The sequence below is a fragment of the Trichosurus vulpecula genome, chromosome 3 (assembly GCF_011100635.1).
Source record: "Trichosurus vulpecula isolate mTriVul1 chromosome 3, mTriVul1.pri, whole genome shotgun sequence".
In the NCBI taxonomy this organism is placed as follows: Eukaryota; Metazoa; Chordata; class Mammalia; order Diprotodontia; family Phalangeridae; genus Trichosurus; species Trichosurus vulpecula.
The window spans coordinates 300,118,826-300,263,004 of NC_050575.1; the positions used below are offsets into that span (position 1 = coordinate 300,118,826).

The 144,179-nt window shown below is 40.5% G+C and overlaps 1 protein-coding gene across 1 annotated transcript; it reads right to left on the reverse strand.

The window, feature by feature from the left end:
- Positions 1-3,167: 3,167 nt before the first annotated feature.
- CSGALNACT1 (chondroitin sulfate N-acetylgalactosaminyltransferase 1) lies at positions 3,168-101,916 on the reverse strand. Its single transcript, XM_036750980.1, has 7 exons — positions 101,108-101,916; positions 72,761-72,977; positions 50,957-51,058; positions 24,999-25,177; positions 23,820-23,914; positions 7,122-7,203; positions 3,168-3,804 (listed from the first exon to the last, which is right to left on the reverse strand). Exons 1-7 carry the CDS (start codon positions 101,724-101,726, stop codon positions 3,515-3,517), a joined length of 1,584 nt encoding a protein of 527 aa, XP_036606875.1. The 5' UTR covers positions 101,727-101,916; the 3' UTR covers positions 3,168-3,514.
- Positions 101,917-144,179: the final 42,263 nt, after the last annotated feature.

Genomic DNA, 144,179 nt, shown 5'->3' on the forward strand with positions numbered 1-144,179 from the left:
TCTGAATTCTATCTTTATATCTATGTGACTTCAGTCATTATTTTTTAAATCAGACTATATGTAGAGGTACTGTTAAATGTTATAAGCTATATTCGCCTTGATTCTCCCCCCGAGTGCTGTGAAATAGATGTTCCTTAGTTGCAGAAGGAATAAAACCTGCCCAGTCACAACCCACATGGAATTGGGAGCCTACAGGTGGTAACTGGGTCTGAATGGCACACACAGGTGTGAGGAAGTAGCCATCATCCTCCTTCCCAGAGAACAACTAGGAGAAATAGATGTTGGGCTGGCTCTCCCAGAGTAGTGTCCAAGAGACTCATTTCTCTCACAGAAACAGAATCATATCATCTTGGAAAGGACCTCTGTTGTTGTTTAGTTGCTTCAGTCACGTCCATCTCTTCATGACCCCATTTGGGGTTTTCTTGCCAAAGATACTGGAGGGGTTTGCCATTTGCTTCTCCAGCTCATTTAACAGATGAGAAAACTGAGGCGAACAGGATTAACTGACTTGCTCAGGGTCTCACAGCTAGTAAGTGTCTGAAGCCATATTTGAACTCAGGAAGAGGGGTCTTCCTGACTCCAGGCCTGGCACTCTATCCACTGGACTACCTAGCTTTCCTACAATAATGGAAAAATACCCTATTCAGTAGGGGCAGTTCCTGGTTCTGCCCTTTACAGCCAAACAGAAGAAAGTTTAATCCACAACACCCGTCAAATACATGAAGTTCGCAATCTCATGTTCCTCCCAAGTCTTCTCTTCCCTAGGCAAAACATTCTCAATTCCTGCAACTGGTCCTCATGTGTTATGTATTCAAAGACCTTTACAATCCTGGTTGTCTCCTTTGGATGTGCTTCAGCTTATCAATGACTTTCCTAAAATATGATAGGGCAGCTAGGTGGTGCAGTGGATAGGGCATTGGGCCTGGAGTCCGAAAGACTTGAGTTCAAATCCAGCCTCCGACACTAGCACCGTGACCCTGGGCAAGTCACTTAACCCTGTTTGCCTCAGTTTCCTCAACTGTAAAATGAGTTGGGGAAGGAAATGTCAAACTACTCCATCATCTTTGTCAAGAAAACCCCAAATGGGGTCACAGAGAGTCAGACACAACTGAAACAATAAAATAAAAAAAGTATGGTGCCCAAAAGTGAGCACAATACTCATGATGTGATTTGACCACTTATCTAGGATATCAAATTACAAACCTATATTAAATTCTTACCCCTTCATCCTAATTTTGCAAAAGAGTTCTACTCCCATTCACTCTGGGCTGACCACTCCCAGAAATACCTTTGCCATGTGTCCTGGAAGGTTTTCTTCTCTCACGGGCCTCCATGAACTACAGGGCCTTCTTGAGTGGTTACTAGGCTTACACTTTGATGCAATCTATCCTTTTGCTGAATATTTATTAGGGTTACCTCCTTTCCCATTTCCCTTTCTCACTTCTTACAACACCAGGCCACTGGAATACATTTTGGGCATCTTTTGGACCATAGCTAAATGAGTGACTAATTAGTGTAGTTAGCCAGAGAGAGTGGACTGAGGTCAAGGTCATGGATTCTATCCTTATGTGAATCAGAGAGTCTGGTTCTACTCTCTGAAAATGAACCATAACCCTGATCAGCTGTTCTCTGAATGATAAGGGAAACTGAGAGAGAAAATGTGAGACCATCATGAGCCCATCCACATTGCTAGAAAACTTAACCTACAAATATAGCCTACTGATGGGAATGTCAATATTGAAGTTTATTGTGAAGAATACTGTTAAAGCCAATATTAAGTTTTTTCCAATCAACAAAGTTCAATTCATGCTCTCCTCCAAAAAAACAGGGAGGCCCAAATCATACATTCTGACCACAAAGCATCAATGCAATTCTTCTTTTATTAGCTGTCCACTGCCATTAACATTCGTGTATTGTGTTTTTATTTAAATTGTTACAAACTACTGGTATAGACCATTACAATTCATGATTTACACAACACCAGCCTGAATGAACATGAAGCTTTTCTGCCATGAGTTCATGGTGGGCAAACAGAAGGCAGGGAAACAAATCAGTAACTTGGCCCATGCATCTGTTGTTGGCTAATGAATCAACCAATTTAAAATGAGATGTAGAAACCACACAAAACTGGCCACATTAAAACAAGAATTTCAAACAGAAGACATGATTTCCAGAAGTGTCCCAGTAACCAAGGAGAACAACCATTGATGAAAAAAGGGCTCTTTTACCAGTGTCCAGAGGGACTGGGATTGAGAGGATGCACAAGAATTGGTTCCATTCCTTGAGACAAATCCATCAATTGTTCACAAAAATATATTTTTTTGCACTTTAACTCAAGAAGGCCAGAAGCCAGGAAGAGCACCCTGCTTTGAAAAGAGATTGTTTGGTTCACACAGCTTGCTTTGGTTTATTTGAAGTGGTCCCCAGTTATCCTGAGGAGAAATGTGTACAAAGAGTTTAGAATGTATCAAGAAATCACCAGCCTTGATCGACAGATTTTTTTCCTCTTTCTATCAAGGTGAAAAATCTTTTTCTTCCTTTCCAGTGTTCAATTTCTTTCTTTCACGAGTACTCTCCAGATAGCCATATCAGTATGCCTCTTGCTTATCAATAGCCCCAAGCTGTGCATTTCACGTCACTAAACTGTTTTGAGCTCAGTGCCTGCCTGACAGGATGCATCCATCCTTCGACATCTGCTTTCATGTAGCTCTTGAGTTGTATGCTATGAACTTCTGAATATTCACATAATGCATCTAAAAATGTCTTCTGAAAAAAACCCATAAAAATGTACAGGAAGTTGTGCTCTCTCTCAGTAAGGCTTGCAAATTGACATTTAAATAAGCAGAATATAAATCACAAGCAAAAAAAGTGCACTTTTAAATAAAATAAACAAATGGAGACAGTTAAGAATTACTACCAAACAGATGGACAGATTAATTCTGGTTAATCTTAGAAGAAAGTGATAAAATATATGTGTATGGCTTTTAATTTTTGGTTCATTTTGGTTTTGATTAGTGAATGCACAAAAGTTTCAAATGTCACATTTCCGCTCCCCTCCCCGCCCCCCCCCCCCCCCACTCCCCAGCCTTTAGATTTCGCAGCTTTTGAGAGTCTTAGAGTCTGGACTGAGATGTTCCTTCCTTTAGAAATAAAGGAGATTACCTCTCAGTCTAAGTTAAAGACACCAGCCTTCATATGTTTAATGTCTCAAGGTGCTCAGAAAACAATAGCTTCCATCTTACTGAAATCAACACACAGTAAGCAATCAGAACGCTCTTCTGCACTCATCTGCTTCGAACCTCATAATCATCTCTGCCTTTGTCAGACATCGCCAAGTGAACTGGGGCACTTAATGGAGGCTTATTAAGCTTCGTGCAGGCAGAGAGAGGTCAGTCATTCTCCTCTAACCTTGGATCTATGAGATGTTTCTTCCCCCATCTTTCACTAAAGCCTCCTCCAAGGCAACAGTGACCGTTTCCATAAATCTCCAAGAGAAGAAGCCTCTTGAAGGACGTCATGTCTTTTGGCTGCTCGTCTTCTGTTTCTGTTTGCGCAGGTGAGCCTCGATCTCATGCCTGAAGACAAGCATCCCCAGCTGCCCATGTGATGCCTCATTCATGGCTTTGGATTGCATGCACATCTTGTACTGTTCAGGGGTCAGCTCATCGACACACTGCTTCTCATGCCAAAGGTGGAAAAGCCCTCGCACGGGAGTCCGAACCACAATGAGGTTGCTATGTAGGTATTTGCGGTAGAGGTGCACGTCTTCTCCTCCCCAGCCTTTGATGTCCAGGTCAAACCCACCTGCCATAAGGGAAACACCCAGGAGGTCATGTTATCTATACATTCATATATTCCCACTGGGCATGGATACAAGTTCATCACTATGGAAAGGAGATATTTCTAATTACTCATATACATTTTCACCTATTTTAGAATCTCTGTCACTGTCTGTAGCTTCTAGAATTCTGAAGACCACCTCTTACTTTCTACCCTGTTAGACAAATTAAGGTGATGGTTTTAAAGGACAAGTCTGTACTGCAGTCATTCATTTGGCTGTTTTGAGGAGCCGAAGGCAAAGATTTAGAGCTAGAAGGGAACTTGAGTTCATCCAGCCTGACCTCCTTCATTTTATAGAGGAGGGAGCTAACTATAGAGGTTCATAGACTTCAGGGCCAGAAGGGACCTCAGAGGTCACAAAAGTGGACTTCCTCCCTCATTTTACAGATGAGGAAACTGAGGCTGGACAGGTTAAGTGACTTGCCCAAGGTCACACTGGTAGTAAGGGACAGAGGCTGACTCCAAAGCCAGGGCTCCTTCCCTTTTACTATGCTGCTTCCCATGTTGGATGATGCCATGGTTTCAGGCTCCTGTTGCGAAAGTTGTGGCAACATTTTTGCATCTTGAATCCTCAAGAAAAAAATTCTCATGTAAAAACATCAGGTGGTTTTCATTTGCTATTGTGGATGGATGGATGGATAGAAAGAAGGCAGGAAGGAAGGAAGGCAGGCAGGAAGGCAGGAAGGAAGGAAGGCAGGCAGGAAGGCAGGAAGGAAGGCAGGAAGGAAGGCAGGGAGGAAGGGAGGAAGGGAGGAAGGAAGGCAGGCAGGAAGGCAGGAAGGAAGGGAGGGAGGAAGGCAGGGAGGAAGGGAGGAAGGGAGGAAGGAAGGGAGGAAGGAAGGCAGGCAGGCAGGCAGGAAGGAAGGAAGGAAGGAAGGAAGGAAGGCAGGTAGGAAGGAAACACTTATTAAGTGCTTATTATGTGCCAGGTGCTGTGCTAAGGGCACAAACATGGTCCTGTCACTCATGGAGCACCTTTAGACTCCATTCTGGGCTGCTAGTTATTTCACAGTCTCTATCAGGAGGTAGATTACCTCCAATTACATTCAACAAATCCATCGGCAGGTACTAGTCATCTGACTTTACTATTGCTCAGTAAAGTGATATCTGCTTGTTGCAAAGCATTTTTGGTAGGTTTCTGACCAATTTATCATGTGCTTTGAGAATGTCTATCAATCTTCTTCACCCTCTTTGGTAAGTGTTAACCTTTCTGTAGCTGCCTTAGGGTGATGGGTCCAGTGTTTCATTACTATTATACAGATTTTTTAGGCCACTTTCCAAATCTGTTACCAGTACTGGATGTCCCAGTCCCTTTTCCCTCTATAGAACCTCACAAATCTTCCTAAAAGATTTCTATTTCATAATTCTGAATACACATCAAAACTGATACTGTATAGGTGTTAATCGGTTTTAACACATTCTTTGCATTCAGCCTTGATTTCAGGATGCTAGTACATCTTTTAACATCTTCACCTACAGCCTTGTCTTTAATATCTTTCTGTTTGATGTGTCCTGTCTTTTTCTTAGATAAATAGCAGCAGTTTCATCATGGTGGCCTCTGTGTTAGCCCAATAAGCGTTATTACGAGAGCTCACTGTAGCTGTCTCAGGTCACTAAGAGACCCTGCTAGGCATTTATTACCTGGCTGGCATTCTCTGGTTTTGCCACTGCCCTCCTCCTCCTCCTCCTCAGGACGCAGATAATGGCTTGGGATTTTCAGAAGTTGTGCTTGTTTTTATAACATTTAAAGGACTATACAAATGTGAGTTATTATTATCATCATCACTTAGAACTTAACAAAGTACTTTCTTCACAACAGCCATGAGATGGGGAGACAAGATCAGCAGCATTACGTGCCTTGTCCAAAGACACACAGTCAGCACGTACTGGAATTAAGATGTGAAATAAGGTCTCCTGACTCCCAATCCAGTGCCATAGGCTACAAAGCAAGTGCAAAGCACTTTTCCCGTACGCTTTTTGCCACTATTTCTCCAGAAGATTGGGTTAAACTTTATACTTTTTAAAATTCAATTTTAATTTCCTGTTCCAAATTTTCTACTCTCTACCCTTCCCTCATGCACTGAGAAGAAAAATACATATACATACACACATATAAGCATATATGTATATATACGCATATACGCACATACATACATGTGTGTACGTATGTGTGTATATGTATACATATATAATAAACATGTGACATAGCACTTTATGAACTAAAGGAAGGACAAATAGAGCCCTTGCAAAGAAAACTTCATTATGGAATTATAAGACAGAGACTAGGATGTGAATGTTGCAGAAAATAAATATTGAAGTCATAATAGCCCTCACACTTAACAGAAACATCTTCCTTCCTTGATGTGTCCACAACTTTCTTCAACTAAAAGTATGCCCTTGCCTTTAAAAAAATAGAGAAGTGATAAATGCCTACTGACTTGAAATGTAAATTTAAGCTGAATAAACACATGAATTGGAATTTGCACTACTAAATAATTATTTGCTTCTAAAAAGTGTTATGCACATACATCGTACTTCTGGAATGCTATGATAACCTGGGACTGTCAATGGCTCCATAAACGGCTATCGTATCTTCTTTCTGTTCAATTCTAAAATGGATAACTATAGCTCAACACAATGGAAAGATTACTAAATTGGGCTAGAGTCCAAGTTCTGCCAGTAACTTACTCCATGATTTTGAGAAGTTAATTTTCTCCTTCCTAGGACTCAGTTTTCTTCTCTAAAATGAACAGACTGTATTATATGGTATCCAAAATCGATTCTATCTCATGTCTTCCATGGTTCTAAAGCTCTGCATTCTTGGAGATATGGTCTTGATTTGTGAGGTAGCTGAATTTGGGGATGGGTTGGGAGGGGAGGGAAGTGATTGGTGGGGAAAGGAAAGCAGAGCAAATCCAACCTGCTTCTGGAACCAGCCCAGCCAACGCAGAATTAGCAGCAGCATCTTTGTATGCAAAAACATGCTGTTAGTTATTGTTTGAAACCCCCAAGGGGCAGCATAAATAAACTGGGAGCTTGAGATTCTTTTTGCTTTGCCTAAAGCTTCCTTTACCTGCCCAGTTTTTTTGTTTTGTTTTGTTTTGTTTTCAGAGACCCCATTTTCAGAAAAATACCTAAAATCAGCATTGGAACAAACAAGGCTTTCGATCTCCATGAATTCTGGCCGCATTCTTTCCATTCACCTACACATACGATAAAGCACAATAATGGCCTCTGGGTGGCAGTGCGGAAGCAGAATTCACTGAGGCAGTTTTTCTTACCTATATTGATGAAGTCTGATCGGTACTGACAAGTCATTCCAAATCCAAAATCTCTCCAAAATCCAGTCTCCTTTTTTATAACCTGAAAGGGGAGCACAGTAGTTTGAATGGGGTGGGGGTGGGGTGGGGTGGGAAGGCTTGGTTGAAACAAAAATAAGTGAGAATTCACAGACCTATGATAGCAGTACATTGAATATGGTACCCATCTTACCATGGACAATCTGCCCACACCTGTGAATCAGAAATAAGGGCAAATTCTCTTCCTTTCAGTTAAGGATACATTAAAATCATCCCAGCTGAAACAGTACTGTTTAACTTTTGGAACCAACAGCTACAAAAGCTAAAGTCAAGATTCTTCGGTGTCTCCCTATGACCTCTGGTTTTTCTACATTTAAAACCCTTCACAATCTGGCTCCAGCCTACCTTTCCAGACTTATTTTACACTGTTCTTCTTTATGAACGCTACATTCCATCTGAACTAGCCTATGTGCTGTTCCCTGAAACCAGTGTTCAATTTCCCACTGCCAAGCCTTTGCATAGGCTGTTCCTTTCCTACACACCTTTGCCTCACAGAATCTAGAGGTTCCATCCAACCTCAGCCTAAGTGCTGCCTCCTTGCATTGGTAACTAAGGTGGAGTCAATGAAGGGAAGGCTGATTATATCTTCATTCCCAAGTAGGCCCAAAACTCCTAGCTACTAGGTGCTAAGCCGATGTGGGCATGAAGCCCTCAAAGTCCTAGCAGGAGGTGCTAACTCCAGAGCCAATAGTAAGAGCTTAAGTTCTGGTAGCTCAGATGATGTTTGATGACAGCCAAAGAGTGCATAAAAAGGGAAGACAGAGCTATTTGCTCAGGGCTCTCACTCTTGGAGGTGTGCTGATGTGGAGACTCTGGGCAGCTGTAGTTAAGAACCCTTCAGCTTGTAAACCCGGATGTTCGGACTTTGTTAAACTCTTGTAACTATGCATTGAGATTTGAATCAGACAAGGTCTGTCTGTTGATGTTTGTAATTTGTTTGTATTTGCTCTGAAGCTCAAGGTATTGGCTTTTTCCCCTGAACTAAGTGAATGATATTTATATGCTGGATTAAAGTAAGCTTGTTAACCCCTTAACGTTGCTTTCCTTAGTAAAGCAGATCAAAAGAACTTGGGCTTGCAGAGTTCCGTGCGCTGGTTGTTGTTGGTTTTACACAGCCACAGTGGCTGCTAGCAAGATTGTTGAAACACTCCTATAGGAGGCCTTCCTTGGTCTTCCCAGTTGTCAGTGTTCTCTTTCTCCTCAAATTATCTTGAGTTTGATTCTGTATAGGTTTATATATTTTGCATCCCCCAGTTAAATTCCTTGAGGATAGAGGCTATTTTTCATCTTCACTTTTATATATCCAGAATCTAGCAGAGTGGCTTGCATAATTACATGTTGCACTGAACAATAGCTAGCATTTATATAGTGTATTAAAGTGTGCAAAACACTTTACGTTGTATTTCATTTGATTGAATTGAAGGTATAGGCAAGGGGAAAACAGAGAGACAGACAGAGAGAAAGAGACAGCGACACACAGAGACAAAGAGAGAAGAGAGACAGAGAAAAGAGGGGGAGAAAAAAGAGAAGAGGAGAGGAGAGAAAAGGAGAGAGAGAGAGAAGAGAGGGGAGAGGAGAAGAGAGGAGGAGGGGGAGAGAGAGAGAGAGAGAGAGAGAGAGAGAGAGAGAGAGAGAGAGAGAGATCAAGAGAGAGAGATCGAGGTCAAATTTAGGAACGACTAAACATCCTAGAAGAAAAATTGTCTTTACCTCAGACTCAACAGCCAGTGAAAGAGCATGGCAGGAAGCCAGGGAGGGGCTTATGAAACCAAGGGAAGGGTTGGAGAACAATTCAGAGACAAGGAAGCTCCCTGAGGCATGACCCTGTAGTGCCCGCCAGAAAGAACAGGGGTGGGGGAGCAGGGAAGCAGTTCCCCTATGTTATTAGTTTAAGAAAAGAGCGTTTTAAGTCTGAGTCCCAAATACAGATGGAGCCTATTCATCTCAAAACTATTTTCTTGCTAGGCTGTTCCAACAGCATCTACGTTGTGCCAATATGCAGTCGGCAGAGGCCACCCGACAAGAAGCAGCAGCATCTGTTAGCAGGGTGACCGCCTGGCTTTGTCCAGCTCTGTTTTGTGATAGGAGGTAATGCCCTTCAGTGTTCTGCAGAAGCAGCCAAGTTCTGTTTTATTTTCACACTGCCTTGAAGAGAGGCCTAAGGAGTCGCTTCATGTCTCTGAGCCACGGTTCTTCATCTGTAAAATCATGGGGGTCAGACTCAAAGATCTCTTTGGTCTCCTCTAGTTCTCAATATGTGATGAGATGCTCCTATGATGCAGGGCTGCTTGCTTACGTTTGCTAGCTTTTGTTCTCTCCTCCCTAACGTGCTATATCTCATCCCTCAGGATGATCTAGAAGCAGATGTGAATGTTATTTGCACATCAAGTTGCATCCTGCGCCATTATTGTGTTTTAGCTTTTGTTAAGGGAGGAGGCAGATCTTCAGGAAAGAAAGGCTTTGTTGGCAAAGATTGTCTCCAGTGGCCAGTCTCCAGGATGATGTCATTTGACTTTGGAACAAAGAATTGTTATACAACATCTCCAACGTGGCAGGAAAATCAAATTAGCACCAACTAGAAAAATTCTTAAATGCAGGAAGTCCTGGAGAGATTCCATTTTTGAGTTCCTGGTACGTACCTAGCTGTACTGCGGCATGAAAAACCACTCAGTTTCTACTCTTAACTTAATGTTCTGTCCACCTGTCCAGGCAATTCCCTGGTTAAAACAAATAAGGAGGCAGGATGAAATACAATCACCTTGATTTGGATATTTAGGAGCTTAAAATATGATGCCAGACTGAAGGATGAACTGTACTTAGGAGCTATATGCTGGAAATGTTCTGGTTGATGATCTGGAGTCTGAACTATGGCAACAACTGATTAAATTTCTTTTTCTGAGCTTCTTGCATGCCAAGAAATGTCACTTCTTTATTGACTTGTGTAATGTAGTTCTTGGTCCTGTTGTCCCCAAATTGTTTCATGATGAGGAGATACACTTCAGTGCTCCCACATTGCTGAATCATAAAATGATTTAGCCCCCCTTCACAAGGAAGCAATCAGTCAAGATTTATTAAGCACCTTCTATGTGCCAGGCACTGTGCTAAGCTCTAGGGATGGAAAAAAAAAGGCAAAAGACAGTCCCTGCCCTCAAGGAGCTTCCAATCTAATGGGAGACAGAACATGCAAACAAATATATACAAAGCAAGCCCTACACAGGATAAATAAGAAATAGATGACAAAAAGCATTGGAATTAAGAGGATTTGGGAAGGCTTCCTGTAACAGGTGGGATTTTAGTGGGGACTTAAAGGAAACCAATAATCAGAGTGCAGACGGAAGAACCTTCCAGGTAGAACAGCCAGGAGGCCAGTGTCACTGGATCGAAAAGTACATTTTGGGGAATAAGATTTAAGAAAAATGGAAAGGCAGGATGGAGCTAAGTTATAAAGGCTTTGAATGCCAAATGGATCATTTTGTATTGGCTCCTAGAGGCAAATGGGAGCTGTAAGAGTTTACTGAGTAGGGGAGGTGATGATCAGACCTATGTTTTAGGAAAATCACTTTAGTGGCTGAATGGAAGAGTGATTGGAGTGGGGAGAAACTTGAGGAGGCAGACCCACCAGTAGGTTGTTGCATTAATCAGGGTGTGAGGTGATGAGGGCCGGGGTGGCGGTCATGTCAGAGGAGAAGAGGGGGTGTATTATAGAGATGTTGCAAAGGTGAAATGGACAGACTTTGGTAATAGCTTGGATATGGAGGAGGGGAGGGCAAGAGATAGTGAGGAATCCAGAATGACTTGTAGGTCGTGAGCCTGAGAGACTGGGAGGATGGTGTTGCCCTATCCAGTAATAGGGAAAGTAGCGGGAGGGACAGGGTTTAGAGGGAAAGATAATGAGTTCCGTTTTGGACACATTGAGTTGAAGATGACTGGGCATCTGGTTCAAGGTGTCTGAAAGGCAGCTGGAGATGAGAGACTAGAGGTCAGCAGGGAGTCTGGGGCAGGAAAGGTAGATTTGAGAATCACAAGCACAGAGACGGTAATTAAATCCATAGGAGCTGATGAGATCACCAAGTGAGTAACACAGAGGGAGAAAAGAAGAGAGCCTACGGCAGGCTAACAAATATTTAATAAGTACCTCTGTGGGGGTAGGGACACAGCTAGATGGTGAAGTAGATAGAGTGCTGGTCTTGGAGTCAGGAAGAACCGAGTTCAAATCCAGCCTCATTCACTTACCAGCCCTGTGACCCCGAGCAAGTCAATAAAAACCGCTATCTGCCTCAGTTTCCTCATCTGTAAAGTGGGGATAATCATAGCATCTACTTTCCAGTGTTGTTCAAATGAAATAACATACATAAAGTGCTTTGCAAATATTAAAACACTGTGTAAATGCTAGATATTATCATTATTATTCATAATGGCAGAGATGGTTTCTAAAAGTGGGGGTACTTTTTAGCACAGCAGAATTGTCTGGTTTGGGACAAGGGTGGTTATTACTCCTATTTTGCAGACGAAGAAACTGAGATTGAGAGAGGTTTAAATGATTTTCCAATAGTGCTTCAGTGAAGATTAAAAGCCACGACTTCCTTACTCAAAGTCTAGTACTTTATCAATAAATCACGATGCCTCTTAAAACTGTTTCCTAAAGGTCTGTGCATGAGCCAGATCAAAGAGGGTAGAGATGGTTTAACATGAAATGTTGCTCCTTAGAAACTCTGCTTGAGGTAGAAGCAGCCCCCCTTTTCTATTTAGAGATTAAGGTTATCCCACTCGGACCTTAATTTAACATGATATGGCCACAATGGAGGAAGAGGAAACCTGGAAAAATTATAGTGCTTTTTTTCCTCAAATAGTCCAAGAGATCAATGAATTCATGACTGCGCATCTTCCCTGCACTGATGAAGATCACTCCCCATCCCTGCCAGCTCATCCTGAGAATGTTCTATAAGGCAGCTGAGAAAAAGAAATATTCCTTTCTATTCTCATTCAATTTTCTCTAGAGGTCTATAATATTTAACTTTTCTAAAATTCTATTTATCTCCTTAACTTTTTTCTTATTTATTTTATGGAATTCTGAGAGGTGAAAATTGAGGTCCCCCTCTAATACAGTGTTACTGTATGTTTCCTCCTGTAACTTATTTAACTTTTCCTTCAAGAATTTGGATGCTATACCATTTGGTGCATATATGTTTAATACTAATATTACTTCATTGTACCTTTTAGCAAAATGTTAAATCCCACATTTTCTTTTAATTAGTTCTATTTTTGCTTTGGCTTTGTCTGAGATCACGATTGCTACCCTTACCTTTTTAAAAAAAAAAATTTATTATTTATTTAATATTTTAGTTTTCAACATTGATTTCCACAAGATTTTGAGTTACAAATTTTCTCCCCATTTCTACCCTCCCCCCAACTCCAAGATGGCATATATTGTGATTGCCCTGTTCTGCAGTCAACCCTCCCTTCTGCCACCCCACTCCCCCACCATCCCCTTTCCCCTTACTTTCTTGTAGGGCAGGACAGATTTCTATGCCCAATTCCCTACATTTCTCAGTTGTATGCAAAAACAACTTTTTCTTTTGAGCATCTGATTTTAAAACTTTGAGTTCCAAATTCTTTCCCCTCTTCCCTTCCCACCCACCCTCCCTAAGAAGGCAAGCAATTCAACATAGGCCACTCATGTATCATTATGTAAAACACTTCCACAATACTCATCTTGTGAAAGACTAACTATATCTCCCTCCATCCTATCCTGTCCCCCTTTTATTCAATTTTCTCCCTTGATCCTGCCCCTTTTCAAAAGTATTTGCTTTTGATTACCTCCTCCCCCATCTGCCCTCCCTTCTATCATCCCCCCTTTTTTATCCCCTTCCCCCTACCTTCCTGTGGGGTAAGATACCCAATTGAGTGTGTATGTTATTCCCTCCTCAAGTCAAATCCAATGACAGCAAGATTCACTCATTCCCCCTCACCTGCCCCCTCTTCCCTTCCAACAGAACTGCTTTTTCTTACCACTTTTATGTGAGATAATTTACCCCATTCTCTCTCCCTTTCTCCCTCTCTCAATATATTCCTCTCTCATCCCTTAATTTTATTTTTTTAGATATCATCCCTTCATATTCAACTCACCCTGTGCCTTCTGTCTACAGATGTATATGTATATGTATATGTATATGTATATGTATATGTATATGTATATGTATATGTATATGTATATGTATATGTATATGTATATGTATATGTATATGTATATGTATATTCCTGCCCTTACCTTTTTCACTTCAGCTGAAGCATAATAGATTCTACTCTAGGTCCGTATTTGAAATCTATGTATTTTTCTGTTTCAGGTGTGTTTCTTGTAAACAACATATTGCCAGATTCTGTTTTTAACCCATTCTGCTATCTGCTTCCATTTTATAAGTGAGTTCACCCCTTCACATTTACAGCTATGATTACTGTATATTTCCCTCCCACCTATTTTCTTCTGTTTATTCTTCTCTCTATGTTTTTACCCTCAAAAATTTATTTTACTTCTGATCACTGCTTCCCTTAATATGCCTACCTTTTTATACTCCCTCCCCTTTGTATTGTCCCTTCCCCTCCTACTTCTCTGTTGGGTAAGATAGATTTTCATACCCAATGGAGTGAGTGAGTGCGTGTGTATTCTTCCCTCTTTGAACCAATTCCAATAAGACTGTTGCCCATCCTCCCTCACCCATTTCCCCTCCACTGTAAAAGCTCTTCCTTCCATTCCTCTTTTACGTGAGATAGTTTTCCCCATTCTTCCTCTCCCTTCCCCCTTCTCCCAATGAATCTTTCTTCCTTACTCCTCCACTTTTTTCTAGATCATTCCAACATAATGGACTCACATCTGTGCTTTCTATTAATGGAGACTCCTAAATGCCCTCACTATGATAAAGTTTTTAAGAGTCATGTGTATCATCTTCCCATATAGGAAAGTAAATAGTTTAAACTCAAGTCCCTTATGTTTTCTTTTTCATGTTTACCTTTTTATGCTTCTCTTGAGACTTGTGTTTGAATGTCAAATTTTCTATTCAACTCTGTTCTTTTTATTGGGAATATCTGAAAGTCCTCTATTTCATCAAATATCATTTTTCCTTTGAAGGATTACACTAAGTTTTGATGAGTAGGTTATTCTTGGTTATAATCCTAGCTCCTTTGCCTTCTTAAATATCATACTCTAAGCCTTCCAGTTCTTTAGTGTGGTAGCTGCTAAATCTTGTGTGATCCTGATTGCTGCTCCACAGTATTTGAATGGTTTCTTTCAGGCTGCTTGAAGCATTTTCTCCTTGACCTGGGACCTCTGAAATTTGGCTATTATATTCCTAGAAGTTTCATTTTGGGATCACTTTCAGGAAATGATGGGTGGATTCTTTTAATTTCTTTTTAACCCTCTGGTCCTTTGGTTATTGGGGCAAATTTCCTTTATAATTTTTTGAAATATGACATATAGGCTCTTTTTTTCTAATCATAACTTTCAGGTAGTCCAATAATTCTTAAGTTATCTCTCTTTCATCTGTTTTCCAGGTTAGTTGTTTTTCTGATGAGATATTTCATTTTCTTCTGTTTTTCAATCTTTTGACTTTTTTATTGTTTCTTGATGTCTCATGGAGTCATTAGTTTCCACCTCTCCTTCTGATATTTTAAGTTGTGGTGGGCTGGAAAAAGACTCACCTTGACCTTTTGTTAGCAATGCTGCTGCAGAATTTGATTTGAGGTATTATTTCAAAATTTTTTGGAGGGGAATGTTGGGAGAGTTTAACTGTGGTGCTAACTGTACTTTGCCATGCTGGCTCTGCCTGAAGCTCAAATTTTGACATTTTGACTCTCAAATTCTGAATCCATAGATGTTGACTCCAAAATTTTGGCTCCTGGATTTAGTCTCCCAAATTTAGGCTTTTTGACTCTTGAATTTTGATATTTTCATTCCTTGGACTTCAACTCCCACATTTTGACTCTCAGACTTTGACTCTCAAATTTATATTTTTTGACTCCTAGATTTTGACTCCCGTATTCTGATTCTTGGATTTTAACTTCTGAATTTTAACATTTTGAGCCGTTGGATTTTGACTCTCAAATTTTTGCCAATTTGACTGCCACATATTGATTCCTGGATTTTTGCTCTTGAATTTTGACTTCTGAATTTTAACTCATTGGATTTTGACTCTCAGATTTTGAATCTTGGATTTTGGCTTCCAAATCTGACAATTAGACTCCCAAATTTTAACTTTTGGATTTTTGTTCCCAAATTTTAACATTTTGACTCCCAAATTTTGAGATTTTTGACTCACAAGATTTCAAGTCCTGAATTTTTACTCCCTGAATTATTACATTTTGGCTCATTGATTTTGACTCCTTGATTCTGACATCTGACTCCTGAAATTTGACTCTGAGATTTTAATTCCTAAATTTTGACATGTCGATACCCAAAATTTGACATCTGAATTTTGATGTTGTGATTCTCAAATTTGACTCTTGGATTTTGACTCTCAGTTTTTGATATTTTGACTTATTGGAGCTTGACTCCTGAATTTTGATTCCCAATACATGACATTTTGACTCACTGATTTCAGCTCCCTGTAGTGTGACTCCCAAATTTTTACTTTTGGACTCATGAATTTTCACAACCTTCTAAGTTGTTTTGGGCTAGAGAACTGTTTCACTCCATCCTTTTGTTGGTTCTGCTGCCCCAGAATTTGTTTTGAGGCATTATTTTAAAGTTGTTTGGAGGTAATTTGAGAGAGCTCAGACAAGACCTTTCCTTTACTTTGCCACCTTGGCTCTGCCCTTTCCAATTAATTTTTATTCCCTCCTGAAAGGCCCTTTCTTAAATATAATTTTTTATTGCATTGTTGTCAGTAAAGGATGTGTTTGGTATTTTTGCTTCTTCGTTCCATCTTTCCACATTGTATTGTTTCTTACCTGGATAAACTGAAAAAGATGATGGTGAATACTGTCCGCCCTACCAACCATAGGAAAAGTTTTGCTGTATCACAGAATGGTGTGTTTCAAGTAAGCAAGCATTTATTAAGCATCTACTATATGCCAGGCACTGCGCTAAGTGCTGGGGATATAAAAAAGGAAAAAAAAAAAGTCCCTACCTCCAAGGATCTCACAGTCTTTCTTTTGAATAATATGTTCAAGAATGGATCCAGATGTTATCTCCTCCATTTTTTCCATTAAGCCTAATCTAAATGATCACACATATTCTTTCACTGTTATCAATAAGCTTTTAGAGCAAGATGAAAGCATCTGTCCTCTGGGTTCTCACAACTGAGGACAAACACAAGCAGACACACACATAGGAGCTTAACAACATATACAAGTCCAGAATTAATACTAAGGTATGATTGAGGGGTAAATGCCTTTTAATGATGAGTGGCAAGGGCATATATTTTCTTGGATAAAGATTGAGGAGGGAATCTAGAATTTTCTGTCCCGACTAAACAGAGTAGAAAAGACTTCATGGAGGAGATGAGGTTTTATAAGCTATTTTCATGATGGACTTGTTTGAACAAGTACTTACTTGATGGAATAAGAGAAGGTAAGTAATGCAAATAAAAGGAGAAACATAGAGACAGAGTGGGCTAAGAGTAAAAAGGAGATTGCTGAGCATTCACAGAGGGGGCAGTCTGAGGAGGATGTTACAGGGCATGGATGTATTGGGGCACCTGGTGATGAGCTGCGAATCACACAGGAATTGTCATGGACTTGACCTATACTACAAAGGCAAACCCATATAGGGCTTCAGGGAGATGAATAGCATAATAAAGACTTAGGCAGGAAAATCAATTTTGGCAGCAATAACAAAGACAAGCCAAATGGGGACAGGGCTGGTGGGGGTGGGGGTAGGGAAGGGATTAGGTGAAGGGTAAGTTTGCTACAATTCAAAAGCAATAAGAATGGAGAGACAAAAATATGTGTCAGATATATAGAGATAATTGACCCTGATTGGGGCACAGAATGGGACAGAATAAATAGCACAGAATAAAAGACAAAGATGAGTTGAAGCTATCTCTTCCTTCCCTTCTTCCTTCCTTCCTTTCTTCCTTCCTTCCTTGCCACTGTTGAGGAGATAGCAACACTACCCAACAAAAGCAGAGTAGAGTCATAATAGGAAAAGCAGCTCTCTCTCTCACTCTCTCTCTCTCTCTGCCATCCAATACAATCCAATAAGCATTTCTTAGGCACTTATTATGTGCAAGGTACAAGGCACAGTGCTAGGTGCTGGGGATACAAAAGAAAAAAATGAGAAATAGTCCCTGCCCTCAGGGAGCTTAAAGTTTAGTGGGAAGAAGCAATATATAAACAGATAAGTGCATGCATGATAGTTTCAGCAAGAAGAAGTGGATATTGAAAGGCTTTCCATAAGGAGATAGCACATGAACTAAGCTTGGAAAATGCTAAGGATTCTAAGAGGCAGAGGTAAACGGTCTGTATAGTGTGAGCTGATGTCAAGGCTCACTCTTGGGTAAATACCTAATTAAATGTTCCTAGGGAATAGGAGGAGGGTGTCTAGCAATACATAAATAGGAATAAATTCATCCTCCAGGGATGATTATAATAATAATATGATTATCTATAGCTTTAAGTATAGTAATATAGTAGCATTATAGATTTAGTGTTGGAAAGACCCTTAGAGGCCACAGAGTTCAACTCCCTCATTTTTATAGATGAGGAACTGAGGCTCAGAGAACAAATGGAACCACATGTACAAAAAATATTTATAGCAGCACCTTTCGTTGTAGCAAGCAGATGGAAACTAAAGGGGTGACCATCATTTGCAGAATGGATGAATAAGTTTTGGTGCATGAATATAGTGGAATACTGTTGTGTTATAGGAAATTATAAAAGGAATAGTTACAGAGGAACCTGGAAAGACTTGTTTGAAATGACTAAGATTAAAGTAAGCAGAACTAGGATAAAAATTTACATAATAATGACAACAAACAAATTTGAAGAGCTTAGGAACTCTGGTCAATGAAGAGACCAACTATATAGTTCCAGAGGACTGGTGATGGAAACACACTACTACTCACCTCCTCACAAAAAGGCTCTAGATGCTGAATTACACACACATTTTTGGATATCACCAATGTAGAAATTTGTTTTACTCGAATTTGCAGATTTGTTTCAAGGGTTGTTTTTCTTCTTTTTTTTCCATTTTTTTTTGGGGGGGGAGGTGAGAGGAAGAGAAAATAAATGACTGTTAATTTCTTAAAGTTTTTTTTAAAAGATAGTAACTGATAAGTAAAAGCAGGAACCTTTCTGTTCACCCAAGATCTTGCTCTGCATTGCCTTTTCCAGCACATGACCTTTTTCTTACTTTGAGGAAAATAATCCTATAGCACAAGTTGAGCAATATTCTAATTTATAAATGAAGAGCCAAATTAGAAAGTGATGTCTTAACCATCCCTCCATGATTAAATATTTCCGTACTAGGGCTATCAATAAATACCTTTCTCTATCTATGTATCTATGTATCTATCTGTCTGTCTGTCTATCTCATCATCATCTATCCTTCTCTATCAATCATCTATCTTTCTATCAGTTTCTATCTTTCTGTCAATCTCTATCACTTAATCCTATCTCTCTCTCTCTCTCTCTCTCTCTCTCTCTCTCTCTCTCTCTCTCTCTCTCTCTCTCTCTCTCACCATGATCTCTAGAATATAAGTCCTAGAATATAGGGACATCTGAGGATTATAAGTATAAAGCAATATTGCTGAATTACAAAACCTCCATGTTAAAAGGGACCTAAAAGGTCTATAACTTGCTACTGGTGTCAGTCAAGCTTTGCTTAAAGACCTCCAGTCATTAGAAAGTTCTTCCTTAGATTGAGCCTAAATCCTTCTTTTTTGTATCTTTTCACCCAGGGCTCCTAGCTTTGCTCTTTGGGCTTAAGCATAACAAGATTGATTCTGTTTCTGTATAAACAGTCCACCATATGTAATCACTTAGAACTTAAAATAAAAGTAGAGAGAAGGTCTCCTCTGAGGCAGTGGGTTGGTGCAATAAATAGAGTACTGGACCCGGAGTCAGGAAAACCTGAGAAGCAATCCGGCTTCAGATACTTACTAGCTGTTTAATCCTGGATAAGTCACCTAATTGCTGTCTGCCTTTATTTCCTCATCTGTAAAAGGAGGCTAATAATAGCCCCCACCTCCCAGGGTCAAGTGAGGATAAAATGAGATAATATTTATAAAGCTTTTTGCAAACCTCCAAGTGCTATATAAACGATAGCTATTGTTGTTATTATTATTTGGAGCTTCAATAACACAAGAAGAAAGACTACGCCACGAGAACAGCTTCCTTCTGTGACCATCCCAATGGCATAATAAAGAGGAAGGGAAAAGGAAAGAGCCTGGGTAGATCTTATGTCTTCAAGCTTTCCATCTGTTCAGTAATGAAGGAAATAGTTGTTTGAGTTTCTCTTAAAAGCAAATTATTACTTTTGCTTGTACCTGTAATATTGTTCTCAATATTATGTCATCATTCAAAACTCCCCGCCAATGACAGGACTGACAGCAGCCACAGTGCCAAAAGAACCACTTGACATATTCAAAACATGGCAAAGGAAGACCAGTTAGGGACTCTGAAAGCCCCCACTAGAACGTGCTCATTTGACCTTCCAAGAATACCAGGAACCAGGAACCAGGAACTGGACATCTTCCTTGGGGGAGGGGGGCATGAAGTGCTTTAGAAAGCAAACAATCAAGGAGGGCTAGAATCAGTGATTTTGCATACGTACATACACACACAAATATATGTGTGTATAAACCTATATGTTGAAAAGGAATAACCTTTAAGTCCATTAGTATTGACTACTTTGATTTATTTTTAATTTAAATTTATTTTTAGTTTTAGGAACAGCTAACCTTAAAGCAAAGCCAAAATAACACAGATATTCTCTTAAGTCTAGATTACCTATAGATTAAGTAAATAGATCAACGAGTTTAGCACTTAGTAGCAGATAATTTAAAGTAAGACATATATCTTTGTAAGAATAAAATAATCATAGGATTATAAGACTTTTTTAAAGGCTAAGTTCCCCTTTCTGGCAGCTGGACAAAGGAGGACTGACTAAAGGTTAAGTTCTTCTTTACAGTCTTAGTAGATAAGTACCCCCTCCCCCTTTTTTTTCTTGAGCTAGAGATTAAGCATCATTTGTGCAATGTAATCTTCTAAGGTTGGGTTTCCCTTTCTGGCAGCTGGAGGATGGGGGGTGACTGCTAATTTACCCACTACAAACCACAAGTTCCTCCTTCTCAGTTTTAGTTCCCCTTTTCCTGAACTCCCTAAAACTAAGCTCAAACTAAAGGCCCTTCAAAGTAATATTTTTTATTGCAAAATGCTACAAATGCAGGGAAGAGATTCCTAAGACAATCTCACTTTGACAGACAGGTTGATCGACCCAGGCCCTAATCCAAGAGAATATCAGATTTAATAGTGGTCCTATCCTAGAAACTCCCCGTTATGCCCCCAACATCCCTGCAGCCAAATTTGCAAATTGGCCTATTCCCTGTTTTTATTATATTTCTCTAATCCTATAAATCTCATGCTTCACTTCTGTTATAAAAATAAGCTCTGCAAATCATTCCTTTGTCACTAATTACTGTCAACTGCTTCTATTAAATCATTACATCCTTGGAAGTCTGTGCCTCAGATTTATTTTCTATTTCAGATAATTAATTTTAACAATGTATGTATGTATAGATATAACTGAATGACATCTAAGTCCAGTACAAGGAAAAAATAGTAAATCTATTAATTATGCTGATATCTCAAATTAAATTTCAAAGTTGAAAAGTTATTTTAAATCAGAAATATTTCTGGAATCAGAGGTGTTTCCATATGAAGCGGGTTGCCTGGGCTTGGATAAATTTTTCCAACACTTTAAAGGCCTGTGATTTTTGTTGATGTGGGTACTCCATCCACTAAAGCGGATTGTAAACTCTCTACAACTCAGGAGACTGTCTTCTTGAGCTGCTGTGACCAGAATCTTGTTCAACCTGTAGCTAACCTGGTGATGAGACACTGAGCTTAGTCCTCAGATAACGAGTACGCAATCTATGACTAGAGGGCGCTAGGTGGAGCATGGGAGAAAGTACTGGGCCCAGAATAAGGAAGCCCTGAGTCCAAATGTGGCCTTAGATACTTACTAGCTGTGTGAACCTGAGCAAGTTACTTAATGTCCATCTTCCTCGGTGTCCTCAGCTATAAAACAGAGACAGTAATAGCATCTACCTTGCACGAGTCTTGTGAGGATCAAATGAGATATTTGTAAAGCACTAAGCACAATGCCTAGTACATACTAGGTGCTTAATAAATGCTTATTCTCTATGACTGCTCCTATATGCAAAAATTCCTGTGGAATTATTTCTTACCTAGCATAACCTTTTAAAACTCCACGCCATGCAAAGAATTGGAAATTGAGGAGATGCTCAGAAGCTGGGAAATGGTTGAACAAGTTGTGGTATATGATTGTGATGGAATACTGTTGTGCTATAAGAAATGACGAGCAGGATGCTTTCAGAAAAACCTGAAAAGACTTACATGAATGGATGCGAAGTGAAGAGAGCAGAACCAGAACCATTGTACACAGTAATAGTAATATTGTACACTGATCAACTATGAATGACTTAGCTATTCTTAGCAATACAATGATCTAAGACAATTCTGAAGGACCTATGATGAAAAATGCTATCCATCTCCAGAGAAAGAAGCAATGGAGTTCGAATGAGGATCGAATCATACTTTCTTTTAAACTTAAAAAAAATTATTATGTTTTCTTTCACAACATGACCAATATAGAAATATGTTTTGTATGACTGTACATATATAACCTATATCAAATTGCTTGTCTGCTCAATGAGGAAGGAGGGGAAGGGGAACAGGAGAGAATTTGGAACTCAAAATTGTAAAACAAAAAGAAGTTAAAAAATATTTTTACATATAATTGGAAAAAACAAAATATTAAAAAAAAACCTCCATGCCATAATGAAGTATCAGAGGAAAATGTTAACAGAAGTTAAAATACTTGTGAAGTGCCTGTTTGCCATTTCTAAAGGCCTGTACCTCTGCCAAGTCTATTAGTTAAACAAACACTTTTAACCTGTCTTAATTAAATGCAAAAACTCTTGAATTTTCTGGCCACTTTTCCCTGCCAGTTATGTAAAGTTATTCTCTTATCAGACTGGGCTAAGGAGGAACAACAAGCCCATCTATTCATTTGAGTCCTATTTGTATAGCTACTGTGAAACACAATCATTTGTTAGCTTAAGACTTACCCCCTAGAAATGATTATAACAGTCACAAGACTAGACTGAGATGGTCTAGTTTTTTGCTAAGACGTACAAGACCTAGGAGATTCAAATGTTTATATGCATACACACACACATACATACATTCTCAGGAAAATCACACATTTTAGCTTACACAGATATCAAAACAGTAGTAAATTAAAGAGACCTTAGTAAAAATAAATGATCACAAATTCATTCACTCAACCACCGATGAAAGTATTTACTACGTGTAAAGCACCATGCTGAGTGCTGGCAGAGATAAAAGAGATATATGGCCCCTAACTCATAGTCCATTCATCTAGCTCTGAATACCCCTAATTATATTATTGGTGTCACAGTGGAGAGTGTCAGGCCTGGAGTTATCTTTGTGAGTTTAAATATGGCCTCAGACACATACTAGCTGTGTGACCCCAGGCAAGTCACTTAACCCTCAGTTCGTCATCTGTAAAAAGAATTGGAGAAGGAAATGGCAAACCATTCCATTATCGCTGCCAAGAACCGCCCCTCCCCCCAGTGGAGTCACGAAGCATTGACATAACCGAAAACAACTGAATAACCACAAAACTCATGGTTCTTGACCTAAGTCTGGCACAGGGGATATAACACACACACAAATACATAATATCACATGACAAACACAATGTAGAAAAGAACAGCTGCTAATCACACCCTCGCCCACTTCTGGGGGCTCGCCATATTAATGACAAATTTAGTGCAGACTCTCAACGAGCTCAGCTCGCTGCAGCTCAGAACTCAGCCCAAGAGATCCATCAGCCTCTGCCTCCCCAGTAATAGGGATGGCAGGGCTGTGCCAACACGCCTGGCAGGGAATCACTAATCTATGCACAACATATCCTTCAAAATTCATCTCCTGCAGGAATTCCTTCCCTGATAATAATGGTAATAGTGAAATAGTAACAGGGGGAGCTGTTTACAATTCTTTAGCTTTTCCCAATATACACAGCAATTTCCTTACATCAATTCTGAGGAGGGAGTACAAACAGTATCATCCCCACTTAACAGATGAGAAAATGGAGAAACTAAAACACAAGGTTTTGCGAAGTAAGAGGCCCCAAATTCACCTAAGGTTTTGGGGGACAGTTTTTAATTATTCTCTTCCTTCAAGTTCTGTAAGCCTTCTGAACAAGCAAACCCTTTAGTTACAGAAAGACATTTGAGCCAATGAAAGCTAGGAAAAGCAATCAAATCAACCCATCTGCACATAGTCAAATATCCCATGAATCTAAATCGCTCTTCAAACGGACTGCTACATATATTCTTCAAAGGACAAATTACTCACCAGTTGTTGTTCTAAGGGTGGAACTGAATCATGGTGACCATAAATTATTCCAGGATTGTACTGACTGAAAAGAACTGGATAAAACACCTTTTTCCCTACAAATCAGAAAACAAACATTTTCTTAAGTTTACAAGTAGGCCGTGTGCAATCAGGCGATGGGGGCCAATCCAAGGAGCATGCATGGAACTGCTCCTCTGTCTACTTCTGGCATCCCAGGTGGCTCAGCCTGGAAGGGCCTGGGCCCCTGGGATGAGGAAGGAATTGGCCCTGTTGGTCCCTTGGTCCCTGTAATGGTGACAGAGGCTTGGGCGTTGACAAAGAAGATCGGCCGACCAGCTGAAAGAGCTGTCCATTCAGCAGGATTAAAAGAAGCAATAACTTCCTCTCAGCTAGCTTTCTCCTTGTCTGCCACATATTTTGGGACTCTGAGGTCTCAGGGCTAGTGTTAGGTTAGGTTAGATCAGTAATCAATCCACTGTTACTCTTATTATAAAGGACAAATCACTATAGAAGTTTGTTTTGAATTTAGTTTTAAAGGATTTGATCCAGGTAGATTAATAATTTCCTTGAAGCACGACCTGAAGATAGGAAAACATAAAGAAAATGAATTTCTAGCGCTATTAGGAGGAATTTTTATGTGTACAAGTCCATCAGAAGTTGTAGTATTGGGAAGCCCTTGCTGCTCAGTGGCCAGCTAGATGGCGCTGGGCCTGGAGTCAGGAAGATCTGAGTTCAAATTTAGCCTTAGACACTTACTAACCATGTGACCCTGGGCAAGTCACTTAGCTTCTGTTTGCCTCAGTTTCCTCATTTGTAAAATGGGGATAAGAATAGTAGCTACCTCCCAGGGTTGTTGTAAGGATCAGATGCGATAATTTTAAAGTACTTAGTACAGTGCCTGGCACATAGTAAATGCTACATAACTGTTAGTTATCACTATGTTATCTCTGCCACATGCTGCTGCTCCTGCTGTCATAAGGACAAAGGGACCAATAAGGTTATGCTTCATCACCGCACATCACAAGACCCTCAACTCTGAGCCACAAGGGTCACTGGAAGGGTCTGGGCATCTTAGTTCGTTTTCACGTATGCTCCATGGGATGGTCCCTACAGGCTCATCCCACACATATTCAATGGGCTGTGCTTCTACAGAAGACAATCCCCCTTGGGAAGCTGTACCTGGCTGTGTGTTCAGCCTACACGTGTTGAGGAATTCCGAGGTAAAGTAGATGTCGACGTCACAGAAAAAGAGAAGGACGTTGCTTCCTTTCCAAACTCGAGCACCAACGTCGAGCCCCTTGCCTCTTGAGAACTCACCACTCAGCTGGATAAATGTATAATTTCTGAAGTTGGCAGCCCTGTGTGAACACACAAAATGACTTGAGAATGAAAAAATTCCATCCAACTGTCATCCTTCTTGGATGAACGGTAAAATTTCTAGAAAAGGGGATTTTATGTGTCCTGGGGAAGAAGCAGGAGGGAACAGTGTCATTCAGTGTTAATCAACTGGAACTTAATGTTGTGTTTCCTTACTAAGTCTGGGAGCCCTAAGCCAACCCATGCATCCTTGGGATGACTGCAAACTCACTAAAAAGTTATTTCAGTTTAAAAGTGTTGTGCCCAGTTTACTATATGTGTCTATTTTTTCTTATATTCTGGCATTTGCCCTGCATTGTCCATAACATGCTGACATCCCTGGACCAAGGTTATTTTTGGAGAAAAACCCAACCATTTCAGATTAAGACAATGTAGGTCCTGCTGAGCTTGTGGCATTGATCATCAGCAACTTCCCTTACCCAAAGGCAACATAATCTCATCAAGAGAACCCCAAATATAAATACAAAGCTACTCTCTATTCCCCAAACTAATTTTCAGTAGAAGCAGCCTCAAATAGCAAGGATCCCCCTGACAAATGTCATGCAATAAATATTGTCCCTAAATATTCTTGCCACCCTCCTGTCAGCCCTATGTGCACCTTCCCACCCATGCTCCAAACCTCTGATGAGATGGATGCAGAGTAGTTTTCTAAAATGCAGGAGCTCAGAGAAACAAAAACAACACATTGAGTACCGCTTGAATGTAGGACATTGTGGTCAATGCTATGGGTGGGCAGGCAGGCAGGCAGAAGGGAAGAGGTAGAGGGACACAAAGCTGTTTCAAGGCACAGGTCTCCTTCCCTAAAGGTAATTAAAATCTGACTAGTTTGTAAGATAAGGCATAAAAACACTACAAGTTAAAAAAATAATTCAAAGATTAAATAATTTGAGACAATATGATAAAATATAGATTCTTAGACCACAGAATGTGAAAAATAGAAGAAACTAGAGAGATCATCCACTCCAAACTCTTCATTTTAAGGATGAAGAAATTAAGGCCCAACAAATTTAAATGACTTATCCAAACACCTATATAATAAGTGGTACAGACAATATGTGCTGTGCGTTCAGAGGAAGAAACAGTCATGAATCAATATCTGTGGTATAAGCCTAAAATATTGTGGGGGGTGGGAGGTGATGTTAATGGGGGGGTATAAGATCTTCCTTGCCCATTAACAGACCTCATGTGGAGCCCACTAAGGGAAGCTTGCTTATAGGAAGGCTTGCACACCTTTTGTTAATAAGCTAATTAGGCAATCAGTTGGGTTGTGATGCCTTCTGGCTCTGAGCCTCTTAGCTGAAAGAGTGTATATTCTTAGAGGTGAGCTTTTGCTTTGGGGGTCGCTTATGAGAAAGATGTTGTGATTCCCTGGTCCAGACTCTGAGCGGCCATATGTTCAGAGCTCCCCAGCTCCTCAGAGGTAAAGCCTCTCTCGATCCAGTGATGGATGAAAAGCTTTGATTCAGGCAGTAGAACCCTGTCTGTTGGTCTTTATTTCTCTGTTCTATATTATTTTGTATTTTACGTAATTAACAAAGATCATTGACCCCTGAAACAGCTATCTTTCCTTAAGAACCTGCACTAGCAGCCATCCTGGTTATGCCAGTGTGGTTGCCATTACATCAGTACACTTAGGACTATGTTGTATTTTTGTAAGACATTAAAAAACCAAGAGTGCCAAACGGTTAGATAGTATTGTGGATAGAGCACTGGGCTTGGAATCAGGAAGACTTATCTTCATGAGTTCACACCTGGCCTTGGATGCTTACTAGCTTAATTCTTAACTTAATACTTAACACTTAATTCTGTTTGCCTCAGTTCCTCATCTGTAAAATGAACTAGAGAAGGAAACGGCATGCCACTCCAGTATCTTGGCCAAAAAAACCCCCAAATGGGGTCATGACTGAAACGACTGAACAATAACAACAGGTAATGTAAATATAACGATGGTGTCACTAGCAGTTGTATAACTGTGATTTCATTGACATAAGGAAACTCCCTCTACAGACTTAGACTGACAGCTTCTGCAATTCATAATTTCAGCAAATTGCCTGAGGCAGTGAGAGAGGTTAAGTAACTTGTTTAGGATCACATGGTCAATATGTGACAGGAAAGATTTTAATCCTTGTCTTCTTGATCCCAAGGGGTAGGCTGGAGTTAGGTCAATCTGGAAGCAATGATAAATTTTTCAGTGCGAACACTTATACCTTGAGAGTGGACAAATACTACAAATGAGGCTTGATTTATTGTTCTGTTAATTGTCTAGAATTAATAAAGTGGTAGAGGAAATGTCAATAAAACAGAACTTAAAAGTATGTTGTACATTCTTGGAGAGCAGGTTGTTAAACATTACCAGCATACCATTGGCTGCATCCTACTTCTTCTGCTTGGTCAATTCTTATTTTTCCAGCACAAAAGATACCTCAATTAAAAAGCCATATGGTCTGTTGGGAGCATCCACCAGACACTCCAAATGAAGAATGGGCAAAAAGCATGTATAAGATGGTTTGAAATAGACAACAACCATAAACATATCATTAGAAAAGTATCACACCAAATTTTGGAAGAAGCTCTTAAAATATCAAGAATTTTATCCTGATAACCAATAGAGCAAACTGCAGGGAATCTGGATTTGTAATAATATAGCAAGAGCATTATCCTCTGTGTCATATTGTTTATTTATTTCTATGAATCTGAATATAAAGCTCTAAATGCCTATCAGGTCTATTCATACATATTTAATTTATTGACTTAGAAAATTCCTTCAAATTCTCCTCCTTTGAATGTTGATTTTAATTCCCTTCTCTTCTGAAATAAATCTAGAGGATGGAGACTCTTCCATTGCAGGGCGTCATTTTTATGGAGAGGATGATGACTTTCCAAAAGACACTGTTTCAAAAGGAGACTTCATCTTGTTAATTGACTTGCCCTTCTTAACAAACAGGAGCAAAACTGACAAAGGATATTGCTGTCCAACAAGGTTTATTCTGGTAAAGATTTCTCCCCATAAATCAGGAAGTTCTTTTTAAAAAAAAATATATCAATATGGCACTTCATACAATTATCCTGAATAACTGCAGTTTTCTCTTTTAAACCTATATGGGAACCAATATTGTGCCCAAGCATTGTCATAAACCTTTACAAAGCCTAGTACAAGAACCACTACTAAATTTTGCCTATGGAAGGAATTGAAAGTCTATGAAGAATTTCAGTTCACTCACCAGTTTTAAATATTGGTATTAAAAATTAACGTTTTTTTTTCTTAGGAAAAAAAGGAAGAGGGCAGGATTTGACTTAATTTTCAGTTAGGTATAATAAAGGCTCCTTAAATTCTAAATGAAGTTAACAGTATTGTATGTAGGTCATCAAAAAAAACTGCAAACTTGATTTAGTCTTAGTGTTCATTCAGAGGCATGTATCACCTTCCCTCCTCATTAGAAAAGAACTGAAGGTTTACTGTTGATTTCATCAGTATGTTCCATAGGAAAGTTCAATAAAACTTTGCCTGTTGTTTCATGCTAAAATGCTTTTAATTTTTTAAAATTAAATGATCCTCAAGGTAGGCCAAAAGCCCATCTCTTTCTCTGTCTCTCTCTCTCTTTCTCTCTCTCTCTCTCTCTCTCTCTCTCTCTCTCTCTCTCTCTCACACGCACGCACACACGCACACACTGGGAAAGGATATTTCCACTTTGATACCCTGGACACTCATTTTTTTTTTGTCGGTTCAAATTCAGTATTTCTAAAGCTTGAACTCATCATCTCTCCCTACCTCCAGCAGTGAAGGGGGAAAAAAGGGGGAGTCGGGAAAGGTAGGAGTTCCTTTCCCAATTTTGCTATTTCCATAACTGTTACCATCAGTGTTGTAAAAGAGATTTCTATATAGCAGCTAAGGGGTGCTTAACTTTTTTTTGGTTTTCTCATGGATTCCTCTGACAAGCTGGAGAAGCCTATGGACTCCCTTGTCAAAATCATGTTTTCAAATAATTGAAGAAAATGTTAAATTTCAGTTACAGGCTAGTGAAAATAAAAATGTGGATTTTTTTTCCTTATCCAAGCCATCCATAGACTCTGAGAGGATTTGTGGATCCCAGGTAAAGATCCCTGGTGTAGAGCTGCAATTTAGATAAGATGATCTCTGATGTCTCTTTTAGCTCCTGGGTTCAATTACCATTTTCATTTAATGACTGAGGCTCTCAGGTTTGCTAGCTGAATTCTACAGTAACAGGGAACTCAGTTTCTTTTTTGATTGTTTTATTTCTTTACAACCCATTTTTGTCTAATAAGATAACAAGACTAAGGCAGACACATATGTTGATGATAGATACAGCATACAAGTCAGGGCTTACTATGGTTTAGGGATGGATGACAAGAGTGTATTTGTGAGTAGGCTGAGGATAAGGGAGTATAGCCATGGGAGATTCATGCCTGGGCCATTCTGAGTCAGCATAGCCACAGCAGCTTCTAAAATTGAGTTAGAAAAGAAATATATCTTGCTATCCTGTCAAAAACCAGAGCAAATGGACACACTCAGAGCATTGGAGAGGATGGAATATAAGCCTTAGCTAATTAGAATTCACCATCCAAACTCAACACCTTCAAAAACTCAGTACTCTCTCTGTGGTCATAGATTGGAAAAAAAAATTAAAGGAGACAGAACTGGGAAGATTATTCTATCTTTGGCAGGAACAAACAAATCAATCTCTACAAGAGAGTGCTGCTGAGACCCACAGTGCAGGAGTAATCAATCATTCAACAAGTATTTACTAGTACATGCTATGTGCCAGGCACCACATGCCTGGTCAATGGGGATGCAAAAGTAAGAGTCCCTGCCCTCAAGGAGATTGTCTGTAGCACAGAGGTGATTTTGTTGGGGAAGCCACTAGCAATGAGAGGAGATGAGAAAAAGTCTAATGTAGAAGGGGTTGCCTGCGATGAGTCTTGAAGGGGATTAGGGGTTCTAAGAGACCAACGGGAGGATAGAAGAAGTCCCCTATCCTAGACATGGGGGACAGACAGTACATAGTGGGGGAGAGGGTGAAATGGAATATTCCAGAAGAGAAATGTAAGAAGATCAGTTTGACTGAACAGTGGGAAGCAAGAAGTGGAGGAAGGTACCTATAATAAGACTTGCAAAGTCAGTTGGAGACAGGTTGTGAAGGGCTTTAAAATGCTAAGTAAAGGAATTTATATTTGATCCTAGAACTAAAAGAAGCCACTGGAATTTGAGATGGAGAATATCATGGTCAGACCAGTGCTTTCGTTAAGATCAGATTTAGAGCTGATTAGGGTCTTTGAGGTCATCTAAAGCAGACTTATCTTGTAGATGAGGGAACTGAGGCCCACAGTGTTCTGTCTAAGGTCACACAGGTTATAAGTAGCAGAGGCAGGATTCGAACCCAGGCCTTACCTCTATACTCAATGTTCTTTCCATAGAACCACACTGGGGTTTATGAGGTTTTGATTTAGTACGGAAAGGGATGATGGATAACAGAGAGAAGCATCCTAACCCCTCTATGCCTCTGAGCAAGAACATTAAGCACACTTATGGTGGTCTTCTTAGTTGGAAGGGGGATAAAAGAGACATTGCAGCTCTGACCTCCAGTATGGCACCTCCTTGGAAGTGGCTGGCAAACAGCCCCAGACTAAGTCTTCAGTATTTCCCCTCCAGATTCATGGAAGTGTCCACTCATATTCTCAAAGTTCAGAACTTCCTCATTCTTTCAGGTCTGAACATTTAACCACCACCACCAACATCCTCTACCTCACCCCACCTCACCTCCTGCTGCCATTCATGGTCACTCTTTTCTGATCCCTAGGCCAACTACATATACATACACTGCCTTGCTATCCCTAAAACACTTAGCCCTAACTTGCATAGTCTATCTTATGGTCCGTATACGCATGCTAGCCTTGGTCTTTCTCATTAAGTAAGTCTCCAGAGCAGGCCTACATGTTGGTGAGCTCGACCTGATTCCTAGCAACACTTCAGAATATGTTATTAGAGCAATTATTTGAGAACACTTAGAATGAGAAGTAGTGATCACTAAAAACCTGCATGGCTTCATCGTGAATAAGTGATAACAGATTAACTTCATTTTTTAACAGGATTACTAGACTGATAGATCAAGGCAATGCATAGATATATTTTCTTGGGTTGCATCAAGGCGTTTGAAATATCTTTCATGATGTCCATATGGACAAGATAAATATGGCAGTACAGCTGGTGGGTTCAAAACTTACTGTATGATCAGATACAGATTAATGAGGAATGGCACTGCTCAGCTTTATTTAATATTAAAAAAACAACGTTATTGAATGCTGACTGTATGTAATTCACTCTGCTAGGTAGCAGATAGTAGGGGTTGGTGGGTAGTCCAGAAAGGCTAGAGAGAGATACAGATGAACAATCTGTTCTCTCATTAAGTTTACCATCTAGAAAGAATTAGAAAAGCACACCAATGACTATAGTACCAGACAGAACAAGATATGGGTCATAATGGAAGCGTCAGACAGCTTCCTGTAGGACAGAGCATCAGAGTTGGCCTTGAGCTAGCCTTGGAGAGAGGCATAGTATATCTCATAAATAAGTCAATCCAACATCTCTAACTGAATAAGAACAACATTGTGTGTCTCTTTCAAAATCTGGGTGAAGTGCCCCAAGAAGAAGTTTGTCACATTTGTAACCTCATTTGTAGTTGATTCCTCTGTTCAATTTGTGGCATCTTTTCCTAAAGGTCTGTTCTGAAGCTTTATACTACTGCGAAGGTGACTGCCCCTGGGGGCTTGAAGTTTCTGCCAGGGAACTACAAACTCTGGCAGGCCCTACTCTGAGCATGGCTGCAGTACCAGGCTATGTGTCTACTATGTGGGGACCAGTCTCACTAAGCTGAGAAACTCATCACCTGGTGATGATTTGTTTTTGTACATGCAAATTCAAAAAATGTTCAAATAAAGGCTGAATGAACACTTTCAGGGATGGTAGAGGGGGAATTCCTAAGGCCCTTCTCTATTGATGTTGTTATCTAATAACTAAGATCAAAGCACAGATGGTATGTTTATCTGTTTTGCTGAAGACATAAACATGGGAGGGCCAAGCAACAACCAGGGTGACAGAATCAGTATCAAAAAGCTACTGACAAGTTACAATGGGCTGAATCTAATATGGTGAAGTTTAATTGAGATAAATAAAGTCCTGTGTTTGTATTAAAAAACAAGGTACTACAACAGGATGGGAGGGATAGGATCAGACCACCATAGTCATAGTTTTTGAAGTGGAGGGAACTTTAGGGGTCCATATGGACCAATACCCTCATTTTATAGATAAGGAAACGAAGGCCAAAAGAGGTTAGGTGACCTAACCAATGTCAAACAGATATGAGTGGCAGAACAGGCATCTGAATCCATGTCTTATGAGTTCAAATCCAGCACTCTTTCAACTAGAACACATGGCTTCCATCTGGGGTTTTAATGAACTAAAAATTTAATGTGACAAGTGAGTGATAGGACATAGTAGTCAAAAATGCTAATATAATTTATTTTTTTGTTTGGTTTTTTGGTCTGGACTTGTGAATTCATCAAGGGGAAAAACTCCTTAGTAATGGAAACTCCCTCCCCAGAGGCAGATCCGAAACTTCTTTTAATTCTATAGACTTATAGAGTTGCCAGGGACACTGAGAGGTTTGTATTTGACTACACAGCTATTCTGTCATGGACAGGACTTAAACCCAGGTCTTCCTAACTCCAAGGCCTAACCTCTATCCACTGCACCACACATCCTCTTTTAATGTGATCTCCAGCTGCTACTGTAAAAGAAACGGAGTATTCAGAATGAGAGAAGCAATGGTCCTGCTTAACTCTGCCCTGATCATAACACATCCAAAATGTCATGCTCTATTCTAGATGCCACATCTACAAGGTTATGCTCTATTCTAGATAACACATCTGCAAGGTTATGCTCTATTCTAGATGCCACATCTAAAAGGCTATGCTCTATTCTAGATGCCATATTTAAAAAGGGACATTGACAACCAAGAGTAAATTCAGATGAGGGATAGTAAGATGATGAAGTCACCTGAAATGATGCCCTACTGGAATAATTTCTATTTGAAGGATTGTCATGTGGAAGAGACATGAGCTTTATTTTGTACAACTAGGGCCAAAGAATAGACATCAGGACAGTTCTGATCCAACATAAGGAAAATGGGCACTATCCAAAACTGGAATGTTCAGATTTGAGCTCCCCCTACCTCACCCAGATGTGTTTAAGTAGAAGTTTTAAGGCCACTTGACCAGGATACTGCAAAGGGATTCCTGTTCAGGTACAGGTTGGACTAAAGGACCTTGGAGGAACCTCTTCCAAGTCTGAGAGGTCTTTGATTCTTTCCTCCATTTTACAGATAAGGAAACTGAGTTTCGGAGGGGAGAAATAACTTCCCATTGCCATAAAGCTAAATGGTAAAGATGGGACTCAAACTCAGTCTGCTGCCTATCAAATCTGTTGCTTTTCCCATTATGATACAAACAAGAGATTGTGGTATTTCAGTGACTGAAGATATCATTTTCAGCTGGGTCATCAGCTGGAAGAGGTAGAATTTGAACTGAGTCTTGAAGGATGGGTAGGGTTTTGATAGGGAAATATTGGATGAGTGAAAGCATTCTAGTTGGAGGCAGTAGCAAGAAATCACACAGAGAGCTCAAGGGAAAGTGAGTCATCTGAGCACTTCAGCCTTTCCTTTCCTTTCATTCACTGGCTCATTTTTTCATTCAGCAAACCAGAACCTCCATTTTAAGGAAAGTTCCCAGGCCAGCCAGGTTCATTCTAACATTCCTCTCTGGGCTCCACTCCTGACTCTTCAGGGTTCTTTCTCCACCAAGTCTCGGTGCAGGGACCCTCCTTGCCTTCTCCCCCACCCCCACCACAGCTCTCCCATCCTAAACCCTTGTTATCTCTCCTTCCCCCATTAGAATATAATCTCTTCGAGAAAAGAGACTGCCTTTCTTTCTGCTTGTATTTGGATTCCCAGCACTTAGCACAATACCTGGTACTGAGAACACAAAAATGAGTAGGACGTGGCCCCTCCCCATCTAGATTAAAATTATCATTTTGACTATGGTGCATTTACAAACATTTAGTTACTGGCTATTCTAAATCATCCATTGTGCATGTTGGGAATTTGCTTCATATCATTGTAATAATGCCTTCTGGGGATGTTTCTGGTGCTGTGGATACAGTTTTGAGTAAGGGGACCCACTAGCACAGGAACTTAACTCGCTTATACTTTTCCCCAGCTGAATGAACAGAGACTCCTTGTACTTTGGGGGCACCTGATCAATGAAGGGGTAATTGATGTCTTCCCCAGAGGCAAGTGCCTTCCTCCTGTTGTACCTGCCATTCCAGAGCTGGCACAACTGTGGTTGGTCTTTTTTGGCATAATTATATAGGTGGGGAAGGGCTCCTGGCTACCAGGGAAAGAAAGGAAGCAGGTGGCAAGCATCCAAAAACAGGTATTTAGCAAAAGAGGGAGAAAATCCACCCTTGGCTATTTCTTGTTATACCCAACCTGTGCCTTTGCTGACTGTTGGAGATGAGAGTTATAGACTCTCCCAAATTGCTGTTTAATTAAAAGAAACTCCTGAATTTGAGACTCAAAATTTTAAAAGAGAATGTTAAAATTTTTGTGAAAAAAAATAAATTCCTGGACTGAATAATTAAAAGGAATAATTCTCCTTCAACAGCCATGCTTACAGCTGGAGACCAGTGACCTGGCAGCAGCCCTGGCAAACACAGGTGGGATGGCAAAAGCTCAGACTCTAGATTTTCACCAAGTCAAGAGACTTTTGCTGGTTTTCTGACTAATGGAAAAGATCCCTGTCATAGCCCTCTATCCTTTGTGAACTCATACTTGTCCCTCTTCTCTTTCTAAACTATCTTGCTTAGTGAATCCATGGTTCAATTCAATCATCATCTCCATGCAGATGCTGCTCAGACCTATTTATCAAGCCCTAACGTCTTTCGTGACCTCTAGTCTCTCATGTCATTTCAAACTAGTTGTCTCATAGGCATTTTAAACTCAAAAAGTGCAAAGCAGAACTCGTTAGTTCTCCCCACCAAACTTCTTTTCTTGCCACCTCTTCTATTATTGGCTAGGGCACCAGCATCTTCCCAGTCACCCAGGTTCTCAATGTTGGGGGCATCCTCAGCTCCTCACTAACACTCACTCCACATAGCTAATCTTTATGTTCTTTTTACCTTCACAACAACTCTCATGTATATTCTCATTTTCTTTACGGCGACCACTCTGGTGCAGGCCCTTATCACCTCATTCCTAGACTACTGCAATAACCTGCTGGATGGTCTCCCTGACTTAAGTCTTTCCCCACTCCAGACCATGCTACAGTCAACTGCCAAAGGAATCTTCCTAAAAGACAGGACTGATATGCTACCCCCTACTCAATAAATTCCAGTGGCTCCTTGTTACCTTCAAGATCAAGTATAAAAATAATTTCTCTAGCTTTTAAGCCCTTCACAGTCTGGCCCCTTCCTATACCTCCAATATTGTTAGACTTTAATGCCTTCCTCAAACTCTGTGTTTCAGACACACTATACTATTTTTGCTATTCCTTGAAAACAACACTCCATCATCTGACCCTGCCTTTTCATTAGTTCTCCTCTCACCTCCGCCTGGCTTACTTTATGCCTTAGCCAGAATCTTACCTTCCGTAAGAAGCCTTTTCCACTCTGCCCAACTCCCATCCCCACCCCCTACGAATGCCTTCTCTCAGAGATAATCCCCCATTTAAACTGTATATGAATTGTATGTAAGTAGTTGCTTTCATGCTGTCTGCAATTAGAAAGTGAGAACTTTAAGACCAAGGACCATACTTTTGCCTTTCTTTATATCCCTAGAACTTAGCACAGTGCCTGGCACATGACAGGTGTTTAATAAATGCCCATTGATGACGATGATGATGATGATGATGAAGATGACTTGGTGCCTGAGGAGTTAGCACTATACAGTATATACCTTCCCTGTTATCCTGTTTGCTCCCAAAATTGTGCTGAGGATGCTTTCAATAAGCCTACAAAGGATGAGGTAACACCCTAACACATTCAACCACCAAAAAGCAGGTATTTGGTCCACCTGAGCAATACCGTGTAGAACATTAGAAATAAAAGAACAACTTGTTCCAGGGTCATTTCTGTTTGAACCCCATCAGACAAGAGGCTGATGATAATGAGAGTAATAATAATAATCATTAATCATTATTAACAGGAGCCCTGCTTAATAACCCCAACTCTAATTTTATTAAATAGGGAATTTAAATGATGTGGGAGCAAGATAAGGTACATGGCATGCCTGTCATTCTGTCTGCTGCTGGAACTGTGCCAAACACACTTTCAGTGATGCCACAGTTGATGAGCTTAGATCCCAATACTCTTATTCAGTTTCCAAAAAAAGATACTTTTAACCTACCTACACAAAAGTCCATAGAATATAAATGCAAAAGAATCATAGCATGATAGTGGCACGTATTAGGAGTATTTCTATCTGCATCAAAATGGTGAGGAAAATGAGAATCCTAATTGTATAGGAGTTCAAATTCAATTCAGCAAACATTTATTCAGGACCTGTTATATTCAGGAAACTGGGTTTTGTGTTGCATATATGGAGGTAGTACATGACACAGACTTGTAGTAGCAATTTAGATTTGAAGATCTTTCCCACCCATTAATAGGCCACGTGACCTGCTTACATCACAGGAAGCCTAAGTTACATGTGGTGGGAGGAGCTTCCTGACAGGAAAAGGAAGTTATGTCACAGGAAATGCAGAGAGAGAGAAAGAGAGAGAGAGAGAGAGAGAGAGAGAGAGAGAGAGAGAAAGAGATGCATGCTATGGCTGCTAATGGCTGCCCTCATGATTGTTAGAACTGAACTTAGCTGTACTGTGAGTTTGTTTTGGGGAGATCCCAGCAGGAGCTGAGAGAGGTTTTGGTATGGCAAGGCTCCAGGTTGTTATATGGTGTTTTAAGCTCCTTGCTGTTATGATAAAGTGGGCTGACTGGCTGTGGGAGCTGAACATTTGGTTATGGGATATGATTTTCTGGTGTCTGAATAAATGTCATACTTCTTTTACCTTCTTTATGGAGAATCTCTCATACCTTGCGATACAGAACTACATAGGCACATTCACGATTATTGTTGATGTTGTGTTTATTGTCTTACTGTTTCAAGACCTTACTTTTAAAGAACATACAAATTAAAGTGGAGGCAGGGGTGGAGAGAAGCTTTCACTCCTTTTGGCTAAGACCGAGGATACTGCACATGGCCACAAAAAATAATATGTGGCAGAATGCAAGAAATATGGAGAGAGGTCTGGACAAAGTGCTACGAGAACGTTGAGAAGAGAGATTGGTTTGAGCAGTCAGGGAAGACCTCATGGAGGAAATGGCAGCTGAAGTTATCAGGGATGTTGCAGAGGCATGGATTAGACAAGACAATGTCTGATGAACCTGTCAACTATCAACTCACACTAGGACTGGTCAGGATACAAAAGATAGAAAATATCACTTGCTTTAAGGCTTGACATTTTCTTTAAATTAAGGCAAATTATAACTAAAATTAATAATAATAATAATAGCTATCATTTATATAGCAGATACTGTGCTAAACACTTTATTAACATTATCTCATTTGATCTTCACAACAGCCCTGGAGGTAGGTGTTATTAATATTACCATTTTACAACTGTGGAAACTGAGGCAGATAGCAGCTAAGCAATTTGCCCAGGATCACACAGCTAGCAGGTATCTGAGACGGGATTTGGACACAGGTCTTCCTAACTCTAGATGTAGTCTGAGAACCGAAACTTTCCTTTTGGGATCATTAGAGATACTGTGAGGTAGCAAAGGAAAAAAAAATGTGTTAGGAGTCACTGTTTGGGAGGGTATGTCCTATTTCCTGGTTCCACCTGTGATCCCAGGGTACAAACCATTAGGAATGAAAATCAGGTGCAGGGAAGTTAATTTGGGTTATTGCCTGTAATGATCCTAATTCTATATGCAGTAATTATCTCACACCATTAGGTACTTAATAACTATTTTGGGCATGGGTGATGATGATAATGATTTTGATGATGAAGAGAAGGCCTAAAAAGATGTTCTTTCTGCCCATTCTATCCCCAGAGAAGCAGGAGGGGATCCATTGAAAATGCAACTATTGTATCAGGTACCCAGATAACAGTATTAATTTGGCGTGTATAACTTATATTCATATAAATTTTTTTTAGATTTCACTGTTTTCACAACAACCCTTAGAGGGATGGAGGTAGTACAAGAATTATCACCCCCATTTTACAGCTGAAGAAAACTAGGCTCAAAGTATTAAATGCTGAGGTCACATGTATAGGAAGTGTCAGAACCAGAATTCAAATCTCCATGTTCTAACTTCGAGTCTAGTGGTGTTTCCCTTGCATTAAATTGTCTCTAAGTCAATGATTCAGACACAAAGGAATCTTAGCCCCTTTCTCTAAAAAAGTCAAGGTTAGGTAGCAGCAAGGCCTGTAACCTTGGGATTTCCATGGTATTAGCCCAAATTCTATTTTCCTTTATGAAAACTCTCCTCTATCCAAGTGGTCAGTGTGTCCTATGAGTTCTCACTTGCCTGGGAAAAGATCTCATGCTTCATGAGCCTTTTCTCAGATAAGATCCCCATCACACATTGATGCTATCTATTCTTCAGCTACACAGGGGTGAGGGGACCCCTTTGCAAATGTAATATTCCTGAAGTAAACCTTTCTGCCAGTTTTGCTCTTGGATATGCAGATGGGAACTTCCTGTGATACTTGTTAACCAAAGCACATCAAAAAAGGCATGGCATAATGAATGAACAGTGTGGCCTAGAAGGTGCCAACAATGAAAGCCTTGCTCCCATTGGGGTGGCATAATTCCTCATCACCAACAGCAGTATCCTCTTTCTTGTGTGTGCCTCATAGGTATATAGATCAGAGCCTAGAAAACGATGCTTTCTTTAAAAAGTCCATGTCCGGACAAAGACAAATTATTAATGTGGAGAATGCAATTGATTGATCATTAATCTCATAGACTCCATTTTTGTTTGTTTCTTTTAATACCATCATCAAGGGCAGCTAGGTGGCGCCATAGTGCATAGAATACCAGGCCTGGAGTCAAGAAGACTCATCTTCCCCAGTTCAAAACTGGTCTCATACGCGTACTAGCTGCGTGACCCTGGGCAAGTCACTTAACCCAGTCTGCCTCAGTTTCCTTCTCTGTAAGATGAGCTGGAGAAGAAAATGTCAGACCACTCCAATATCTTTGCCAAGCAAACCCCAAGAGAGTCAGACACAACTGAGACAACTGAATAACATTATACCATCATTCTAAGGACAAATCCTCATTTGCAGCGTGCTTTGGAGAAAACAGCACACCTACATCCTAAGTCTGGGTTCTACCTGTGATCCCATGGTACGAACTCTTAGAAAATCAGAATCAGGTGCAGGGAAACTAATTTGAATTATCGTCTGTAATGATGTACTGAAACATAAAGTTCTCCTGAAGTAATTAGAGTAAACACCTGGGGAGGGAGAAAGTGAATGATGGGGCCTGCCAGCCACAAAAATGGATCTTCTGTGTATACTTAAAGCAAAAGCTATTCACTTAGCTGGGATAGTTTGACTGCAAAAATATCCCACGATTTAGTGCTCTCCAAATGATACTAACATCAAGAGGTTCAAGTTCAAAGCTCATAATCAACTAACATTTACATTTCTGTGCAGAGCAGAGTCATGACCTACAGAGCTGACTGTCTCTGCATTTTCCACAAAGGACCAGCAGTAGGAAGAGGAGGAAAGGCCTGAGAATAACAACAGCTAGCAATTAGACAGCACTCTTAAGATGTGGGAAGCGCTTTAAGAATTTTATTTTTTAGCCGATTTAATCCTCATAACAACCCCAAGAGGTGGGTGCTGTTATTATCCCCATGTTACAGATGAGGAAACCGAGGCAGGCAGAAGCCAAGGGACTTGCCCAGCGTTACACAGCTAGGAAGTATCTGAGGCTGGATTTGAACTCAGGCCTTCCTGATTCCAGGTTCAGCGCTCTGTCCATTTGCCACCTAACATAAGAGGCAAAGAACATTACATAAGCATGCCAACAAATACTATAACCGAAGAACTGCTCACACACACGGAGCACAGAGCATTCACAAGCGTTGGCATCACCATTGGTAAACATCAAATGAGCGCCAACTGCTGGTAAATTTGTGCTCAGCCCAGATACTGCCCCAGTCAGTCTAACACACTGCTCTGAAGACGAGCCACAATCTCTTTGTGTTTGTATCGTATAAAACCCAAGTGTGACTTGCCCACAGTCGGAGCTCTTTTTCAGAGAACGGTAAATACACAGTTCTTTTTCAGTGCACGAAATGTCTGGGTTTTGTTTTGTTTTTTTTCCAAAGATATTTAATTCAACAAACATTAAGTCCCTCTCATATATGTGCGGGGCGCTATTTTAGGCACAGAGTAAGGATGGGTGGGAAAATATAAAGTTAGAGCTCGTTTAATTTTAACTGCTCATATCCAAGGGTGACCTACGTTGGGAAAAATATAGCAGTCGAGGATCCGTGGAAGAGAACTAGAAGAGATTTTAGAGATCATCCAGTCCAAAGGTCACACACAAAGATTAAAACGACAGCACAAGGTAGAAATTGTTTGTGTGAAATACATATATATACACACACATATATATACACATATATATATATGTATGTATGTATGTGCATCTATATATGTATATATATATGTGTGTGTATATATATATACACACATATATATATATCTACACATGTGTTTTTGTTTACTCATTTTTGAGTCACATCCGACTCTTTGTGCCCCCATTTGGGGTTTTCTTGGCAAAGATACTGGTGGGATTTGCCATTTCCTTCTCCAGCTCATTTTAGAAATGACAAAACTGAGGTAAATAGGGTTAAGTGACTTGTCCAGGATCACACAGCTAGTAAGTGTCTGAGGCCAGATGTGAACTCAGGAAGATGAGTCCAGGCGCAGCACTCTATCCACTGTCACTTAGGTGATATGATGATGATGAGAGAGGAGGAGAGGCGATGATATGATATATATATATGATATAAGATATAATGTAATGTCATATACGGCATCATATATACCACCAGATAGCGGTTTAGACAGTGAGTGTGACGGGCATATGAAAGCGGGACAGTTTTCCGTCAGCTGGCGTAGACAGGAAAGGTTCTCTCAGAGAGGGAGGACTTTAAAAATGAACAGCACTTGGCCAAGCAAAGAGTGGGGCATTCTGTGACCGGGGGGTGAAGCCGGGGTGAGCAGGACTTTCTTTAAATATGCTCCCCAACGTGAGCACCCCAGCTAGACCCCAGTCGAGGTTGCACAGAAGGCGTGAGCTCTCGAGCTTTTTCTTCACGCCGTGGATGCCTATGGCAGTCTACCACAACCTCTCCACCCCTTCTCAGACTAACACTTCTAGATAATTGAAGGCAATGCTCAGTTTCAATTAGAGTTTAGTGTGAATAAAGAGGTAATTTTTTCCTACCCAAATTCACAGACAGATACCCCTGAAATCTATCCACAGATCCATGGGGTGGGGGGAGGGTCTATGGACCCCAAGCTTAGAATCCCTGATGTAGATGATTAGGGAGCTACCACCTAGCGCAGAAGTCTATTCTTCCTCCTCTGTACTAATTCACATTGTACATTCTTTGCAATTGGTCTGTGTGTCTTATCCATCTTTGTATTCTCCTCCGTGGCTAGGAGACAACTTCGCGTATGGTAGGCATTCAATAATTTTTAAAAATTGAATTAAATGGAGACGAGGTTGGGCCTGACAGTTTCGAGTTAGAATTTGTAGCCAGATTGTATAAGATCTTGAATATGGACTAAGGAATTTGGACTTGATTGAGTAAACAGAGGGAAGCCACTGAATCCAAATGAAGCCAAATAAGCATTTATGAAGGGCCTACTATGTGTACAGAATGACGCTAAGTGCTGAGGAGATGACAACACAGAAAACAGACCCTCCCTTCATGGAGCTTACATTTTGCTGAGGGAATATACATAAATAGACAAATGTATTTGTAAATATATACAGAAACATATCCACATAAATAGGTCATGTGCATGCACACACGTGTGTGTGTTTACATGTGAAATCTGAGGAAAGAGAGAACACTAATAGTTAAGGAAATCCAGAAAGGCTTCATATAAGAGTTGGTACGTGAGCTGAGTCCTGAAGGAAGCTCGGGATTGTAAGGGATAGAAGTGAGGAAGAAATGCTTTCCAAGCACGGGGGAACATTCTGGGCAAAGGCAGGATGTAGAATACCAAGTTTGGTCATTCAGTTTGGTTGAACAATAGAACGCATGAGATAAATATGGAAAAGTATATAGGCCAGATTTGTATTGTGAAGTGCTTTAAATGCCAAACTGATGAACCTGTATTTTATCCTGGAGCCGATAGGGAGCCACTGAAGGTCCTTGGGAGAGAGTGTGACATGGTCGGACCAGTGTTTTTGGGAAGATTATTTTGGCAGCCATGAGGAGGATGAATTGGAGAATGGAGATGGGATGAAAAAAGGAGCTATATGTCAGATATTTTGTGGAGGAAAATAACAACAGTAAATTAAGTGATGTGGTTGGAAAACTAATAACCAGGAAAGCAACATGATCTGAGTGGAGTTTTAGGATAATGAAACTAGGAGATGGGAGGCAGGGCTTTGTAGGATGCCAGGACTAAGTTCCTTTTTATCAGGGAAAATTTCAGAGGGGAACGAATATGGAATATTTATGGAATAAAAGGAATATGCTATTTGTTGGTTTAGGGGAGAAATAATTTGGGTGTTAAATAATGGACTATGCAATGCTTAGACTTTATCAAATGCTATAGAGTCAGTTATAACCAGCTATTCAGTTGTCTTCAAGTTGATATACTTCCCATCCAGGAGCCAAGTCTTTATTTTTCATTTTAATGTCCATACATGACAAAATAATTTAACCAAAGTACCGCTGGCCCATCAATGGCACAGCGGCACTAGTCACGGCTGCCCCAGAGATTTCTAGGTGAAAGACAGCTCTGTCTACCTGAGGGAGCCCAGCTGGCAGTCAGCGCTGAAGCCAGAAGCAGAGGCTTTCCTGGTCACTCTCTGAGGCAATCAATCAAACAGCATTTTTAACGTTACCGCTATGTGCCAGGCACTTCCCTCAAAGACCTTCAATTCCATCAATGGAGACAACACGTAAACATGTTATTGTTGTTACTGGGGGTTTTTTTGGCAAAGATACTGGAGTGGTTTGCCATTTCCTTTTCCACATCATTTTAGAGATGAGGAAACTGAGGCAAACAGGGTAAAGCGACTTTTCCAGGGTCACACAGCTAGGAAGTATCTGAGTTCAGATTTGAACTCATGAAGCATCTTCCTACCTTCAGACCTAACACTCTAACCACTACACCATCGTATATAAGATATATTCACAAATAGCCTGACTTTTTTGAATAACCTTATCGGTACCCACCTCCAGATAGAGATGTGATGGACTCATAGCACAGATTAAGAAAGTAAGTTTTTTGGGTGTAGCCAATACGAAAATTTGTTTTGCTTGACTATGTAATTATAGCAGAGATTTTGTCTTTCTTGCCTCCTCAGTTGTGGCTGTGGTCTGTCTTTTGTTCTTGAAGAGAACCATGACATCAGGGAGGTAATGCCATGACATGCAAGTGAATTGGATTTAAGTGAGGGAGGGCTGTGTAGTCATCAGCCTCACTTTCTCCTCTGGAGCCATCAGGGTCCAGTGGCCAGATATATATCAGGACAACAGGAAATGGCCCAGGATGCAGTGGAAAACCTTGGCTTTCTCCGTTAAGGAATGGGAGAAAGGGAGAGAAGGTGTAGTGTTGATTTTTTTTTTAGTTTTTTTTTTTTTCAGAAGAAAATAAGGCTGTATTTTTCTCACCCAAGCTCATGGACTCCCTGAAATCTATCCACAGTCCTACACAGACCCCAGAATAAGAACTCCTGCTCTACAGCTCCATAACTAGTTCTGGAGAATTGTCAAAAGGTAAGGGGACGTAGGAGGGAGAGGAGGTAGATCTTCATTAAAATAAAGTGAATTTTTAAAAAAAGAAGACTAACGTTACCTCACATTTCCACCCCATTTCACTATTTACAAGCACTTTCCTGAATAGATTATGCTCATCCTTTCCCACAACCCTCTTTGGAGAGGTTCTGTGAAATTATGCAGGAGACTTGGGAGAGAAGATTTGGGAAAGGTTAATAAAGAAGGGTAGGTTGATAGTCATTCTTCTCACTGCGATTCTGACCCAGTAGCTAGGGAAGCTGAACTCCCATCCATTCTCTTCGTTTCCAAGAAGCAAAGAAACATGGGCTGCACCAAATTTGGAGTACACTGTATTAAAGGGTGATTTGATTTGTATTTATTACAGTGTCTGCGAGGCGATAAGGACCTTAGAGACAACCTACTTTTACACCTAGCCTGACTGATGACTCAACGTCCTCCAGGATGGTCTGACAGGTAGCTATTCAGCTCCTTCTGGAAACATCCAAAGAACTCCAAACCATTGCTAGATAACTCATTACTGACAAGTCCTTCCCTTGATTCAGGAGTTAAAAATCTTATCCTCGGTGGGGTCCATCCATTGCTCCTATCGAACAACTCCAATCCCGATTAGATTTGATGACTCTAAAACCAGAAAGAGTTGATGTCCCTGAAATTCTCCTAAGCTTCCTCTCCAGGCTAAAACCTCAGTTCCTTCAGCTGATCCCTGTATGGTGTGGTTCCAAGCTCTCTCTCACAATCCTGGGTGCTTTTCTCTGGATAAGAATGACAAGGATAATAATAACCATAGCTAGCACTTACATATTGCTTTGAAGTTAGCAAAGTGCTTCACAAATACCATCTCATTTCATCCTCAAACAATGCTAGGCCATAGGTGCTGTTACTATCCCTATTTTGCAAACAAGGAAATCTAGGCAGGCTGAAGGTGACTTGCCCAGGGTCACACAGGTAGTAAGTGTCTAAGGCTGGATTGGAATTTAGGTCTTCTTGACTCTAGACCTGGCACTCTCCAGCTCATCAGTTGGAATTTTACATTATTCAAGTTAAATTTCCTCAAAGAGAAAAAGAAGGGCACATTTAGCTTTAATATTATTTAACATTTTATGGCATTTTAAAGTTTGCAAAGCATTTTACAAAGAGTATTTCATTTGATCTTATAAAACCACCCTATGAGGTGGAGGTAATAGCATCTCATTTTAAAAGCAAGGAAACTAAGCATATGGAAGTTAAGTGACTTGTCCAGGGTCACATGGCATAAAAGCATCTGAGGCAGGAGACAAACACAGGTCTTCTTTATTACAAAAACAACTCTCTATCCTCCCTGGTGCCTCTGGATTAAGATATCTATCTTCAGTATTTATATCTGTAGGCTTTTGTGGACCTGGCATTGCAAGTACTTCACTTGTCAGAGCACATGTTAAGACTCCAGGTAGCACAGGAGAATAAGCCTTGGACTTCGAAGACCTAGGTTTCATTGGCTTATTAGCTGTGTGACCATGGACAAATCATTTCATTCTCTGGCCTTCAGTCAGCTCATCTGTAAATGGACAGAGTAATGCTTTTGCTATTTGCCTTACAGGAACTATTACTAGGAAAGTGCTTTATAAAGCTGAAAGCACTACAGAAACGAGTGTTGGATTTTATCAATGTAACATTCAGGATCAGACAGAGCCTGGAACCTTATCTAGTTAAGGAAGAAAGAAAGGAAAAAATGGGGGAAGGGAAGGAGGAAAGGGAAAACAGAAAGAAAGGAAGAAAAAAGAGACAGAAAAAGATAGAAAGGGATAGGAAAAAAGTAAAAAGTCAGAAAGACAGAAGGAAAGGAATAAGAAAAAAAGGAAGAAAAGAAAGAAAGAAGGAAGGAAGGAAGGAAAGAAAGGAGAGAGAGAGGGAGCCCTGTCCTCAAGGAGCTTACATTCAAATAGGGGAGGGCAATACACAGACACAGACACACACGTGCGAGCGCGCATGCTTGTGTGTGTGTGTGTGTGTGTGTGTGTGTGTGTGATGGTAATCAGGGCAGGACTTTTTTACTGTTTTCTCTTTTTGAGTGCTAAGGCAACCTTTGATGAGTCTTGCCTTTATTTGAATGGGGCAGGTAATGTGGGACCCTTTTGTCTTATGTTTTGGAATGCCTCTCAACACTAAGGAATCTTGGATTGAATTGGGGTGACCTGCTTAGGTCAAGGGAAGGCCCAGTTCACATGAGTTTGAGTCGCATGGCTGTGACACCCTTTGGCTCTGAACAGGGTATATAAACTCAGAGGTTGGCACTTTGCCTTTGGGGGCACACCCATTGAAAGAGTATTAGTGACAAGATGCTGGGTAGTTACTGTTAAGGAGCCCCCTGGGCTTTGAAAAACCCAGATGTTGGTGCTTCTCTGGTAACTATGTATATTGTGATTTTGTTAGAAAGAAATGTTGATCTGTTTATATTGTCTCTGTTTGTGATTTCTGTTTGCATTTGCTCTGAAGTTTAGGGTGCTGGCTTTTCCCCCTGAACTAAGTGAATGATATATGCATGTTTAATTAAAATGAGACTGCTAACCCCTCAAAGCTGTTTTCCTTAGAAAAGCAGATCAAAGGACCTGTACTAGCAGCCCTTCCGTGTGCTCTTGTTGTTGGTCTTTCACTCCCACAACAGCTGCTAGCGACATTGTTGTCATAGAGTGTGTGTGTGTGTGCGTGTGTGTGTGTGTGTGTGTGTGTGTGTGTGTGTGTGTGTGTATCTGATGAGGGTACAGTCTCTGGGAGCTCCCTTGAACCTGATGGGATACACTCACTGGGAACCCCCTTGAACCTGATGGGATACAGTCTCTGGGAACCCCCTTGAAATCTCTTTGAATCTTCCCACTAGATCTGGCCTTTGCCTGAGGCCATAAGCCTTTCATTCTCTAGACCCAAATCTCTACCTAGCCTAGCCCTCTATTGTCCAGCTGCTTCCCACCCTTGATCCCATCAAAATCCCATTCCCTTATTTCCTGGAGTCTTGACCTCTAGTCACCCCAGTCCCATGGAGATCCTTCTTAGACTCCTCCTCAAGACCCTCCCTAAACCCCTCCTCTAGTCACCCCAGACTACTTGACCACCCCTCAATCCCTCCCACAATCTTTGTGTATATAATCTCCATCTTGCCTCCATGAAGGTGCTCAGAGTCAGTCTAGCTCAGTAGGTTGAATCTGGCCTGCTTGTTCATCACAAAGGGTGAGATTTTTTAAGACAACCCATTATGGCAAATCCTTAATAAACTTTGTCTTTTTCCTTGGCTGAGAAGGCTTGAGTTGAATTTATTTAGCAGGACGTGGTGTGTCAGTGTTTTGGGGTCTCGAGCACCCCTAAAAACATATGGTTGCCTACCTCATCATTTTTCTTTAACCTCACCATATCTATGTATACAGAAGATATAGCAGTGAGAACAGAAAAGTCAGACCCAATGATGACTGGAGTCATAGTGCAAATGAGTGAACAGGCCAATCAGTGAATAGGCCTAATTGACATGTCTTTTCCAAGAACAACAGTGTTAATTAGATGATTGTTCTCAGAGCTGGAAAACTGGGGAGAGGGGCAGGGAGGGGCAGGAAGAGGCAGAAAGTATACCTAAGGTGGCATACGGCATATGATTTTGACTTAGCTACCTTTATGGAGAACTCATATCACTGGGGGAGAAAGTTGCTGAGCCTTCCTGTGAAGTGAAAGCAGTGATTTCTTCTTCGTTTTCCCCCTGCTAACTTGCATGGCTGTCCCCACCCACAACAGATCCTATGCTCTAGGTTGGCCCTGGCTGTAGACAGAGGTGAGATAGAACTAGGACCATGCGACTCATGAAAAAAACATGAAGTCATGAGCAAAGTTTATGATTTAAATAAATACAGCTGCTGTATGTGAGGTCTATCTGCAATTAGCCCACAGAGCATTATAGTAATTGTAACGTCTTTCCTACTAGGTTAGACAAAAGGCCGTCCCAAATATTTCAGAGCACTGGAAGTCATCTATGATCATAAGATTTTTAGAGTTGGAAGAGATTTTAGCAGTCACCTAGCCTAACACTAACATTAAAAAGATGAAGAAACTGAGGTTCAGAGAAGGTAAAAATGCATAGAGGTGCCTGTAGTAACCAAGGGAAAGAAAGGTAGTACATTGTGTGGCTGAGATTTGAACCCAAGTCTTCTAGCTCCCACTCTAGTGATCTTCACATTAGGCTGCTTCCTTCAAATGCAGTGCCCTCCACTCTGGGAGTGCCCATCTTGTTTTCCAAAGGAAAAAGGTGGCCACCAGCTAATGAATTGTGCTATGAAATGCTTCTGAAAGCGGCATCACAGAGGAAGGACGGCCAGCAGATTTACAGAGAGAGCAAAGAAAGGAAGTAAAGTAAATGAAGAGACCAATGGTGACCAGTCTAACGACTCAGGGAGCAGAGAAAAAAATCAATGAGGCACACACAGACCATTTATGCTTCATTGATTTTTGCTACTCACTCTTCCTCCTCGGTGGCTATGGTTATATCCTCATTCTACTTTCTGCTACGAGGCAGGTCTGAGAATCAGCATGGCAAGCACTTAGGAGGACTCATCCTCCACAAGCCTGAAGGCCTGCTGGGAAAATGGGGCAGTTGCCCAAGTTTTGTGTGCTAGTTCTGTTGCAATTTGCCCTTGTCTAGAAACAAGCCTGTAAACAGTGATACCTACAGAATTGCCTTTAGAGAGAGTTTTTAATGGACTGGAGAAAAGCGCTCAACTAGGAGTCAGGAGGCCTGATTTTGAGCGATGTTGCAAACAGTGTGATATGGTGGTCAAAAGAGCAAATGGAATGTTGGGTTGCATTAAGAGAGGTCCAGAATAAGGAGATGAGGTCCTCGTCACACCTCATCTGGAGGGCTGTGTTTAGTTCTGGGCTCCACAGTTTAAGCGGAAGGTGACCAAGCCAGAGCCTTGATCCGCTGTTAGGGGATGTGATACAAATGATGATCCAGAAAACAGATGGAGAACTAAAGGTCAGACGGGTATGAAGAGAACACAAAGAAGGCATCTAGGAGTACAAAGCAGTCAACAAGGCAGAAGTCTGGAAGGATGGGGATTGAGAAAACTAGATTTGACAATTAAGAGAACATCAGCAACCGAAGAGAGTTATTTCAGTTGAGTAATGATGCATGAGTTTACCAATTTTTTTTTTTTTTTTGCTAAAAGTCTAGGTGGACTGTAACCACAGCATACCCTTCATCTACCAGAGGCAGCTAGGTGGTGAGGTGGACTAGCCCTGGCATCAGGAAGACCTGAGTTCAAATCTAGCCTCAGATGTTTATTAGTTGTGTGACCCTAGACAAGTCCCTTAATCGCCATCTGCCTCAGTTTCCTCAACTGTCAAATGGAGATAATAGCAATGCCTCCCTCCCAGGGTTGTTATAAGGATCAAACGAAATAATATTTGTCAAGTACCTGGCCCAGAGTAGGTGCTTAATAAATGCCTCCTTCCTTCCAGGACCAGGACCATTTGTATAATCACCATACCACAGGGATTTAAAATTTCTTAGAGAAACAGAAAGACTGTGGACTTGGAGGACCTGCGTTCAAATCCTGCTTTAGCTTCTTAGCTTATGACATTAAGTAGGTCACTCAGTGTTTATCTATAAAATGAGAGGGCTGGAGTGGCTGGTCTCTGCAGTTCCTTCCAGCTCTAGATCTGTGATCCTAACACAGCTAAAGCTCATGAACTATTGTTATTTATTACATAATATACTAGGCAACTCAGTGGTGCAGAGGATAGAGTGCCCGGGCCTGGAGTCAGGAAGAACTGAGTTCAAATACAGCCTCAAACACTTCCTAGCTACATGACCCTGGACAAGTCACTTAACTCTTTTTGCCTCAGTTTCCTCATCGTTAAAATGGACTGGGGAAGGAAATGACAAACCACTCCAGTGTCTTTGCCAAGAAAACCCCGAAAGGGTTCATGAAGAGTCGGACACAAATGAACAACCACAAAACACACCCCTTCATTCGAGTTCTTTTTTTTTCTGATGGCTGATCTGTCAGCTACTACATAAAACCATGACAGTCCACAATAAGCCCTTGTTCAAAAGCTTTCCATCCTGCTCGGTAGATTTCAGTTGGGATCCTCAGTCGACCCCCTTTGATTTCTCTTTCATCTCTCAAAATGCATAATGAGTGAACGTCAAGGGACTGTATCCCTTTGCTAAGAGGAGGGAGATCTGACTGGGCGCATCCCTCTTTACTTCCCTAGCTGCGACTGAGACAGAACTAATTACAGAGCTATGTTCTTTTTAATTCCCACTCTGCACATGCAAACCTCTAAAATCTTTAGTGCTAAAAAGAATGATTATATTCAGTCATGCAGAAGCCCAAAGAAACCTAAGCTTCCCAACCCAGCTGCTCCAGGGAGTTGATCACATCTGTCAAATGTGTCAACTCAACACAATTAGGACTGGTGTCAGGCAGGGTGATCTCAGGGGGAAGAATGAGATAGAATCTCCCCTCCTTTTCCCTCCTCCCCTCAAACTGCCAACCAGGCTAAATCACACCCTTCTCCACACTGGGAAGGAAAGTCAAATCATAATGTAGCTTCTCCCCACAGCCTGTAGTTTGTAGAGTGTGGTTCTCATGCAATACTCACTTGGAAGTGTTCTCCAATATTCCTTTGACTTCACTCATTTGTTCCTTCCCGAAGTAAACCACAGTGAGGTGGACTCTCCCATCTTGTTGGATGCACATCTCCCTGAAAGACCAAACACAAGTCAGCCCCACAGAACATTGGAGTCCTCTTTCCAGAGTGGTCAGTCTTACAATAAGCAGTTAATAAACTCCTACTATTCACTAGACACTATGCTAAGAGCTGGGGATACAAAGAAAGGCAAAAAGATAATCCCTGCCCTCAAGGGGCTCACAATCTAATGGGGAAGACAACACACAAATAAATATGACAGGATGCATAGGAAATAATCAACTGAAGGAAGGCACTAGAATTAAGGGAATTGGGAAAGGCTTCCTGAAGAAGTGGGACTTAGAGGAAGCCAGGACTCAGCAGTGGGCAATGCCAAGCATTTTGTTTTCCTGAAGGGCCAAAGGGATTTGGCATTACAATGTATACCTGAGAGGAGGCAAATGGGGTCTCAGATATAACAAGCGGTATGTCATACCACCGTTAATGACAGAGAAGAACCTTATGAATTTGGGTAATATAAAAAATAAACATGTATGGGGGCCTTGGGTAGATTCCCCAGAACCTCCAATTCTTTTTTTTAACTTTAATCCACTGAAGTGATTGAATGATTGATTTTATATAATATTTTATTTTCCCCCCAATTACATGTTGAAACAATTTTAAAACATTTTTTAAAAAAATTTTGAGTTACAAATTCTATCCCTCCCTCCCTGAGATGGTAAGCAATCCAATATAGTTTAAAGATGTGTAATCATGTAAAATGTCTCCATGTTAGTCATGTTGTACAAGACAGGAAGGAAAGAAGGAGGGAAGGAAGGAAGGAAGGAAGGAAGGAAGGAAGGAAGGAAGGAAGGAAGGAAGGAAGGAAGGAAGGAAGGAAGGAAGGAAGGAAGGAAGGAAGGAAGGAAGGAAGGAAGGAAGGAAGGAAGGAAGGAAGGAAGGAAGGAAGGAAGGGAGGGAGGGAGGCCTGGAGAGAGGGAGGGCTGAAGGGAGGGAGGGAGGAAGGAAGGAAGAGAAAAACAGTACCCTTAGTGTGTATTCAGACAGTATTAATTCTTTCTCTGAATGTGCCTAGCATGCTTCACTATGAGTCCTTTGGGATTGTCTTGCTGAGAACAGCTAAGTCATTCACAGTTCTTCATCATACAATACTGCTGTTACTGTGTACAATGTTCTCCTGGTTCTGCTCACTTCACATTGCATCAGTTCATGTAAGTCTTTCCAGGTTTTTCTGAAATCTGCCTGCTTGCCATTTCTTATAGCACAATAATATTCCATCATAACCATATACCACAGCTTGTTTAGCCATTCCTCAACTGATGAGCAACCCCTCAATTTCCAATTCTTAGCCACCACAAAAAGAGCTGCTATAAATATTTTTGTCCTCCAATTCTTTACATATAGAGGCAACAGAATGTAATGGAAGATACTCAGATGCTTTTAACTCCACCCCACTCAAAGTCTTTCACACATAGAGATTTATAAACCTCAAAGTGGTATAAAATGTCAGCTATTTCACAACTATTCTCTCATTTGATTCTCTCCTCAAGCCATTTAAAATAATTTTGTATTAACTTATTTTACTTTTTTTAAATATTAGCTCTCTCTTTTAAACTCCTCTACAACCTATTTACAGATGCTTTAAGTGTTATTCCCACTTTAAAGATGGGGAAATTGAGGCTGAGGGAATTTAAGTGAGTTGACCAGGGTCACTCAGCTGAGAAGTATGGGGTTGGGGAGGAGGATTCAAATCTGGATCTCCTAGGTTTCAAGTTCCATGCCTTATTCCAGGGCTACCCCTCCCCATTTTTTTCATATCTCTATAAAGGAGGGATGTTTTAACTTTCATTTTGTAGAAGAGGAAACTGAGGGACAGAGATTATGCAGCTTGCCTGAGTTAGTGGAGGAGCCAAACTAGATGCCCTTTATGCACAAAACATGGCAGCTGGGAAGACTGGTCTGGTGGTAGCTTCAAGGAGCTGTTCCTCCACCCTGCAGGCTGAAGTGTTTGCTTTTATTTTCATCCACTCAGACTCCTGACATTCCTGGGGCAGGTTGGTGCCAATGACCTAAGAATATTGTTCCAGAGAGGAATAGTGACTATTCCCTTGCACCCCTCTCCCAGCAGAGACTGACCCACGTGAAACCATGAAGTTTAAGTTTGTTCCATATCCTCGATTAGCAGCTCTTTCCTTCTTTTCCCACACTCCTGCCAGATACTGAGTGACTCTCTTGTCCTACAGGCCTCCTGCCACAAAGAAGAACCCTCCAGGCGCCTCTTTCTTCCCTCCCTTCAATGTCCTAAGCTTTCAATTTTTCTGGCCTTCCTCCAACCCAATCAAACTTTGCTCTCAGATCACTTACTCCCTGGCAATGCTGCTCACTGGTAGACTGTAGCTGCAAAATGGGACAAAAGAATCTGTTCCAGTAATGCATAGTATCGGACACCTGCCAGGTAATGTCTGTTTGAGCAGAATCCTTCTGGAGAAAACCCCTTCATCCCAAAGGAATGATTACTGGTAGGAAGCCCTGGTCAGTCACGGGATATGTTATTATTCATTATCATTATTCCAGTCAACAAACACTGGATGGGAGTGAGAGGAGAGGCATCATGAAAATGAAGTCTAAGCAAGCCCACTGAAGGATTTGGTGGGATGTGGAAAGGGAGAAAGGAAGGGACTGAAGTAAAGCCAAATTCCCAGACACACAGATCAGAATGCAGAAGGAGTTTTCAGAGGATGGCACATAGAACAGTCTAGAAGGAACCCAGGGATAATGACAGTGTCTTTAGGAAGTAGAATGGGGACAGTGGAGGGAATTATTCTCCTGAAAAGGCCCTTCAAAACTTGAGAGTTCATCGCTGCAGATGCTACTACCTAAATCTTTACCTACTGACAACACAATTTCCTTTAGATAAAAAGGCCCTTTGATGAACTTGCCAGGTAATGTTTTAACTTCCTTTGCTGGGACAGAAAAGAACACACATACAAAGAGAAGTACAGGGGGAATTGGGCTTTTAAATTACATCTGCCAGCAGGAAAAAAATCCATCCCCAGATCCAGAGGAGGGTCCCCTACTGTGACTAAATAACAGGAATCTCACTTTTTCGGCAATGTCTCTGCTATGTTTCATGCTAACTTTTTTAATCTTTTCAAAGCATTTCCCAATTTCAGGAAATAAGCTACTGAGACTCTTCCATCCCTTTACTGTTCCCTGACAGGATGTGGGTTCCCCAAAAGATACTTCTGAAGTAGAAACAACTATAAGGTTCACTTATAGGAGTTCTTGGTTAACCATGACAATGGTTAGTTATAGATGTGATACCTAAAATTAAAACATCATTGGAAATGTTCTGTTCTAAGGGATGGGATGACTCTCTCAAAGAATAAGGGGAAATTTTGATGATATGAAAGCAAAGATATTAATAAAAATATCATCAGACTGTCTTCAAAAGACATCAGGAAAGGTTCCTACCTGTCGCTCTCACTGGGCTTCATTTTCTGAAAGATAGGGGGATAGAGGGAGAGAGAGAGGGAGAGGGAGAGGGAGAGGGAGAGAGTACTCACAGGTTGTGTTTGTCCTTCATTCTTGAAGAGGACTATGAGATCATGATGACATGACTTGCAGTTGACTTTGATTTGAGTGAGCTGTGCAAGGTCACCAGCCTCACTTTCTCCTCCAGAGTCATCTGGGTCCAGTGGCCTGATACTCACCTCTCCATCTCCCTTTCCCTTTCCCTCTCCCTTTCCCTCTCCCTCTCCATCTCCCTCTCCCAAAGGGAGGTACATTTCAATGGCTGAAGGCTGCCTCCTTAACTTTGGGTTTACTGGCCTTTCCCTCCCAGTTTGATTTTTTTTTTTTTTTAAGTAAAGGGGCCATTCCTTAATGAACTTCTTAAAGAGGCCTGTTCACTGACTGGGTGTTACCTCACTCAAAGTGAGAACCTGAAAAGACCTTAACCTGAAAGAGCCAGGGTCTCCCACTACATCCTGGGCCACCTCCAGTTGTCCTGGTGAATATCAGGACACTGGATCCAGATAGCTCTGGAGGAGAAAGTGAGGCTGGTGACCTTGCACTGCCCTCCCTCACTCAAATCAAAGTCAACTATGTGTGGGGTGGCGAAACCACCCGAGTACCCCAATAATTCACAGAGGCTTCTCAGGTAGGGACAGAAAAGGAATCAATCTTTATTTGACAAATCTCTCGAGATTTGGACGTCACCTCCACTAGGACAGACTAGTGGGAGGAGGCAAATCACAAAGGCAAAGTACCAACATATATCCTATGGCAAAAGAACTCCCACCCACCACCATCCCTCCTCTCCATTGGCTTACAATCTAGGCGCAAAAAGCTAGACAAAGAACCAGGAGACTGAGTATAGCCAATCCGAAATATATCTCCTTATTTAGTAACTAGTGGCTGATGTGGCTATAATATGGCTAAGATAAAGAGGAGGAATGAGGAAAGAGGGAGGGGACTTCCTGGAGCAGGGAAAGGAGGACAGGAAGGTGCTTATTGCCCCAGGCCCCAAATTCCTGAGAGTTAGGTAATCACATTCCTACAAGGTTAAATCCCAAGTCCATTCCATCCTCCCATTGCCCCTGCTTATTCCAGAAATAAAAAAAGTAATTTTTATATTTTCTCTCTCTGTGAAGTCTTCACAAGAATTATCTCCCACTCAACTATAAGTCATGTAATCATTTCCCTGATGTCATGGTCCTCTTAGAGAACAAAGGACAAACGCAACAACAATAAGAGGGATAGTGCCAGGAAAGCTAAGGAGGGGAGATCTAGGGCTTCTTGTAATCACCAAAAGTACAGTCTGTCCCCAAACCACTAACTACTCTTCCTGGAGATCGGTGGGTTGGCTTCCTCTAGATGTGCACCTAGTGTCATTTCTGTACAATGATCACATACTCACTTAATTCTAGCATCACCTTGACACAATGTCAGAGCTGGGAAGGACCTCAGAGTACGAGTCCAACCTGTAACTGAACAGGAATCCCCCCAATAACATCCCCAACAAGCGGCTACTCTGCCTCTGTTTGGAGATCTCCAGTGAAAGGGAAATCATCACTTCCCTGCGAAGTTCTATTTTTGTAAACGTCTTGTTTATTATCCTCCATTTCTGCCCATTATTTCATTGGAGGCAAAGAATTCATTGGTGCAAAAACTCTATGGACAAATGTAGGTATTCAAATGTTCTGAAGCTCACAGTCTTCAAGATATCCCCGGGGACACTGAGAGTTGATGGGATTTGTCCAGGATCATAGAGCCAGTTTCTGTCAAAGGCAAGATTTGAACCGGGGCATTTCAGACTCAGAAATAGGTACTCTGTCCACTAGGTCCTCCCCCAACACACACACTTTGGAGTTGAAAACTCTCCCTGTAATTTGCACTTGCTGCCTTTCATTTTTTCCTTTAAAGTCAATGATTTGAAAACAGTAACCAGGCCTTCCCCAAGTCTTTTCATCTTCTAGCTAAATACGCCCAATTCCTTCAAAAGGTCTTTGTGTGACATCGTTCCAAGTCCCCTCACTATCCTGGTCATAGACTTCTTATGTGCCCCAGGCTGTCAATATCCTTCCCTAAAATGCGGCATCCAGACTCCGTATCCAGACGTCCAAAGGAAAAGAGAGCAGAGACATCACCAGCCCCATTCTATACATTAATGGGGAAGGAAAGGGATGGGAACAAGTGCTTATTAAGTATCTACTGTGTGCCAGGGCACTGTGCTAAGTGTTGTACAAATAGCATCTCATTTGATCCTCTGAATAATCCTCCAGGGTTAAGTGCTGTTTTATTACCCCCACTTTACAGTTGCGGAAACTGAAGCAAACAGAGGTTAAGTGACTTGTCCAGAGTCACAAAGTGAGTGAGTATCAGTTTTTGAGGCCACATTTGAACTCAGGTCTTCCAGACTGCAGGCCCTGCACTCTCTCCACTGCACCACCTAGTGGCCAATCATATTGTCATCTCGAAGTCATCTGCCCTACTACAGCAAGAGTCCTGGGTCTGTCCCATCCTCCTCCTCCTTCCCCTCCTCCTCAGCTTTCCACCTCTTCATCTAGGAACACCAGTCAAATCAACACTATTATCCACCAGAACCTTCCTTCCCTAGCTAGCATTTCCCAATACCTGCAGTCTCTCCCACCAGAACGGAAGCTCTTGGAGGGCAAGGACTGTCTGACCACTGTTGTCATTCTGTCCCCAACACTTAGCAGATTGCATGGAGCATAGTAAGTGCTTAATCAAAGCTTTTTCTTTCATTTTCTCATATTAAGCTTTTATCAAAGTGCACTGAAAATCCTGAGTCTTTTTTCATGAGATTCTAAACTCCAGTTTCCTAAATGCCTTTTTAGGAAGTTTTTCACGTCCACATTTGTGCTTCTCATCTGCTTTACTTAGTCCCTTTTCCATCATGACCCCTAAAGAACAGGATATCTGGGTAACAAAACTACTTTGGTTTTCGGAACATTTTTTTTTTCCCTCTGACAAATGACATTTTCCCTCCCCTCAGTTCAGGGCACAGAGATAATTAAAATGTGTATCTGGTTAGAAAACAAGTGAATACGTTTATATTTTTCTTCCTAAGAGTCCAAAAGCATTTTCATGGTAGCTGAGCTCTGTTATTAATCTGTAGCAGTCTTCACATCCTTACAGGCCTCCATCCCCACCCTAGAGTTGTTACTATCACAGAATCATCCAATGGATGGTGGAACTGGAAGTGAGCTTACAGTCATCTCCAACAAAATAACCCCCAACTCCCTTAGGTTACAAAGGTGGAAACTGAGGCAGAGAGAAAAGACAAATCATCTAGAAGGTCACATATGGTAGCAGACTAGACTAAAATCCAGGCTTCCTGAATATACTTAATCCAACTAGAAGGGGTAAAGGAAAAATCATGCACAGCTAGGATGTCCTGGGAAAGATGAAAAGCATCATGACAAAGAATTTCCTTTTGAGGCTAAAGATTTAAGTCTGTAAGAGACCAAGGACCTAGAAGGCACTCTGAGAAATAAACATTATAACAGTTTGAAGTTACTTTTCCTCTATCGTCATCTAATGATAGGAAACAATAGGAAGGAAGCAGAATGGCCAGTGTTTGATGAAGTGCTATTCTAACACTGCCTGGTTTAGAAATGAAGAAACAGATCCAAGGAAACCAGTTTAAGTTCCTAAGTCATCTGGGCATGAAATCCAAGTTTCTTGAAGCCCAGTCTAGTCTTCTTCCTATTCCCTAAGGCATTCATCTTGGCAGGATGGAAAGTCAATGTAATCATGTAATTTAAATAGCTATCAAGTCTCTTATCTTCTGAGACAGCATTTACAGCATTAGCATCACTCTGCTCCAGACAGAATATTTGAGAGCAGTCTTCCTAAAACTAATTTCCACGTTTAAAAAAAATGTATCCGCTGGATGCAAAGAAGTAGAAACAAAGTACCTGACCACCAAGTGGAGAACAGCTAAACAAAATACCAGAATACATCATGAATCAGAAATATAATTGAACATTACCATGCATTAATGAAAGACAACTACGAAGAACCCACAGAAATATGTCAAGACATTGTAATGGCAAGTAAAGTGGGACTTCTTGTTGTCTTTTGTTCTGGAGTGCTTCTCAGCACTAAGGCAATCAAGTGCTTTTGAGTCTTGCCTTTGTTTCAGTCAAGAGTCTTTGGTTGAATCAAGAGTCTTTGATGACCTGCTTAAGACCTAGGAAGGCCTAGGTCCCATGGATTTGAGTTGCATGGCTGTGATGTCCTCGGACCCTGAAGAAACATGTGTATATATACCTGGAAGTTAGTATTTTGCTTTGGGGCTCACTCACTGGAAGAGTGTCAAGTGATTTGACCAGACAAGATTCTAGGTAGCCATTAAGGAGCCCCCTGGCTTCTCTCTCTGGTAACTATGTCTGTCATGTCTTGGTCAGAAGGCTAGAAGCCTGTCTACTGATTTTTGTTATTTGCTCTGTTTATATAATTTCTGCTTGTAATTTCTGTTTGTATTTGCTCTCAAGTTCAGGGCACTGACTTTTCCCCCTGAACTAAGTGAATGATATATGTATGTTTAATTAAAGTAAGATTGTTAACCCCTTAAAATTTCTTTCTTTAGAAAAGCAAATCAAAGAACTTGTGCTAGCAGCCCTCCTGTGTGCTGGTGTTATTGGCCTTACACAGCCACAGTAGCGGCAAGCAGCACTGTTGTTACACTTATATAAACTGCTACTGAGTGAAGTGAGCAGAACAAAGAAAACAATGAACACATTAATTACAACAATGTCAACGGAAAGAACAAAAAAAAATCAAGAACTGGGCCCTGTGTAATTACAATTACCCTCTTTGTAGATGTGGTGACTACTTATGGGTATAGAAAACGGCATACATCATCAGACATGCTCATTGCGTTGGTTGGTTATATTGAACTCCTCGAGGACATGGGCTGCTGTATTTTTGTCTTCCTATCTCTAGCACCTGGCACAGTGCTTGACACATAGTAGGTGCTTAATAAATGCTTGATGATTAATTGATAGGAAGAATGGCTTGCTAGGTTGAGAAGGATTATATTCAGAAATGAAGGTGGTGAGAAACAAAAGGTATCGATGAAAAAAAACAAAAAAGTTTTTTGAAGTTCACCTGCTCAACCAGAAGGCTAGGGAACGGCTTAAGAACTTTCTGGGTTTTGTTTTGTTTTGTTTTGTTTTTTAGTGAGGCAAATAACATTCAAATGAAAGGTTTCTCTTTGTTTTGTACCAAGATGTGATGCATGCCCCCGGAGGAATGAGAGAGGAGTCTGGAGGGGAAATTAGAGAAGCAGAATAATCATGAGGGGCTGGGGAAAAGAACATCCACGTGATGGTGTCTGCTTACTTCCAACTAGAAGGGGTAAAAGAAAATCAGGCACAGCTAGAATGCCCTGGGAAAGATGAAAGGTATCATGACAAAGAATTTCCCTCTGAGGCTAAAGATCTCACTTAAGTCCCTTAGAGACCAGTGATTCTGGACAGAACTCAGAGAAATATATATATATATATATATATATATATATATATATATATATATATATATATATATATATATATATATATATATATATATATATTTAACATTCTGAAGTTCTTTTCTTCTATCACCACCTAATGATATGATGCAATAGGAAGTAAGCAGCTGGTGTAGGGACCAGGGAAGTGGAGCCTGGCAGATCTCTTGAGACTGGGAATTCTGAGTTACAGAGACTGTATCATTTGAGTGTCTGCACTAAGGTCAGCAGGAATATGGTGAGGTCCTGGGGGATGGGATGCACCGGGTTGCCTAAGGAGAGGTGCACCCTGTCCCCTGTCCCAGTTGGCAATGAAGCATGGCAAAGTTGTGCTGCTCAGTTGTGGGGGTGGACCCCTGAGTGGTCCCTTAGTTCCAGACAGGGCAAGATAGGAATATGTTAATTCTGAGATTGATTAAACACGAATGCTTTTAAATTTTCTTCACAAGACTTATTTTGCATCCTTTTAATCATTGTTGCTTTTCTCCAACCTCACTTTGGATTTCTCCATATCCTCTCATCGTCCACATCTATCTCATCCTTTTTTAGAAAATAAGCCTAAAAAAAAAACAAAAAAACCCCTGTCTCCAAGCAGGTGATACACAGTAACACAGCCAAAAAAGAAGAGAGAGATTGACTTCAGGAGTGAGATGCCTTGAGGGACAATTGAAGAAACAGCAGAAAAATAACCCAGGGTAGCACAAAGTTAGAATGCATCAATGTGATACTGAGAGAGAAACTTAACACCTCACCTAAGAGGGAAGGGCTCTTCCTGGGAAGGGAAACCAAGATGTACAAAATGATTAATCCTATCCCAGGTTGCTTAGGGGAAAGCCCTCAGGATGGTGTCTCCTTGGCTGGGAAATTTACTTGCCCAGTGACTGGAAACCAAAAAGTGAATTACTATAAATGTCAAAGGAAGTGGCCAAAGAAAACGAAAGGAAGAGGAAATCAACCCAACAGAGTAACTAATAAGGGCTGGGTAGTTTTGTGTTCTGGGGAGGTGGTCCCAGTGACTGTATGAGGATGAAAACAAAAGCAGAAAACTCTTCTAGAGACAGGCACCATCATTTACCATCTACACCATGCATTTGGCATTTTGTACACACTTCCTGGCATGATCGATTATCTCTCTATGTGTCTACCTCCTCTTTTCCCACTGTGATTAGCAGAAACTTTAGGAAATCTTGTCTTGAACTCAAGAAATGTTCCAGTACAAATACTGCTATACTTTATCTTGGTCAAACCACATCTGGACATCACATTCAGTTCTGGTCATCATGTTTCAGGACTGGCATTGATAAGTTGGACTCTGCCCCGAGAGAGGTAATCAGGATGGTAAAGGGGCTTGACTCCATGCCATGGGAGGTTATAATCAAAGGAAGTAGGGCTGTTTAGCTTAGAGATGGGAAGACGTGAGCAGAGAGAATGATAGCCTTTTCCGAAGTAGTGGAAGGGAAATCACCTGGAAGAAGAATTAGATTTGTTCAGTGTAGCCCCCAGAACTAAAAACAGTGGATAGAAGGCAGAAAGGAGCCGTTCTAGGCTTGATGTAATGAAAAAATCTCGTGACAATCACAGGGATCCACATCATAAACTTCCTTGCAAAGTCTGATCAGCCACAGTTGGACACATGGTAACTTGACTCTTAACATAGTGATATCATTTTGGTCCTCTTCAAAAACAATGAACAGCAACCAGGCAGGGCTGCCCTCTGACAGATAGGAAGCAGAGAGGATTGTTGTTCCAGAACCATTTGGAACACACAGTACCCAGGTCCCTTCCGACTCTCAGATTCAGAGATTGATTAAACACAAATCCTTCAAAATTTCCTAAGATCTACATTGCATCTCTTTAATCACTGTGGCTTTTCTCCAGTTTCACTTTGTTTCTCTACATTCTGTCAGTGGAAACCAAAACTAGGTCTGATGCTTTAAGTGTCTGAGTACCCCCTTTGATCCTTATAACAACCTTGTGAGGTCTTATAGTTATTATCCCCATTTTACAGAAAGGTTAAGTAATTTGCCCATGGGCTTCAGAGGTGGGATTCAAACACAGGTCTGTCCTGACTCTAAGTCTAGCTATTTTTCTCATTGTGCCATATTGCATCTATAGGTACACAGTACTACATACACACACACACACACACACACACACACACACACACACACACACACACCCATATGACAATTTCCATAGTTACCAATCAAACAATATATAAAGTATTAGCAGAGGGTATTTATTCACTGGGAGTTCTTCATGTCAGTGAAATCACAAGTTAGTTTTCTAATTCCCCCCAAAAGTATAAATGTCAACATGTCAAAGACCTATGATTTTGTCAGTGAGGCACTGGTACAAATCACAACCCATCTTTAAACTTAGTGGATAAGCCCTAGAGAATTGTCTGAGGCTCAGAGAGGATAAATAACTGGCCTGTGGTCATAAAGCTAGTTTGAGAGGCATTATGTGAACTCAGATCTTCCTGATTCCAAGGCTACCCACTACATCACACCGCCTGTCCCAGCTCCCCTGCCCTTCACACTTTATATATTTTCACTGTCATACATACATATATGTGTGTGTGTGTGTGTGTGTGTGTGTATGTATATATATATATACACATACTATATATATATATGTAAAATTTAATGATACAGAGACTTTTAACACCTTATCTTATATATAAATAAAATGTACATACACATGTACAAACAAAATACTTAACTGAATAATGCTACCATTCCACCATAAGCAGGCTTGGTTTATTTTATTTTCTAGTAGTGGTAGTGAATTTGTGCTGCTCTACTTTCTCAATAGAAAATATTAGCAGAATGGGGTTAGAGACAGAGTTTGTGGCCACAGAATAAAGTTAAAAGCAACTGGCTTGCACAGGAACCAGACCCACGGCCCCAGCCATGATTCAGTTGAGCTGATGGATATCGATAAACTGAAAAGGATTCTTTTTTGGAGGTGCCATGTTTTAGTGAGCCATATGCTAATTTATCTTTTTTTAAATCTGGTGTAATGTCTCTACTTAAATTCTGACTGCTTTTCTTAAGAGCTGAAATGATGATTCTCACAGAATTCTGCAAAAGTAAGTACTGAGATTAACCTACTTTAGTGATGCCTTTTTCGTAATTACTGCTACACAGGTCAGATAGAGGCCCAGTTAGTTATTCTTGGGTCTTAGCTCTTAAGCCAAAGTGTATTACTACATGACTGAGACAGGGACTCAGTACTCTGTGACTAAATTGGTTTTCTGGATGTTTTAAATGCGGGTATTTGTCAATTTAAAGGACAAAAGAAAAGTGAAGCCTAAAAAATTGTAATGCAAATACTCCTCTCCCCCTTGCCACGTGACAGTGACAATTCCAGGATGACGTCTCCATTCTCAAAGTCAGGTCTTACAGATCACACTTGCACAAAAATTTCTGCATGCCCTCTTTTAGAGTTGTCGTACAACTTCCCTTTCTATACACTTAACAGCAACTACTTTAAAAATTACTATTATGCTCTGTATCATTATACCAGGCCAAAAACTTTGGCTCAGGGTTGTGGGGGGGGGGGGGACTCACACATATTAGATTTGCAAAATATAAAAATGAAATTAATCTAACACATAGGATTTTCCAAAGAAGCAGCCAGGAAGGGATTGGTAATATCAAATCTTGGGCCAACCCCTGAAGCCAAGACACATACATGCTGAAATTTCAAATGAATAGTGGCATCCACAGGCTAACTTAACTTCTGAAATTGTATATTATTTGGACACTAAACAACTAAATGGTCGCACTCCCTCTTTTCTCTCAAAGGCTGCTAAAAATGAAATGACGAACTCTTCTGAATTGCCTTCATCTTAATAGAAATGGAAATACCATAAGCCATGGGAAGGCTAAACCTTCAAAATCCCTCTCCTAGCTTGTTATCAAAGAAACTGATCTTCCATGAAGGCTTTTCTAATATTTACTAAATATATGGACCATCTCCAGTCATCCTGATCTATAACAGGACCACTAGACCCAGATAGCTCCTGAGGAGAAAGTGAGGCTGGTGACTTTGAATAACCCTCCCTCACTTAAATCCAATTCACTTGCAAGTCATGGCATCACCATCCCGATGCCATGATTGTCTTGGAGTTGTCCTTCGAGGTGAAGGAAAAACAACAATTATAACCCCCACAGCTAGTGTTCTCAGCCACATCAAACTTTCCCAGAACTCTTTTTCTGATATCTCCTTTACCCCACTTTCCCTACCAATATTTTCTAACGTTACTCTATCTGACCATGACCTTCTATCATTCCACCTCTTCCCATGCCCCACTCCTCCTAAACCTTTTCTTTGCCCTCAAGACCTCCAATTCTTTCATTCTTCAGTACTTTCTCACAACATTACTCCTACTCTAATTTTACTTTGCTCCTGCTCCAACTTCAGCCCCAAAGTTAGCCATTTCAATACTATACTCTGTTCTTGAATCTACTGACCTCTTGACCTTTCACCATCCTACTTTTACCAAATGTTAGCCCTGGATTGTGTCTTCCATCTACCTCCCCAACTCCTACTCATCAGAAGCTGAATACAGCTCCAGGAAGTCTCACAACCGTGCCGACTGGGTACGTTACAAACTCATGTTATCCAGTCTCTACTGGACCTTCACAACAACAATGCAGTTCTTCCCTGCCCCCTTCCAAACTGACCTTGCTGCTTAGTTTCCTGAGAAATTTGAAGCAATTTCATGTAAGATCTCTCTTCTCTGATTCTCTTCATATAAGAACCTTTAACATTCTCTCTCTCTCTGTCTCTCTCTCTGTCTCTCTCTGACCAAGAAGTATCCCTTCTCTTTGCCAAGACCAGCCTCTCTCCACAGGCACTTGATGACACTCACTCTCATCTTCTCCAGCAGACTGCATCCCCAATCAACCCCTTTCTAATCTTCGACCTCTTCCTCAATGCTTCCGTACTACCATCAAACACACCCAAGTCACTCCCATCCTTAAATACTTCTACTAGACCCTACCATCGAGTCTAACTATTTTCTTATATTTCTCCTCCCTGTCTCAGGCAAACCCCTTGAGAAACTGTCTATACTTTCTGCCTCCTCTTCCTCTCCTCTCAGTTATTCCCCTTGCATTCTGGCTTCCAACTTCATTGTTGTTTGTTATTCAGTCATGGTTGACTCTTCATGACCCCTTCTGAGGTTTTCTTGGCAAAGATATTGGAGTGGTTTGCCATTTCCTTCTCCAGCTCATTTTACAGATGAGGACACTGAGGCAAACAGGGTTAAGTGACTTGTCCAGGGTCACACAGCCAGTACGTGTCCGTGGCTAAATTTGAACTCAGGTCTTGCAGAAACAGTGCTCTATCCCCGGTGGCACCCAGCTGCCTCATTGAGTACTAACTTCCTAACAGATTCCATTTTTTTCCAATGCAAAGATCACTCTCCTTGACAGGAAAAGTATAACGAAGAAGGCATCGAGCAGTTCTGCCTTCTCTCACCATCTCTTATCCCAAGCAGCAGTCCTTATCCCTTCTTTCTCTTCTTTTCCTAAAGGTTTAACACACACACACACACACACACACACATTCTCTCTCTCTCTCTCTCTCTCTCTCTCTCTCTCTCTCTCTCTCTCTCTCTCTCCCTCCTTTTCTGCTATTCTTAGGTCTTTCTTGCCCACCTCAGCTCATTAAAAGTTTTAGCACTTCTGACACTGGTCTATTCTTACAGGTCTATGCTACGCATTTGTATTTATAATGGGTTACTTGATCTTGCTTCCATCTTCCCTACTTATATTTTGTCAACCTAAAGTGGTTAATGAGCTCCCCGAATATTTACATTGTTCAATTTATACAACTCCATCTTTCCCTCCCTAGCTGTATTTTTTCTCTTTATGTCTTCAGAATTTTATTCTTGAGAGCTTCCCATCCTTCTTCAAGAGCTTCTGTAGAATTTCATTCATAAGATATTTCCTATTCTCTCTCTTAACCCTTTGAAATCTGTTCTCTCCACATCTAGGCTACATGTCAGACCATGCCTGGTTTTTCTATCCTCTACCACAAATCCTAAGATGAGATGGGGGGGTCACTTCCCCCCCAATATTTCCACCAATTCCATATAAGCAATCAGTTTTTCTTTGTTAATGATCTAGAATAGACTTTCCCTTTGTTAACTGCTCTACCCGTTTAAAAAAGAAAATCTTATCCTATATCATTGCAGGAAGTAAAGAAATTATTGATGCTTAAATGAGATCTCTAACCAGTCAAAAGAACCCAACCTAATCATCCCAAGAATATGAACCAAACAGAGGAAGAATATCTGTTGTCCAGATTTCAAGTAGTTTGATGAAAAGTCCATTAGTGCCTATAACTTTGTCCAATGCTGAAGATAAAAAATAAAGTGGTTCCAGAATTGAAATCAGAGGGAGACTGGATTGCCTTTGGGAAACTGTGCAGTACAATAATGACCCTAGGTGTCATCTCCAAGTCTTCACTCCCTCTCACGTCTCATATTACCCAATTTGCTGCCAACGCCTGTCATTTCTACCTTGGTCACATCTCTAATATATGCCCCCTTCTCTCCTCTGACACCGCGACCACTCTGGTGCCCTCATCACCTCATGTCTGGACTATTGCAACAGCCTGCTGGTAGGTCTACCCGCCACAAATTTCTCCCCACGCCAGTCTATCTTCCCCTGACTTACCAATGATTTTCCTAGAGTGCAGGTCTGATCATGTCATCCCCCTTAATAAACTCCCATGACTCCCCATTAACCCCTAGGATCAAAAATAAAATCATCTAGCTTTTAAAACCCTTCATAACCCAGCTCCTTCTGACTTTTCCAGGCTTCTCACAGCTAACTCCCTTAAAGACTGACTCCTTTGCTGTCACTCACACGTGACACTCCATCACAGGCCTCTGTGCATTTTCTCTAGCTGTTCCTCATGCCTGAAACTTCCTCCCTCCTCATCTCTGCTTCCTGGCTTCCCTAGCTGCTTTCAAGTCTCAGCTAAAGTTCCACCTTCTGCAAAAAAGCCTTTTCCCATCCTCTTTAATCTTAATGCTTTCCTTGCAAGCTTATCCCCAATATATACATATACATACACCTTATATATGTGATATTTATGTAGCAATATACATAGTACACCTTATCATATATGTTATATCTGTGTAGTGATATACATAGTGTGTATGTATATATGTGTGTGTGTATATATGTATGTATATATGTGCGTGTGCATGTGTGTGCATGTGTGTGTGTGTGTGCATGTGCAACAGGCTCAAAGGGATGGTACTAAGCAGAGATGAGGAAGATGGAAGCTTCAGACACGAGAAACTGTATACACATATGTACATAACATGTGTGTAGATAGACAGACAGAGAGATGGAAGATTAAACTTGGCTGGGCTCCAGTGGGTGCCTGTGATTTTACATATATATGTATATATGTGTGTGTGTATAAGTATATATGAACATTGTATATATGTATAAATGAGCATCGTCCTTTGCATGTTGTCTCTTCCCATTAGACCATGACCTCCTTTAGAGCTGGGCTTGGGTTTGTTTTTGTTTTGATTTGACTTGTTTTTTGCCATTCTTTGTATCCTAATCCTTAGCACAGTACCCAACACATACTAGGTGCTTAATAAATGTTTGTTGAATGACTAAGATTCTCTCTGAAGTAGTTACTTTTTAACATCAACATTCTTCTGGTGTGGCTACAAATCATGGCATTCCACAGTCTCTGAAGAATCAAAATTGTGGTTCATTCAAAAAGGAAAAGGAAGATGTATGGCCATCAATTTATTTTGTTTCTCTATATATGTATATTGCAGGGGTTTTGTTTTTCTTTTGTTCTAAACTGCAGGGGGGTAAGTATGGTAGAAAGAGATGGTGGATTTTTGCTAACTGAAAAATATAAAACTGAATTTAGATAAAAGATTCATGAGCAACATGAGTAGCACAGGAAGCAGGGTAAAAGGTATTTTCAAACTGGTATATAACCAAAAAATGAGAGGTAGGGGAAAGGACAATCATGTAGCAAGGGCAAACAATAACCCATGAACAACTGACATACTGAATTGGAACCCTGGTAACGTCAAGGAAACCAGTGTCATGCTGGTTAGGCTGTTGTGAAGAACTGACAAGAGGAAATGGACAGGAGCCCCTCCTGCAGGATAAGGAGATATGGATGGACCACAATCTACACCATCATAATGTGGACTCTAAGCCACCAAAGTACGTGGAGAGGTAGAAATTAAAGATGTGGAAGAAAATGAGAATGCTAAGAGAAAGGGCGTAGAGAGAGAGGATAAATAAAAGGGCTCAGGACAGATGCTTGGAGGACATTAATATAGGGAGAGGCAGGAGGAAGAACATGAATAGGCAAAGAAGACTGAGGAGAAACAGTAAGAAAAGTAAGAGGAGAACCAGATGATACCGCAGTGTCAGGAGAACTAAGGAGAGAATGTCAAGAAAGAAGAGGGTGGTCAATAATATCAAATGCGGCAGAAGGGTCAAGGACGATGCTCACTGAGAAAAGGTCATTGAAGCCGGTAATTAAGAAATTGCTGCAGGACCAGGCAAACATTGTACACAGTAACAGCAACCTTGTGTGGTGATCAACCATGACAGACTTAGCTCTTCTCAGAAATACAATGATCTAAGGCAACTCCAAAAGATTCACGATGGAAAATGCTATCCACATCTAGAGAAAGAAATATGGAGTCTGAATGCAGATCGAAGCATAATATTTTCTCTTTTTTTGACTTTTCTTTCTTGTGGTTTTTCCATTTTGTTCTGATTCTTCTTTCACAACATGACTAATGTGGAAATATGTTTAACGTGATTGTACACTCTAACCTGTATCAGACTGCTTGTTGTCTTAGGGAGGGGGAGGGGAAGGAGGGAAAAAATTTGGAACTCATAATCTTATAAAAATGAATGTTGAAAACTATCTTTACATGTAATTGGGGAAATACTATTAAGTGGAGAAAAAAGAAGTTGTTAACTTTATTTTTCTCATTAATTTATTTTTGGTTTTCAGCTTTCACTTTTATAATGCTGCTAGCTTTAAAGAGGGCAGTCCGAATAGGTCACCAGGAATGGAACTCAGATTGCTAGAGGTTTAAAGTGAATGAATGAATAATGAAGTATCTGAGGCAATCGGTGTAGACTACTCTTTTAATCACTTTAACAATGAAGGTGAGGAGACAGGACAATGGCCAGGTCCAAGGAAGAATTTCTTTAGGATTGGGGAGATGTGAGTATGTTTGTAGTCAGGGAAGGAGTGGATAGAAAGAGTGAGATTGGGGATATGAAAGCGGAATGATAAATGAAGCAGTATCCCCAAGGACAGCAGAGAGGATGGGCTCAAGTGTAAATGGATGGATTAGCCTTAGAAAGGATTGCAATCCCATCCTCTGGGACTAGAGGGAAGGAAAGGAATGAAGACATAGAGAGGTTTTTAGAAATAGAGAAGGGGGGATGAGACAGTCCATGACAGAGTAGCAGATGAGGCCACATGTTGAGAAAGAGGGTGGAGATGGATGGAGAAAAGAGGTTTAAAATAGCATTTAACTGAGGCTGGATCTATGCCACTTATTAACACTGTTCGCTGTTGTTGACTACTTGTATGCCTCATCATGGGTACCCTTAGGAATCCAGGTAACCTAAATCACATAAGTGAGGACTCAGCCTCTCTCAAGCATAGCTTCCTAGAGCCTAAGTAATGATCAACCAATCCCAGTATTTCCATTACTTGGCTTGGTTTTCAGAACCTAATGTTACTGCCTTTGATCTTTCAGGTTACTTGCAACTTCCCAGCCCAGAGAACTTGATTTATTACTCGAGATGTGAAAAGGCACACTCAAGTCTCAGGGGAAACAAACAGATCCAGTTCTGACTGCCAACCCATAGGTTCATTCATTTACAAGATACAGCCTCCTACCTGGAAGGCTGCCATTCCAAATAGAAGACACAAAGGAAAAACAAAGAAATGAAAAAGAGAGGTCGGGGAAGTGGGAGAGAGAGATCACCCAGTATTAGCCTCTAATGATAGAAGAACAGCGCAGAAAACCACTGTCAGTACTTGGGAGCCAAAGAGGTACCACAGGAACACTCCAGTGATTGTTGTATTAATAATAATAATAGTAATATGATATTTAATAGCATTATGACTATCATATACTATTAGTAATAAAACAGTAGCATTATAGTAATGAAAATAATAATACTTTTATAGAATGCTTGAAGGTTTGCAAAATGTTTTACATATGTCATCTCATTGGATCCTTACAGCAACTTTGTGAGGAGGGTACTATTACTATTATCATTCCTGTTTTATAGAAGTTAATAAATACTGAAGTATGCATAAAAGTCAAAACTAAAGACACGAAAGAAAATAAGATTGCTAAAAACAATGGGTATAGAGGGAGGAGTTAAACAAGAGGGCCAAGGACAGAAGCTTGGGGGACACTGACATAAGGATGAATATGAACAGGTAAAGGAAACTGAAGAAATGGGAAATTCCAGGCACTAAAGCCAATCTTGCAATGGCTCATTGTTATTGGCTCACGGCTCAATGCCTCGTTGTTATTCCAGATTACATTATGGCAGAAGACCAAACAGCAAGCAATCTTGAAGGATCTGCAAACCATGGCCTGTGGAGAACCAATAATGCGATGAGGGACGATGTCACCTGGAAAACAGGAAACTAAGGGGAAACTTGATAGGTATCTTCAAATACTTCTTGGAATGGCATGCAGAAAAGAAATGATAAGAAAAAAAAAGCTCACGTAGGTAGAATGTCTTACAATTTACAAGGTGCTTATCTTAGAACAACCCTATGAAGCAGGAAGCACAAGGACTGCTGCTCCCATTTTATAGCTGGGGAAGCCAAGGACAAGAGAGGCTGAGTGATCTGGCTAAGATTACCAGGTTAGTGAGCACAAACCCTGGCCTTGAACCCAGGTTTTATGAATTCCAGGTCAGCACTCTTTCCATGATACTATAGGGAAATGACCCTGGGTTTTCTATGGAAAAGAACATGATGACTGAAAGTTAATCATAAAAAGGCAGACTTGGCCTCAAAATAAAAAAGAACTTTCTAACTAGAATTGACCAGCAAAGGAAAAGCTGCCAAATGAGATTGGAAACTGCCTCCCACTGAAGTTATTCAACCAAAGTCTGGATGACCAGCCAATAAAAACTTTATAGAACATTTAGGCAAGTCTTAACAAGATGACGTCTAGGGTTTCTTCCAGTGCTTCGACTCTGCAATCCTGACCTTAAAGGTACCAAGGGCAGAATGAAAGTTAAAATCTTGGGAAAACAGAAAAGCCTTGTTCCTTAGCTAGGGTTAGCACTATGCTTGAAATGCTAACAACTGCTGCTCTTTCACAGTGTCAACTGAAGTATAACTTTAAAGATAATCTAGTCTAATACCTTCATTCCTTAGAGTTCTGAAGAGAAGATGCTACTTTCTCTCATAGAGCAGACCTATAAGCCCAGTAGGAATGAGGATGACCAGGTTAGTCTGGGAGAGCTTGAATATATGACAGCACAGAAAGTCCATGGCTATCTAGTCTAATAATGGCTAGATTTATTTTACATAAAAAATACGACAAATATTGGATGGTTCTAGGATTAAATGTGTGGAAGAATTATAAAACTAATTTTAAAACAAGGTAAATGATGTTAACCACAGCCAGTGTTAGGCATATATAAGGGTTTGTTAAAGAGTTTGTGTTTTATACATATTACCAGTCTCTTGAAAAGAAAGCCAAAAATGTTGTTGTTGTTCAGTTATGTTTGACTCTCTGTGATCCCATTTGGGGTTTTCTTGCCATTTCCTTCTCCAGCCCATTTTACAAATTAGGAAACTGAGACAAACTGGGTTAAGCGACATGCCCAGGGGCACACAGCAAGTAAGAGTCTGGGGCTGCATTTGAACTCAGGAAGATGAGTCTTCCTGGTTCCTAGCCCAGTGCTCTGTCCACTGCACCAACTAGCTTTTAAACTTGTTTAGACTCAAAATCTAAATACTCAGCATAATTTTCTGGGTTAATGAAATACACCACAGAGCAAACAGAATCATTATTTATTCACAAGCACAATTGCTGTGAGGACATGGATTATAAGAGGGAACAGATATCGATTTGATCAAATCTTGCTCCTATTATAGCCAGAGTCAGCAAATGGAGGCGGACCCAATCTTGGACAAAAGAAACAAGGTAAGAAGGCTGTTCTTTGCAAGCCTAGTTCTTATTTGGTTGTTCCCAATCCATCTTGCACCACACCCCTCTGCTTGCTGAAGACTTGGCACACACTATTCAAGAGAATATGATGGCCCCTATTTTAAATAATTAGGGGGCTGTCTGGGAAGTGTTACTGATACATTTGCCTCCACTCTTTCAAAAGCTGGCAAAAAAGAGCAGGTTCAAGACATCGAAACACCAGCAGGTATCACACCAGACACTTACCTCCTGGGTAAAATGCAGCCCTTCCTCCTCCTTTCTACTGTTGAAGGTACAGGAATACTTCCTAAGAAATTACAACTTTGCTTAAGGGATGGTACATACAAGTTATGCTTTGTATGAAGAAAACAGACTTGGACAGGGAGAGAAAGAAACCTTTGTATGGGAGGGAGGAGGGGGAAATGACATCAACTTCCTAATGTATATCCTGTTGAGAAAGATAAACACATAGAAACCAACCAACCTGAAGTTCTGCATGAACTGTCGGAACTTGTCCACCCTCTTTGCCAGGGGCACGATAACGTTGATAAGTGTGTTGGCCATGTTGAGTTTTTCATTTTTTACTTTCATGATGGGGCCAAATGGTCGGAACAAGACAAGTCGTCTGAATTCATGTTTTCGGTCCCCTTTGAACGTGAGCTCATACAAAGTGCCTTTATCCTTTTCTGTTCTGTATATCCCTGTAGGAAGAACAGGATATGTTTTTGTTTTTAAATATGAACCTGGCTGCTGGAGCAGCTTTGATAGCTGAGAATTAGTAGGAAATTAATCTCTTTTTTTGCGGGGGGGAGGAATTCTTAAGATAAAAACAAAATTTTAAGTTAACTTTTTCATCCTGGCATTTTCCCTGGCTGTCCCCCAAGCCTGGAACTCTCTCCATCCTCATTTCTACTTCCTGGCCTCTAGCTTCCTTCATGTTTCAGCTGAAGTCCCATATTCTTTAAGTAGCTTTTCCAGGTCTTCCTTAATCTTCATGCCTTTCCTCTAGGATTATCTCCAATTTAACTTGTATATAGTTTCATGTGGTCTCTCACATTAGATTGTGAGCTCCTTGAGGGCAGGGACTGTCTTATGCCTTTCTTTGTATCCTCAACACTTAACACAGTGCCTGACATTTAGTAGATGTTTAATAAATCTATTAACTGAATTGACAAAATAATTTTGATCTACAATGCCTCTTACTGAAAATATCATAAGAAATACCAACTATTATGGATAATCCTTAGAAGTTATAAGCAAACAGCATTATATAAAGGAAAAAGCAATGGATTTAAAGTCAAAGGACCCAGGTTCAAATCCATCTCTGTAACCTACTACATGTGTGTCGTAGGACAGGTCACCTAAAGTCTATGATTCTCAGTTTCCACATCTGGAAAACAAGGTTGAACTAGTTGACCTGTGAGGTACCTTCCAGCTCAAAATTTATGATCCTGTTACTAAAATATTCATGATATTGCCCTTGAATATTCCGGAGTTGGTTTGGGTCTTCTGCAAGAGGGTCAGAAACAACTCTCACAGCTACTGCCATTTCTGTCATGATAGATCATGTCTAAGAAGATGACAAAAAATAGGAAAAAGTGTTAAGTTGTTTTTTCATTGGTAGCTCTCAATCTGAGAGATTGATCTAGTAATATTCACAGTACAGGCTAGGGCATGCATGTTCTGCCTCATTTCCAAGAGCCTTCCCAATGCCAGGATTCCACTAGGCCACACTTCCCCAAAGACAAAGAATTTTTCTATCCATGCCTTACATTCCACCCTCCAAAGAAACCACAGCAGAGAAGCAGCAATGAATCTAAGGCCATGCAGAGATCCATGCACATTAATAGACAAATTATTGAATTATTAAACAAAATGCTCCATAAGATCAAGGGCTATGACTTACATAAGTTTTTTTATCTATGCCAACACCTAAAACATGTATCTTCCCATAGCAAAAAGTTTAAAAATTTCCTAAACTGAATTAGGGTGGAGGGACAGTGATAATGGACAATGGAAAGAAGGCAGAATTATACAATTCCCATTTTGTGCCTGTTTTCTCTATGAAAGGAAACGTTTACAAAAACAGTTGATGGGGATTTGAACCCTAAGATAGTGGTAAAGTCACAGGCGGCTTAATTACCTTCAAAGAGCTCCAGTAAGTGCACCCAGAAGAGCTATGAGCCACATGCCAGTGCACTGAAAGAACTCGAAACCCGGAGTTGAAAAGGACCTTGGAGGTTATCTATTCCAACCCACATCTGAGTAGAAATTACCTTAATGACAACAACATCACCATCATCAAGTACTTTAAGGCTTGCTAAGCCCTTTACATAGAGTATCTCATTTGATGCTCACAACAACATCATAAGGTAAATGCTATTACTATCCCCATTTAAAAGACTTTAAGAAACCACCAGACCAGCCATATTCACTCCTTCATTCCTTTCCGGTTTCTGCTCCTGCATTTCTTCCTGTCTCTCTGGGCTTCTTTCTCCACCATGCTCCTACACCCTTCACCCCCTTTCAGCTTCCTTTTATGTGTTTCATCTTCCTTTAGAATATAAGTTTCTTAAGAGCAGGGACTAAGTTTCTATTTATTCCTATCTGTATTCCCAGCACGTAGCACTAAGACACAGCAAGTACTTAATAAATGCTTGTTGGCTTGGCTTGACTTGACTACAGACCAGGAGACTGAGACTAAGAAAGTTTAAGTGACCAGCCTAGGATCACACAGCTAGTAAGATTCTGAGGCATTATTCAACCCAGGTCTTCCTGACTCCAAATCTGACAGTCTAGCTGCAAATGGTCAATGAGTCTCTATCTGATTAACTCCCATGATGGGGAGCCCACTGCTTTATGAGGCATCCCAGTCCATGTGTGGAAGGCTCAAATAGCTATGAAGCTTTTCCTTATTTCAATCTGAAATGCATCTCTCCATAATGTGTACATACTGATCCTAGTTCTGACCTCTGCAGCCAAACAAAACACGCCCCTGAAGACGGTTTTTGGTCTTCTCACTCTCCAAGTTTTATCGTCTTCAGACTAAATAAACATCACCAGTTCCTTCCAACTGATACTTGTACTTCACGGTTTCCAGTCCTATTACCATCCTGGTCTATCCTCCTCTGATGACAGTGCAGCTTTTCTATTTCCTTACTAAAATGTGTCACCTAATAGTTAGAGAAATACAAGTTAAAATAATTGGGAGGCACCACCTCTCACCCATCAGATTGACTGAGATGACAGAAAAGGAAAATGACAAATGCTGGAGAGAATGTGGTCAAATAGGTACACTAAAGCACTGTTGGGAGAGCTATGAGTCCAACCATTCTGGAGGACAATTTGGAACTACGCCCAAAGGGCTATAAAAACTGCATGTACTTAGACCCAACAGTATCACTAGTAGGTCTATACCTGAAGGAGATCAAAGAAAAAGGAAAAGGAACCATATGATTGTGGTGGTAATGAATTGGAAACTGAGTTGATGCCCATCAATTGCGGAATGGCTGAACAAGTTATGATATATGATTGTGATAAAATACTATTGTGCTATAAAAAATGATGGAGGAGATGGTTTCAGAAAAACTTGGGAAGACTTACCTGAACTAATGCAAAGTGAAATAAAGAGAATAATGTACACAGTGACAGCAATATTATAAAGATAAACAACTGTGAAAGACTTAGTAATTCAGATCAATACAAAGATTCACCAGAACTCCAAAACATTCATGATGAAAAATGCCATCTATCTCCAGAAAGCGAACTGATAGACTCAGAATGCAGACTAAAGTGTATTTTTCCTTTCTTTATTTTTTGCATGACTTCATATGTATAATGGGTATCATATTTCTTACCATCTCAATGGGTGGTTAGGGAAGGAGAGAGTTTGAAACTGAACAAAAAAATAATTTTTTTTAAAAAGCAACTATGGGCTATGACCAAGGCTTGAACTGGAAAAATGGACTATTTTTCAAAAGTAGATTTAACATCCAATGTCATCAAAATATGATTTCAGGATAAAAAAAAACTTTAAAATATATATCAAATCTTGCAAGTACAGTGACTAAATTGTGCAAAACAAATGACTGCAGCAAAAGAGGCCATATTTCACTACAAGCATTTTGAAAGTATAAAAAATTATAAGGTGTATTGTATGTCATTGAATTTTGTAATCATAAATAAATGGAATTGGGGGAAAAGAAAAAAAAAGTGTTACCCAGAATTAAGCATGATACTAGAGACATGATCCAACCAGGGCAGGGCTCATGGGGATTGTTAAGTTTCTTTTCCTGAAAACTAATGTTGTCCTAAGCTGCTATATAAATATTAAAACATTATATATTAATAGGTAGCTGTTATCAATATTATGCTTTGGTTAATGCAATATAATAATTAGCTTCAGGGGCTGTCACATCACATTTGTGACTCTTATGATGCTTACAACTGAAGAAAGTCTCAGGTCTGTTTCACATTAATAGTTGTACATAATATGTCACCTGTCCTTGTAATTAGAAAGATGAATGCTTTAAATCCAAGTGTATTACATTAAATTTACGTCTATTAAATTTTATCACATTAGAGTCAACCAATCATTCTAATCTGTTGAGACCTCTTGGCCCTGAATCTGTCATTCCTTATAATGGCTATCACCCTCAGAGCCCTATCCTCCACGAATTTGACAAGTATGCCATCTATACCCTTAACCAAATCATTGATTTTTTAATGGCTGGATAAAACAGGACCAAGGACAGAGCCCCAAGGCATTCTCCTATAGACCTTTAAGTTGTCATTGATTCATTAGCACCGCTTTTTGATGCCCTTGATTCCCTTTCCCAACCAGTGTAAACCTAAAGCCCTTTCAATCACAACATCATTGCGTCTCTAGTCATGAGCACTGACTGTTGGTTTTCTCTTGAAGAGATGAGAGCACATCTCTCCTTCCAGCCATACTTTGGCCAGAAGCCAAAAAAGCCCTTTGAGGTAAAAGATAAGGCGGAAATTTTCTCTCTGCATCTCATCCCTGGATAGGCTAAATAGAGCTCCTGGCTGAATTTCCTTGAGTGAGGGGTGCCAGCAAACAAATTTCTGCAGGGATTTCAGCTGTTGAGCCGAGAGGGGAAAAAAAATCAGACTGAGGAGAAAGAAATAGCTCAATTTCCTGAGCAACAGCCATATTTCTTTTTGAAATACATCAAGACACTATGTGCAGCAGAGTCAGGAACCATCAAAATCTTAGGATATAGGCAGAGGACTGGACAAGAGGTGAGTAGAAGTCAAGAGGCAAGAAACTAAGGAGTGTTACAGTGAATGGAAAGTGAATTCTGCAATAAATATACTACCCAATTCTACAGTGATTTAAGATTTACAAAGCATTTTCCATGCAACCATGCAACTTTGTAAGATAGATAGTACATGTATTAATTACCATTATTTTATAGATACAGAAATTTCATGAGTCAAGAGGGAATCATGTGATTTGTTCATGGTAACTTAGTTATTGCTAGAGTCAGGAAGATCTGAGTTCAAATACTTTAGATACTTACTAGCTGTGTGACCCGGGGCAAGTCACTTAACCTCTGTTTCCTCATCGGTAAAATGGAGACAATAATAGCTCCTACTTCCCAAGGTTGTTGTGGAGATCAAATGAAATAATAATTACAAAATACTTAGCATAGTGCCTACCATGTACTAAGTGCTATATAAATATTAGCTATTACTATTAGCAGTGCATAAAAGGATTATTTTGAATTCAGGTACCTCCTGACCTCCTTTTCTTCTACATTATATTGTCCCTCCAGCCCAGGGGTTTCCATTTAATGATTCATGAACTCCTTGGGAATTTGTTATGATGGACTTTGCTCCAAAAACTCTTTACTGGAAACTTAAGCAGCAAATAATTGCACAATTACATTACAAATATATTTTTTCTGTATGACAAGTTTGTGCATGCTTGAAGTGTTATTGGCTTGTTTTTACAGTAACTCAAAATTGGAAGGATCATGTACCCAATGATTTTGGTGTTCATGCAGTGACATCGAACTCTAACCACTTCTGACTAACTGCAATATGTTCTTACAATTTCTCCACCTGTCATCAAATTGTTTCCAAACCACCACAAGGGTTCAGCATTCAAATACAAACTGATTTCCAGTGGATGCATGTCTATATCTTCATTTGCTTTCTGTATAGTGTACTAAAATAGCTTCCTCATTCACCTTTGCTACCCTACAATTGTACCCCCATCAGTTGAGTAATCATGTGATCAGGATGCTATAAACATTTTCATTCTTGCAGTACAAATGTCAAGCTATTTGAAAACCATGATAGCTAGGCATTATAAGCCAACTTGAAGTGATCAGGGAAAATTACAACCATTTGTCAGAAACAAACCTGATACTGCCTCTCATCACGGTACTGTTTTCTGAATTAAACTTATCTTCTGCTTATGTTATTATTCTTCTAACTGGAGGATTTTCAAATGAACTGATTGGCAATGCTGGTCAGTAATTAGATAGAGTTTCTCTGAGAGTATAGCTAATTAGTGTGCCAGTGGTAGAAGAGGAGAAAGACATATCTGAAAAGATGCTTTCGTTATAAAGGTTAGTGTATTCTCTCTCTCTCTCTCTCTCTCTCTCTCTCTCTCTCTCTCTCTCTCTCTCTCCCCCCTAACTATAAGTAAAAAGCATAATATGTAAACACACATATTGTTAAAAGTGAAGTAATACATACAGCTACATTCTAAGTATATTTGTCATTTAATACAACACTTATCATTAGCCAGTAAAAAAATAAACTATTTATATTATAACTAGTTATTCATTTTCATCATTTGATTAGATAGCTAGAAAAATTTTTAAATAAGTTTTCATGTGTCAGCAAGAAAACCTGTAAAATTATCCTAACATTTTCTACTACATATTTGTGTGAGCAAGCATGTTCACTTTATTCTTGTTTTAAATCGAAATACAGGAGAAAAATTCTATATATAATGAGATTTAAGACTGTGTTCATCTGATGTTGAGCCAAATACTGCAAACTTTTGTTCAAATATAAAAGTCCAACATCTAAATTAAGCTTCAATATGATTATCATATTATGTTAAACATTTTCCAAGTTGGAACCTATTTCATTAAAAGTTTTATTTATATTTAACAAAATCTATAAAATAAATTGAATGTGAAGTCTTACCAATAATAGCAAGCAGTATGAGGTCTTGCTGGATTACTTTTAATTCTTATAGAATGTCCCACATAAAATATTCATAGTTATTTTACAATTAGAGTTTTATAAATTTATATTTTGAATTCTCATAATCATGGTAGGATAAACTTATCTGTTTTATACTTATATAATATAAATTTGAATTTAGAGTTTTGGGTAAAGTTATCATTTCACCTATTGTTATTTATCCTTCATTTTCAAAGGGGACCAAAGATATCAAGGAGTGATGTCTTGACTTGTGCATGAATTGGATTTAAGTGAGGCAGAGTTGTGCAAATTCGCCAGCCTCACTCTCTCTTCCAGAGTCGTGGCAGGACAAAAGTAAAAACGACTGGTGATGACTTGGGATGCAGTGGATGACCTTGGCATCTTTAATGTTGACCAAGCTCTACATGCTCCATAGCACCTACTTCAGCTGCCTTCAAGGCAAGTGGAACAAATTGTTCTCATGTGTCTATTCTGCTGGGGAAGATCTTCACATGCTTGGGGTAGACATTCCTCTAACTCACTGACAGGTTTGAGGACTGTCGATTACCCTCAGCCAGGTTTAGCCCATCTGCCAAGACGCTTTTATTGCATTGTGGCCACTGTGCATGCTAGAGTTTCTTGAGCCGCAGGTGAGAGCTGGGTAAAAGTTGAACACCAATAGCGGATGAGCAGTCCTGAAAAAGCACTTGTTGAATAAACCTAAAAGAATATTATGAATAATCTATTAAAACCCTGGGGGATCATAACACATTTTTTGTTGTTGTTGAAAGGGGTTAGCAAAACAAACAAAAAATACTGGGAACCACTGCTCTAGACCGTACTCCCTTACCACTTATCTCTAGGCATGCCTGGGAAATGGCTGCAGTTAAAGCATAAGCTAAACCAACCTGAGCACAAAAAGCACAGTAATAACTCAGGATTAAATTGTTTCCCTCACCAATACTCCACAAAAGAGATTACACATCCTAATTGGCATTAACCCCACCCTCTGCTATAAAAACACAGATCAACGTTCACATAAGGTGGGGAAAAAAAATCTGATTTCCCAAGGGAAAAGTGTCCACCTACTGTGGAGATCAGAGACACCAATTTGTGGAACCACTGGGAATTCCCTTCATAGCGATTACTGAAAACAGAAACATGGGTTCATAATAGCAAACTGACAGTTGTACTCTATCAATCCAACAGGAGCGTCCTCATCTATTAGACAACTTGTCTGTCCACAACACTGACCAAATCTTCCACGGGAAAACACAAAATTCAAGGAAACTGTCAACCAGGGAATGCTCCAGACAACAGTCCTGACTGATGCAGGCCAGCTTCAGGATGCACCGGATCTTCCCATTCTTTGGTTCTCCTTGAGGGGTGGAGAAGATTATTCATTCTTTGAGGAAGAAAAGAGGAAGAGATGCCCTCCCAATCCTACTAAAGAAAGGTCTGAATTACCATTAATGAGGACTATCCATTGCCCTTACTCCATCACAGACAATGCAGTAGAATGTGAGGTTCCCAGTCAGGAGATGCATTCTACACTCTCTCTATCTTCTCAGATTCCAAAGGGCAAATCAACAGATAGGTATGGCTCTGGCCCAAGGATCAGTAAATATAGCATAAAGTCAATGGCATCATTCCTGGTGGCATTGTATATTATGCACCAGAAATGCCACTTGTTGACTCCACTAAGATTTCTGCTCAGGCTTCTTCACATATTCCACAAAGCATGATTAAAAGGTTTGGGCTGCAGATTTCCCTAGGAAGGTCATTCTACATTTCTTGTTCCTTGCCAAAGTCAATATTTCCTAGGGTAGCCTGCTCTCCAAGTCACTACCTTGGTCAGAGTAGATACCTGGGCAGGGGATCCACACACAGAGAAATTCTCTCAGTGTTTTAGTATTTGTAGAAAATTTCTAGTTCCTAGTTGGGTTTGCCTGTGTATTCCATGCGAAATGATCAGACACCTATGGGAAGTGGCTTAACTGTTTATTATCTCATTCTAGAGATTGGGGGCGGGGGGATCATTGAACATGAATTCCAAAGATTTGTTGCTGTTTTTACCATCAATTGCTTCATAAGCTCCACTCCAGTCCAGCAAAGTTACTTCATAGCTATGTCTTCTGCCATTGTCCCTATACTAATTTTCCCTGTAAAGAATTCAGGTTGAATCTTCAAGATTTGCTCCCTTACTCTGCAATCTACAGCCCAGTGTTCCCACCAGCAGGTATGTTAGTGACAATCTATGCAACCACTAATACAAAACCAAAACCAAAACCAAATCTACATCAGTGGCAAAATTAAACTTTACTTTACTAATACCTTTTCTCAAATTTCATCAGGAAAATGACAGTCCCTATTGTTGATTTTTCCCCTCTTTTCTTTTTCCATTTTTTGGCTTTTGCAAACAGACTAGAATTACTTTTCGTTTTAGACTTCTTTTAACTTTGTTCCTCCACTATGTATTAATATAAGATTAGCTTCAAGGAATCATTAAATTAATGTCAGTTCTCTACTTGCCATAATTAATCCTAAATGGTGTTATTCAAGGTAGTTCTTGTGCAAGGCTCAAAATAAATGAACATCTTACATCCCTTTTAGCCAAAGGCATGTCTCAGAGGTGATCAAAAGGTAGGCACAAAAACTATAGAAACCCACCTGGAAATCATATTCCTCTTAAATTACTAAGGAGTATTTACCTAATAGGTTTCTTTTTTTTCTTTTCTGGCCCATTTTTTAAATGTCTTGGGTCTGCTGTCAATAAACACATCTGCTCCCAACCTGGCAGAACAGTATTTTATCTGTGTTAATCCAGAGCCCTCTCTTTAACACTGCCCATCTTGAGCTGGTGATGGTAAGATCGCGCCAAAAAGCATTTGGTTTCTGGGCATGGAGCAAAGCATGTGTCTGTGTGCCAAGTTAGCAGTTGTGGATTTTGCAGTGGTTTTTTGTACTAATTAAACTACTTATGTCCAATGATCAGATGGAATAGAGACCAGAGTATGAAGTGAACACTTTCTCAGAGATTTTTACCCTCAAAACTTCCTTGAAGAGGAGACATAAAGCTAAAAATCAGTAAATGTACAAATCTGTTGTATGAGCAATTTACCTCTAAGGGCATTAACAGAATCACAGAACAGGCAGGGGTAGGGCAGCCTCTGAGAACAACTACTGAAAGTCATGATCTGAATAAAAATCTCTTCTATAAGATACCCAAGAGACAATCATTCAGTCTTTGGTTGAAAACCTCCATTGAGAGGAACCCAGTACCTGAAGTGGTATCCCATTTTGCTTCTAGTCAGCTCTAATTATTAGAAAGTTTGTGTTTTCATTAAGCCTTGTAGCCTACTGCTTCTCTCTTCAGTCACGCAGAACAAAAGAACATTGGCTCTGGAGTCAGAGGTCCTGGGTTCAAATTTAGTCTGATACTGCCTCTGAAACCTTAGGCGAGTCACTGAATCTCCATAGGTTTCAGTTTCCTCATTTGTAAAATAAGGGTGTAAGACTAGATCGCCCATAAGATACCTTCCAGTTCTAAATTTATGATCCTCTGACACTTCTACCAGGGTAATTAGGTGGCGCCACAGTATATGGAGTGCAGGGCCTGGAGTCAGGAAGACTCATCATCCTTAGTTCAAATCTGGCCTCTCAAACTTACTGCCTATGTGACCCTGTTTGCCTCAACTTCCTCATCTGTAAAGTGAGCTGGAGAAGGGAATGGGAAACCACTCCAGTATCTCTGCCAAGAACCCCCCAAATGGAGTCACCGACAGTCCAATACGACTGAAATGACTGAACAACAAAAACTGGGGAGGGGTGGGTGGGTGGGATGGAGCCCTAGAACTGGGAGTAGGGAAAGGATCAGTAAAGGCCCTATGCTTTCAAAGTACTGGTATAATCATACAAATTTTATTTATCCTTTCTGCACCTCAGTTTTTTCATTTACAAAAAAAGCATTTGGAGTAGACAGCCACCAGGGTTTCTTCCAGCGCTACACTTACAAGCCTTGATCTATAGTCCTTGGTCTATGGTCTTCATTGATGTAGGAAGTACCTGCAATGGTGAAATCATGCCTCTTTTGAAGTATTCTAGTCACTTTACCTAGACCAACACCCCAAAAGGCCCCCAAATCCTACCCACTCAAGCAGTAACTAATTCTCACATACAAAAGCTGGGTCCTTTTCTCTGTCTTGGGCAGAGGGTTGCAGGGGGTTCTACTGTTTTCCATCCCCAGATGGTTGAGTTTGGCAGCACACACTGGGAAGCCTCATGAAGGTGCTGAGGCTGCTGCCTTGATGCTGCTGGTGGAAGAAGGGACCATTAGAGGAGAGACCTCAGTAGCCCAAGGTGGAGTCTTGCTGGGCAAGTAAAGAAAAGCTAAACATAGACCTTAATGGAGAACCTGGGATCTAAAGACCATGACAAATGGAAGCCAAATGGAATACTTCACACATTAAGTGCATAATAAATGCTTATCGATGATTCACTGATCTTGTATTTTACAAAGAGCTTTCCTCATAACAAATTTCTCAAATGGGTAGAATTATCTCCATCTTATGGAGGAGGAAGGTGAAGCCCAGGGAGGTAAAAATAGCTAGTAAGTGGTGAAGTCAGGAATGGAAAATCATCGAACATAAATTCCAAAGATTTGTTGCTGCTTTTACCACCAATTGCTTCGTAAGCTCCATTCTAGTATAGCAAAGTATACTTCATATCTACGTCTTCTGCCATTGTCTCCCAGGTGAGTGGTCTTTTCACAACCACATGCTGCCTCTCACTGGGCCAAACTGAAGGAAACAAATGCTTAGGGCTCTTGATAGGATTCAACTACACACCAACAGTGGAGCAAGAAAAAAAAAGAGACTAGATGCCACATACCCAGTAAATGCATTTGCTTCCAGATGGCCTGCTAAGGAGTATGAGTTCTTTATTTTGACAACTCTAAGGGTTCTTGGCATACGAATGCCCTTTCCATTACATTCCTCCCATGCCAATGTAAATGCTCTTTCTCATGTCATTGATAAAGACCATTAAAGGACATTGAGTTTTTAAAAAGTATAAGGGTGACTATATATTGATATCCTCCTATCTGATCTCTGTCTCCCCCCACTTCCTCTTTCTTTTCCTCCCCTCTATCTCTTCCTTCTTTGTTTCCTCTCCATTCTCTCCTCCCTTTCCTTCATCCTTACTTTCGTCTTCCTTCCTTCTTTCTTTCCCCGCCTCTCTCTCCTCCTCCTCCCCTTTCTTTCCCTCCCCTCCTTTCCTCCCTCTTCTCTCCTCTCTTCTCTTCTCTCTCTTTTCTCTTTCCCTTCTTTCCTTCCTCCCTTCTCAGTCTTCTCATATAACTTTTCCTGGGACAGTGTTAGGTTGATAAATTAAGTGATCTGGACACAAGCCCTCTTCTAAAAACTGTAGTCATACGTGACTATGAACGCTCACATTAACACTGTACTGGAGAACTCTGTGGTCTACATCGCAGAGTACAGCCATTTCTTTTTATAGAGATCAACTTTTTATAGAGACATACTAGAATTCCCAAATTTTATACCATAAAGAGACCTAAGTGATTACCCAACCCCCTCATTTGTAAATGAGTAAACTGATCCCCAATGGGCAAAAGTGATTTGTCCCAAAGCTAGCTTGGCCTAGGGCAGATTCTCCTATTTGGAAGGAAAAAACCCCAGCATTTTAAAATGCACCTACACAAAGAAAATTATATCCCATTTTTCTGCTAAAAAAAAACATCCATGACCTCAGTGGGATGGGCACTCCTTCCACTGCTGCAAACACCAACTCATCCATGTTCCTAAATGGGAAGGGCAGAGATATTCCCTTTGTATGGAGAAACAAAACAGTCAAGATAAATCTGACCTGTCCTTCAGCTCAGCTGGGAAAGCCAAGGGAGAAGGATCCTGTCCAGGTCTTTAACAGCTGAGCAGTGGATAGAATGTTGGATCGGGCCCAGAAATCCCTGAGTTCCAATCCTGCCTCAGACACTGGGATCAGATGAGGTAATATATAGGAAGCACTTGGCAAACCTTAAAGCATTCTATAAATGCTTGTTTAAACAGAAGGTTCATTTCAACCTCCAATAAGTATAAAGCTGGATTATCATTTTAAAGAATAATGGTCCACATATGCATGCATGGGCACCTATATGTGGATGGAGTCTACCACCAAAGCATTGATACCAATTTAAGCATATACAAGAAAATCATTAAAGTCACATTTGCATAGTTATTTAAAATTAATTCCATTCTTTTCTAAAGTACATATATATATATATATATATATTTCACACATACATTCTTACAGATATATATGGAATACATGTATTTATATTCATATATACTCCATATTCATGGAGATATATGTGTGTGCATGTCTAGATCTTTGGGCTGGTATAAATGCATACAAACACCACTTTGACTTTATTTATGGCAGCCTATTTTCCACCTCTCTACAGATTTATCTTTCTGAGCCTTTAAGATACAGGGAGAATTTGATGGCATAGTAAATCTTCCCATTCCATTCATTCTGGGACTCTCCCTAGCCAGTTAAGTGCCAGAGGAGGCTGATCAAGACTGTGTTGACACAGGGTCATGAGTGGGTGGCAGCCACAAATGGCCCAGAAGCACCAGCTAGGGAGGAGAAACTTAATGCACATGTTTTCCAGCCATTTGGGGTTGAACCTAGTCTGCTTCCCTGCAGTAACTCAAGCATTACAGAGACAAAGGCGTTGTTTCAAGCTGGGGGAATGACCAGCTGTGGACATAAAGAGGCCTGCTGACTTCATAGATAATAAACTCTCTTCATATCCCACCCCATTCAAATACCTTTAACTCCTCAGATTGAAGGATAAAAGTCAGAAATATTTTGGAGAACAAGGACTGAGATGTAAATCCTCATCTGCTCTTCCGAATGACTTTGAATGTTTCTTTAAATAGCATATGGTATACTACCAATCTGGGCATCATAAATACACACAGAGACTTATGAAAGTTTGCTGTTGTTCACACACCATTTTTAACAAACTGACTGTGAAACAGATTGGATAAGGGAGAAAGGAAGGAAAGAAAAACTGATGTGCTATTGACCAGACTTTGGGAAGCAGGGAAGGAGCTAAGGCAGTCAAGTCAACAAGCATTTATTAAACACCTATTGTGTGCCACACACACACACATATACATGTGTGTACAGATATGTTTAAATATACATGCATATGAAATGTAATGTATTATAAGCTCCCTAAGAAAAGGTTCAGGTCTTTTGAAAATACCAACACAAGAGTATGGGCTCCTACTACGTGACTAATTTGGAGAAAGACAGAACCCAAATTTCTGACAACTGTGGTCATCAACACTCATGGAGGTGAAGACAAGACAAAGTCACTGTATACGAGGAGCTACTTTCATGGTTATCAATAAATTTATTCTGATGACAAAAATGGTCAGGTCTCATCCTGAGGGTCAGATCTAGACACTGTAGTATCTAGTCCTATGGACATGAGAAGGATCTTTTCCTAGATTTGTTTCAAATGAGTGAGAATCATCTTGATTCTCCACCACTGGCCTCCCTTTTACTTCCCTTACTTTTTATCTTTTTTTTTCCAAAGAAAAATTAGTAATGATTAGGCAGACTGTGGAGAAATAGGCAAACCGTTAAATGGTTGGTATGGCTGTGCAATCTTTTAAAAAAGCAATGTTTTATATTATTATAATATTACATAATGACATATAATATCATATAATTATATATTACATACATACATATATTTTAGCCCCCAAACTGTTCATAACCCCAATTTGACTCTGTATTTCCAATTCTAGGACTCTACACAAAGCAAACTGTTGGCAAGAAAAAAAGGCCCTCTTGATACAAGAATATTCAAAGCAAGATTATTCATAAAAGTGAAAAACTAAAGACACGCCTAGAGCCAATAATTGGGGAATAGGTGAACAAAAAGGAACTACCCGCTGTACAAATAGAGTAAGAAATGGCAAATTTACCAATAAAGATGGGAAAGCAAACAGGAAGTGGCACAGAGTGAGGAAAACAGGATCGGAACAACATTATTCACACTGACTCACAGATACGTCAATGCTACACACAGTAACAACAGCAGCGGCAACAATGAAATACAAGGAAGAAGAAAACAGGATGAGAGGCTGAGGCAGAAGCAGATGAGATGCTTAGCTCCATCCTCTTAAAGACAACAGATGATTAAAATAAAAAATAAAAAGGATTAACAATTCTAAAAAGACAACAGATGATTAAAATAAAAAAAATACAAAACAAAGAGGGACCCAGCCAGGATTGGGCCAATATTTTTATTTTGTTCTTTGTTTTGTAATTGTTCAGAAGTATCAGGTGAGCAGGAAAGAAGTGCATGAGACCGTCTTCTAACCTCTATCTCAGTGGCAGACCCCTTTCCCTCTGCCGTAAGCTTTACACTCTCTTTCTTTTCCATTTACCTCATCGGAGCACAGGCTCATCGATTCAGAGCTAGCAGGGACCTTAGAGGTCATCTCTTTTTACATGAAAACATCGAGGCCTGTAAAGGTTAAGTAATTTGCTCAAGATCATCACACAGATAGCAACACAACCAGGATTCAAACTTAGGTCTTCTGACTCCAAACCCCACTCTGCTGTGCTGCTCACCCTGCAGTACAACTAAATGAAGTGAAGTCTCAGCTTCAAGTAAGCAAGCCCAAATTTCTCACTTTCTGTTTGTCTCTGCTGGCCTTAGAAGGAAGAAATGCCATCTGATGTACAGGAAAGCGCGATAGCCTTATAGCTAGAAGATCTTGGAAATACAGTAGCTGGTTAAGAATATGATGTCTGAGAATGGAATTCGGATTTCTGGGCCCACTACTGAAAATACAAGAATGATGATTAGGGAGAGAATATATTGATAGGGATCCTCGGCCAGGGATAGAAAATAATAGGGATCCTTGGCTAGTGATAGAATAAATCTATCTAGCTAGGGCTGACAAAAAGGCATTTTCCTGGAGCCTTGCAAATCTATTCAAAAAAGCAATAAAGTATAAAGGAAGGTACAGCGGAGTGAACAACCTATGTAAATCTACTCAGCCAGATACCATACAGAGTAGTTACAGTATAGGAAGAATAGCAAGGGAGATATCTGTATATCAGTAGAAGACAGAATCCAAGAAAGGAACTCTCAATGAACGTGTGGCTTCAAAATGTCTATGGACAAATGCACAAAAGATGGGTGACAAGCAACATGGATCCTAACACAAAAGGACAGAGTTTAACTATCACTGGTTCTCGAAAGGTATAATCTTATGCAATAGGAACAGAGAGATGTTGTTCATCTCCGTTCTTGAAGAGGACTGTAACAATAATGTTATTTTCGGCTACTGTGGCTGTGTAAGACTAACAACACCAGCACAAGGAGGGCTGCTAGCACAGGTTCTTTGATCTGCTTTTCTAAGGAAAGCAACTTTAAGGGGTTAACAATCTCAGTTTAATTAAATATATATATATATATCATTCATTTAGTTCAGGGGGAAAAGCCAGCATCCTGAACTTCAGAGCAAATACAAACAGAAAATACAAACAGAGACAATATAAACAGAGCAAACACACACAGTTACCAACAGACAGGCCTCTAGCTGTCTGACCAAAGAATTATATAGTCGCCAGAGAGAGAGGCACCAATATCTGGGTTTTCAAAGCTGGGGGGCTCCAGCAGCTACCCAGGGTCTCATCTAGTCAAATCACATGACACTCTTCCAGTGAGTGAGAGCCCCCAAACGAAACGCTAACCTCTGAGTTTATATACCCTGTTCAGGGTCAAAGAACATTACAACCATGTGACTCAAACCTATGCACACAATCTTTCTTGTTTCATAAGCAGGTCATCAAAGACGCCTGATTTAATCAAAGAAACAAAGGCCAGACTCAAAGGCACTTGATTACTTCAGTGCTCCAAAAGGGAAAACAGTAAAAAAAAGTCCCACCCTAATTACCAATACAAGGACCTATGATATCATGGTCTTAAAAGGAAGGAGCTGTGGGGAGGGAGAGAAGACAAGCATTACAGTCATATGAGGAAATCCAGAATCTAGAGGGGGTAAACGTGGTGGAGAGTATTTCGATGAACATCAAGAGAATCAAAATCAACCAACCAATCAACTAATAAGCATTTATTAAGCTCCTAATATCAATCAATTAATATTCATTAAGTGTCTGCTTATGTGGTGGGCATTGTGCTAAGTGCTGGGGGCACATAAATAAGCTCTCCAAGGCCCTGGGCTAGGGAATCAAACAACAAGTTTACATTCCAACTGGACAGACAACATGTACATAAATTTGTGTACAAAAAATATACAAAATAAATACAATCAAGCAAAAAAAAGTTTATTGGGAGAGGCAATAGCTGCTATGGAGAATCAGGAAAACTTTCATACCAAAAGTGGAACCCGAGAAGAGTTTTGAACAAAACAAGAAATTCTACAGCAGTAGAGGAGAGAGTGCTGGCCTTGGAGTCAACCTGCATTCAGAGCCTGAATCCAACCTTTACTAAATGTGTAATCTGAGGCAAGTAAGTCATTTAAACCCTCTGAACCTAAATTTTCTCATCTGTAAAATGGAGCTAATGCGGCCTTGTGAGACTACTGTGAGGAATAAATGAGATAATATGTTTAAAGTGTTTTGCAAACTTCAAGGCTCTTCATGAATGTCAGCCATCATTATTCTACGATGTGGAAGTGAGGAGGGAATGCACCCCAGGTATGAAGAGCAGGCATTTCAAAGACACATAGGTGAGAATCTTTTGTGAGGAACATCAAGAGGACCAGTTTGGCTTGTCTATAGAATACATCAATATATAATAATAGGACTGCAACAGGAGATTGGAGCCAGCTTGTGATGAGCTTCAAAAGCCAAAGAGGGGAGGTTTTATTTGATCAGGCAATAGGCAACCACTGGAGTTTACTAAAGAGGGGATGATCTAATCAGACCTGTCCTTTAGGAAAATCACCTTGGCAGCTGTGTGTGGGATGGACTGGAAAAGGGGGAGACCATTTAGAAGGCCATTGTCTCAATGGTGCAATGGATGGAGTGGGCCTAGAATCAGGAAGACTCATACTCATGAGTTCAAATCTGGCCTCAGACACTCACTAGCTGAGTGTCCCTGGGCAAGTCGCTTAACTCTGCCTCAGTTTCCTCATCTGTTAAAATAAGCTGGAAAAGGAAATGGCAAACCATTTCAGTATCCTTGCCAAGAAAACCCCAAATGCGGTCATGAAGAGTCAGACACAACTGAATAACAAAAATAACAAATGTGCCAGGTAGTATGCTAAGTAAGCTCTGATGATCGAAAGAAACAATAGTTCAGGTGAGAGATGATGAGGGGGTGGTGACTATGTGAATTGAGAGAAGATACATTGAGAAATGTCCTATAGGCAGAAGATTTGGCAAATGATTAGGTATGTGGGGCAAGACAGAAAAAGTAGCCAAAGATAATGATAGGCAATAAAGAAGGCTGGTGGTGCCCTCCACGGATGTAGGGAAGTTTGGAAGAGGGGTGGATTCTGAGGGAAAGATGATGAATTTTGTTTTAGGCATATTGAGTTTGGGATGTATCAAAGATATCGACAGTTTGAAATATCCAATAAAGAGTTAGAGGCACAGTCCTGAAATTCAGGGGAAAGATTAGAGATGGAAAGAAAAGAAAAGAATCCCAGTATCTTGGAGTACACTCACAATTAGAAGGTATCAAAAGTATGATGAACTAAAAAAGAGTAAGGGAAGAGGTGGTCAGAGAGGTAGAAGGAGAATCAAGAGAGAACCGTGTTTTCAAAACCAATAGATGAGAGAGAATCGAAGAGGAGAAGGTGGTCAAAAGACTCACTATGGACTTAGAGTAACAAAAGAGTACAGAAGATAGAGGAAATGTGCTAGAATGAATGATAAAGCAAGCTGTGTTGGGAGTGTTGAGCGTGCTGGTGCTCAAAATGAACTGTAACTGATGAGACAAACTGAGAACATGAAAAAAATTAAAGCTATTTTTGGGGGGAAAAGAGGAGGATCACAGAAGGGATAGGATCATCTCACTGTGTATCTGTCTTGAATCAGAACCTTGACCCACACCTGCCCATTTAAACTCTGGTCCTGCCTGTGCTCTTCTACCTGCCTGTGTCCCCTGAGAGGTCTGAACCTTTGCTTGTGAGTTCAACCCATTTATTCAGTCACCCTGACCATGACCTTCCACATGACCAAACAACCTGGACTCATGGATTTAACCTCAAGACTTGTGGTTATTGTGTACCTCCTTTTGCTTCCTTCCCTCTCTCGTTGCTCCCAGAATCTTTAGTCTGTGCACTTCCCAAGTTGCTTTACGTTATGGGCCTAGCTCTTGGTTCAGGATAGCCTTGTCTCCAGGCCATCTGGCATGGTTTTCATCATTATGTTGAAATATTTATTATTAAAATAATGGTGCTGTTTATAAGTTGAGTTAATTAATCCTTGTGGTACTCCATTGGCAAAACCAGAAGCACATAGCTGGAGATTTCCATATTGTGAATTCTGATATAATCTTATACTATAAGATGCTCTCCCAGCTATACATCTGACTTTTAAGATTTCGATACCCTGCCTTTGCTGCAGTCTCACCCTGGCACTCTGCTCAGAGCCTGAGGGCTCCTCACCAAGTATGACATCTGCCATGCCAGACCTCCTCTCCCATTGGTAAATGCCTTCCAGGTCCTTCATTGTGGAGAGGGGCCTAGGCAAAGCAACCTTTATGCCCCTCCCAGCTGTGCTCCTAACTTTCCAAAGTTCTCCACACAAGTACACTCCCATCCCCCAAACCCTGCTCTTCAGCTCCCGTCTGCTAACTGTCTTCCTCCATTAGACTATAAGCTTCATAAGGGAGGTACTGTCTTTTTTTTTTGCTTGTATTTGTATCCATATCATTTACTTCAGTGTCTGGTATACAATAAGTGATTAATAAGTGCTTGTTACCTATATATCTACCTGTAAATAGGGTTCTAGCATCCCTTCTCATCTCCTTCTGTACCCCTCTCCAACATCTCAGCATCTTCATACTAAACAAAGCCCCACCCCCCCACCACCACAGCAGTATTTCCGAGTCCCTATTCAAGCTTACCTATTCCCTACCAAGTTTCTTCAGCTCTCCAACATTATTTCTTTTCTGTTATTGAAATTCCTATTCCCTGAGTGTACCTGGTAGAGGTCGGAACATGTAAAAGATGTATTAATAGAGTTTTTTGCTTTCTAATTTTTTAAATTAATTTTGTCACATCTCCTCAAAAGTTGATTTAGAACTTAATGCACTTGTGAAAGAGACGGTCAGTGCCTACTCTGCCCTCAAAGAGACCACCATCTAATGGGCAGAGACAACATGCAAACAAATATGTACAAACATACACACACATACATATACATATATGTAATATATGTGTATATATACACATATATGTAATATATGTGTATATATACATACATATGTGTGTATGTATATGTATATGTGTGTGTGTGTGTGTGTGTGTATATACACATACACACAGAATAATAACTGGAGATAACCAACAGAGGGAAAGCATAAGAATGACAGAGAAATGGGAAAGGCTTCTTGTAGAAGGGCTTGTAGAAGGGGGGATTTTAGCTGGGACTTGACAAAAATTAATTCCTTACTAAACACTTGAGAGTCTTATGTGAAAAGAGATAAAAATTCTAAAGGATGAAGGGGACTCCATGAAAGCCTGTGCCTGAGCCCCGCAAGACTACTAAATGTATACACCCTAGGCTTTCAAATCTCAAAGGGCCAAGCTTCTGCCACCTCTCTATTATTCAAGGAACAGTGTTTTCCTGAATTAACATGCTAACCTAATTCTTTCCTGCTGTAGTTCAATTTCCTTTTGTTAGATCTGACAGTGTCACCCCCTTTTTCAATAAATACCAAAGGCTCACTATTACCTCCAGAATCAAATACCTGGTGAATTATACAAATATATACATACATGTGTGTACATATATACACACAATGCGTATCTGTATGTATATATACACATGTATGTATGTATATACATGTATACATATATGTATATATGCAATGCCTGGCACATATGAAGTACTTAATCAATGCTTTATTTGTCTAAATACAAACTCTTCTGGTGGCTCCTCATAACCTGGCCCGTTCTTACCTTTCCAGTCTTCTTACACTTTATTCTCCTCCATGAAATCTATAATGAAGCTACACTGACCTATTTGCTGTTCCTTGAACATGACTCTCTATTTACCATCTCTGCATCTTTGCACTGGCTGTGCCTCCTACCTGCAATGTTCTCTCCCGTCATCTATGACATTGAGTTTCCTTGGTTTTTTTCAAGTGCCATCTTCTTCATGCCTTTTCTGGTCTCCCTTTCTTCTGATGCCTTGCCTAAGATTATCTCCATCCACCTTGTGTGTATTTATATACATGTATGTGTATATATACACATACATACGCATTTATATGTATGTATATATATATATATATACATACACTTATACACACACACACATCTATGTATATAATACATACCTAGTTATTTATATGTTGGGTCTCCAATTAGAAATGTGAACTTGTTAATAGCAGTAATTGTTTTTGCCTTTATTTGTACTTTTCCTGGACCTGGCACAGAGTAGGTGCCTAATATATGCTTGTTTCCTGACTGGATGACCCAAAAGATGGCCAGCATCCTCCTTATAATAAATAAGCCTTCATGTTCTTTGCAATTACTGCCATTACTCAGACATTTACAAGTTCATTGCTCCAAATTCCACACTGATTTTAGGTTGAAAATGTCTCTCCTTCCTGTCATTATTAACTCTGGCTGCTGCTTTCGGCTGGGGTCAGGGTTCAGAGTGACACAGGATGCTTCAAATACACTCCATAGTCTGACCAGGAAGTTCAACAACCAGAGTGGAGATGGGGATAGTACGGTACTAAGTGAAAGGCACAAAGGAAAAAACTGAGTAGCTTGTTTACCAAGTCCAAGCCAGAATTTTCAGCCAGAATGCAATCAGTATAGTACAGGAGGGGATATGGGGGCTCGAAGAGCCAAGGAGAAGAACCAATTTACCAGGTTATGGTCAAGGAAGAAGAGGCTAGAGGACAATATGTGGAGCGTGGAGCAGTAGGAAGAGATGCTTGCTTACTTCCAGGGTCTCTGGGACCCATCTGCTATTCAAGCTCACCTCACCTATACAGGGCTAACAAGCCTCAGTTGGCACCAACATAGGAGGTTTGGGAAAATCTCACAGGGATATGCAAGTCATTTCACAGAAGTGAAAATGACTAATTGAATAGTCATCCAGTACCTCTTCCCAGAAACATTTATTACCGAGGCAGCACGGCAAAGCAGAAAGAATGGAAAACAGTGACTCAGAATCAAGAGAGACCTGGGTTTGAATGTCGCTGGCTTTTTAAGTCACTCAATCAACAGGTTCTGATTAAAAGCTTACAATGTAGAGGCACTATACTAAGCACAGAGGACACGAAGACAAGGAAAAACAACTCTTGTCCTCAAGGGGCTTACATTCTTACATGGGAGACATACAGGCAGATAACTAAGTACTAACAAGGTATTTACAGAGTAGATGGGAAGTAATCTGAGAGAAAGAAAGGTACTAGCACCTGGGAGACTGGGAAAGGCTTCCTATGGAAGGTAAGATTTGAATTGAGTCTTGAAAGAAGACAGTAAATAAAATGAATGTTGAAAATTGTTTTTACATGTAATTGGGAAAAATAAAATAGTAAATATTTTTTTAAAACCTGAGGGGAGAATCTGGGGAAAACAGAACAAGTTCTGTTTTGAATATGTTGAATTTGAGTCGTCTATGGGATGCCTGATTTGAGAGGTCCAAAAAGCAAATGCTAACACATGACTTTAGTTCAGAAGAGAAGATGCAAAGAGGGATCATTTAAAGCTCTTGCCTTTCTGTTAGTCTACCCCTGAAATTGTGTTTATTCCAGTGGGAAAAATAAAATGAAACAAAACATGAGCTATTTTAAATAGAACCTTCCATGGTGAAGGTTGCCTGGGCATTGTAGACCATGGCCAAAATTGTGATGTTATTGAAGTTTTATCTTATATTCTTCAAATTTCCCTTTCCTCTTCATGATGATGCTCCTCCTCTGCTCTCTGATCTGTTTTAGGTGCTCAGTGACCTACTGTTCTCTTCTCCCTTCTTCCCTGACCAAAATGTGACCCGAGGAAAGTCTCTGACGTCAGGTTTAACTATAGATCTTAGAATCATCTGTAGAGAGATGATAAATCAACACACGGGAGGTCATGAGATCACCAAGTGAGACAGTATGAAAAAAAAGAGGAAAGGGCCCAGGACAAAATCTAGAGGAATAGCCAGGGTTAGTGGGTGTGACATAGATGAAGAGCCAACAGAAGAGACTAAGAAGAAATGATCAGACATGTAGGAGAATGAGGAGAAAAGAGTGTCCTGAAAGACTAGAGAGAAAAGGGAATCTAGGAAGAGAAAGGTGATTGACAGTGTCAAATGTACCAGAGGAGAAGAAGGATAAGGATGGGGGTAAGACCATTAGATTTGGCAATTAGATTATTGGTGACATTGCAGAAGACAGATTCATTGGAATGATGAGGTCAAAGGCCAGATTACAGAGGATTTATAAGAGAAGAGGGTGGGGGGAAATGAAGTAGAGACACCTATTACAGAAGGTTTTCTAAAGGCATTTGGCTCAGAAATAGTCATAATCAAATAGATCAAAAGGGGGTTCTTTAAGGCTGGGGTACAGATGAGAGCGTTTGTAGGCAGCAGGGAAGGAGCCTCCAAGTAAGAAAATATTGACGGTTAGTGACAGAACGGGGATGATGGTGGGACAATCAGAAAGATGGGAAAGCACAGGATCAGTGGTGGAGGTCAAGAGGCTTATCTTCGCGAGGAGACACTATGCAAGGCTGGAGTGGAAGAGGAGATGATGGGAGGCGGTGGCTGAATAATGTGAGATGAGAAGACAAGAAGAATGGGGAGCTCTCGGGGAATGGCCTGTGAAATATGAGTCAAGTTCCTCAGCTGGGAGGGTAGGAGGAGAGGGTGCTGTGGGAAGCTTAAGGACAAGAAAAGGTTTGAAATAGACCCTGCAAATGTTGAAGTCAGGATTAAAATTCAGGTTCCCTGACTACAAGTCCAGTACTAAATGTGCTCTACTACTACCACTACTACCAGTACTACTACCACTACTACCACCATGACTACCACCACCATTACTACTACTACTACTACTGTCTCTACTGCTGCTACTACTACTACTACTACTACTGCTATCTCTGCTGCTATTACTACCGCTGCAACTACTTTTTTACTACTCAGTAAACTCACTTTTACACTGTGCTTTAAGATGCGTGAAGCACTTTCCTGACAACAATTTTATAAAGCAAGTAATGTCAATATTAACCCCGTTAATATTGGGCACTGAAGCTCAGAGAGGCCAAGCTGGAGCACCCTGCCTCCCACAGGTACAAAGTATAACAGCCTGGACCTAAACTGAGGGCCTGTGACTCATAACCCTGGGGTCCTATTATCATCCTTTTCTGTCTCCCAATATTACTTGTGCTTTAAAAAAAATCAAAGAAGAGAAATATACCTTTTAAAAAGGGAATCAAAAGAAAGCTTATTGCCACTTCTCTGATTTATGTACCTATTCTTTCCTTTATTCACTGGACCCTAGTTAAGGGAACTGGGGTTGTGTGTTTGTCATGCTTTTTTCAGTTGCAGTACAGGCAGGTTAGTCTATAATTGACTTCCAAATTTGGCAAACCATGAATAGAACTCACTGAAACCTCAAGAATTCTGCAACTTTAAAAATGCTGGATCATGCATGATTAGGAGGAGGAGAGACATGACTGATCTGCAGGGCAACAGGAGTGGGCAGGGTAATCAATGGGTCCATGAGGCAGCGCCTACATTAAAAAGAAAAGTGGTTTCAATTTTCAGTACTCTGTTTGGACTGTACCTTGGGGAGGAGGAAGGAACTAAAGCAACCTCAGCAATAAATATATCTCCCCATCCCCCAAGCCTTTCTTGTCATTTCAGGACCACATCATAGCCTCACTATGGTTTAGATGGGTTACTGTGGACTCACCGGAGAATCTTGTCACCTCTTCTAATATTCCTTCTATAGGGAAGTGAGCCTTCAGATATACTTCAGTCATTTCAGGGGTTTGCCATTTCCTTCTCCAGCTCACATTACAGATGAGGAAACTGAGGCAAACAGGGTTAAGTGACTTGCCCAGGGTCACACAGCTAGTAAGTGTCTGAGGTCAGATTTGAACTCATGAGGATGAGTCTTCTTGACTCCAGTCTGGCTCTCTATCTACTGTGCCACCTAGCTGCCCCAACAACAAACTTACAAATGAACTTTGGAAATGCAATCCCAGTTGCCTGAACTCGATCTCTCACAGAACTGTTGCTTGTAAGGAACTCTGTCGACCTTAAATCCTATAGAATATTTCCTATAGAATGTTTTGGTGAAAATGGTGTTTCCAATCATTTATTCAATTGGCACTTACAGCGCCATTCTAGGTAGTGTGGGGAATACAAAGTAATGGAAGACAAGTCTCTCTGCCCTCAAGGTGGTTACACTTGCCTTGGGTCATGGACTTTCATCAATCAATCGATCAACATTTATTAAGCACCTACTGTGTGCCAGGCACTGTGGTAAGCATTGGGGACACAAAGAGTGGCCAAAGAACAAAGGTTTTTATCTCTTAAGCTCCCCTCCCACCCCTTACTCTGTCCCTGAAATTGTGGTTGTTTAGTGTTCAAAACAAAACATGAGCTATTTAAATAAAACTTTCCATGCTGAAGGTTGCCCAAACATTGCATACCATGGCCAAAATTGTGAAGTCTTTGAAGTTTGTCTCCTGTTCTCCGAAATTCTCTCTCCTCTCTATGCTGGTGCCTCTCCCCTGCTTCCTGATCTGTCTTAGGTGTTCAGAGATCTACAATTCTCTTCTCCCGTCTTCCTCCACCTAAACTTGGCCTCCGGAAAGTCTCTGATGTCTGTCACTCACACTTCAGTTAATAGGTCTGTCAGTGTGTTACCTCACCATGATACCTGAATTTTGTTGTTATTCAGTTGTTTCTCAGTCGTATCTGATGCTTCGTGACCCCATTTGGGGTTTTCTTGGCAAAGATGATGGAGTGGTTTTTCATTTCCTTCTCCAGCTCATTTGACAAGATGAGGAAACTGAGGCAAACAGGGTTAAGTGACTTGCCCAAGGTCATACAGCTAGGTCGTGTCTGAGGCTGGATTTGAACTCAGAAAGATGAGTCTTCCTGACTCCAGGTCCAGCACTCTACCCCCTACACTACCTAGTTGTCCCATGCAACTTTTAGTTTTGGCTCCTACTAAAGAATTTTCAGGCTTTGGAAGGACATTAGAGAACATGTCTTACTGGGGAACCAAGAAGATGGTCCTTGTGCCCTTAAAATCAAACCAAGGCACCCTAACGCCTCATCTAGTATTCTCTCCACCATATCACAACTCCCACATTCGCTCTAAAGTTTCGATTCTTCCCATTCATACTATCTTCCAATAAGTGTTTGGCGAACTCTCCTCTCCCTGCTGAATCCCCATCTAGACAACACTCTGCCAGCAACCCCTGAGGCTCACAGCTTTCATTCACAATTTTCTAAGAATACGAGTCAGACTATCCCAACTTGACATTGTCCCCACACAGCAGGGGTCCTTAACCTTTTTATGCTGTGGACTCCTTTGAGACCTCTAGGTGGTACAGGGGATACAGTGCTGGGCTTGGAGTCAGAAAGACTCGAGTAAAAAACTAACCCCAGACACTTACGAGCTGTGTGACCCTGGGCACATCGCTTCACCTCAGTTTCTGCCTCAGTTTCCTTAATTGTCAAATGGAAATAATAATAACACCTACCTTCTAGGGTTGTTGCGAGGATCAAATAATAAGATATTTGTAAAGCACACAGCACAGTGCGTGGCACATAGTGGATGCTAATAAATGCTCGTTTTCTTCTTTCCTTCCTTCCCTTTGGCAGTCTAGTGAAGCATATGGACCACCTTCTCAGTAAAATGTTTTTAAATGCATAAATTAAAATATGTAGGATTACAAAGGAAATCAATTATATTTAAACCTCATTATCAAAATATTTAAAAAGCGAAACAAGTACATGGACTCCAGGTTAAGAGCCTTTGACATAGAGCTTTGCTGAATACTGTTGGTAAATGTAGCCACCAAAACAACCTGCTTCCCTTACAGAGGAGAGGGCTGAAACAGATTATAAATCATCTAAACAGTCTAATCTTCATCAGAAAATTCTGAAGTGCAACCTTTTCATGAGGAAATAATAATGAAATTACCCACGTATGATTTGCTCATGATGTCTCACTTGGGTGACAACACTGAAGTCATTCCCACTTGTGACTCAATATTTTGATGAACCCCACTGAGTAATTAATTGTGTACACAGCAGGTACTTGTTATATTTGATGAATGAATGAACAAATACAAAATTCTCGCACGCGTGAAGGCATGCAATTTAGATTTTGATGAAAAGCAGCTGTTCTGTTTCTAAAGAGGACATTTCGACAGGACAGTTTGACTTAGTTATCAGAAACAACTTCTTGGCCTTCAGATTAGTGATACCAAAATACATATTCTAAGGGGGCAGTGGGTCATTCATAACTGTCTTTATGGGGCCACCTGAATGGAGTCTTGCCAGGAGTCAAGCGGACAAACTTCAAATTTTCTTCTAATGTTTGGATGATTTTGAACTAGAAACAATTTGAACCCTAATGAGAAATAGATGACATAATATATGTTTGTTTGCATATTTTCTCCCCCATTAGATTGTAAGCTCTTTGACGCCAAAGACTACCTTTTGCTTCTTTTTGTATCCTTAGTGCTTAGCACAGTGCCTGGCACACAGTAGGTGCTTAATAAATGTTTATTGATTGACTGATAGAGCATTCTAGGTGAGCATGAGAGGATGCTTTCCCTTTTTATTCACCACCCTCAGGAACAAAACAACCTTTTGTGGTTACAGAAGGACCAACTGGGCTGTTTCCATTATAAATTTCTACTATAACAACAACCTGGCCAATGGAGCCCCCAACATATTCTAAAGACTGGATTCTATTTGGTGGCCCCCATGAGACTCTCATGTGATAACTAGGAACATGCAGATAACTTAATCAAAATCAGACCCAGTTCCTAGTTGAATTTTCTGTGACATGGGACAAAATCATAACTGTCTGGTCCATCCTAGTAGATACTTGAGTTTCAGAGGTTTTTGTTTGGTTGTTCAAAAAATAAAAACAACTAAAGTAAATTTTGCCTCTTCCTGCCAAGAAACAATTAAACTGTCAAGTAGATGACTGGTCTCCAAGAGAAAGTTAAGTGCAAACAGATGTTGATGAAAAATAAAAACCAGACTTTACCTTTGGTGAATCTCAAATAAAACTTTCTATAAGCTACGCCCACAAGCTGCTCTTGCCAGCCTTCCACTGTTCCCACCTGCTTGGATGGCAACTACATTCCCTCCTGCACCCACTCCCCTGACTCCCCATTCGCAAAAAAAGACCAACCTTCAATAAAATCAGAAGCTGCATAAGGGCGGTGATTTGGGTTGCTCTCTTCCTCAGGGTGATTCAGAGTCTCAAGGGCCAGCTCAATAGCTTCGACCAACTCATCCCTCTTATCCTTCCTCACAGGCTTTTCCTCTGGGTGGCGGGTGAGGCCCATCTCCAGTTGATACACCTTTTGCAAGGTGAAGCTGTCAAAAGGAACGGCCGCATATTCCGTTGCCAGTTTCACCCCGGCGTGTACCTCAGCCTTGTCCACCTGGGAGTGTAGGAACTCCAGAAGGTTGGCCTGGGTTTTCTCAGGATGCACCCCTGAGTCACTGGAGCGGTACTGTGCATTCTTCAGCTGCTCACTCCTTTCCTGAAGCTCGTCCTTCAGCTGGGCGATTTGTTTCTTCAGGCTGCTGATGTAGCTGCGGTGCTGTTCTTCCTGCTCCTGAAGAATAGCCTGGTAACCTGCTTTCCCTGTGGGGCTATTCGCCCTGGGCAATGCCATTTGTTCCTCATCGCCTTTTGGGGTGCAGGCTAACATATAGAGGACTGAGACAGCACAACACAGAAACAGAAGCAAAAGGACCACCCGAGAAATCCAGGCAAGCAGTCCCCGGCGCAACATCGTCATTCAAGAACCTGCCATGCGTTCAACACAAGCAACCCCCGCCTTGGGGTATCCCAGTATGTCAGGGTCCCCACAGGAGGATTCCCCTGGGCTAGATCACAGGGAACACGTGCCTGGAGATGCATGAGCTACTTTCATCCATCTCCCATAAATCATTCAATTTCTTTCCTTCAGGCACAGCAAGACAGACCCTCTCCACTTTCGCTCTGGCTGGTCTGTGAGGCTGAGGCAATTAGCTGAGCAACACCTCCTGGTCCTTACATTATCTCTCATCATAGCCTTCCCAGTGTAGTGCAGACGATAAAGGAAGACCTGGAAAAAGAGACAAATGAGAAAGACCAAAGTTACTTAGCAGAACTGTACATTCTTGCAATACTGCATCCTTCAAAAGGGCCTTCCAAGACTGCCAAAACCTGGAGAGGCTACAGGAAAGGCCAAAATCCCAATCAGATTTGTTAGCTTCACACTAACATGACCCCAATTAGTCTAGATACATATAATCATAGAACATACCTCAAGATTATTTAAGTCCAACCCATACCTGGATAGAAATTCTCTCCGCAATATCCCTAACACATGATTGTCCAGTCTTTGTTTAAACACCTCCAAGTAACAGGAAATTTACTATCCCATAACACAATCTATATAGTGTTTTCTCTCATGCTAGGCAGCAGCTAAAAGTGAGCTATGAATCATTCCCAAATATCCTGATGAGGTAAGGAAGGGAGGGTGGAGACAGAATAAGGAACGGTGCATTCAAGTCCAAGTATTAGAATGGTAAGAAGGTGGAGTATGAAGTATGGACATTGATATATTTAAATTTCTTTATTTTGAGAGGGTGGGAGGAATGATCTGGCCAACCTAACTCTGCTTTCTGACAATGGAAAACAAAATTTCTTGCAGAGCATGGTAATCAAGTGGTGTTGATTGGCAGGAGGGGGTGAGAAAATTCTGAGAGGAGGAAAATGGAAAGAAAAAAAAACCCAACCATCCTGTCACAGGCTAAGAAAAACCCAAGCAGAGCTCAGCTCCGGGCTTCCTGCAGGAGCTCTGTGTTCCAGCTGCTCATTACAGATACACTGGCATATCACAGAGCCTCTCACTAAAACAGATATTTTCTTAAATGTATGCTCTGCACCTCAACTCCAAATTTATTTTAAATCCAACTCATTCTACAAACTAATCTCCTCTTCATCCTGTCATCTTTTTACTCCCTCTCATTCTTTCTGCTCCCCACTATTACTAACACCCATCTCTTACTCTTTTACATTCTCCTCATGTGTGGGTCACCTCTTCTTCTTCCTCATTCTTTTTTTCTCTCACCTTCCCAAAGAGGAAAAATGTTTATTATAAAAAGAAAATACCCCAAAGAAAGGATATTATTTCTTTTTTTGCCTGGTGGTGGAGGAAGAAAGGGGATACTTTACCCCTATCTCACGTACATACACATACATACACACATACATACACATATATACACACTCATGTATAAAAACATGTTACAGTTCTTCACAGATAAATTGGGCATGGAACTAGTTCAGCAGCATGGAATCCCCTGCAATAAGGTGGCAAATCAGAGAAATTTTCAAACAAAATTGTGAAATTAAGCACATTTTAGTATGTGTACAAAAGAGATATGTTAAACATCCTTTTAAACTTCATATTTCATAAAGGAAAATAATATTAGCATCATTCCATTCCACAGCCCCTCTTTACTATCTGACATACCAAGATTCTACAGAAAACATTTTGGGGCACTGGTTTAATGAGTATATCATATATGTTGATATTTTATGGATATGTGCCATATGTAGTTGAATATGTTGACAAACTTTCTTTACACTAGTTTTAACCTCCTCTGCTTCTCTCTGATTTTTGAGAGGGTGTGACTCATAATTATCCATCATCTTTCATTATAAGATTCTATGGAAAAGTTTATATTTTAATACAACTTTTGGCAGCCATCTCTTTCCATTCAGAAAATAAGTCAAACATTTTCTGACTCAGGCACTTTTGGAGCTTTTTTGGTTTCCTCGTGAAAATTAATTTATAATGGATAAAATTCTTATTATGGTCAATGTCAGTTCTGTTGTCCATTTCTTATTTTTTATTTTCAGTAACTTGTTCAAATAATTAAAAGTTCAATCATTTTAATTGAACTCTATTTTTTCTCTCATTATCCTTTCATTTCATCTTTCACAAATTCTGATTTTAGTTCAGATGAGCAGATTGACTGTACACAGACTGACTCAGGGATCCTCACAACAATAACAATCTTTTCTTATCTGCTAAAATACAATCTATTTCATTCTTTAGGTTACTGTTTGCTGCTCTCCATATCTCGCACCTACCAATTTTTAAAAAGGAAATATTCATGACAGAAGCATGAGGTTTCTACATAGTCTACAACTCTTTGACCTCTCATTCATTTCTTTTTCTTGATTCATATGTCCCTATATATTTCTCCCTATCTTTACCTTATCCCACCAAGTATCAGAGTATATGTTGATTTAATTTGGAGAAACTTAACAAGTTCTTAGAATTTCTCTACAACTTTGTCCTCAGAAATCAAAGCTGGTGAGTAAGATGTTTTTATTTTCATGGTGGTAAATAAATACTTCTCACTAGAACTGCAATAAATGATGACCAAATGTCCCCATAAAATGCTGTTTCTTCTAACTTCTGATGTAGAAAATGATAAAATTCATCCCAACTCATTTCTTTGTATCTCCAAGGAGTACCTGTAAGCTCCATTTTCCTGCAACTTCCTGAATTGTTCTGGTTTTCTTTATGGTAAGAATGTCATGACTGATAAGAATTAGCTTCCCTACCCATATACCCACCACTGGGCTCTGGAAAACATTCTCACAGTTAGAAGACCAACAACCAAACTACAGTTTGTTGACAGTCTGAAAATAATAGCAAAATCATCCTAAGGGTTTTCAGAGATGAAAACTGGAGGAAGATAGCAAACAGGAGGAAAATGAAAAAGATTTGCAAAAGTCATTTTAATGAATTTTTCTCTATAAAGAAGAGGAACTACTACATTTAGATGTAACCTTGCTCAACAACCACTAATGAGAAACATCAGGTGTGGCATAAAGTGGAAAAATGTAAACTTAACAAAGGCATTTGCTGCTATTATGGAAAAGATACAGCAGAGTTCAAGTCTAGGAAGGATTCTCTGTGAATGAGTAAGTCCTCTTGACATTCCTGTTTATGGACAGCATCATATTGATTAAATCAAAGCCCAGGACAAGGCAGAACCTCCAAGAAAAGAGAACATGTTGTTTAATTAATTCCTGAACATGAATATAACTATTATATTCCTGATAAGTGGTCATCTAAATTTCACTTAAAAACTGCCAAAGACATTTAACCACATCTCTCCCATCATGGATTTATGATGTTGATTCTTTTAGCCCAATGTAAGACTCATCTATTGTCTCCATTAAACTTTATCTTAATAAATTCTAGATTGTCAAAATTGTTTTGGATTAGGGCTATTATTCAATATGTAATATTGAACTATTACAATATGTAATATTGAACTATATAATATTGACTGAGTCAATATGTAGTATTGACTGTTACTGTTGGCATGGATTCATGCCATCCATAACTTTGACCAGCACACCACCTATGTCTTTAAGTCTTTCATGAAGATGGCAGACAGCTCAGCACTAAGGAAAAATCCTGAGGGCCCTATACCAGAAACCTGCATCTGACTTGACATCACCCATTAAGGACTATTCATTGGCTCCATTCATTCAGTTTGTTTCAAATCTACCTAACTATATTATCATTTAGCTCATATTTCTCCAACATGTCCACAAGGATTGCATGAACGACTCGGCAAACACTTGAATGAAATCTAGTTTATATCAGTTTACAGAATATTGACAATAATCTTGATAGAAAAGGAAATGAGGCTGGTCTGGCATGACATGTTCATAATGATGTTTGTGATTACCACTGTCACTCATATATACCAAGAATCTCCAAGTAAGTCCTTCTTGGCTCTCTAGAAAGCTTCATTATCTGACAGCCTCCAGTGCATTTTTCTGTACCTTCAACACACCACATGCTCTGGTTCCCCATGGCAGATCCACTTACTATTACTTAAGAGATGTGCCTCCTACACAGACAGCTCAGTATTTCAAGTAGTTTGTTTCCTTTTTTTTTTTAAATGTGACACTTAAAATTCTCTCCAAACTTTTCCTTGGCTTAAGGACTCTATCAACTATAATTTAGAACAATACACAGTTATTAGGAGACTAAGCTGAAAGTGCATGTTTAACCCTGGGAGCTTTTTCTGCTGTAGGGAAATCTTGGGCTTCATCTAATTACTATAATTCTGTGATTAAAAACAGCTCAGATTTGGTACCCAGGCACCTCACTGTTTTTAATGAAGTCTCTCAGATGAACTCATTATATCAACGTATTAAATTACCAGTGAAGAAATGTTATTGGGTTATGTTGCCACTTTGATTTAAATAAGTTATAGCTAAAGATAATAGAAAATCATAAAAGAAAACAAAACTAAAAAAGAAGAACCTTAAAGATGATTTATTCCCAAATTGTTGAAACTCCAGACCCATAAAATTAGGATTCCTTCTGTAATGCCATGAGGCTCATGGTAACTGATGACCTTATGGCAGAGGAGGCCGCACTTGTGCCTGCAAGAAAGCCCTAGGAGTTGGCTTGCTGGTACCCTGGGTCTTTTAATAAGACCACCTCTCTGTTATTTCCTGCATTCTCTGTCACTCAGCTCAGGTTCAAGAGAGAGCAGAGCCATTTTCTCTTCTTCCTTGCCCTCTTCCCTGGTGATGGTACATGACCTTTCTGTAGGTTTCATTAAAGTTTTATGCTTCTGGATATTATGGGGAACACGGATAAAATAAATTAAAAGAGAAATTTAGTTAGTCAATCAGTCAACATTTATTAAGCATTTACTATATACTGGACATTGTTCTACGTACAGAGGATACAAAAAGAAGAAAGGAAAAACAGTTCTTACCCTCATGTAATTCATATTCTAACGGGGAAGAGCTCATGTAAATGACTAGGTAAATAGGTAATAGGTAAATTGCAGTTACAAGATATATACAGAGTAGATGAAAGAAGGAGGAGGTTGATCTGAGGCTTGAATAAGGCCACAGAAGCCAAGAGGCAGAGCTGAGGGAGCATTCCAGGAACTGCATACAGACAGTGAAAAAGCATGGAGGTGGGAGATGGGGTGTCACATTAGAGGAAAAGAAAGTAGGAGTAGAGTATAGAATTGGAAAGGGAGAAAGAAGCCATATCATGAAGAGCTTTAAATGACAAACAGAAGGGTTTATATTTAATCCTGGCAGTAACAGGGAGCCACCATAACTCATTGGGCAGGATAGGATGATAAGGAGGGTGTGGCATAGTTGGAATTATGCTTTAGAAAAATTTCTTGGTGACAGTGTGGGAGATGGAAGAGAATGGAGACATCTGAGGCATAGAGACCAACCGGAAGGCTACTGCAATAGGCCAAGTAAGAGGTGATGAGGGCCTGAATCAGGGTTTGTGGCTACGTGAGGGGAGAAAAGAGGACATATAAGGCAGATGTTGTGAAGACAGACATGGCAAGATGTGGCTTTGGACTGGATATATGGGGTGATTGAAATGAGAAATCAAAGATTACACCAAGACTGTGGGCTTGGGTTACTGGAAGGATGGTGATGACCTCAAAAGGAAAAGAGAAATGTAGAAGAGGGGAAGGATTAGGAAGTAAGATAATAAGTTCTGTTTTAGATATGTTGAGTTTGAGATGCCTACAGCACATCCAGTTTGAGATAGGCAAGAAGCAGATGGTGATAAGGGACTACAGCTTAGGTGAGAGACTAGGTCTAAACATAGATACATAAAGATCTCTCTCTCCCTCTCTCCACACACACATATAATATGTAGGTACACATATGCATACATACACAGATATAGACACGTATATGTGTCTATATGTGTCCATACATATGTATCTTGGAATACACACACACACACATACATACACACACACATACATATATATATATGTATGTATGTATGTATATTGTGTGTATATCTCAGAATCATCTGCATAAGGATGATAAATAACTCCATGGGAGCTGAGATCATCTACATGAGGCAGTAAAGAGTACCAAGAGGACACAGGTCAAAGCTCAGGGGGGACACTCAGGGTTAGTGAGCATGACATGGAGGAGAGCAGCTTTCAGTGGTCTTGAGGGGGCTCTGTTCCTCCATGCCACACAGAGCACTGGCTCTTCCTCACATCAGTCACATCTCGCATCTCGCCTGAGCTCCTTTTGAGGGGTCTTATTCTTAGACATCGCACGAGCTCTGGCTTACAAAGTTGGGGAGTTGATCTGTTAAAGCTGTCTGGCATTTCGACTTTCTGGAATATGTTTTTCCAACCCTTAGCTAAAGGTTTGGAAATAGCAGATATAAAACAAATAGATACCCCTTGCCTACAAGCTCCCTAATTTTCTTGGTTTGCAAGTCCAGGCTTCCTTTGTCCTTATATTGGCCTCTGACCTGAGGAAGTCCTCTTTCCCATCCTGACACAGATGGTAAGCACAAAGAAAGACAATTATTTCTCTGGCTCCATAAAATATTAATCTTTCAAATTTCAAAACATACACTCCCTCATACTCCATCTAAAGATCTTGATGCTCTGGCCCCTAAATGATCTTACCACCTACCTCCCCTAACTACTGGTTTGTTGTTGTTAAGTTGTTTCAGTCATGTCTTTCTCTTCATGACCCTATTTGGGGTTTTCTTGGCAAAGATACTGGAATGATTTGCCATTTCCTTCTCCAGCTCATTTTACAGATAAGGAAACTGAGACAAACAGGGTTAAGTGACTTGCCCAGGGTCACACAGTAAGTGTCTGAGGCCAGATTTGAACTCAGTCAGGAAGGCTTGGCCCTCTTTCTACTTTACCACCTAGCTATTCCATACGACAGGTTGGGCTATCTCAAACAAATTTCCTTGGTGTAGATTATAGTGACTGCCTCTCTAGTGGGTACTTACATCTCTCTTCCTCTATCAAGGTCTTCAGACTGACAAAGAGACCAGGATACTCTATGATCCTTCCCTTTCCAATTCTAGATTCCTCCAGGCTGCCCTCCCTACTCAGTTTCCCCCCAAAATGCTCATCTCCCCTAGTTCTGACCCTAGGGGCTTTCCCCCAGCTCTGCTCTTACAACCACAGATCTTCACAAGTAAAGCATACTTTTTAATAGTCTATATTCATCATCCCTCCAAATCCAGTTAAACTATCAAAAGGCTTTAGAAAACTGACTCATGTTAGATTCAGGATAATTTTCATTCAATTGTTTATGATGGGCAAAGAGAACAAAACAAACCTTTAAGTAAGAAGGAATTTTTAAAAGCATTATCTAGAAACTATGAAAAAGGAGCTAGTCACACATTTTTCCTATCTTAGCAGAGGGAGAGGTACTCATGACAATAAATACAGACAGCAAACAGCCCCCTGCAGCTTTTCCTTTTTAAATTGTTCTTTTTAATAACTCCAGAGCTCCTTTATCCAATTCACTATCTCTGGCCTGGCCTTGAGGTTACTTTCACCTTTTGTAATCATATGCTGGTTTTCAGGTTCTTCAACACTGAAGGGAGAAAGGGAGGGGTGGGATGGGGACAATCATTTATTAAGTGTCTGCTATGCATCAGGCACTGTGCTAAGTACCTTACAAATATTATCTCATTTGAGAAAGAAGGATTTCTCCAGGTCTATGGCCACTAAGTACAGGACAAAGTAGACTCAAATCTGAATCAAATCAAGAGACTGAATTAGAAAGAAGAGAAGAGAGCAGAATCTGTTCTAAGCCCTGGGCTACCCAACATTTTTAGCTTAGGGTTAAGGAAATCCATTCCAAATGGGTGAAATACCCAACAGTCTAACTAAACCAGCCCCATAACACAGTGAGCTGAAACCACCCTAGTAGCTGACATGTGGTATTTTCATCAGCCCTGCCATATATCTGTCAGAGTCCTCAATGTAGCCTAATTACACCATAGGTACACGGCAGTCCCAGAGGTATAACCCGCTACTTCTTCCTGCAAGGGTGCTACTTGAATTAATGAGTTAATGTTTATAAAACGCTTTCCTATTTTCAGAAGGGAAGCGCTGTATAATTACCTAGCAATATTACATGTTAGAGATGGCAGTAAAAATATAGCCTTCCATGATCACAGTGGCACTGTGTTACAATTAAAATACTGAGAAAAAGCATATGAAGCCCAGAATATCTCCATCAATTCCTGGTTGGGCTGGATAGGAGAATAACTTGGACCCTGTAAATAACCAAGAAGCCTCTCAACCCTGGGGGAAAGGGAGGAGACTTTGTGATTCAGAGGTCCTATCCTTTGGAATTGAAGTAATAGTACTTTCTAGTCGTTCTATCTTTCATGGCGTCCCCTCCCTACTATCGCCCAAGAGGGTAGAAAAGCAGGAGCGACTCCTTAACTTGTTTCAATCATTTTGGCTTTCCTAGGTCTCTCCAGACCTAAATTTTTTAGATCCTCATACACTATTAAAACCCCATTACATTATTAACTGCTTTCTTCCCTCTTCTCTTTGACCCACAAGTGAAGCTTAAAGCATATGAAGGCGGGAGCTCAGAATTGTGAAAAGAATGTGGAATTTAGAATCAGAAAGGCTTCCGCTTCAATCCCATCTCTCACTTATCTGGGTGACCTCAGAGGAGTCCCCAGAGCTGTCTCAGCCTCACATTTCTCATCTATAAAATGGATGCTATAGTTTCTGTAGCAACTGCTTCTGTGGTGAGGAACAGATGACATAACTGGGTCCTGATGCTGCACGTTGGGATCCATTCTTGCCGTCATTAAGGCATTGCACCTCTCTATGCCACAGAAGGCAGCATCTAAGGCCGGTAGCTTCACAACCATTGTGGCAGTGCAAGCGCTCCAGAATAACAAGAGAAGAGGGAGCTTCAAGCCTTCTCCCCAAGGCAAGCCACAACACACTGCAATGCCACATAGACTGCATGCCCCTCTTCCAAAACAGTTACGGCTATTACATTATTACATTATATATTTATATAGGGTATATACTCATATGTTATACTATTACATGAAGTAATACTAATTAATAATATTATTTCAAGAAACAAGCATTTCTGCGATATTTACTAAGTGCCAGGTGCCGCACTAAAGTGCTTTACAAAAGTGATCTTGTTTGATCCTCAGCATTCTGTGAAGCAGGTGCTGTAATTATCCCCATTCTACCACTGAGGAAACAAAGGAAAAACAGAGAATAAGCGACTTGCCCAAGGTCAGATTTAAGTATAACCATTACAACCATAGCTAGCATTTATACGGCATGCTAAGGTTTGCAAAACACTTTACAAATATTATCTCATTTTACCCCCAAAATAACCCTGGGAGGTGGGTGTTATTATTATTATTCCTATTTCACAGATGAAGAAACTGAGGCACAGAGAAGCTAAATGCATTGCCCTGGGTCACATGACTAGGGTCTTGCATCTTCCTGACCCCAGTTCCAACTTTGCTGTATCCACCGCACCACGTAACAGCCTAAAATGACTAATTCGATGATTGATTGAATTAGATCGTTTGAATTTAAAGCAATTCCCGGAAGTCCGTGTGAAAAGTCTGATGGAACTGAAGGTGACATTCTAGCACTGAAACCACGCTACTCCCAGAAACCACAGACCAAGAGGATGCACCCCAGGGATGCGGGTATAACTCTTGCTTCAACAGCCTCTAACTGTATAAACGATACGTGTTTTCTCTGCACTGACCAAATCACTGAGCACCCAAAAAACCACGAAATTTCTGAACTGAACAGCATCAAGGAGGGCTAACAAAAAGGCCCCACAGTCAGAGGGATGTAGGCTGTATAGGAATTTTACATAGGAAACCAGTACTTTGTCTTTCTCTTTTTTCCACCCCTGTTTTCCAGCTCCCTTTTCTGCACTGTCTTTCTCCATTAGACTATGAGTTCCATGGGGGTAAGCACTGTCTTTTCTGGCTTGTATTTATATCCCCAGCACTTACTACAGTGCCTGGCACATAATAAGCAGGTAATAAATGCTTTATCTTTATCTATCGATCAATTGATCGATACATCTATCTGTCTGTCCATAGAAGCAGGCTGGCCAGCCCACAAAGACACTGAGAGGCAGCTTGGCCTAATAAGGGGTGTAAACTTGAAAAGGAAACCCTATAGAAGCAGTAGAGTGCATACAGCAAATACTGTTTGAGCTGAAAGAACAAAAGAAATTACTGACTATAATTCCCTACCACCATGGGTTTTGGGTGACTTACATCTTTGGTGCTATAAGAGGAAGTGGATGTGGTGATACACAGAAGATGAGGAGAGATTATTTTAGGGCTACTATTAACAATTTAAATTTGTTTTATTGATGCCTCTTGTCTTTACAGAACAATCGTTTTTCACTAACCCCTCTTTGTGAAAAGAAAACAATTAAGGAAATATCTGATACAATAACCATATCTGATAATGTACATAATATTCTACCCTAGTAATCCCTCACCTGTAAGTAGACCCTGATGAAACGGGAGGGATATGTTTCATTATTTGCATTATCTATACTCCGGGGTCTGCATTGCTTTTTTAAATAACTCTGTCATTGAGAATCTTGCTCTTCATATTTCTTTATTTTTCTCTAGGTCAGTTTGAAATTTTTCCCACATCTCTCCAAATTCCACATACACATCATTTTTTATTACCTGCGAATATTCCATTATAGTCCCATACTCTAGTTGTATCACCCTTTCCCAATTAACGGGCATCCACTTTGTTTCTGGTTCAAAGAATGGATATTTTGGTATATATTAGAATTTTGTTTCTATTCTTGACTTCTTTAAATTATTCATCTAGTAGGTGGATCAATGGCTCCAAGAATCTCAACAATTTAGTCACTTTCCTTGCATTATTGCAAACTAGAATTCAAAATGGTTAGACTACTTCACAACATATCAGCAATGCTTGTCTTTCCACAGCCCTACCAACACTTAGTATTCCAATCTTTGCCAATTTGCATGGTATGAGATAAAACCTTACAGGTGTTTTAGCTTATTATTAGCAATTTGCAATTCTTATTTTGGAAACCAATTACATTCTTTGATTGTTTACCGATTAGGGAATAGCTCTTGGTGGCTATTTGTGACAATGCCCTTTATATTCTGAATATCAAAATCTTTTTCAGGGATACATGATGCAAATATTTTCCCACTGAATCCTTTATAATTTTGTCTTCATTTATTTTATTCATGCAAAAGCTTTTAAAAATTATGTAGTCAGATTGATCAAGTTTATCACATTGTATAGTCTCCTTTATCCCTTGATTGGTTAATAATGTTCCCCTAGACATTGTTGTAAATGACAGCACGTTTTATTATCTACTGGGTTTTTTTTTTAAATGGTGTGATCTTTTTATAATCAGGCCACATTTTCATTTTGAGTTTATTTTGGTATATGGTATAAGATGTTGGTCAGAATCTAATTTTCTGCCAAACTTCTTTCCAGTTTTCCTAGCAGTTCTTGGAGCAGTACTTTGTTACTTTAAATCTGCTTGAGTATGTAAATTTTAACCTATATGTAAAGTCTGCCTGGGTCACAAAAAAAAAAAAAAAAAAAAAAAAAGATGGAAAACGTGATTCTGTGGGATAGATGCTAATGCAAAAAAAAAAAGATATTTGTGATGAGATTAATCACACCTTTGGACAACAATCCAGGAAAGCAATGAAATGGGAAAAGGCTGGAGACCAAGTAGATCCCCTCTCTGTATGCATGGAATGAATGAAAAGGGCCTGGGACTTTGAAGCTGCTATATAATCTGCTTGCCATACATAGTTACTCAAGCTGATAGTTCAGGGCTTAGAGCACCATCTGGTGGCTTACTCAGATATAGCATGCAGCCACTATCCACCCACATATGCTCAGGTCCAGATAAAGCAATTTTACGTACGGAGAGAACTATTTAATATAGGTTCCCATTGTCTTCTATACACAAAATAGACCACACCAAGCCAGAGCAGACAACACCAGATAGTCATTCGGAATTTGTTTTATGGTCTTGAGAAGTAAATTGTGCCCTCTGAACTCACAGAGGTAGGGAACTGGAAAACAGTAGTACCTTCCTATCCAAGAACCTCATCTTGGTATAATCTAACTTGCTTCATAGAGACTGTCCTTTTTATTCACTAAAGAAGCTCCTTAAGTCCTGTCAGGGCATCTAGGTGGCATATTGAATAGAGTGCCAGCCCTGGAGTCAGAAAGGTAAGTCTTCCTGAGTTTAAATACAGCCTCAGACACTTACTAGCTGTGTGACCCTGGGCAAGTCACTTAACCCTGTTTGTCTCAGTTCCTCATCTGTAAAATGAGCTGGAGAAGGAAATGGCAAGCCACTCCAGTATCTCTGCCAAGAAAACCCCAAATAGGGTCATGAAGAGTCAGACACGACTGAAGTGACTGAACGACAAGAAATCTCCCATATAGGAAGCTTTCCCCAGACTAGACTAGATACCTTCCCACAAACATGAGACAGGCATGAGCATTACCATGATGGGCCAGATCCACATGGTCCATCAGGTTTAGCATTCTGTTTTTAATCACTGTTTGACTTTATGGTGAGCTATAGGGTATGCCAAACCAGGAGAGAAGAGATGAAGTAGAAATTGGACAGGATTTGAAAATTTGAAGAAAAACATAAAAGTCGTCAGCATCTGCTGGTACAAGATACACATTGGATGTATATTGTTAAAAAGAAGAAAGTTGCAGTTAATTTGAAGATGGGCTCACAACTACTCCTTAGGCAAAGAAAAGAGTTGATGGAATGGTTTTGTCATATACCAGGAAATGTCCAAGAGGTATGATTTCATGGGGCATCTAGTCATCACTTATTGTAGTACTATTGATAAATATTTGCAAAAAGATCACCACAAAAACAGTAGCTTATGCAACAACCTCAGTTGCTGAGGACAAAGTGGTAGAGAAACCCAGTGAAAAACTTAAGAAGGCTCTCCAAATTAAATCAGTCTACACTGATTGTAGATTGAATCTGACATTCAGTGATTTAAATGCATGGCATAGGTTTGGAGGGGGGGGGAGGCAAGGCTGAGACAAAAATATATGAAAAAGCACAATTCAGGAAAATAAATGAAAGAGGCCAAATACTTAGAGATTATACAAAAGCTTCATGCCTCATATCATAAATACTTTCTTCAAAAAAAAAAACTGGTATGGACTGGATATGGAAAGCCCCAAGTAATCCCCCCAAAAACAAAATATATTATATTTTAACAGATAGGACAAGACTTGCTATTGATGTAGGAGTTATCCCTTAGCTCTCTTATCAGATCATGAAAGTATCAGAATTAAATTTAGAATTAGCTTTAAAGAAAGAATGAAAAAATGTTACAAAATTGAATCAACATAACCCTCAATTATTTAAATAATCAATTAGCAACCAAAAATGGGAAATGGACAACAGAAACTACATCAATACTGGCTATAACTTTATCCAGAAGTAAATTAATTGTCTCAACAAAAAAACAAGAGCCCAGAAAATGCCACAGTCAGCAAAATATGACTTACCTGCCAAAGGGAAGGATATGGCTTCTAAAAACAACACAAGATTCAAATAAAAACCTCATGACCTTACAAAGAAATGTAATGTACAGCTCATGAGCAGTATCCTCTTACAACAGAGAGAAACCATGAAAGGTAAAACAAATTTTGAGGTTTGGTTTTGTTTTCAAAATAAGGCAATATATAAAACTAAGCAAAGTCATCTTAAGGGCATTCAAGGATAAAAATGTAAGGGAAATGATCAGTGGAAGAAAAAATGGAAAAGATGAGCAAAAATTATTAGAAAAAACTGTTTTCTCCATCAAAAACAGTGGAATCATCACACTTGGGAGGTAGCACTAAAAAGCACAAAAACCAGAAACACAGCCAGATTGGATGAAGATAAAATAAGTGAAAACCATGCTGCAGGTGACATCATTGCAAGGACAATGAGTGATGGAAATACAAGGTACCAAAGGGGGTAGAAGATGGCAGAGGGACCTTAATATTACTCCCCCCAAAGATAACCTAATGATCTAGAAGATCACTCTTCCATTTTTACAAAATCCTTATGTAAGTTCATTGATGAGGAAATTAGTAGGGAATGAACAAGCAGTCTTCATAAGCAATACTAAATAATAGATGATTTTATCATTTCAGAATAAACTGAAAGATATAAAGAATAAAGGATGCAATTATGTTTATTGTTTTTTGGTTTCCCTTCCCCCCGCAATTTTTTTTTGGTGAAACTGGGTCTCCCTAGTTCACTGTAACAGCAATGCTGTTTGTAGCTGCTGCAGAGGTGTAAAGCCAATAACACCAGCACACAGGAGGGCTGCTAGCACAGGTTCTTTGACCTGCTTTTCTAAGGAAAACAACTTTAAGGGGTTTACAATCTCACTTTAATTAAACATATACATATATATCTTTCACTTAGTTCAGGGGAAAAAGACAGGATGCTGAACTTCAGAGAAAACACAAACAGAAATTACAAGCAGAAATTATACAATCAGAGCAAATAACACAAATCAGCAGACAGGGCTTCTAACTGTCTGTCCATAGCAATACATACACAGTTACCAGAGAGAGAAAAGCACCAACATCTGGGTTTTCAAAGCCAGGGAACTCCTTAACGGCTACCCAGAGTCTCATCTAGCCAAATCACATGAACACTCTTCCAATGAGTGAGCCCCAAGCAAAATGCTAACCTCAGAGTATATATACACTTCTTCAGGGTCAGAGGGCGTCACAACTATGTGACTCAAACTCATGTGACTTAGGTTTTTCTGTGACTTGAGCAGGTCATCAAAGACTCTTGATTCAATCAAAGGCAAGACTCAATCAAAGGCATTTGATTGCCTTAGTGGTGAGAAGAACTACAACTCCAAAAGAAAAAACAGCAAAAAAGTCCCACTTTGCTTGCCATTATACTCACCCAGGTTAGAAGTACAGCAACTATTCACAGGCTCAGCCCCACCACTGTTTGGCACTGGAATTTCGACCTGTTCTGTCTCCAACCTGGTCCAGTCCACCCCTCCTTAGGCAGCCTCAATGGTTCCTTGCTCCTGAAGGCTTACCATACTGTAGCTGGACTTACTTCAGACATTCAATTGGCTTAGCCCTCTGCAGCTCAGCACTCCTGAGCTCAAGTGATCCACCAGCTTCAGTCTTCCTAGTTGTAGGGAATTTAGGTATGTGCCACCATGCTTAATTCAAGAAAGCATTTTTATCTGGTAGAACAAAATGCTGCCTTGAAGATTCTTTGAAAAAATTATTCCAGATTCCTTGGAAGATATAAGAACAGACCCCTTTTATCACAAACATCAAGTAAGGCATAATAAAAGGAGATACATGCTCACCAAAGGTGTTAGCTACTACGATGGAAGAGAGCCAATGGAGATTACAGGTTGAAGTGGGACTCCCAGTAGATACTGAGATACTACAGAAGCTCATTAGTGGAAGATAGCTCGCTGACTATATCATGCACCAGAACACTGTAGAGCCTCCTACAAGAGGCACATCACCACTCAAAAAAGCATGACCTATTTATCCAAACAAGGAAAGCCAAGTGGATGAAAAATGTCTATTACTCACATTCCATAGGCATTTGAATGGATACCTTATTGAGCTTGTCCATCTGTGTGTGTGTGTGTGTGTGCGCGTGTGTATGTACACATACACATATACATATGGATCATGAGTTGAGTGAAGACTTGTACAGGAGGAGAAAAGTAGTCTGGATTTCTGTTGGGAAATCCTCCTTTAAGGATCCCAAGTTTCCTGTGAAAGAAGGCAAAGGCCCACTTAAAAATATATATATCAACATTACATCAATGCTGTTCTATGACAATTAGACATGAAATACCACTATTTCTAAAGAATAAAAAATGAATATCACACAGAAGGTGATGGAGAGGCATATAGTGAGTATAAACAGGCTGCAACATAAAACCAAGGGAGAACTCAAGAGAACAGGAGAAAAGACGTCATCAAGTAATTATACAACAAGAGAAGATGGACTCATCACATGGCAAAAAGGCTTCCCTGGGACCCTTGCAATGTCAAGAGAAAGTAGGGAAATCCTGTAGCATGTTCAGTGGATCCCCTTGTGATGAACTTATGAGAGGACATGAACTAGGGTTGCCAAGGATGGGCGAGAATGCCATCTGTAATAGAGGGAACTCCCAAACTGATGAGGTTACAGGTCTATCTGAACATATATGTTCCTCATCAAGTCATTTAAGAATTCAAGCCTCTAGAGGACAGGAGCCATAGCCAGCAGAAGAAATTCAGTCCCATGACCACTTAGTAAGCACATCACCAATTCCAAACCACCCACAGTGTTGATGCTGTGCTGACGCTGACTAACCTGACCTCCCGAATAGGAGGACTTCAACAGCAGAAGCAGGAGTGGGTGAGCATTTCAATCTGCCTCATCACAGTGAGCAGCAGGTGAGACCACAGGAGCTACCAACCAGGAGACGTGGCCTGCCAGGAGATTTCCATCTAGGGCCACAGGAAGAGCAGAAGCAGGAAGGGCAGGGGCAGCACTGCCCACATGCCTCCATAGGCAGAGAGGGGCCAGAGAGAGCAGTGACACGGCTGCAACCACTGCCTCCGAAAACACGGCCGTGACAGACTCTATGGCCAATGAAGGCAACGCTTCTCTAGGGGTAGCAATAAATTCAACACAGCATCCCCACCTTCTGGGGATACGGCCAAAAGAGCCGATGGGAGGATGGAAAACGAGAATAAGCAATGTCTAGTTAGGTCAGGAAGTGGTGACCCTCGTACCTCACACGGCTGCATAAGTGTGTTTCATTTCAGGTCCCGCACAATGAGTTCTTTGACTTCAGTGTCACAGGCTAACCTTCCCTCAAAGGATTAGTTGTGCTAACAGCCATAAACTGGTTATATCTCAGTGGCTTAAATAAACACACCTTTGGGGGCAGGAGGGTGGGGACAAAGTAGGCAAAAGAAGCATCATGCCAGAGTTCTTGTTCAAAGGTTTCTATGTCGGCCCTCAAAACTGCATAAAGGTGCCACTACATGCTGGCTCAAACACATAGCTTTATTTGGAACTCTCTTCCTCCTCCATTAAATTCCCCTTTCAGATCTCAGGCTGTAAACACACATACAAAGGCGCTTCCAAATTTTTCCACTATTGTCAATTGTCCCAGCCCTCTAGTCTATGGAGGCCAAGAGGCTTTAGCAAACAGAAGACCAGAGACAACTATTGAGCTTTGTTTCCGTGGGAATTCTGAGAGGCTGAAGTCAGCAGTGACGTGCACAAGGGAGAGTCTGCCTGCGTAGCCATGATGATGGCGTACACACCACAGGCTGGATGGATACCCCAGCATTGCTTAATTTCATGCCTATGACTCACAATCAACTGTTCCTTTCCCTTAGTGTAAGGGGAAGATTTCTTAAAGTCTCGGGCAAAACTAATTTTAACTCTAAGGCAAAGGGGCAGTAAGACACCTTATGGTAAACCAGGGTGTATTTCTTGGGTATTTCAAGATGCTCCTCAATTATAAAGCAATGTAATGATGATGATGATAATAATAGCATAAAATAACACCATTTATTAGAGCACCTCAATGTACGCAAAGTGCTTCACATATGTTCATTAATTTGATCCTCACAATAACCCTATGAGATGGATGCTATATATTATCCCAAACTGAAGGTTAAGTGACTTGCCTGGGATCACACAGACATACAGTGTCTGAGGCAGAATTTGAACTCAGGTCCGTATGTTAGGAGGGAGAGTGGAGAGAGCACCAGGCCTGGAGTCAGGAAGACTCATCTTCCTGAGTTCAAATCTGGCTTCAGACACTAACTAGCTGTGTGACTCTGGACAAGTCACTTAATCCTGTTTGCCTCAGTTTCCTCATCTGTAAAATGAGCTGGAGAAGGAAACAGCAAGCCGCTCCAGTATCTTTGCTGCCAAGAAAAGCCCAAATGGGGTCATGAAGAGCCAGACATAGCCAAAAACTGAACAACAAAACCCAAATGTTAACAAATGCTTAGACAACAATGGAGCGATATTACCTATGGCCACGCTGTCCCTCAAGCCTGTATGCAGCAAAACCAAAAAAATGGTCAGGGAGAGAAGAATGGAAAATTAACTAAAAGGGGGGGGGGATATCAAACTCAACAGCAACAAAGGAATAATAGACTGCAAAGTCCTATGGATAAACCTCAAAGTGTCAGTCACTAGTGATACCAGAAGGCCCTACAATGGGTATTGTTTCCACATTATCTTATTTACATTCTATCCTCTCTGGAGACCACATTTACAACTTGCTTTGAAGGTTTACAAAGCACTTTTCTTCACAGCAGATCACATCATCCAATTCTATCTCTCAGGTATAGATACCTGTAGGCTCAGCTTCGACTCAGGTCTCATGATGTACTCCATCTTGTAGCTCAAGGATTCTTAACTTTGCTCGTGTCATGAACCCTGGCTCCCCTACCAAGCTTTGGCAGTCTGGTAAAGCTTATAGACCCTTCATCAGAATAATGTTTGTCATTTTTTAGATTCATAATTGAGGGAAAGACTAAATTTCAGTGAGACATTAGTGAAAAAAAAGGTAAATTTTTTCCTCCATCATTGTTGGTACTCCTTACCGACTGTCAGTTTTGCCTAGGCTCCAGATCCCCAACTACCTCATATGTGGACAGGGTCCCCATCCCTCCCAATCCCCAGTTATTATACACAGCATGGCCCAGAGTCATCTTGACTAGTTTCCATTTTCTAAAGCAGAAAAGGGAGATTTAGGATCAAGAAACCATATTAAAAAGCTACAGAAATCAGCACAAAGTTACTTTTCCTAGGATCCAAATAGAGAACCCCAGACCTCCTTCTGTTTTCTTTTTCTTTTCCAGTCTTGAAGAGGGCTATTGTGAGTGAACCTCTCGTGCATATGCTATAGCCATCTGTGATATTCTCTCAGCCCAGTAAGATAGGAGGGAAAAGAAGGCATAGCAGGAGCCATTGTGGACAGTACTCATTCAACTTGGGATGATATAAATATTTACATCAGAGTGATATTTTAAACCTGTGTACAAGGCCGGATCAGCTGCCAAAATTATCAAGAGACTATCTAGGCAACATTAGATGCTCCTGGGTGGATGCCAGATGTGCAAACACATCTGTTTCAAGACAACTTTACTGAAAAACATCCAGGCCAAATGACCTTACCTCTCTTCTCTTGTCCACGGAGAAAGTTTTTAGTTTGTAACCCTAGGAATTATACTCCTGCAAAACACCCAGGGTTCCTCATTCTTTCTTTGTGAGCTCCCCCCAAAAATCAGACACCTCTGTGATTGCTATGCACCATGATGGGCCAAATCAAAGTTCTCCTAGGCCAACAAAAAACAATCATTGGTCTCTACCCAAATGGTCAGTGAGACAATGTCTCTGGACTAGGCCATATGAAAGTCATGTGGCAAAGACTCCGGAGAGAAGAACAGTGTTAGCTAGCAAGGACTAATGAAAACTGAACCATACTGGACAGGCCAAGGAGTTTCTGGTGAAGAAATAATATGCAGCACACAGGGCAGTTGGGGAGATTGTGTATAGGAGCTTCTGGGTTGTAAATATGAGACGAAAAATGACAAGAGTAGGTCAAAGGTGTGAATCACCCAGGACTTTTTTGTCCTGTATGTAGCACCTGTCCATTTGATTTACTGAGGAGAGTGGGGGCGGGGAGGGGAGAGAAAAGAAAAACAGAATTCTCTTTCCTGATAAAATGAGCAATGTAGAAATCTGCTATATAATTGAAGGTCGGTGTTTTAACAGAAAAGACCAAACTTAAAATTTCTTTTAACAACTGAAAATGGGCCTCATGCAGAGGTGCTGACCTACCTTACAGCTCATATGACACAAAAAAACTACTCTGCAAACCCAGGATTCAATCAACCCAACAGAATGGAAGCAAGAACCCAGGGGCAGGATAAGGAACAGGAAAAGAAATGGTATTAATGAGGGGGATGCAGAGAATCAAAAGGAGGGGCTGAGTGCCAGGAGAAGAGCTAAGACTGATATTAAATCTGGAGCCAGGAATTATGATTTCAAAAATTATTCCATGGAAAAGATTATATGGGCAACAAAGCCGTCAGACTTTGATTCTTTTTTGGTGAAGAAGGGGGTCAACCTGACACTCTCCTGTGCCCTTCCACTCTTTACATCAGATCACCAAAGACTAAGCCTGGGAGGAGGTAAGACACTGCATTCTCCTCTCCCAAGGAACTTGTGCACACTGCCCATCCCCCAGCTATACACCTCTTTCTCTGAGCATAGTAATCGAATCTGTGCCATTGACTGTAGAAAGGGGATATTTATAGACAGCTTGATTGTCCCACTCTTTGTAACTTTCCAGATCATAATTCCCTCCCCAAAACACTCTATTCCCTTCCCTTCCCACCTTCTAAACCCTAACCTCCACTATTATGTTATTTCCCTCATTAAAATATAAGCTTCTTGAGGAGATGGACTATCTTGCTTTTGCATATTTGCAACCTCAATGTCCAGTACACAGTAAGTGCTTAATGATTGCTTTTCATTTGATCATTTATGCAACCTAAGCATCCACAAATGTAGACCTTCTAACTCAAAAATTTGTAATCTTGTATGTGTTATGGATCCCTTTGGCAGTCTGGTGAAGTCTATGAACCTCTTCTCCAGATACTATTTTTAAATATATAAAGGAACATTCATAGGATTACAAAGAAAACCAATTATAGAGAAATACAGTTATCCAAAAAGAAATCTAAGTTCCCAAACCCCAGGTTAAGAACACCTGTTCTAAATCCTTGTGGCAATTCTGGTAGATTCCCATAAATGTGAATTCTACTGTGATGTGAAGGTAACGTGAGGTTCTCAGAGGCCTTATCAATTAGGAGCAAGCAGTGGCAGATGGGACAGTTTGAATCTATGCCAAGACAGATGCAGCAGAACAAGGGAGGGAGGGACACTGAATAAGGCGGCAGGGAGGACCCAATGTGTGCTGTTAATTAAGAACAACTACTGGGGCCTGAGGGAAGAGCCCAAATTGTGGGAAAAGGGTGTGGTCCAAGTTATAAATTAGGGGTCATGCCCAGTCAAGTTAAAGTTCACTGAGGCAGGAAAAGAGCTCCAAGCAGAGGTCTAAGGATTGAAAAGGTGGCAAGTCAGTCAGTCAGCAAGCATTTATTAAGCTCCTACCGTGTGCCAGGCCCGGTGCTAAATGCTGGGTCAGAAAGAATATGCCATGGAGGTGTTTGTGTAGGTATTTTTAAAATGTCAGGTTCTCTTATGAAATTTTCTTGTCCCAGACAGTATTATTTTAGGCTAGACACTCATTCTCATCCTATTACCCAGATGGATCAGCACTGATATGGGCCAGTGGGCTCAGCATATCTCCTCCTTCCTCAGGTGTGCCTCATGTTGCTGAAGTCTTGAACACAATCAAGTCAGAGGCTTCAAATACAGGCAATGTGAAAACCAGCCTAGTTTAAGTGCTAAGAGACTCGTGACCCAAAGACTGGCCATCAGGTGATGAATCTGGGGGCCACCAGAACTCATGAAATGGAAAGAGGTTGTGATCTGTCCCAGTGAAAGGAATACGCAGTGATGATGAAAATTGGGTATCTTTCAAAGTCTCGAATTCTGACAGTAGGGTTGGAGAAATAGCAAGATCCAGTAGAAATGTGCTCATCAAATGTGCTGATGACTCAAAGTTGGGAGAGAGAGTTAAGAAACTAGTCAACAGTGAGGATCCAAAAAGAACTTAGGCTAGAGAGCATTGGGTTGAATATCATATGATGAAATTTAATAAGGACAAATGTAAAGTTTTAAGCTTAAGTTAAAAAAATCAATTTTACATGCACAATATGAGAGATGTATGGTTAGATGATAGCTTTTCTGAGATAGGCCTGGGGATTAAAGGGACCTACAGTTTGATGTGGCAGCTAAAAATGCTAATGAGATTTCAGACTGCATTAAGGGGAGCAGATCTTCAAGCTCCTGGCACCACGTCTAGCACACAGTAGGCATTTTATAAATACTGGCTGGTTGGTTGATTGATTGTTTACACAGCAATAAGGAGGTGACAATCTCTCTATATTCTGCTCTAGTCAGATCATCTCCAGAACACAGCACTGAACTCTGAAGGCATAGTTTAAAAAAGACAATGAATGATAAGGCAGAGAGAATGTAGAAAGTGACAACCTATCTGGTGAAGGGACTCAAGATTATGAAGGGTGTGTAGATTAGCCTAAAGAAAAGAAGATCCAAGGGGAGATGATGGCTTCAAGTATTTTAAGGACTACTGTGTTCTTTCTGGCCATATGGAGAAAGACTAAGAGAACTGGGTGGAAATGGTATATTTAGGCTTCCTAACAATTAGAGCTCTCCAATAGTGGAATGGAATGCCTCAGGAGACCCAGTCCTCATCACTACATCACTGGAGGCCCTCAAGTAGAAGCTGAATGACCACTTGCTGGGTATGTTACAGTTGGGGATGGTTCCTTCTATGTATGAGCACTGTGGTCCCTTCCAACTCTCAAATCTTGTGATTCTGTGAAAAAGTATTAGGATTAAAGTCAAAACCCATGGTCCATCTTGGCTTTGACACTGATTCACAGAGTAATGTTGGTAAAATCACTGAGCCTCACTGGCCCTCAGTTTCCTTAACTGTAGAAAGAAGTTATATTTCCTCACATTCTCTAACTCAAGAGATGTTGGAAGCACAAAGGAACTAATATGAGTGAAGTTTACAAAATATCCAAATTGGTTCATTATAAGAGAATGTAATATTCTTCCTTAAAATTTCTGGGTCATTTTTCATATCTTGCTTTATAGTTTATACTTAGTACAAGTATATAGCAAATGTGTCAAAGGTGACACACGGGATGGTTTTCCTCTGCCTGTTAACCAGATGCTGCCACCACCCCAAGAGTTAGAAGTCATGGTTCCTTCTCCTTTTCTTTGAAGGGGTCAGTGCTCATGGTTCCCTGCACATCCCCTCTTTCTGCTCTAGAGTGGTGCCCAGAACATTGGTCCACAAAGAAACACATACAATCACTAAAGAAAATGAAACCCAGCTACCAGACAATACAGAGATGGAGCTCTATAGCACAATGAGCTATAACCTTTGAGCTCACTAGCTCTGTCTTGCTCAAAGAAACAACTCCAAAAACAGTTTTCTGGAAGGGATAGAGAACAGCCATGTTTGATAACTATCACAAGAGGCAATTTCCACTGGGTTTTACAGCTGCTGCTCCTGGGTGGGAGGGTGGTTCCCTTGTGGTAAGACAGCAGGTGGGGGAAGTGGTTGGCTGCCCCCAGATCCTGTGGTTGCTCTGAGGCATATGAGTCTTTCTTGTGGCCAAATCTTGTGGCTGGTAGCAACTGAGATAGTTCCACAAGGTTGTCATTCAGCACCCTGCCACCATGACCTAAGCATGTGAAAACAAAAGGCTTGTAAAATGCAGGACACTTCTGTTCGAAGTTTGCCAAATTGTGCTTTGGATGCTGGAGAGAAGGAATGAGAATTTCAGTTATAGCTCAGTCCAGTTATGGCTCATCTAAATTCTTGATACCAGCTATCAGTGTGACCTCAGGTGAATCAATTCATATTTCTAGGCTTCAATTTTTTCATGAAGTGAAGTGTTTGGACCGCATGATCTCTATGGCTCCTTTGCAATGCTAACATTTCGTGTTTCTCTGGCTTAATAATGAAGCATACAAATAAGTTCTTTCAGAATTTCATGACTGCATAGCCATGAGGCATGGGACTTGAGAAATAATTCTCCTATAAGATTATTTGTTATAACCAGATCAAGGAGGCATGGTGAAGGGGGGCGGGGTTCATTTACTTGAACATAGAAACAGAACCTTTCTTTTGCAAGGGGATTTTGCCCTGAGCTGTGGAATTTGGGGGAACAAACACAACCAACCATTGTCATAGCTTTGACATTCATAAGTCTCCATTGTTATGCCAGATCATAAGATTACATATTTAGACCCGACGGGTAGTCAGACAGCTAGGGGGTGCAGGGAAATAGAATACAGGACCTGGCATCGAAAGACCTAAGTATAAATCTGGCCTCAGACACTTAGTGGCTGTGTGATCCTGGGCAGGTCACTTAACCACTGTCTGCCTCAGTTTCCCCATCTGTAAAATGGGGATAATAATAGCACCTACATCGCAGGGTTGTTGTGAGGATCAAATAAGACAATAATTGTAAAGCTTTTGCAGACTTGAAATGTTAGTGATGATGCTCATAGGGCCAGAGACTTAAATGACCCAGCAAGGTCACCTAGGAGGAGTGAGTAGCAAAGCTGGGATCTGAAAGACCACAGTCTCAGGCTCTGAATCTAACGCTCATTCCATCGAACCATGCTGCCAGATCTTAAAAGCGAGAAGGAATAGAATGGTGTAGAGGGAGAGTCCATAAGCAAATTGGTAAACCACGGCTCTCTTCTCGCGTCTTGCTATTTTCCTCCATTCACCTTCACAACTCTGCCTCCAACCCCCATCCTGTAAGATACATGCTGTTCTTATGTTGAGACAGATACAGAGCTGGGCTCTTAAGCTTTTCGGTGTCATGGACCCCTTCGGCAGCCTGCTGAAACCTATGGGCCTCTTCTTGGAAGGTTTTCAGATGAAAAAAAAAACACGTGATTATGAAGAAAACCAATTATGAAATTGCAAAAAAAAAATTAAGTTTTGAGAGAAACCAGGTTAAGAACTCTTTGTCTAAAGAATCCCTGCTCTATGGACGTATTAACTGATATTTGAGGTGTTAATGGCTAACAGGTATGACCTCCGCAAAGCAATCTATTTTGACTTTGTTACTCAACCCATATTTGTTTGATGGCTTAACTTTGTTTAATGTATGTTTGGAGTGACGACAAAATAAACTGGCTCTTGGGGGAGGAAGGGTGGAGACAACAACCATGCTTACTTATTCACTCAAAGGATGCCTAGGGGAAGTAATTAGAAACAGAAGCCAACAGTGCCGGCATATGCCACCACTATAAAAGTCAGAAGAGAAGCTGTGGTACCAGGTGTTGCCCTTGTAGAATGTTTGCTATTATGCACTATACATCATAAGTACTTTAAAAAAAACTTATTAAGAAACTATAGAAAGCTGCTTCCCAGGAAGGAAGCCTAAGATCGATTTCAAACAAGTCAAATAGTCAACAAGGAGCAGCTAGGTGGCGCCACAGTGCACAGAGCGCCAGGCCTAGCGTCAGGAAGACATCTTCCTGTGTTCAAATCTGAGCTCAGACGCTTACTAGCTGTGTGACCCTGGACAAGTCACTGAACCCTGTCTACCTCAGTTTCTTCATGTATAAAAATGAGCTGCAGAAGCAAACGGCAAGCCTCACCATTATCTCTGACAAGGAAACCCCAAATGGAGTCATGAAGAGTCCGACTTGACTGGAAAACCACAAGCGTTATTAAGCACCTGATATGTGCCAAGCACTGCGCTGAGTAATGAAATACAAGGAAAGACCAAAGCAAAGCAAATAAATAAAAAACAGTCCCTGCTCTCAAGGAGTTCACAGTCTAACAGAAAGGACAACAATATAAACAACTAGGTTAGAACCCTGGGCCTGGAGTCAGGAAGACCTGAGTTCAAATATGACCTCAGATACTTCTTAGCTGTGTGACCCTGGGCAAGTCACTTAACCTCCTTGCCTCAGTTTCCTCATCTGTAAAATGGATCAGATGAGATAAACACTTAGCACAGTGCCTGGCACATAGCAAACACTACATAAATGCTCATTATCATTATTATCACTGTTCTTGTAACTACATATGAACAAGATCTATAGAGGAGAAATTCCCTGTTTTCAGCTCCCCCTTATACGTTGCCTTCCCCCACAAGAATCCAAGTCCCTCGAGGCAGGAGTTCACTTTTTTCTTGTGTTTACACTCCTGGCACTTACTACCAGACCTGGAACACAATAAGTGCTCTCTCTCTCGCTCTCTCTCCATCTATCTATGCCCACAGGGGAGAGTTTGACCGTTTTTCTAGAGAAGAGTTTGAGCCATACACATGACTAGAATTTCTAACCGGGGGTTCAGAAAAGCAGCTACTAAGATGTAAAGCGGTGGTTCTCGACATTAACCAAAGCACCTACTATGTGCCGGGGGCACTGTGCTAACTACTTTACCGATATTATCTCGTTTGATCTTTATAACAGCCTGCAAGGTAGGTGCTATTAATAGCCCCACTTTACAGATGAGGAAACTGAGACAGAAAGAAGTTAAGCCACTTGTCCACTTGTAGGTAGCAAGTATCTGAGGCTTCATTTGAATTCTGGGCCCAGTACTATAGCTATTCTGTCTACATCTGCTCCACCCAGCTGCTGGGCTCCTCTGACCAGACTTTAGGGAGTCCATGAACTTGTATGGGAAAAAAATTACATCTTTATTTTCACTAATCTTTAAATAAAATTTAGCTTTTCCTTCAATATTGGATGTAGGTAGCAAACATGATTTTAAGGAGGGGTCCACAAGTTTTACCATACTGTCAAAGGGGTCCACTATGCAAAATAGGTAAAGAATCTGTGAGCTAGGCAATCAATCAATCAATCATTCAATCCCTAAACATTTATTAAATGCCTACTATGTGCCAGGCACTTAATGCGCTAAGTACCTGGGATGTAAAAAGTAGCAAAAGATAGTCCCTGCCCTTAAGGAGTTCACAGTTTAATGAAGGAAACAACAAACAAACAAATATATACAAACTCAGTAAATAGGAAATAATTAAAAGAGAGTAGGCATGGGAATTAATAAGGGTTGAGAAAAACTTCCTATAGAAGGTGGGATTGTAGCTGATATTTGAAGGAAGCCAGCAGATGAGGAAGAAGGGCATTCCAGGTATGGTAGACTTCCAGAGAAAATGCCTAGAGCCCTGAGATGGAATGTCTTGTCTGAGGAATAGCCAGGAGGCCAGTGTCACTGGATATAAGAGCACCCAGAAGGGGAGAAAGGTATAAGAAGCCTGAAAAGGTAGGAAAAGGCCAGGTTATTTTTAAATACATAAAAGAAAACACATAGGATTACACGAGAAAACAATTATTGTTTTCAACAAATATTGTTGAAATATTATATTAATTATATTAAAAACTGACAACGACAAGTTTGTGGTCCCTGCAGAATGAATTAAGAGTGAGTGGTGGGGAATCACTTCAGCCTAATCATAACAGAGATGAGAGGGAGAGCTTCTGGCAGGAAAAAGCCTTATATATGTCCCATGAAAAGAAAGAAGGAAGTCAGTTCAGGTAGAAGGTCTCGGGAGAACCTGTCAGAGGAAGGGGAGGGTATAAGAAAGAAGGGAGGATCTTTCTCCCCAAAGAACTGGGGGCAAGATGGGGCTCCTTCGCAGACCAGCCCAATAGCAAGCTTATTGGGGGTAACCACCTGGGAAGAAGAACGATGGTTTGCAAAGCACTGAGGAGCTTCTAAACCTAAAGATAAGGGCTAAGGAAGTAGATTTTTAAAGGGCTTAGACCAGAATCCTTCACTTTTTTGTGTCATGGTCCAATCTGGTGAAGCCTATGGACTCCTTCCCAGAATGATGTTTATCAACGTATGAAATAAAATACATAAGAATACAAAGGAAACCAATTGTATTGAAATAGAGTTGTTGCTTTTTTAAGTTCCCTGACATCATGTTGCAAACCTATGTCTTCAATACTTTTCTAAATTGAACCTCCTGACTAGAGACCAAGAACTGACAGCTTCCTGCTTGGGCAGTTGACAGATGATTTGGGGAAAAAAGCAAAAGGAGTTGAGTCAGACATAAGAAAGAGAGCTAAGAGGGAGAGACAGGCCCGGTCCCATGTGCACAGGCCACTGGGACCAAGTGAAAGGTTATCTAACAGGGTTATTTTCCCCTCTGCTTGTGATGTGCTTCTAAATTACTAGAAGATATTCTAGGCAGAGGACACAAAGGAGAGACCTAAACATTCACCACCTTCTATTAGAGGAAACACTATGTACTCACAGGCAGCTAGGTGGGGAGTGGATAGAGAACGGGCCTCGAATCTGGATGACCTAAGTTCAGATCCTGCCTTGGATACACCATGGACAAGAAGGAGAAAGGGAAAAATATTTATTAAGCATCTACTATGTGTCAGGAACAGGGCTAAGCACTTTCCGGGTATTACCTTATTCAATCCTCATAATAAGCTGGGCAGAGCGGTGCTATTATTATCCGCACTGTAGAGTTGAGGAAACGAAGACAAACAGACATTAAGCAACTTGCCCACTTACAGCTAGAAAGTGTCTGAGGCTTGATTTGAACCCCAGCCCCACATTCTATCCACACTTGCTCCACCCAGCTGCCTCTTAAGGTCTCAATTCTTATAGGCAAGTTGTTCTGCAAACAGCTTTGTACAAACAAGATATGTCACCCAACCTAACCTGTGTCTGCCTCAGTTTCCTCTTCTGTGAAATGGGGACAATAAAAGTTTTTACATCCCAGGGTTTTGAGGATAAGATAATACAATAGTTGTGAAGTGCTTTGCAAACCATAAAGTACTATATAAATTATTACGTGTAAATATATGCAAAATATGTACAATGTAAAAACATGGTAATTTCGGTATGAAGGCACCAGTAGCTGGAGGAAGTGTGGAAGGAGTTGGTATTTGAGCAGAACTTTGAAAGAAGCCAGGTCATCTATGAGAAGAGGTAAGGAGGGAATGCATTCCAGGCATGGCAGGAGGAGATAGGAGTGCCATGCCGAGGCACAGAGACGAGATGTGAGAGGAACAGTAGATGGGCTGGTCCATGAAGGGCAGCCATGGAAAGTAGACTGGAGCCAGACTGGGAAGGGAGTTGAGTGCCAAACAGTGGCTTATATTTGCTCCTAGAGGTTGGAGGGAGCAACAGTGAGGAAGGTCTCAGTGTACTGTGTCCAGGTTAAAAAGAGATTTATCCAGCTTGTCTTTCTCTGTCCCACAGCCTGGTTACTGCTTAGCCATTCTGCCTCTTCTCACCTGGCGTCCCTCCCTCTCAGCCCTGCCAATTCTCTGAAATGCTCCATATTTGTAACTTATCCCAAGCCAGAAACTTTCAGCTTCTCATCTGACCTCATTGGGAAGAGCATCTGAGCCAGACCCTTCCTCTTCCCCCTTCCAATAAAACACCCAAGAACTGCCCTGACCACCCCTCCCCCTCTGCTGAGTGAGCTGTCCTGAAGCAAGCACCCACTCAATCAACAATCAATAAATCGATATTTACTAAGCATTTACTATGGGACTGAGTGACGCCCCGAGGATACAAACTAAGGCAAAAACAGCCCTTTCTCTTCAGATGCTCATATTCCAGTAGGCAAGAGATTGTGCACACTATGTACAAATGAGATATGTAGTCAAAACGTAACAAGCAGGTACTATGCTACACTCTGGGGATGCAAAGAAAGGAAAAAGAAACCAGTTCCTGCCCTTGAGGAGTTTACAATCTAATGGAGGAATCAACATGCAAACAGGTATGTATAGTACAAATATATATATATATGGTATAAATTATATATATATATAATTGTATATATACATATGTATAATAACACTTGAACTAACTACCCTCTGCCACCTTTAAAGCACCCTAAAATGTGGATTTTATAAAATGTATAATATATACATTTTATATTTAAAATATATAAATTGGAGATAGTATCAGAGAAAAGGCACTAGCATTAAGTGGGAACTGAAAAGACTATTTGCAGAAGGTGGGGCTTTAGCTGAGACTTGAAGGAAGCTGGAAAAGCCAGGAGGTAGATATGAGGAGGGAGAGAGTTCCAGGAATGAGGAACAAGTCAGGGAAAATGCCCTGGAGATGGAGTCTGTCCTATACAGTGAACAGCAAGAATGCCAGACTCACTGGCTCATAAAGTATTTGGAGTAAAGTAAGGTATAAGAAGACTAGAAGGTAGGAAGGGGTCAGGTTACGAAAGGCTTTGAAACCCAAAGAGAAGGTTTTATATTTGATCCTTAAAGCAATAGGAAGCCGCAGGAGTTTACTGAATAAGGAGTGGGAGGTAGAGAAGGAGGAGGGAAGGTGACATTGTCAGACCTACACTTTAAGAAGATCACTTTGACAACTGAGTGGAGGATGGATTGAAGTGGGGAGAGACTTGAGGCAGGGAAACCAAGCAGCAGGCTACTGCAACAGACCAGTGTGAGGTGAGGGCTTGCCCTGGGCTGGTGGCAGTGTCAGAGGAGAGAAGGGGCCAACACAGGAGATGTTGTGAAGGTAGAATCAACAGGACTTGGCAAGAGATTGGATATGAGGGATAGGGGATGACACCTAAGTTGCAGAGTTGGAGGATTAGAAGACTGATGGTGTCCTCAGCAGAAATAGGAAAGGTAGGAAGAGGGGAGGGTTTGGGGGTAAATATAATGAATTTACTTTTGGATATATCGTGTTTAAATGTCTATGGAACTCAAGAGTTCTATGCCTTCATGGACTTCCCTCCTCCTTTCATACCCTGAAGACCATGGTGCTCAAAGCTACTGGGTGACATCCTTGGTCATATCCTTTCCTTGCCCCTTCTCAATCCTGCTTTGGGGTGTCAGTCGTGTCCGTGGGCTGCCTTAGTTTGAAAATATCACTCGTGGCCCCAGTGAGGTGCTCGATTGTCTGCCCTCACACTGAGGTCCTTGCCTTCTGCTCCTCGGGTCCTTCCAGATAAACCAGCTGGCTTTGTGTTCCCTTTGGGGTTTTCCAGTAAACATACTAGATAAAAGGACCTGTTCCTTTCAGCACCAAAGGACTCATCAACCCTTCTGTGAAGCCTTTCTGTGAAGTCCTAATATGGACCCTAAGAGGTCAGTAGCCTCATTTACAGACTGAACTGAGAACAGAAGTATTCAGTCTGGTGGTGGGGGGTGGGGAAGGTCAAGCTAGAAGTTCATCAAGCCAAAACCTCAGGCTTGATGACAATTGGTATAAATTAATAAATTTATACTTGGGTCACCAGTATAATATGTTAGCTCAAGGCTCATGGTATCACAGAAGAGGGGGATAATGCAGAAGGCAGGAAAGAGCCAAACAGGCTATCGGCTCTGAAGGAAACAGACCAGGTGGATTCACAGAAGTTGGTCAGAACATTTTTGCCCCTAGTAAGCAGCAAAGTAACGTTGATGGGCAATGCCCCATTTTAACTACTTTACTGTTATCAAAGACAAGGTCAAAAATGTGGAAGGAACTGAGGTATCCTGCGGAACAGGAGAAAGAGCTATCAGTGACATAGAACTTCAGGGCTTAAAAAGCAGCTTGCATAACGCTATCTCATTCAGTCCTCCTAGCAGCTCTGCCAGGTGAGCTCTATTATCATTCCCATCTTACAGATAAGTAAACTGAGACTCACAAGTGACTCACCTAAGGCTGTACAGTTAGTATCTGAGGGAGGATTTGAACTCAGGTCTTTCTGACTCCAGGCCCAGCATTCTATCCTCTGTGCCAACTGCCTCCAAAGGTTTAGATTTGAAGACACAGCACAACTAAGCGATGCAGGACATTCTTTGCACTGGAAAGTTCTTATACACACACACACACACACACACACACACACACGTGCAAGTGTACACATTGCGATGTTTTATATTTGTGTGCGTGTCCACCTCTCACACAACATCAAAAACACACTGTAGGGTGCATCCTATAGTGCTTAAACATAGGTAAATCAAGGCACAGGGCTCTGGGTCCATGTCTCAGATATCTATGTTGAGCTCTGCTGCTGTTCTTCCAAGGCTTCCCCCTGCCTCGTGTTCTGTTTACAGAATCTTCCCATTGCATTTTCTGAACCACCAACTTGATTCCTGGACTCAGGTATTCATGCAGCCCCTAGGAATCCTCTCCTGTTAATGATCCCTGTCAACAGTGATTATCTAATGGTGCTGCCTAGCAACAATTCAATGATCCACATTTTAAGGGCTTTAAAGGGGGCAGAGGGTAGTTAGCGCAAATGTTACCTATTACATATTAGCACACTCAGACGAAGAGAAAGTTAATGCCTTACCCGGCTATGAGGTGTCAAGCCAGGATTTGAACCCAGGTCTCTCTTGACTCAAGTATCAAGTGTTCTATTTACTCTATCATACTGTTGCTTTTGCTTTTGTTTTTAGAAGCAATCAGAGTTAAGTGATTTGCCCAGGGTCACACAGCTTGTATCTGAGATCAAATTTGAACTCAAGTCCTCTTGTCTCCAAGACAGGTGATCTGTCTACTGTGCCACCTAGCCACCTCCACACTGCTTTTATTTAATGACCAACAGCCTACTGAGTTATTGCCTCAGGATTAGTCATGTCGTGGCCCCAGTTATGACAATTTAAAAGTAAATTCAGCTAATTCCTGTTTTGTTATTCTGGATAATTATGTTTCTTTTTATAAAACACCAGTGAATGTTTTTCATCAAAACATATTTGCCCATGAAAGAGGAAAACATCCAGGTTTCATAATTTTTCCGTACCTAAAGAAAGCTTAAATTGCCAAGCTAACACTGCCTTACAGGAAACTCTAGTATCCAGAAGTGAAGGCAAATCCTGGGAGGGACAGAATAGTCAATCACTTTAGGGTATGACCTAAAACCCCAAACCCTCCCAAAGCGTATTTTAATTAGGAACTCTTAAAGCTGGAAAAGGCTTCAAGGCCCAGACAAATAACGTGGTAAAATGACAGACTGTGGAAGCAGGGGACTTGTACAACACGATAGCCTGCGTCTAGAGATAGCCAGCTGGACCTTGGGGTAGGAAAACTGAGCCTCAGACACCTCCTAGCTGTGTGATCCTGAGCCTATAAAACGAGGTTAATAACAACACCTCCCTCCCAGGGTTGTTGTGAGGATCCAGTGAGATATTTGTTAAGTGCCTTGCAAACCTTATATGAACACTCATTATTTTTCTTATTCTTGTTATTTCAGGGGCAGTTACCCCCAGCCCTGATCATCTCCAACACTCATGGTAGTCAGAAAAAGAAAAAAAGTTTCCTCATTTGTCGTCTCCTCGAATCTTTTTTATCCTTTAACCTCATCATTACTCCATTTTACCCATAAGGAAATTGATGCACTAAGAAGGAAGAGGAGGCAAGAATCTGGTTCAAGTCCTGCTGGGTCATATACAGGGTGGACAACCCTGGACAAATCTCTTAACCTCTCAGTACTCCGGGGCCAATCTCCAAGACGATAAATTGCAGAGCAAATGCCACTTATCCCTACCCCTACCTGACATTCCTTCTAGTTTCTTCACACACTTTCTCATTTCTTGAAGCAAAAGAATTCAGACCAATGGCCTCTTGCTATGAAAAGAAAACAACTTTTAGGAAACACCCAAGTAGATCTGCAAGAGCCGCCCCAAATCCCCAAGCCACCCTCTTATTTTGTACTCACCAGGTAGATCCCTCCATTGGGGCTCCTAAGTGCCAGCCGAGGTTTGGATTTCTAAATCACCAGCTTTCTGTTTCCCCGATGTTTCAGCCAAGGAAGTGGCCCAACCAGCAAGCTTTCCTGTACATAAGCATGAATAACATACAGTGAGAAGGGGGCCTGTGCACTGGCCAGTTAACTTCTGACCCGTACTTCCTCAAAAACTATTCAAAGGATAGAAGTAAATGCTGTACGGGGAAATTCAAATGTCTCCTGAGATGCTTTAAAACTGCAGTTTTCCTGCAGCTAGAAATGAGATGAATCAGGGCTTTGGATATATTCTCCAAAAAGTTAACTGGATGAAAAAAAAAAAGCTGCTTCCTGAAATAATGCTTCAAGATGTCTATGGTGAGCTGAGCTCTATGAACTGCTTCTCTCCACTGTTCTTCATTATCCTGACATGCAAACACCCTTTGGCTCAAAGCTACCAGGGACTGGCATGATAGGCCTCCCCCTAAATGGCAAAGAGGAGGATGATTGGGTAGGAATCCAATCATTGCATATGAATCCAAAACCATGGCTGAAAACGGCCACACCGGAGGCTAGGAATTTCACGGCAGCAAGGCAAATAGCCAGTGTGCGCCACAGTCCTCCAACAAGCTGTATCCAACTCAGGTCCCTGGTGAACCCAGGCGCCCAGTCCCATTTACACATTGTGATGCATGCTGGTTTGAAAATAGAATGCTTATTGCTGCTAAAATAGCAGAAGGTCATTTCAAAAAGAAAACCCACTTTCCAACAGTAACATGGACACACAAAACATCTTTTCTAAAATTCACAATAACTAAAATTCAATTTATTGACTATTCTCTTTCATTAGCATTCAGCCTCCTCCCTCAAATGCCCCAGAGCAAGGGAAAGACACATGAGCTTTGTCAAGCTTCCTATTTCTTTTTTAAAAATATTAGTTCTTTCCATGAAGGAGACTGGGGTATGTGTATGTATATAAAATGTATGTGCATATATATTGTACTTATATAGATATGTATCTATACACACGCATATGGTCTAATAGATTTAAGACTTTCCACAAATGCAATTATCCTATGGATGGGTCATAAAAGTAGAGGAGGATTTTTAGCTTTTAATAAACACTTATTTGTCTCTATTAAAAGTCTATAGTAAGTACAAAAGAATAGGAAGCTAGGTGGTGCAGTGGATAGAGCAGTGGGAAATTGCTGGGAAATTTCTTAACTCTGTCTGCCTCAGTTTCCTCATCTGTAAAACAGGCTAGAGAAGGAAACGGCAAACCACTCCAGTATCTTTGACAAGAAAACCCCAAATGGAGTCACAGAGTAGAAGACAACTGAAAAATGACTGAACAGCAAACAAAGTACAAAGAACGACCTTGGTCCCAATGAAAAGATGTGAGAAGATATCTCCCCTTACTTCTTTTCAGAGATTGCAGGATGGAAGCTGTAATGGTGAGGAAAGGGGTCCAGGAGTGTGGAACGCTGCATATAATGTCGGATTTTTTTTTTTTTTGCTGTACTGATTGGTTTTGCTGTACTTTTTTTCCTCTTATCTCTTCTTTAGGGTAACTAGGTGGTAAAGTGGATAGAGCTCTGGGCTTGGAATCAGGAAGACTTATCCTCATGAGTTAAAATCTGGCTTCAGATACTTGCTAGCTGTGTGCCCCTGGACAAGTCACTTAACCCTGTTTGCCTCAGCCTCCTCATCTGTAAAATGAGCTGGATAAGGAAATGGCAAATTAATCCAGTATTTTTGCCAAGAAAACCCCAAATAGGGTCATAAATAGTCACGACTGAAATGACTCAACAACAAAAATCTCATTTTTCTTTTTACTGTTTGTTTTTTGGCAGGACAATTGGGGTTAAGTGACTTGCCCAAGGTCACATAGCTAGTACATGTGTCAAGTGTCTGAGGCTGCATTTGAACTCAGATCCTCCTGACTCCAGGTCTGGTGCTCTACGCACTGCGCCACCTAGCTGCCGCTCTTTTTTCAGTTTGAAAATTCTGTCATAAAGGATGGGCTCTCTGGAAGAGTAGAGACAGAGATACAAGAGGAAATCTAGGTTACTTAAAAGATATCAATAAAAACTTTTTTTTTCAAGAAAAGTCTATACTAAGAAAAGTTTTGTGAAACAATTCTTTTTGCAAACAAAAGCCTAATGGTGTTGTCTCCTCGAACTCCCAAGTATCATTATTTCTAACCCTTCTGGCTCAGAGATACCGGCTGGCTTTAATGAGAGAGGAAAGGCAAAGCAAGTCATTATCAAGCATCCTACCACTTGGACTTCAGACTCAAGTTAAGGATTTGGGAACTGACAAAGAAAGAAAACATCCTCACTGTAGACAACTGAGAAACAGCATGCTTGTTAGAGGGGCAGACTCACCAGCTATCTAAATCCAAACACTGCTGCAGAGGATGGCCCTCTCTTGCTGAGACATTAACTGACCACAAGTTCATGGCTGAAATTTTCACATAATTCTATTGCTTCCATTGGCACACTGCTCTACCAGTAACAACCCAGAAGAGCAATAGAGGGGATACAGTAGAAGAAGCCTTACATATAGGTCCCCTCAATACCAGCTCCCCCTTTTTCTAGACAATTCATCAAGGTAATAACTGCCAGTAACAACCAGTAAGGTAACGACAGATTAACTTTGGGGATTTCTCACAAATCACTCTCTTTGGCTTATGCCCCAAACTCAAGTTTCCCCTGGGAAATCAGAATTTGGCTCATTTTTTCCCCACCCAGAGTTTCCCCTGGAGCTTCAGAATTAAGGTCATCTTGAGGTCTCATCAATAAAGGGATAAAGGAATCTCAATTCCCAAGCAAGTACTAAGGTTAACCAGACATTAAATATAAGACCAACTTTACTGCATCCATCAGAAGACATAAATCCATGACATTGTTTATGTGAATAAAAAAGCAATAAATCTAGCTTTCTTTACAGAAATGTGAAAGTACTTTGAAAGGTTCTTGTTTAGTTGTTTCAGTCATGTCTGACTTTCACAATCCTATTTGGGGTTTTCTTGGCAAAGTATTCAAGTGGTTTCCTACGCCCTTCTTCAGCCCACTTTACAGATGAGGAAACTGAGGCAAAAAGGATTAAGTGACTTGCCCAAGGTCACATAGCCAGGAAGTGTCTGAGGCTGGTTTTGAACTCAGGAAGATGAGTCTTTCTGACTCAGGGCCAGTACTCCATCCTCTGTGCCATCTAACTGCCTACGAAGCATATAAAATCTAATAGAGACCTGGGCTTTCACTCCATAATCTACACAGGTCACTTTACTACTCAGATTAGAGATTGGAGCAGTTGAATTCTTGAGTCCCATTCAACTTGAAAATTATATTAAAAATAATTGATAGTGATAGGGCATGGAAATTAAACCTAGCTGCCCAGAGCCACAGCCACCTGAATATCAATCAGAAATCAAGGTAAAGCAGTTCTGAAATCATATAAGTAAGTTGGGGTGGGGGGGGAATGATGTGATTTTGAAAAACTTTAAACATCACCCAACTTTTGTGGAACACGTGTTCTCTAAAGCAAATAAGACTGTGGATAGACTACCTGGCTTGTCATTCCCCGTAACTGAAAATGCTAAAAATTCTAGACTTACCCGGCAGAGAAATCCTGAAGCTCTCAACTTAGCCTAATATTTATTCACCAAAGCTCCACATAATATCTTCCATGTGGATGAGTTCCTTTGAGGAGCTTCTTCCCTGACATACATTGTTAATTTGAAACCAAAGGGGTACGTTGACATTTGTGCTCAGACCCAGGAGCTGTTTAATCCTCCTACTGAAACAGCCTCCTGGGTTTCTGAAATTAAGACCTCACTTAGAGTTGAATAAGCTGAGGAAAGAACACTGCTGTACAACTCAAGCAATTGTCAAGGAGCCAGTTTAAGATGGGGGAAAAACTAGACTTGTGGGGTGATGACTGGAAATGATGGGGGAGGGGAAATGTCAGAAATTTAGCAAAACCTTAGAAAAATGTTCCCAATCTGTGAATGTCTCTCCTGTGAATCACAGGACCACAGATTTAAAGCTGAAAGAGACCTGTGAGGTCATCTAATCCAGCTTCATTTTACAGATCAGGAAACTGAAGCTTAGAGAGATATTGAAACACAGGCCTTCTTCCTCTTCCTATTGCAACACAACACCTCTAACAGGCAACTCTCAGCTTTCCTCCAGGGTATTCTATCTCTTGTGCCAAGTAATATTGCTTCAGATTGACTAGTGCGTCAGTCAACAGACATTAATTAAGCACCAACTACGTGTCAGACACTGTACCAAGCAAAAAATGTGAAAACATAGTCCCTGTCCTCAAGGAGCTAACAATGTAATGACTAGCTAATATTAGCTAGAACAGATATAATAGCTAGCATTTCTATATGGCATTAATGTTTGCAAAGCACTTTACAAATATTATTTCATCTGAGCCTCACAATAACTCTGGAAAGCAGATGTTATTATTATCCCATTTTAGAGACAAGGAAACTGAGGCAAACAGGGTCAAGTTACTAGCCAAGGGATCACATAGCTAGCAAGCATCTGAAACAGAATTCAAAACCAGGTCTTCCTGACTTCATGTCAAACACTATATTATGTATATTACGTTCATTCAACTTAATTGAGCAATTAAACACACTGGGAGTATCTTACCTGGATAAGAGAAGACTCATAAGAGCTATAATCATTGTCTTTGAATAGTAGAAGAATTAGACTTCTTCTGTTTGGTCTCAGGTCAGAACTAAGATGAATGGCCAGAGATTACAGTGAAGCAACCTCTGGTTCAATAAGCCTTCTCAGTAAGTTCAAGCCAGCCAACAACAGAATTGGTTGTATTTACGAGGCATTAAGTTCCCTGGCTCCGGAAATGTTCAAGCAGAGGGTAATGTTGCATGGGGGATTTCTCTGGGAGGTGTCAGTTGTGACTGGATGTCTTCTAAGGTCTTGCTCAAGTCTAATATTGGCTGATTTTGTGATCCCTCTACTTCATTACGATCTATGTACCTTTTGTGAACTCCCACAGCCCTTCTTGTCCGTAACACTTGCCCTGACACTGACGTCATTGCCTCATTCTGTTTACTAACTCTTGTTTGTGAATATCTTGTCTCTCCAATTAGACTCACAAATCTCTTTACCTCCCGCTGTGCCAAGCACAGTGCGCTACATAAATGGTTTATATGCACCAAGACTTTTGGGACACCCTGTAAAACAAATGTCTCGTAATATGTCTGAGGTAGCATGGTGCTTTGCAAAACGTGCTGGACCATGGATCAAACCTTCAGCACCAGCATTCATTTTCAGCATATGCCACATGCAAAGGGTACATAACTAAGAAAACGAAAAATAGTCCTTGCCCAGAAGGGGCTTACATTCTACTACTGGGAATGAGGAGAGAGATAATATAGCCACAGCTAAGTCAAGACAAAATCTAGGTTTCAGTCCCAGTTCTGATCTTTCCCAATTGTATGACTGTGGGTAAATCATTTTACCTTTCTTAGTCTATTTCCTCATCTTAAAATGAATAAAAACAATAATAATAATAATCCTGACTTGGACCACCTGGTGGTTGTAAGGAAAGTTATCATTATCAACAATGCAATTTATTATCTATTTAATGAAATATTGTATCAAAGTTCATCCCTTGAGAACGTAAAGCCCTTCTATATGGGTAATCTTATTTGTTTTTCCCAACATGCTACCTACACAACATACACAGGGTCAGTAATAATCCCTTTGTGCCCATGTGGTAAACTAAGGTAGTGACATTAAGTTTGAAGTTATACAGAGGATGATAAAATAACAGAATTCCAGGCTGGAAGGGGCCTTAGAGATTATCTATGCTAGGCCCCTTATTTTACAAATGAGAAAACTGAGGTCCAATAAAGTAGTGAGACATGTTCAAGTTAGTAAGTGGCAGAGTTAGGACTCAAAAACTCAAAATTTAGAGCTCTTTCCACCACAAAAGGAGTTCTTAATTCTGGGTCCAAGACATTATTTTGGATTTTAATAATATTTTTATTTTTCTAAATTACATGCAAAAATAATTTTTAATATTCCTTTTAAAAATTTTTGACAAAATTGTTTTTTAAAAATTTTTAATAACTATCTTAATATAATTGGCTTCCTTTATAATCCTGTGTATTTTACTTTATGCATTTAAAAACATTCTTCTGAGAAGGAATCTGTAGGCTTTGACAGACTGCCAAAGGAGGTCTACAACACAAAAAAAGTTAAGAACTCCTGTTTTAGAGGTTTCTATGTTCAATCACCTCATTTTATAAAGTATGAAACTGGGATGTGCAAGGGGTAAAGTGATTGCCTGGGGTCATGTAGATAGGTGGTGGCAGAGTCTAGATTCAAAACCAGATCTTTTGATACCAAATCTGGTATTCTTTCTACTATACTGGCTTCCTCTTTCCTTGGGATCTTAGAAATCATGTAGTTCAGGGGTTCTTAACTTGAATTCCATGAACTTGTCTTTTAAAAATATATTTCTACAACAATTTCAAAATAATTGGTGTCCTTTGTAATACTCTATTTTATTTTATGCACTTAAAATGTGACTCTGAGCAAATATGAGTATAATTCTGTAAGGGGGAGAAATGAACCTTTAATGAAATGAGGACTTCCAAATATTCCTGATGGAAAGACCAGAGCTGCAAAGAAACTTTGAAGTTCTAATACAAGAGTCAAGAGAAACATAAAAAGGTAAAGATGAATGAATAATCGTGAGGGGCTTAACAAGAATAAACTGCTTTTGGTCAAATACAGGGGAATGATACATGCCTCCCCTCTGAACCCTATCATCTTCAGAGGTGAGAGAGGGAATCTTGTTTCTGTTGAGAGAGGGAAAATGTTTCTGTTGTTTTATTGATCTAAATGGAAGAATGGAAAGGGAAGAGAAGAGGAAAACATTAGGGGGAGGGGGAAAGGAAAAGGTAAGGGAAAATTATCTCACAATCAGAGTGTGCAAGTAGAAATCTACATACAAGGAAGATGCGGCGGGGAGGACAAGCTGCCGTGTAAACCTCATTCTCATTTGAAATGGTCAAAAGAGAGAAGAATAAACACACATACTCACAAACAGGTACAGAAATACATTTCACTGAAGGCAAATATGAGGGAAAGGGGAGGAGGGAGAAGAGGGAATTAAAGGGAGGGTAGATTAAGGGAGAGATTAATCCAAAACAAAGCAAACTCTAACTAATGATGTACAAAAATATTTGTAGCTATTTTTGCAGTGGCAAAGAATTGGAAACTGACAGGGTGCCCGTCAATTGGCTGAATAAGTTGTGTATGGCTGAATAAGTTATGGTATGTGGATGTGGTAGAATACTATTGAGCTATAAGAAATGATGGAGGGGATGGTGTCAGAGAAACCTGGAAAAACTTGGGTGAATTGATTGAGTGAAGTGAGCTGAACCAGGAGAACAATTTATACAATGATGATATTACAAAGACAAACAACTTTGAAAGACTTAGGAAATCTATGATCAACATAGTGACCAACCACAACTCCAGAAGCCTCATGATGAAACATGTTACCTACCCCCTGATGGGGAGGTGAAGGACTCACAGAACAGAATGCAAAGTATTTTTTTTCTTTCTTTTTTTACATGCCCAATGTGGAAATTCGTTTTGTTTGATGTACATATTTGTAAGAAGGGCTTTGTTTTCTTTTCTTTCTCAACTGAGGGGTAAGCATGGGAGGGAGAGAAGAGAGATTTTTGCTGACTGAAAAAAATTTAATAAAAAATGTAATTGAAATATTATTCTGAGAATAGCTAGCTAGCATTTCTATATAACACTTTGCAGTCTGCAAAGCATTTTACATATTATTTCATTTAATCCTCTCAACAACACTTTGAGCTAGGTGCTATTATTATCCCCATTTTACACCTGAGAAACAGGGAGATGGAAATTAAATAACTTGCCCAGGATCCATGTAAGTGTCTGAGACAGTATTCGAACTCAGGTCTTCCTGACTCTCAAGTCCAGCATTCTATTCGCTGTCCTACCTAGCTGCCTCAGAGAAGAGGTTGAAAACCTTCACCAGAATGCCAAAGTGAAGAACCCCTTCCCTACACCATAGTGTTTCTATCAGTTGGGGGGAAGGGGGAGATTGTCTGGTTCCCAGACCAATATCCTTTCCATTTCCACAGTATTTACAATCTACAATTTTCTATGTCCAATCTCAAGTTCCCTTCTGCTGCCCTAAAATAAAATAAAATGCTCTATAGACAAAATAAGTTTTATCCAATCTCTACTCAAGCTTCTCTTGTTTTTTAAAGTTAAAAGCAGTATGAGGCTTTTTTGACTCAACCATGTAAATTCTCCAGCTTTTCCTGGCCTGAGGTTCCTTTTGTGAGCTTGGAATTTTCTGCAAATGTTCTCATTAATAAATAATATTCAGCTGAACTACTCTGACATGTTACTCTCCACAGAGAGTTGTGCAATTTCCCTATTGACAAATGCAGCACAGAATAGAAAATGGGTTTATGCAGACCCACAGCATTTTTACTTAGAAAAAGTACTTTCAAATACACTTAATTCTCTACAGTTTCTTCTCAGGTAGTTTACAAGTCATGTAAAGTGCACTGTCTCTTTCTTCCCTTCCCCACAAAGAAAATGGTCCCATTGCTTTAGTCACTTTATGAATAGTGGCCTTGGGTATAATATTTTTCTTTTAGAATCATCTTGATGAGTTGTTACCACCAACACCTTCTGGTTTCTTGAGCCCAACAATGGGGGAAGCCACACTGGGCACCAGCTGCCACTGTTCATGTCTTAAGGATAGTTCTGAATTTCTATTTTATGCTCACTCACTGCAATGGTGTCCTTCTGTTAACCAATAAACTCTTATGGTACTAACAATAAGTCAACATGAATGAAGGATAACATGATGTAGCA

Bases quoted from the DNA above. Each gene is read 5' to 3' on its own strand.
- CSGALNACT1 (XM_036750980.1), bottom strand. From the start codon at position 101,726: ATGACGATGTTGCGCCGGGGACTGCTTGCCTGGATTTCTCGGGTGGTC. The intron at 51,059-72,760 runs GTTGGTTGGTTT...TTGGTCTTTCAG, and splicing joins CAGTTCATGCAGAACTTCAG to GGAGATGTGCATCCAACAAG. The intron at 7,204-23,819 runs GTGAGTAATTTG...CTCCCCTTTCAG, and splicing joins CACCCTTAGAACAACAACTG to GTTATAAAAAAGGAGACTGG.